This window comes from Pelodiscus sinensis, chromosome 14 (genome assembly GCF_052426305.1).
Source record: "Pelodiscus sinensis isolate ZL-2025 chromosome 14, ASM5242630v1, whole genome shotgun sequence".
Lineage (NCBI taxonomy): Eukaryota > Metazoa > Chordata > Testudines > Trionychidae > Pelodiscus > Pelodiscus sinensis.
In genome coordinates, this window is record NC_143065.1 from 30,137,731 (window position 1) to 30,281,909 (window position 144,179).

Sequence of the window (144,179 nt, forward strand, 5' to 3'; positions counted from 1 at the left end):
GCTCTGTTTCTGCTCAGTTGTGTGGGGCTGTCATCTTGGCTGGAGTTCTGAGCATAATCTGTAGCTGATTGCTGTGATAAATTAGCCCATTCAAATCTGGATGCTCCTTTTTAAGGCGGCCTGTTCATTGGCTCTGTTTTTAAACTTGTATAAGCAGGTTTCTCCTAAACCAAGCAGACAGCTATGGGTCCTTTTCTAAACGATTGACCCATGCCAGCCAATCAGGATGCAGCTTGCATCTGCTCCACAGTCATTAATCAGCAAATGAGCAGAAATGCTCTGGCTGCAGGGGTGTTGGTGCTGATCTTAGAGGGATTCATTGTATGTTTTACACTTAGCTGCATAAATTAGTTGTTGCAGACATCATTCCCTTTTAATTCTGGGTTGCTGCTCTTGCACAGTTTCTACCCACAAGGCCCTGCTCCGAGGTTCTAGCCTGGTGAGAGGGCTCAGTGAACCAGAAGCCTTCAGTTAATAATTACCGCTAGCTCTTTTAGGGGGGAAGAGAAAAGTCCTATTATTAAAAAAGTGCAAATAAATAAAAGGTAGGCAAGGCCTGGGGTAGCAAAGCTGGATCAGCTCAGGGTTGGGATCTGTTCATCTAGCGCATGGACCGTCTGGTAATAAATATAACCTCATACCAGCCATTTACCAGCAAAGCTGCTTTGCAGCGAGGTGATGAAGACAGACACCATGCAGAAACAAATCTATAGATTTCCATGAGGGTTTTTTGGCTCTCTGTTCTGTAAAACGCTTTTCCACCACCGACGTGTTAAAAAAGAAATAAATAAACCCAGCTTCCCAGCCTGGCTGGTTTCTCCACTTCTCACAATATGGAACATGACAGGGGATTTTCAATGCTATTTCTGTACGTTGTGTCATAGCCTATATTTAAAATAGCATTTAAATCTGCCAAATGGTGCAGTGTTAAATGGCTGTCAGACTGAATTTCTCCTCCCACATACAGTGTATTTCAAATATGGCTTAGAAACAGCTAATGGAAGGTGGGGGGCATGGCTGCAGTTTACAGGTATCCAAAGACTGTTAACAACACAGAGGGAGCCAACTAATTTGGGGTGTCACAAGGAAGCATAACATTAAGGATGAATTTAACAAAATGAAAATTTAGGCTGAATAACAGGGGCAAAAAATGGCGATGGGCTGGTGGAATTGTTTCCGCAGGAAAGAAGAGGGAGGCTTGTTGCTTGGGATATTTACAGTTAAACTGGACAGAATACTGTGACAGGTCCAACAGGGAAAGAATCCAGCAGAAGTAACTGGGAGATGGGATTTGACGGAACCTAGTGGGGTTTGACATTCCCAGGGTCTGTGAGTCTATGAAATACGTGTGTGTGTGTCAGGATGGGAGGGGACTAGCAAACCCCTTTGTCAGGAAAAATAAGAGAGTTGGATAAAATAAAACTGTTGGTGCATTCAGGGGCGACACGGTGACTCACTGAAATGGGAATGATGATAGCACTAAGGAAACGGGACAGCGTGCATTTTTCCAAAAAGCTGCCTGAACATGGCTTTATTTCTCCTCCTCCTCTGGTGGCTTTGCCAGAATGTAACTTTAGCATCATTCCCTCCTAGTTGATTTTTATGAGATCAGATATAGATAGTGTTCTTTAAATGAATAAAATCAAGAGAATTTCAACTATGAAGCTGTTCTGTGCACTGTGAAGCTAATGCAATGCTTTCCTATTGGAAGGGGAGGAAAAGCTGAATTTCTTACCCTGGTCTTGGAAGTCTTTAAGGCAAATGCTGCACTGGGTTATTCATTATTCTTAATAACAATGGAAGGGCCTGATTCTTCTTTGCAACATTGGTGTAAATCTGCAGTAATTGCAGTGAGTCAGGGACTTTGCTCTGGATTTACACTGGCATGTGCAAGAGCAAAATTTTCTCCTGAGTTTGTGGGGTGGGCTGTGGGTGTGTTTCCATGACCCTGAGTAATAAAAGCAGATTTTGTCACAGTGGGTTGGCTGTTTGGTTTTCTCCTTCTCTGTGAAGATGGGGCACTTCTGGATAGCAGCTCCTCCTGTGTTATTGGGATTGGTTTGCATTAATTGACATGGAGGCCTCAATGAGCAGGACTGGAGAATTTGAGATAGTTTAAAGGTAAATGCTGGAGGAGAGGCTGGGGCCCTTGTATGCATTGTTCATGCTCCCTCTCTTTCCTCCCCTTTCCACATAGCATTCCCCTATGGTCAGTCCTCTTTCCAGCCTGAGGGAGCCAGGCGTGGCTGTATCTGCCCTGCCAACCTCTAGGAACAGAGAAATGGCTAACCATGCACTGTTTGTCAGAGGGAAGGAACCTCTGGGTTAGTCGATAACATGCCTTGGGATGAGACTTCACTTTCCAAACACTATTAATCTCCCAAAATAAAAATAATCCTCCTGTCTCAGGATACAAGGTGATGCAAACTCCACTGCAATGCAAACATTGTACAGTAACCAACTCTGAAGGGTGTGAGCTGCGGGGGGAATGGAGGATTCACCTGCATGTGGGCAGGAGGGGAGGGAGACTGGAAGGGTTTCCTAAACCTGAGTTTTAATCATTCTGCCTGGATCTTGATCCATCAGCCCTGCTGGGAAGACTCCTAGCTCCACTTCAGAGATACTTGTGGATCCGCGTTTGTTTATAGACCTTTAGAACACATGAGAGTTCTGCCAACCTAGTGTTTATATTGCAATAATTCCTAGAGGCCTCAAGCAGGTTAAGCCTCCTCATGCTAGGTACTGTACAGACATATGGCCTATCACCATCCCTGCCTCTTACAACCTAGAAGAGGGATTTTTCCAGTGACATGTTCGAGGGAGTCCTCATACAAAGGCCACGTCTTTCCTCACCCCCATGCTGATTCTGTTGACCAAATGCTGATATTATGGTCTTTCTGCGTTGGTAGTTAACCTGCTGCTCCCTGACATTCACAACCTCTGCTTCCATTTCACACAGCAAGGGCTTTAAAAATGGCCTCCTACTTTCACCCTGTTGAAAATAAGTAAACCGTGCAGGGCACGATGGGTGGAAGGGACCATTGTTTAGTGATGGGGAGGGAGCTCTTCCTTTTTAGCCAATGAGTCTGTGGTGGTTGAAGCTGAACAGAGCAGCACCTCTTTCTCAGGCTGTAGCCCCCCTCCTCCAACTCCTCCCTGCTCACTGATACAGCACAGACACTGAGTTCCCTCTTCCAGAGCTGACCCTGTGCCAAACCCCCATGGTCTCACTCTTGTTTGAGGGGAGGAGGCTTACATTCCCTTCTCTCCACAAACAAAAATCTAGAGACCATGGCTGTCTCTTGGTGACAAGCACTGTTTATAAGGCAGAAAGATTCACTCCTGACTGCCTGCTTGCATGTGGGTCCTGGCAGCTAGGTGGGAAGGGGCGAGGGATGTTGTGTGTGTTTATAAAAACTGTCTCTTCATTAACCTAAGCCTGTGTCTCTCCTAGCAACAAAACTATTGGCCATTTAGTTCTCTGCCTCTAGTGTTTTTCCCTTCCTTTTCCTGTTGGGGCTGATACCATCAGCCAAAGAAGACTCTGATGCTAAGATGTTTATGGAAAATTCCATAGTTGGGAGTTCTAAGGTTCTGGAGGGCTTTACATGCAGAATAATTACCTGGATATTTATAGGCCTGGTCTGTAATGCTACTGTCTAAAGATAGATCTGGCTGCATTGTAGCAGTGTATTCTGTCTGTTGGGGGAGTTTATGCTCTTTTCCAGAAGCCCACCTAGCTCCCATGCCTGTAAATGAGGAAAAGCCCCCTTCCGCAGGTTAAAAACTTGGGGTTTGTTTAATTTATTTCTTCAGTTTGTTACAGTTTGGGTTTTTTTTTAATCTAACCTGAACTCCATCTGTTACTAAGTCTCACCTCCCTCACGGCTTTAAAGTCCATCTGGAATGTCTCCCGATCCCCTGTGATTTTTATGAACAAAGCGAACTGTATGTTCTTGTATAGCAAGTTGGTGCTGTTTGTCATTTCCTCCGCCAAACCATTAGGGTGCATCAACACTGCACCAGTAGCTCAAAATAAGCTAAGCAATTTGAGCTACACAAATTGCATGGCTTATTTTGAGTCAATTTCAAAATAGCTTATTTCAAAATTTGACGCTGTCTACACAGCACTTATTTCAAAATAAATCCAAAACATCCCTTACTCCTCGTGGAATGAGATTTATAGGGATGTCGGAATAGTGAGCTCGTCATATTTTGAAATAATGGGCGCGCTCAAAAGATGCGGAATAGCTATTTCGGGATACCTCTGGTATCCCAAAATAGCGCTGCAGTGTAGACGTAGCCTTAGTAAATATACTGAATAGCAATGGGCCTAATATAGACCACCGGGTTGGTCCAGTATTAATCTCTGTCCACAGTGGCCATTTCTCTGCTGTTTGTTGTTTCCTATTACTGAATGGGTTGTAATCTATAAAAATTCTTTGCTCCTTATCCCATAGTTATTTAGTCTCCCAATAGCTCTCTCAGAAGAGACTCACTGAAAGCTTTATAAAACTCCCAGTAAATAGTGTTCTCTGGATCACCTTTTTCTAGAGTTTGAGTAACTTAAGTAGGACACTCTACAAGACTAGAAAAAGACATTTTCCCTCTTGTAGTCTCTGTGTTGGATTGACCTTGTCAGGTTAGCTTTATTCATGATTTTAGCTTAAATTGAGTTCTTGTGGCCAAATTCTTGGCTGGTTTGAATCAGCATAACTTCACTGACGTTAATAGTGTCATATCTGCTCGAACCAGAAGAGACTTTGGTCCTCAATCCACTTCTTCTCCATGTGGTCTGATCATCATGAGTCTTCAGACTTCTTCCAAGCTATTACATCTCCCGCTTATGCCAAAGTGCTGTGTAACACCATGCACCTTGCTTGGCAAAACTCACGGGGTTTCAGCCACAGTGATGCTAACCAGAAACTCAAATTGCTAAACCAAGAGATGCTAACCAGAAACTCAAACCTACCTTGGCACTAAATTTCCTTTTGCCTTCAGAACCCTATAAAGCTATAACATGAGTCCCTGGCAAACTCAGATTTGTAGGGCCTTTGGAATAATCTTTTTCATGCCCTTGAATTCCACTGAACAGTGCTGTGATGACTTGGCCCACAGTAGTGGTGACCTTTGAGCACTCAGAATTTAAAAGCCAATAGGCAACCATCACATCAGCCTATAAGATTTGCCCTTGTAATATATGGAAACCAAACCAGCTATGGTGGAACTCAGACACACACTCTTCTGAGTTGCCCTCAAACACCTTCACCCTTTGACTGCACAGCTGTCTGCTTGCAGTTGCTTTGTGAAGACAATGAATGTTTTGGCATTAATTTTCAATCCCAAGCAAACACTTGAGCCTGTCTTTTATTGGTGCCAATACCTCTGTCCACTGAAATTATTCTAATGTGTGTGTACATGAGAGCTGGAATTTCTGTCCAGACAGTCTAACACCAGGTGTTTGTGCCTGCAAAACATGGTGGCCTGTATGGAAATATGTGATTCTGCATGCTCTCATTGAGACCTGGTAGAGACACGCTGTACATTTTGCTGTTTATGTCTGTTGCTGTCAGTCCTCTAAGAGAAGGGTCCAGTCAATGAAACCACTTCTGCAGGAAAGACTTGGCAGGGACATACCAATGCCACAGTGGATTAGACCCCTGGTACAGCTGGTCCAGTACCCTATGAGAGTGGCCAACACCAACAGCTCGGAGGAAAGAGCAGGAAGCCACACAATAAACAGGTATGGGAATAGTCTGGTTCTATGAAAATGTCCCCCAAACTCCTAATAGTGAGAGACTGGCTCATGCCATGAAAACGTGAGGTTTTTTATCTCCCTTCCAAAACTTTTTTCAGCATCTGCTATTCTATCTCTGGGTATGCTTACAATTCATGTTAAATATCCAATCCCTCTTGTTAAATTCTTAGAGAGAGAAACCTGTTGTAATTCCTTCCATGTCAGCTCTGCTACATTCTTATGATCTGAAATAGATGTCTCTAGTCCCTTCAGAATAGTTTGGGAACACTCCTTGGAGAGCTCCTCTCCTTCCTCAGTGCATTTGTCTTCAGAAAGTTACTCACAGGTATGTACGACTTTACTCTAACACTGAGGGTATATCTACACTATGGGATAAGGTCAAATTAAGACACGCAACTTCAGCTATGTAAATTGCATAGCGGAAATCAAGGTACCTTAACTCAACTTTTGGTGCTGTCCACAATGCAGGAAGTCGAAGGGAGAACACGCTCCCGTCAACTTCCCTTATCCTCGTGGAAGCAGGACTACCAGCATCTACCAGAGTGCGCCTCTCACTTCCATTAGCGTGTAGACCTGCTAATTCGAACCCTAGAAGATCAACAGCAGCAGCTTTGATCTTCTCTGTAGTGTAGACGTACCCTGAGTCATTGAGGTCCTCCTCTCCCAACTGTTCTGCCTGCTTCTGGTTCTCCTTTCTGACAAGGTCCCTGTTACAATAAGGTGACCACTCTGTGTGCAGAATTCCAGAGGTACCCCGGAGCCATTTCCTCTGAACTGGCTGCAGTACTGCACTGATCATACTGCTCTTGCTTTGCACACCTTATCTGAAAGTGTTTGCTTGGTTGTCTCTGTGTGTTCTGTGGTTCAGTCTTCTCTACCTATCCTCAGTGGTCTGTCCTCACCGGAGCGAGGATACGTTGTTTTCTGCTTAGCAACCATGCACCACAAAACACTGATGATATTTCCCACTCTCTTTTTGGTTTTGATTGTGAGTTTTATTTCCTAATCTCTCTCCTCACATAGTTTGCCCCCTGCTCTCCCTTTGTCCAAATAATACAGAAGGAAACTTTACCATGTAGCTGATGAATTTCTGCTTTTTCCAGTTCACCGGTACAGAAAGTGCTCAACATTTGTGCTAACTCTGATCTCTGTAGCTGTGTTCCAGTGCCCTCCTCGATCCCCAGCAGCTTTCATTCTCCATTTACCTCTGTCTTGATGGTAATAGCAGCAGTAAATATTTATATTATTATGGTGACACCCCAAGACCCCAAATGAGGTTGTACCCCATTGTACCAGATGCAAAATACTGTAAAGAGGGACAATCTTTGCCTGAGATCAATGTTCCCTCAAACTTTTTCCATCTATGTGCGGAATGTGCACAGAGGCATGTGTGTATGGGCACCACCAGTAGAAACGCCTGCTGCCAGCTGTGGACACTCTGCTAATCAGCTGGGCAGCATTTGAGTCTCTTCTGGGCAGTGGCCCAAGCACTCAGCTTACAAGGAACCCTGCCCAGGATGGTGTACAATCAGAAGCCTACATTCACCAGTCTTTGTCATTTCAGGTACAGTAGTTCTGGGTCCTGTAGATTAGTTCCTTGCCTGGTGTTTATATCAAAAGCTTTAACGAAACTTCAGGTAGAAGTTTTTTCCAGCAGCACCTCTTTCTCACCCTTATATAACTCTTGGGGGTGGGGCTAGGGAAAGAGTCTCCTCTGTTGTAACCTGTACTTCCTGTGCCTTCCCCTCTGCTGACATCATGCTTATGTGTCTGGTGAGCTCCTAGATCTCCTCTACAGCCTGCAGTTCTGGTTATGTCATTAAGTGATCTCCGCCCATTGGTGTCTCCCTTTAACTCTCTTTATCTGTCTGGTCTGTCAGAACTCTGGGGCAGATCCTGCCTGGTCCTGCAGAAGCTCTGATTTCCTGTTCCAGTACAATCTCAATTTCCTTTGTCCTTTCTTGGGAAATGAGGGCCTGGGTATGATATAGCTTCCAAGTCCTCCTTTGCAAATACTAACGGGAAGGAATACATTTAATTTTTAGCAGCAAGGTCATTGTGTCAATAATTCCCTCCCTCTGTCTTATCATAGGCAATACCACTATCACCTTTGCTAAGCTCCCGGTTCTTACTTATTGTTATATCATTTTCCTTTCGTTCTCATCTCTTTTGTCACTCCCTTTCCTCCTTTTCTCCTGTACTTGAAATTTTTCACTTCTCTGGGGGTGTGTCTACACTGCACCATAACTCAAAATAAGATACACATTTTGAGCTATGCAAATTGCTTATTTTATTTCAACGCTGTTTCTAAATACCTTATTTCGTCATTTGGCGCTGTCTACACAGTGCCAAATTTCAAAATCAAGCTCTGTTCCAAAACATCCCTTACTCCTTGTAGAAAGAGATTTACAGGGACGTCAGAATAGCAAACCCAAAGTAACGGGCTTGCTGTGAAGACGCAGGATAGCTATAAATAGCATTGCAATGTAGACGTACCCAGAAGCTGCTTTCTTCTCTTCAATTACTTTCTGGACATTGGCCTTTTGCTAGCTTGTAGTATTGTTACTCCTAGTACAGTTCTCGTTGAGTCATTCCGTGCCTTGTTCAACCCTTTCCTTTCCCAGCCATTGTTTTAATCAACTCCACTTTCACCCAGCCTTTTGTGTCCTCTTCCCAAAGTTTCCCCTGCCCTCAGCTGAAATGCAGATTTGTCCCCACTTGGTTTTACATACGAATATTCTGGTCATTGTCACTGTACTAACAGCTCCCCAGGTTTTGTGCCAGCTGGAGTTCTCTAACTCGGTCCTAGATTGTCTTCGTTCCAACTCCCTCCCTCCGTACCACGTTCAGACTCTTCTCCCATCCCGAGATAACCAAGTGCCGCTTTCCTGGCATTGTTAGTATTGCTGAAGTGGCTTCTCTTGAGGCACTCAGCTCCATCTTTCTTCTGAATTTCTCGGCTTCAGCTGCAGGCCATTCTTAAACAGAGGGGCTGACAGACTTGCTGAGCCCTTGGGCAGTGTTGGGGGCCCAGCTCTGTGCCCCCAGAAGGGTCAAGGCATCAGGCAGAAGGTGCGGAGGGCTGCCCAGAATGGGCCACATGCTCCTTCCCCCCAGCTCTCAGTGCTGCCCAGGGCATGCTGAGCAGCCCTCCAGCAGTGATTTAAAGGGCCTGGGGCGCTGGGCGCCACCACTCCTGTAGCAGCAGCCAGGAGCCACAGGCCATTTTGAACCACCTGGCCCCAGGGCAAATGCCCCCTTTGCCCTTCCTGTTGGCAGGCCTGGGCTTAATTCTTCTTATGTCTGTGCTTCCAATGTGAACTCAGATTACTAACTTCTTTTGTCTCCTACCCTAGCACCTGGGGGACAGTAAACTACATGTGTCTATCTAGCTGTCTCAGATGACTCACAGGTGTGAGTACCAAGCTCAGGACAGACGCAAGGCACAAACCCCAGATTGGTTGTGAGCTATATGCTTAAATTTCACCAGTTATCAAGTGTAAACTCCTCTGACACTGTAACAGCTTTAACATGGAGTCACAGACACACCCTTTGGGAACTCTGCCACCTAGGTAAGCTTGTCTTTATGATAGATGATCCCTTGCACCAAAAATCACAACAATATTCAAGTTACTCCTGGTCGCAAAGGACCCTTCACTTTCCCCAGGTCAGTTGTACCTTAAATCTTGCATCAAAGACAACTCTAATAGCCAGTCCTATAAAAAACTATCTAAAGGTTTATTAAGTAAGAAAAGGAAATATGAGAGCTGTTTATCAGGTTAAAGCAAGTAACCATATGTACACTTAAATGAGTTCCAATCTTAAATTTCAAAAATGTAATAGCAGCTTCTATGATAAGCAAATGTCCTTTAGGGTTAACCCAGGCTAAGCACTGGGGTACTTCTGGGGGAAAAAAAAGTGTAGTCCTGTAGCACCTTAGAGACTAACAAAGATAGTCTGCTCATCTGAGGAAGTGGGTTTTGCCCACAAAAGCTCATGATACTATAATAGAGATAGATAGATAGATAATACACACCCTGCTCTACACTATTTTGAAATACTGTAATAAGGAATAAGATTATTTCCAAATAGTTATTTCAGGAGTTATTATTTCAAATTTAGTTATTTCAATATAATTTCCTAGTGTAGACCTGCCCCAAGGTGCTACATGGCTACTCTTTTTTTAAAAAAAAATTAGAGACTAGCACGACTACCCCTCTGGGGTTCTTTTGGTTATGTTTAGTAAGCTTTGCCCCTCAAAGTCCAAGCACCATAACATTGCATTTCCTCCTTGTAAGGGGTTTGTATTTCTTCCCTCTTCTGCTTTGAATTGCAAACTCAGCTGATGGAAGGAATTCTCTTGCACCTTTCAGCTTCATGGGATGTGGGGGAAAGCAAGCAACAAGCTCTTTTGTCTCTGTTCCCCAAAAGTTCATCTGGTGTTCATGGGCCTTTGTCAGGCAGGGCATAACACCTGTTGGAGACTAGTATTAGGTAATGCTTTGCTCCTGTTTGGTGATTTACACAGTCACAGAGCCTTCCAAAGCAAACACTTAACTATTACCTTTACAGTATGGGATGCAGATGTTGTGAGATTAATGCAGGTAGCAATTTACAAGCATTCCATGTCTATACTCTCAACACATTTTTATCATTCTAACCCCTGTTTTAACAGCAAGACAGCTTGATTCCTGCTCTGTTTGTTAGTATCCAAGTGAGGCACAGGACCTTAGCATAAGCTGGCACCTGGTTTGCCAGCATGAAAGTGTTTCAGACATGAGACTGCACACCAGACTAACACTTCTGCCTAGTGTGTCCTTTCACTCTTATATTCCTAATTCTCTTTCCCTGGCTAGGGCGAGGGATGTTCTGAAGAGCTTTTTGGTGCAGGCTCCCCCATTATGCGTTTGTCCTGCCTCCTCACACAACAGGTGCTAGGTTTGCTTTCTCTCTTAGAGGGCTGCATTTGCAACAGTTTCTGTTGGCTGTTTCCTCTCCTGCTCCATGCACTGGGGTAGTGGCCATCTCTCCAAAAGTGTCCAGTTTTCTACGTGCTGTGCCTGGCACCTTGGAAGGTCAGCAGTGTGTTTAGTGCAGTGTTTGACCAATCATCAGGAAATATGGCAGTTACCACTGGATGTCTTTCTTCTGGTGGTCTCATGTCCTGGACTAGTCTCCTATTCCAGGATTCCCCTCCACATTGCAGCTCTTGTCCCTCTGGCATGTGGCTCCTTAGAAACTGGAGAGAACAGAGCTGGAAGGGAAGAAGAGAGAATGGATGAGAGTCATTGTAATGGGAGGGCTGTCTCCTCAGCAGCTGTCCACTTTGGCTGGGGATTCCACCAGAACGTGCCCCCTTTTGGAGATCTCACTATACACAGTTTTACACACCCACCCACCTACAAAAAGGCAAACAGTGCATAGCCTGGTCCACAACCCACACCACCACATTCTGGGCCAGCCCACGGTGTCCGTCCAAGACCAGCACAGATGGAGAGCTGGCAGCTCTAACGTCTGATTCCTTGACTTGACACTGGGCCCAGAGCTCTAAAAACCCATTGCGTTGGGCCCCGTCTCCATGAGGGTGGCTCTATCATCCTGCAAGGGGCGGTGTGCCTCCTTCTCCCACTGGAGTGAGGTGATCATTGAGGATCAGTCCTGGGAACCTCATCCCTGCAACCAAGATTATTGCTGCTGTGCCTTGCTCATGTGTTGTGCCTGAATCGCTACCAGACTGAGCCTTCTCCACTGGCTCCCTTTATAGAAGCCCCATTTTCTGTTGCCTCTAGCATGGATCATGGCATGGAAGGGCTTGCGGTCTATTAGAGCTGAGCTACAGCAACATGAAAGGAAGGCGCTGGCATTCCTATTTGTGAAGCACATGCTGCACCCCGTTCATTTGGTGGAGGTTTTGTTGTGGTGTTTATCTGTTTGCATTCCGGCGAGGTTCAGAGGAGGGATACAGCAGGCTCTGCATACTGTATCACAAGCCCGATCATCAGGCACATTAAAATTCCAAGACAGCTCCTGACAAAGTCTCTCTGTGCTGTGAAAGGTGGCTTGGAAATGCTGGGGAACTGTGACAGGCAGGCGCACAGGCAGACAAAGAACTCACTGTGTCAGTCTCTGTCGGCTCCAGGAGGAGAGAAACCACCCGCTCCCCCACACGGATGCACATCCCACTAGCCATCAGGCACATACACGCCAGCCTTTGCCTGCATGCATCGGCACACTGTCACAAAAAGAGGTTTTGGCTAACGCAGCCTGGAAATGTGAGGCCCAGAGAGAAATGGAGAACAGACGCACATGGCAATAAACGTTGTCAGGCAATTGTGAAGATGCATGCGCATGCACAAGTTAGAACCCAGCCTGCTTTCTTTTCCTGGGAAAGAGCACAGCCAATGACCACTGAAAAACAAATTCAGCTCCAGCCACGTGTACGAGAGCCATGTGCATGTTCTCAAAATGATTTTCCCTCTGGCTTTAGCACTAGGAATGAATAAAACCCATTGCACCCCTGTGGGATAGGTAATCTAAGCACCATAACAATGGGGAAGCTGATGAGTTAGGTCACCTAGTGAGTCCACTGCAGAATCAGGTGTGAAACACCAGTGTCATCATTCTAACCAATGGATGGGTTTCCTTTCCAGTGACTGTCTGACTCAAAGTTTGGGTCTATGTGTGTGCAAGAGGGAGGGGTATAAGAGAATAGGCCATCTGGCTAATGTAATGCCAAATTTTGATACTCCCTTATATTTCAACTGGGCCTTGCATTCCCGCTCCCTACATTAGTAAGTGAATGACAGAGCTCTCTTGCAGAGTGATAGGGCATGGGAGGAATCAGTTACCCTGTAACAGTGGCCCATACATGGCAGGGGTTTTAAATGACGGATGGGGAATTCTCCGGGTTCTGGGGGATTTAGTGGGGGGGGGGTAATAAAAGAGAGCTCAGTAGAACAGGAACTTGATCATTTCTCCATAGCTGTGTGCAGACAGTGGATCAGCATTTGCCTGTATAATGAGGGTACATATAGTGTGTGTGCCTATAATGGGGGTGCATGCTGCCCCTTCTCAGGTTTGTATAGTTCTCAAAGGCTTCCTTTCCCCCTTCTGAAGCCTAGAGAAGCTGCAGTTATGTGTTTCACCACTAGGTGCCACTGCGGCAAAGCTGTAAAGAGCTGGGCAGGCCTCCGCTGACCTGTTTGGCTGCTGCTAACATTGCAAGTGTCTCTTGTACATTTTTATTTAATTCTATTTTTTTCTGATTTGGTCTGAAATACTCCCAAACTGCAAACACGGATCTGAATATTAAACCAATCTGAGCCTACACCCTTTGTGCGGTGAGGTTGGCAGGTCACTGAAGATCAAGTAGGGGGAATTCAGCCTGGGTAGACAAGGAGATGGCTGGGTAATGGGGGATGGGAATAGCATGTGCTTCCCCTATACACATTCCTGCTAGCACAGGGCTCAGAAGCTGGCTTCTTATTCTGCACCCTTGCCCCCAAAGCAAATGGATTAGAGTGCTCAACATGGGGTCTGTGTGTCCCTGTAATTAAAAGACCGGCAGGAAGGAGAAAGGATGAGAGTCTAATATCCTGATCATGCTTCATTCTGGGTCTCCTTTCCATGGGTGCTAGTGCTCTTTCCCGGCTCCCACAATGTCCAGCACTGGGTGGGTTGGCTGTCGTGAAAGTGCGCAGATTTAGGCTATGTCTACACTGGGAAAAGTGCTGTCGACATGCAAAAGTCACCAAAAGTGAAAACCAGTCAAGCCAATTTTTCTGCCTCCCGTTGTCAACATTTCATGGCCACATTGCTAGCACCTTGTTGACAGATAGAGCAAAGCAAGTGGGTGCAGTGTTATGGGAAGGCAGAGCTGATCCCTGTGCTTCTTGGGATTCTCTGGGAGCTCTCCGTGCTGAGAAATGTCAAAGCAGCACAGCAGTCTCTCCGGCCCTCCCCCCACAACAGCAGCAGAACAGAAGCATTCCAATGATTTGTTCTTTGTTTGTTGCTCAAACAGCACACTCAGCTGTCAGATACTTCCTGGAGCTTTGAAAGGGGAGGGGCGCATCACAAAACACTGAGCACAGCCATCGGAGCAGGCATTGTGGGATACTGGTGGAAGCCAGTTCTCTTGACAAAACAAACAGCAGAGTCCACACGGGCTCTTTGTCAACAATAAAGAGAGGGGGAAAGACAAAAGTCACTCATGGGGGTAGAAGCTTTTTGTTGCTAAGCTGGGTGTATTTTTCCCCTTGACAAAAGTTGCATTGCAGTGTAAACACTCTCACTGTTTTGTGGCCAAAAGGCAGGTTTTGATGACAAAACGTGCCAACGTAGACAAGCCCTAATTAGATGCCATCAAGAGAAAGCAGAGGTGTTGCTGATTGCCGTCTAGAAGCATTCTGAGGGCCTGACAAAGTCTGTGCCTGCGCTCTCGGTCGAAGAGAGCTGCGATTCATGATTTCATCCACAGCTGTGATGGCTAGAAATTTCCCAAGTGAGCCTCCCTTTCTCTCTAAAACAGGCCTTAGCCCTACTACTTACCTCTGTGTTGTAATTTTCCCCACCTGCCCTCAACAGCCACTTGGAAGCCTTTTGAGCAGATGCTAACATGCCTGGGTCTTTTGTAAATACCTACATAGGCACCATGAGCTGGTCTCTATTCTCTGCACTAGCTGCTTGTTCAGTGCTAACTGAAATTCCACAGTGAATAGCTGAGGTTGACAATGACCTTAAGTAGACTTGTCCTCGCTGCCTTGCCTTCTGTGTTTTGATGTGTTTGTGGAAGATGAGGCTGGAAGCAATAGGCCCTACGTACAGACCTCAGTGCTTGTGGACAGGGCTGGATTTAGGGGAAGGTGACTGCCTGGAGTGCCAGGATTTCTATAAGCTCAGAAGAAACTAATATTTTCATTTCCTTATATATGGTGTGAATAAATACAGATCTACAGATCCTAGTGTGCAAATACATTGTCTTGTACGGCAGGGATAAATTGTGCATCAAAGTTGTAATTGGACTACCAATGCAATCAAAATAAGGTATTCCAAAGGTTAGCCAATGGAGGCAGTGCTTCATGAAATCTAGGGCTGTCCCTGCCTGAGGATCCCTGTGAGATGGTGCTTTCAGGGATCTGTTGGGGGCCAGGGTCATCCACAGAGAAGCACCTGTCTGATGGGGCCATGGTGAGGTCCAGAGTAGGGATGTAAGCAAGTAGTCGAGTCGACTACTTGTCTGCTCACATTTCCCCCTGCCCCTGCTGCCTTTGTATCAGAGGGGGAGAAGCAGGACCCAATACTTGGGGAAGCCATCTTGAAATCCGGTTCCTCCTAGCACCATCTCCATGGTGCCACCTCCCCCCGACCCATGCTGCTGCCTCCAGCATGGGGGGAACAAAGGGAGGTTTCCAGGGGCTGTTGGACCTGGCGTGAGCTAGGACTGAGGAAGCCAAGCTCAGTCCCAGCTCGCGCCGGGTCCAGGAGCTACCCCAGCTGTGACTCTGAAGTTTAAATGTAGTAAGAGCCAGGCTGTTTGCCCACCTGGCTCTTACTACGTTTAGAATGCAGAGCCACAGCAAGCGTAGCTCCCTGACCTGGTGTGAGCTGGGACTTAGCACCTTCCCTTATCGACTAATCGTGTCGGCAATAAAAATTCTATCGACTACACGATGAGTGAAATACTCATTTCTTAACATCCATAGTCCAGGGTAGGGTGGCATTCTGCTCTGGAAGTGAGCAACTCACAATTCCCCCACCTATGAGCTAGCTAACATTGCTGAGGAATTAACTTTTCCTTTCTACCCTCCCCCAAGCAGTGACTTCAGGATATGGCCCAGATGGCATTTTGCTTTCCCACTGGATAGATTGGATGTTACTCTATTGGGAGAAATAGGCAATTCCTGATATTTGCAGAGTAAAATTGATCCTTTCTGAATCTGCCTGTGTCTTTGTAGAGGAGACACTGTGGTCTGGAGGGTAACACTGTTGCCAGCCACATGACCTAGCCTAACCCTCAAGCAGTCTGACCCATCTTCAGCACTCGCTGCTGCCTTCATGGGTGAGCTCTATCCCCAGCAAATAGCTCTTTAGCTCTCTAGGCTAGATCCTGCTCACTGTACTGTGTGTGCAGCAGGGCTTGCATGCCTGTCAACAAGAGCAGAATCAGTCTCCCTGCTCTCGGTGTCACACCATCTCAACACGCTAGAGAAGGGAAGACACCACCTCGCTCTATTCTTGTATCTTTGAGGCATATTTTCCTCCCATATCTTATGTCTCCTCCTGTGCCCACAACCTCTAATTTACCTGCCAGACCCTCCGCATCAAAGGAGGCCATCAGCTCCTAAAACATAGCCAAGCCCCTTGGAGACTGTGCAGTGGCAATGCACCCTGGCCTGCATTGCTGAAGGGAAACTGCCACATCTCCCCTGTCGGCACATCCCTCAAGTTCTTGATCCTGACACTAAACAGGCAGCAGTCACACCACACTCAGATTAGCTCCTGACTTCACCTCTTCTGCAAAACTCGGCTACTCAAAGTCCCATGTAATATGCAGCTGCATTTCCGTACCTCTAAGGGATGGCATGCTCCTTGTGAGTGGTTTGCATGGCAGCTTAAGGGCCTGATTCTGTGTGCATGCATGTGTAGCATTACTCATGTGAGTAACCCTATTACACTCAGATGGGGAAAGTTACACACATGTTTAAAGGTTCAGGCCCTAAATCTGGGATCCCTTGGGGTGACAAGTACTTTAAAACTGTAGGGCAACGGGATTATTTTGAAACCCCTCAGTACTAAGTTCTTGGCAGGCTGAGCTAGTGGAGGAAAATTTTTCACCTTCCCTTACTAATAAAGTCTGGCTAGAATGACAAAGTATAATCAGTGTTTACCTGGGAGTTTACATACAGTTTATTGTAATTATAGTTTCAATTCCTGCTTTTGATTTTTTTTAAAAATCTCTATTTTTCAATCAGTAAAAGTAAATACTATTTTCAGCCCAATGTAATTCTTCCACTCCCATGGCCACACACACAGCAAGGAGAGAGATTCCATTTGTGAGCTGTGCAATTGAGCATAGACAGGCGCCTGATGACTGCCGGGTGTTAGCAAAGTGAGAGCAGACTCAGAAAGCTCGGTGCCTGATTCTTCTCCCACTTACCCCATGTAAATTGGGAGGGAACTGCATTGAGGCTGCTGGTATAAGCAAAATCAGCATTAGAACCAGAAACTGCTTTCCCATCATGCCTGCTTCTTTTTAAAAAACATTGGGCCTTTTAATAGGCGACGTTAGGGAACATAAAAAAAAAGCCTTTGAGGTCTCACAGGCACTTTCCTGGATGGTAAAGGATTGTTCCTGATTGTATATTAACTTGGAATCAAAAAAATGGATTTGTGGTTTGAAAGACTGAATTTTTCCTTTTGCTAAAGACGTATTTTATTTGAAATAAAGGGTCTTCGGGATGTCATTCCTTCTCCCCGCTGGAGCTCTGTGTCTCACACATCCTGATTAAATCATTACAGTCCTAAATGGTTACACATACTCCGTCCGTCATTTTTAACAGACAAATGTAGACAGACCATGCCCGTTCATCCATACTGACTCACGCATATCCAAAGAGTTGCGGTCACTTTTAAGCCAAAGTTGGCTACTAAACTGACACTCTGAACTTCCTATTCGATATCTTATCATTGGTGCACAGATCCTTTCCAAGACAACTAGAATTCTGATCTGAGAATGAAACTGATCAGCATGCCAGAGGGAAGTACAGAACACCTTGATGCCTGAAATGCTGCTGTAGAGAGACTCAGATGAGCTGCCTAATTTTCATGCAAACCAGTATGTTTTACAGTTGGATATTAAGATATCCAGCTAGTTCCCAACAAATAGGTGCAGTTTGCACTTGGTAGCATTAGTGGCTTGATATGCAGGGAGAAAAAACAGCGTACAAAAGAAACACAAAGAATAACATTTGGGAGTTCTCTGTGTAGCCCGGGGCAAGGGTGATAAGTACAAAAAGCAAACTCTTCCTCCTTATAGGCTTTAATATCATTCCTCCATCCCAAGAAATATTATCTGGGATTTTCTATACCGCTGATCACCATAGTATCTAAGCACTAAGCATTAACTGTTTAGGCAAAGATTCAAGAAAAACAAAACCTTTACAAAAAACAGTCCTATAGAGCAATGCTTTACTCTGCTCAGTGCTGCTTCCATTCCCCATTCTATTCTATATATTGCTTGTTTAGGATCCTAATCCCCTACTCGTTACATCTGTGAGTACATCTTACGTGTGTGAGTAGTTTTATTGACTTCAAGGAGGCAACTTGTCCAAAACAGGGCTTGTGGAATATGTCCATAGGAAGTAAGTTGTTGTCCTACCTTTGGTTAATTGCTGTCAGTGCTATAGAATTCATAGATCTATTGTTTTTACATCTTCAATTTTTGGCTGTTTTTCAATATACACAAAACAAGGCAATTTTCCTAACAGCTGAAAATTGTCAAAATTTTGCCACAGAGAAAATGTCTGAAAAAATATATAATTTATTCTGTGTTTAAATAAAATAATCTTTAAAAAAACCTGTCTCTAAAAATGACATGTCAGAGAGGGGAAAAAAATACTCATCACCCGAACTTTCAAATTCTTGTACCAAATTTTAGAGCAAAACCAGTTCAAGCTGTTTTCAATTTTAGCAGGTGATATTTCACCTCTCTAATGTCCCTCATTTCAAAAGACAGAAAGCAGTTGTTCAAGTCCCAGAACTTCCTGTTTTCCACACAGATTTGATGCTCCCGATTCTTACTGTTGAAAATGTCTTTACCTCAGAAATAAAGAATCACAAAGTGAAGTTCAGCAAGGAGAGTAACTTGCACTAGGCTCTTCAAGCTGTTTAAGTTTTCTTCATGAATAATGTTTTATATGTACAGTTCCTATTTGCGTCTTTTTTACTCATTGTGTCTCCTATCTGGGCTTTTGTCAGGCAGAAAGGTATGTATGATACCGTTCTGTGATTTTCAGTACAGCAGAAAACAGGAAGTGAAGGCTATCAGAGATAGATTGTCCTTATTACACTATCTTCTGACTTCATATAGTTTTCAGACTATACCAAGGAAGAAGAAAATTGCAGCTCCTCTCTTTACACATTTTAAAAATATGTTTTCCTTTTTTTCTTGGGCAACAAAGCCCTTCTTATTGTCCTGTGTAGCTTAACAGACCATCTCAAGAGAGCCTATCCAACTTAGCATGCTTCCCCTTTTTTAGAATAAGATGTTTAAAACCATCATACAAAATATTTATCATTTGGAACAAAGACATTAGATTTTTTTCAGTTTGGTTTAAATTCTGTTTTCCAGGCTTTTATCTTTTCACTCCAAATTTCAGTGACAATAATCAGATTTTGATTGGCATTAAAATTATTTATTGTCACACTGGAGCTGTTTAATAAATCATGTCTGCTTTTTAGTTGTATAAATGCTCCATCATTAGCTACCTTGTTGCATATTTCAAGGAAAAGAGTCCTTTCTAAAGGCCAACTTCAATGCGCTTAGCATGAGACAGGACTGTCTTTTGTGCAGCTGAAGGCTGAGAGCCAGTTGCATGTCTGTGCCTGATTTACGCACATTGCCGAGATATGGTTTGTTTTAAAATTTACTCTGTCTTATCTGATGGCATGTAAAGTACTTGTTAGCTGCCTACAAGAGCAAGAGAGTTAGTCTCTATGCAGACATCAGAGTACTACTTGCTTACCACAATTACTATTTTTATTTTTTAAAATCAGGATAACAGTAGGGGTTAACTTTGTGTAATCATTCAGGCAAAAATAATTGCTTAAAATGGAGCAAAGTGAGGGAATGGCTCAAGTGTGTATCAAAAAGTCTGGAGAGGTTAATTTGAATGATTTTTTAAAATTTTGCTTTCATTATATTGGAATTAATTTAAAAAAAATGTTCGTCCCCATTTATGTCAGATGCCTGGAAAATGAAAGAAATACCTATTTACTTAAAAAAAAACACACTCCCCCCCCCCCCCATCAAAATAAATGTTAACAAACTGGCCAGAGTGGATTTTCAAATCTTTAACAGCAGTGTGTATGTGTGTGCATGTTCTAGTCGTTTTCTAATTGGAGCCTTTGCTCCTTTGGAGCGGGGTTTGGAAGCAGTGTGTTATTTAGTGACATGAGCTGTGGCCAAAATTCTGAAGTGCTCAGCACCCTCAGCCAAGCCATGATTTTCTAGAGAGCTTTGCTCTGATTTAGGCACCAAAATATGACATCTGGCCCGTTTGGGTGCTGAGCTGAGGCCTTTTAAAAAAAATGGGAACTGCTGTGTGGTGGTGGATGGTGTTTTATTATGAGCCTGATCCAAAGCCTTTTCAAGTCAATAGCCTCCCATTGACCTGAATGAACCTTCCATCAGGCCCTGTGAGTACAGGTGGGGGCAACTGGTAGAGAACAGAGATGAGGCTCCTGTAGATGATACTGGACGATGCGCAGTTTGCAGGAAAGCAGCACAGCTCATACGAGTCAAACAGAGGCTGATCTTGCCCCCATTGAAGTCCGTGATTTAAGTGAGAGTAGAATTTGGCCTGTGCTGCTCATACCTGCGAAAGAGCGATTTCCTCTGGGGTATCTGAATTCTTCAGCTAACTATCCCTTTCCTTGTTTTACAAATGCTAAAACCAGACATGTCGCTCTGGCATTTTGAACCTAGAGAGCTAACTCTCCCACAGCCTGGCTCTGCTGTCATGTTACCTGGGTTGTGCTCAAGGGGGTTGTACATCGCCGTGAGGAGCAGGATTTGGCCCCTCAGCTCTGCCATTCTGCTCTCCCTACGTGCATGTGTCTGGCATGTACAGTGAGAGTGGAATATTGGTGTGGATAATGCAGCTAGACGGCACAATGGGCCCTCTGTGCAACCAGCCCGGATCCCTTTTTTCTTCACAACAGAAAGGATGGAGAAAAGGACCAAGTAAAATAAAAACCATGTATTGTACCTGCTCTCTGGGGCAGGTAGCATTTCAGGCTACCTTCCCTGTTCTTGCACCACACAATCAGCCGGGATTTTATCTACAAAGGTGGAATTTCACTATCATGGAGGCAAATAAAATGCCCAGCCAGGGGAAAAATAAATTTACAAAATCTACATCAGACTCATCACTGCTTAACTGAGAGTTTTCTCTGCTGAAAATATGCCAGCATTAAAGACCCCTATATGAGCTCTCTGTGCCAGCACACTCATCTGAGCATGGCCCTAGAAAAGTAGGCATTTGAGCCATAGTAAGAAAGCATCTTTGCCCCTCTCATGAGGACTTTCTGATTCTTATTTTCAGGCTCGGAGGCACAATCCAAAGAGCCACTTGACTTAGAGTGGACAGTATCCACTGGAGCTTCAGTCACTATGTGCAGCAAATAATTTTTCTGAATTTAGTGGGGGGTTTCTTATTTACAAACCACCTGAAAACAGGTGTATTTGACTATCATGATATGTCCTTGGTCAGACTTGTTTCAGTTCATGGGTCAATGACATGAACTGTCCACAGCTATTTGTTATCTGGAGCATATGATATTGTGTCAGCTCCAGAACTGGAGGTCTGAAACTTTACATATTGGACCAGCATTAACAGCCTGTGGCACAACTAGCCCATTATGATGTGTGGCTCCCTTTGTTCCTGGTTAGGGGCATTGCACAGATAGCAGCTGTTCTCTAACATTTGTGTGAGCGAAGACCCATTTGCATGGATGTCCGGAAAAAAAGTGAAGAACGTGTGAATGAGGACAAGGTGGACGAGTGATTGAGAGTTGGTGCAATTGTTTCGATATTTTCCTGTCATTCCCCTGCTCTAGTACCCATCACTGGAGGCCTCCTGGGCTAGAAAGGCTTACAATTCACTCCTTGTGGAATCCATCCTAGATAAGGGCTCAGGCAGCCGGATTTGTTTACAGGCAGTATTTGTATTAAAATGGTTCGTTATTTTCCTGACTGGCAGATTTCCAGAGTCCATGCTGGTTAATAATTGCAGCCAATTAAATGTTCCCAACATATGCATCAGGAGTGGGAGTGGGGGGGGGAGGGGGGGGGGAAGAGGAACCAAAACCCTGAAAAAGAATTTCTTACGAGATATCCCCAGGCTCAAGTTGGGTAGCTAATAACTCTAGGCCTGACTTATGCTGGGTCAGATAAGTTGCAGACATGAAATGAGGGCCTTGCTCCAAGCCCTATGTGCTGCTCTGACAGGCTACGTCTACATTGGCCCCCTATTACGGAATAGGGATGCAAATGTAGCATTTGGGAAGAGGCAAATGCGCGGGGGATTTAAATATCCCCCGCGGCATTTGCATTTTCATGGCCGCCGCTTTTTTCCGGCTTGGAGATAAGCCGGAGAAAAGCGTCTAGACTGGCGCGATCCTCCGGAATAAAGCCCTATTCTGGAGGATCTCTTATTCCTACTTGCAAGCCCTGGTTGCCAGAGATGGGAGGGGATGGTACAATAGCACAGACTGCAGAGTGCATTCTGGCTTGGGTCTCAGTCCATAGGCTGCATAGTGAGGCACTGGTTCTTTTACCTCCATGTCTGTCCGCACAGGGGTGTGAATCAGAGGCAGTATATCCTATCGTGAGCAGAGGGGCAAAAAGGCAGCTTTTCAGGGAGTCTGTGGTCAGGATTTAGTCTTTGAAAATAAGGGCCTGTTGTAGAAGTGGGTGGAGTCTTATGGGAATCCAGATCTGCAAGACTGACCCATCTGAAAGCTGTGGATAAATATTAGTAGGGGCGGTAAGTAATCATGACTTCCTTTCTGCTCCACTGAAAATAATGGGGGCCACGAAGATGAATAATACTAACAATGATTTCAGGAGTCAGTTTTTCCTGACTAGTGTTTTTATTCACTGTAGTGTGATTTGTCCCTCCAATACTCCAGTCCTGAGCTTCCTATACTACTCCAGACCCACTCCGCAGCTACCCTGCAGTTCCAGTCCTGAGTCAAACCAAATAGAAAACACTTAATTGTGCCAAAAGTCAATCAGACTCTGTGGTCAGTTTTTTGGGTTTGGGGCATGTGTGCACGCGTGTGTGTGTGTTTGTGCTTTTTTGGTAGCATGGGCAACCATCCATTAGACTGATAGTCCCACCCCTGCTCCCAGCCCCCTGCTCATTTCACAAGTGGCCTTGGGTATTTTGTTAAGCCATATATCTAGTTTATTTAAAATATTGTGAAAGCCAGCCAAAGGGAATGAATAAAGAAGCATTATTTAGCTAACATTTGTACAGCTCTTTGAAGATATAAAGCACCATAGAAACAGTAAGGACTGATACATAGTGTCAGATTACTGGAGAGTTTTATAGAGACAGAGAGAGAAATGATGAAATCCCAGTAAGAAGAAGGGTGGGAAGATGGGGGTATCTGCCTGTGCCGGTGGGGGAATGCTGCCTTTTGGAAAGGCAAATAAGCACAGTCTAGGTTAGGTCGTCTGTCGAGAGAATAATTGTGCTTCTAAAGGGCCTGATATGCAGAGCAGTGCTGCTTTGAAATAGAAATAAATACATAAATAAATCAGGGACTTTGCACTGATGAAGGCGAGTGCTTCCCCTGCTTTCTCATTCCCCGTTGGGTCCTGCTTCCCAGAGCCAATTACATATTTAAAAAGTTTTTCTCTGAAAAGGACTCCAACTCTCAAATAAAGTTTCTTTTGTGGTTGCCTAATGAACTGTGAGGGATGGGGCAGTTTACAGCTTGCTGACTGGTTTTCAATTGCTCTGGCTCCTGCTTGTAACATCTTTATGGAGTGACCACAATGACAATGACCTTGCAGCTACTGGGTCACAGGGTAACCCCGTGGCGACTGGTCATTGGCTCCATTGTGTGAGGGGAGTGAGTTGACCAGCTTGCCTCCCTTGTCATCTGCCCCTCCTAGTCCTGCCCAGGCAGTCAGCACCTGAAAGGGACCCCTGTTGCTTTATCATGCTGTGGCTAAGTGGACTCTCATTCCCACTGAGGCAGAAGCCTAACCCAACAGTGTGTCTCCATCGAGGGCTGTGAATCCTTCTAGGTAAGAAAGCATCCCAAAGAGAAGAAGTGGCCTTTTCTGTCACCCCACCCTTTCCCCAAAGCAGAGGAGAAGCTGAAGGAATCCAGTCCCCAGCTTAGTGCTTGTGCTGCTGTGTGGTGTTGTGGTTCCTTGCATCTCAGACTAACTGCTCCTGGGTGCTCCAGCTCCTTGCAAGTGAGAATGCCCCAGGCTGGAGGAGCCAGCTGTCTTCCCATTAGGCTCATTGTGTAAAGTCACCTTGCACACTACTCCTAACCCAGACCCTCCTGTTGCAGCTTCAGCATTGGGAAAACTGGGACCTGCTACCTCCAAAGTGTGGCCCCCCACCACAGGCACACGTCTGTTTGTAACCAGCCTGGGACACTCTCACCTGACCCGGTTACAGCACCCTCAGCAGCTTCCCTCAGTACCCAGCTTTGTTTTGTGTGTCTCTGCCAAGCGTTTCTGTCTCTTTCTCTGTGTAGTTGGGCATTCTGGGAAAATCTGGGCAGCTCTCCCATATTTGTAGACAGCCATAAATGTTGAGGGCACAGTATACACAAATACAAGCCATGAGGCCCTGCCCCAGAAACTTTATAACCTGGGTCTAATTAGGCAAGCAAGGCTATTAAAATCAATGGGTATCTCAGGTGAAAGAAATACTTACATGAATAAAGCATTGCAGGATCAGGCCCAAAGGGTAGGACATGTCTGGATTGGTGACACAGAGCAGGGAGGGGACTTGGAGAAGAAAGAGTAAGGAACTTAGAAGCCATGCTAGCTTTAACTGATGGTGGCTGAATCAGAGAGATTCAGAGTGTGCTTCCCTTAAACAATCACATTTTACCACACTGATGTCTTACTGACAGATTTCCAAATGGAGCTTACAACCAAGGAAAAAAGGGTTCAGATGTTAAGGGCCATATTAGTAACTTAATGGATAGACAGACAGATGCCTACACATTCATCATACCCAACATGTATTTCCACTTCCCTGCTTTAAATGTGGATTGTTAGCAATGGAAATTATTTTGATCTGGTTATGGATGCAGGGAGAAATGGCCAATTCTTGACTTTTAACAATTAAAATTGGAACCTTCCATGCCTAGGAATCTTCTTAGGTTTAAAGAATGTGCAATTATGCATATACACACAAAAGGGTAATGAGAGGAAAACAAGGTAACCCTACATCCTAGGGCTAAATCTAAATCGCATGGAAAACTAAAAATTGACATCTAATCCACAAATGACACAAGCCATTATCTTTGGCAATAGAATTGCACTTTTTATATCTATGACAAAGTGGAATGTTAAGAATTGTGCAGCCTGGATTAATGTTTACTAACTTCTACTTGCCTATAGATAAATATGTCCAGATGGATGGGTGCGTGCATGTGTATTTAGTTACACACAGACCCATTATCAAACTTTATGTGGTATTTTAAACATCATATTAGTTATACAGCTGGCTAAATTATTCAACATAAATTATTTATTTGATTCAGTTTTTCTATTTTTAATTTAATAAATTATTTGTGAATTTGTCATTGTTATCTGACCCTCTGAACTCGTTTTACAGAACATAAGGGAACAAACTTGCCATGGCAGGGAGATGAACTGTGTGACCTAAGGGATCTTCCTCTATCTGACTTCTATGATTCATGAATATTTTAATAGATTTTATATTTTATCCCATATGTTGTAAATATTTGTACAACACAAAATCAAAGCAAACCTCTACAGGAAATTAAGGTGATTTGGCAGAACAGAGTGGGGTTTGAAGAGTGAAAAAGTGAGGAAGTTGTGGGCGAGGAACAGGGGCTATTGGCAGAGCTGGAGATGGCAAACCCAGTATGCTAACAGCAGAGGATTCTGTGGGCCAGGATTGACATGCATTGGCACTCTAGAAATGCTTCCCTGCCATGCATCCTGTTCTCAACAACCACAATGCAGTAGTAGCATTACTGACTCAGGTCCAGATTGAAGGATGCAAAGCCAGACCTGGCCTGAGCTGGATGGACCTGCAGAATGTGCTTCTCTTTTATTTCCATTTTTCCTCTTTCTTTCAGCATCCCCATGAAATGCTGGATTTCCGGCTGGTGTGGTACCCAATGGGTGGAAAACCAAGTGTGGGGGAGGGCCGAGAAGAAAGAGAGAATGTTTTTAAAAATATGCCAGGAATTGGCTTGATTTTTTAAAAAATAGTGGTTTGTGTTAACACTATTCCTAATGAGGCGTCCTTCCGATCCTTAAGTGTTGCCAAGGCGATGACCCCAGCCAGCCATCTTTAATTAACTTAGAATAGATCTCTTGAAATGAGTTCCTCTGGTAAATTGCTCACCCAGCCTCTTGGGCACGAAGCAGTGTTTGCCAAGCCCACTCACTCCAGCATTCGCTTACTGTTATTTTTAAAAGATATCCAGAGATGGCTCCCTCCTCTCCATTTTCTCCACCCTCTGTGCATGCTGGTTGCTACAGCACCTAAAAAATAGGCCATTAGGCTTCTGGCATGGGAAGTTGGGGAGCTTTGTGCAGTGATCTCCCTGGTGAAGCAGCACCTGAAAAACAGGCCACTTGGGTTGCTGTTTTTTTGCAGAGGATCAGGATAATTGAGGGAAAATGGGTGAGACTCAGGCATTCAAAGCCCTGGAGAACAGTGAGGGAATTTGACCTAATGAGGCTTTCCCTTCTCAAGCATCCATGTTTCACTTGGAATAGCTGTTTCTCGAAAATGAGGAAAGCTGAAGGCAGAAAGGTCCATGGTGGGCTCAGTCTGCTCTGATGCTGTGTCCATGAGGGTGACACCAGCCAATATAGTAAAAGGCACCCCGCAGCTGGGCTATTCTCCAACTAAGCAGAGAGAACATCCCATTTCCTGTATGAGAGATAATGCTGGTCAAGAGAATGCCAGGACAATTCCTGAAAATGCCGTAATTGTCTTAATCTGATCGTGGATAAAAGATAATGATGCTAACAATATTGAAACGTAATTATAGCTTCCTGCTGTGATTGGTCTCCCTGAATGCTCTCCATTCAATTGGCTTTGTTTAGGAGAAGCCTCGATCTAATTCAGGATGCTCTGCGGCTGGTGTGTTTTGTAGCTTTTTTACAATTTCCACCTGCATCTTCAATCAATAGAGATGGGCGCTCTGCAGTGCAGCCCTATCCACCAGATTAGGGAATACCAGTACTAACACCACAGCAGGTAAACCTTTTGGTATCTGGGAAGGTACCTTTTGTTGTTATTGTTAAGATGAATGACCGTGGGGTGCTTTGCTACCTCCCATTTTCCCACTTTTGGATTGCATGATTTTTGCATTCCTGGCCTTGCAGTTTAATGCATATTTTGAGAAACATTCCAAGAATGCAAAAGGTGACTAGAAGAGAATAAAACTAACCATAATCTGTATGGCTGTCACACCTAGAGAGTGGGGCTTCATTTTCTTAGGCTGTACAAGTACGTAGTCAGAGACAGTCCCTTCCCTGAAGAGCTTACAATCCAAGTAGACAAGAAAAGAGATAAATGGGGAAAAGGATTAATTTCCCCACTTTACAGAGGGGCAGAGAAATTAAGTGACTTGCCCAAGGTCATATAGGTGGGCAGAGGCATGAACAGTCTCCTGAGTCCTGATCCAGTGCCCTACACCATAAGAGCAACCATACTGGGTCAAACCAAAAGTCCATCTAGCCCAGTATTCCAGGTACCCCAGAGGGAATGAATAGAAAAGGTAATCATTTAGTGATCCAGTCCCTGTTGCCCATTCCCAGCTTCTGACAGACAGCCACACTGCTTCTCTAATAGAAGAGAAATGTCTACTCAGGATGAGGGACAGATGCATGTATCTACAAAGGAATGAAGTAAAAACAGGAGCAAAGGCAGGATCTGGTCCACATGAACAGGCTGTAGGCTGGGGCTCTGATTCCAGATCTCAGGTCTTTAGTAGGCTGTCTGAATCCTCTGCTGGAAGCTTGTGTCAGCTCTTATGGACAGGTGTGGCCATTTATTTACTTAAAAGCTGATCTGCATTTCCCCTCGTGACATTCCTGACTCCTGTTCAGGTTCCCAGCCAAATTCTTCACTGCCCAGAGTGGGTAAAACCCAACTGACTTCAGTGGCATTGGATCCCTTTATACTACCCTGCCTGGACATTTGGAAACTGTGTTCCTCCCCAGATGGGTTGAGGGATATTAACCATATTGGACCAAATTATCTCGTTCAAACCCCTGCAACAGTATTAATACTAGTGAAGTAGCATGGGCACAAGTGAGGGTAGGTTTTGCTCTTGGTCCATGGACACTTACCCAATAGTTATCTTAAGGCTTTTGGCCTTGGATTTTTTGCAGGGAGCCTATTTGTACATGTATAAATGCTCTTGTACCATTTCTCTAATGTCTTAGGTCAAAGCAGGCTAGTTTCTGTACCATCCCACAACTGGATCTTGTCTTCCCATTTTCTTACCCTCAAATACCCAGTTGCATGGGACTTAAGCACTGTCCCTCAGCATGATAATATGAACATAATGCAATGCTACATTTCCAAGCTTTTGTGGTTCCACAGCTACTGAAGAATTGGTAGCGATGGTTGATCATCCCCATACCTAGACCCAAGGAATTGTCCATATTCCCTGCCTGTGCATTGTTAGGGTAGGATGGGCTCAGTTCACACTGAAATGAGGAATTCAGATATAACTGTCTGGCTTAGCTGTTTGACCACAGAATTGGCTACTAGACAACTCGCAGCTCAAAATGTCATTTGCCTGATACCTGGCATCACACACCAGCCTCTCCGGGTATTGCACAGTAGGAGCCAAGGTGTGAAAGGGGGAGACAGCTTCATTCACAAATTTCATTGAGTTAAACAATAAGGAGGGATTTCTGGCTTTGGCCCTATCATGGAATAGGAGTAGGAAACACAGATGCACTTTCAGAGGGTATTCCATACCGCTGCCACTTTTTATACTTTCCCTTCTCCCAAAATCAAAACCTGCTGCCATTGCCACTGCCTACTGAGGATCTGAGAGCAGGTATCCCCCACTAATCGAATACCAAAGCCATTAAATACTTCTCAGGGAGGGACTGGCAGAGAAGCCCCCCTAATTATCAGCTGAGCAGGGGGGTGCAAACTCTGTCCTCCATGCCCTGCCTCCAGGACCTCAGCCCAGTGGTGAAAGCACCCCTGGGTGAGCCAGAAGTGGAATCTTGGGCCTTTGGGCTCTCTGCTTCTGCTCAAACTCTGGCTCAGAGCTAAGCAGCTAGGAATTAGGGCTGGGCCCCATCAACAGGATCAAATAGGAACTTGGCAATCTCCACTGAATTCCCTATAGCCATTCTGCCAGCTGCCCCTCCCATAGGTGCATCTCTCCTATTCTTCCTGGTGTGGCCTGACAGCCTCCTCTTGGCACCTTTGCTCCCCTTGGAGAAAAAGAAACACCAGCAAGATGCTAGCTCTTAGGCACCTCCAAAGTCACTGGCCCTTCTCTGGGCCCTTGCAAAGCACCACGTGGACATTCAAACCAAGGGTGAGTGTCATTCCATCATGCTAGGCCCTGGGGCAGACAGAGCATGTATGAAACAGAACATTGGCCAAGCCACCCGGAGAATGGCTTGCTACAGAGAAGGAAAGAAGGTGCCGCTGGGCTTTCTTGGGCACAGTCTGTCTATCGGCATCAGACCTAGGATGAGCACCTGCCAGAAGGGAACTGGGAGGCTGTCTTGGTGAAGGTAGCCAGGGACGTAACTGTCCCAAGGCCAAATTATTTTCCTGCAAGTGAACAAGGGGGTGTCAGGGAGAGTAGGGGGAAAGCCTCTCCCCCTCCACTCCATCTAGTTAGCTTGCCAGGAAGCTAATTGCTAAAGCTGGCGAGTCACAGTGTTTCTGCCCTTCTAGTCCCACCTGGGTGTTTAGAGCCTTCCTACACCTCCTGCTTCGCCAGGCCAAGCACTTGCTGCATGTACCAGAGACCTGCCCAGAGGTCCCCTCGGCGGGTCCTACAATAAAGATGTGTGGTGCCATCGCTCTGTTTGCATTCAAAGTCACATTTCGGTCAGCTGGAGTGGGGCTTTAAACAGGGCTCAGCGGTTCAGGTCCCCCCTCGCCCAGTTAACTGCAGCATAACGCTATTGTCCCTGGCTTTCCCCCGTGCACACAGCCGCGCCACCATTCCTGTCTTCTCCGCGGGACAGAGGGCTACCCACCGCCCCCAAACACACCGATTCGACGCCCGACCAGCGTGCCCCTAGTGCGCGCGATCGGTAGATCCCACCGAGCCGTTCGGTCAGCAAAGAGGCTCAAAGGGAAACAAACAAATGAAAGAAGCCTGTGCACGGCCAGGGCTGCAAGAAAGTAGCAGCTCAGGGTTTCCCGCGCGCTTTTTACGTTCAGAGAAAGCCTCGCCGCTGGCAGACAGACTGCTCACCTGGCGTTGCCCAAGCCAAGTTCTGAGCACAGAACACGAGCGCCTGGAAACGGACCGCCACTCTCTGGATGCTGAAGGAGAGGGATTCTCCAGGCGGCATTTGGGGTCTGGTGTTTCAAGCCATTTCAGCACCAAGTTGTAGGACAGCGACCTTCGGGGGAACGCAAGCAAGAGAACTCCCACCAATAAAAGCATCAATCGGGGGAGGAGGGGTTCCATCAGGTAGACAGACACATTGCTATGGCACCAGTCAGTACGTTTCTAAGTAGAGGTAGCTGGATATACAGACATAGTTTAATTATTATGTGGCGTCACACTTTTTTTCCTGATTCTGAAATAGTTGCTTTTCAACCGTAAACGTTCATTTCCCTCCTAAACCTGAGAGAGTTTTTCGTTCTCTTTGAATGAGATGTATTGTCCCAAGGCTGCACGCAAGGTTTAATAATCACCCGATTTAATTTTAAACGAGATTTTTGGTGTGGTGTTCGTTTGGGTGTGTTTTTAAATAACATGTTAAATTAATGATCTTTGTTTTAAAAGTCTCTGCGGAGGAGCCGTGTTAGTCTGTAACTTTAAATCAACGAGTAGTCCTAGGGCAACCTTAGAGACTAACAAAAATATAGGTAGTGTCATGAGCTTTCGTGGGCACAACCCACTTCTCACGAAAGCTTGCCCACCAAAGCTCATGATACTATCTATATTTTTGTTAGTCTCTAAGGTGTCCCAAGACTACTCGTTGTTTTTCATTATTTTTGGTTAGTGTATTTAAATTTTTTAACTGACGAGTACAGTTTTTAAAAGACTGCCTTTTATATTAATCGAAATCTCTGCCTCACACACTAGTTATTTCTTATATTCTTTATCACTAAATAGTACTATATTTTAAAATGGTTTATTATGACGGTGCTAATTTTCCGGGTTTTTTTCTTTTTACTAAATATCTGATTCTAGTGTACGAGCTGATTTTTTTCTGAATGTTTAGAGACGAATTCGAAACTTTTAAAAATATTCCTCCAGCAATAAGAACATATCTCATAATTTTGTCCTACTTCGGAGTGACTATTTGACACCTAGCATTGAAAAATAAACTGAGGATGCGATTTTTGCGCAATATAAAGCGACTCGAGTGGTCAGAAATAGTTTGAGCAGCCAGTTCGCTTAGCTTATCCTAGGAACTTTTTGGGGGTGGAGAGGAGTTGATTAAAATTAATCTGCCTTTGAAAACTTTACTCCTGTCCTAATAAAATTATTTTACGCTTTATTAAAATAGCTACACGGACTACCTTACAGCTTCTTTTTTCTGGGAGCAAAGACATTGCGTCGAAACAAGGAAGCGGGGATCGCACGAAATAAATTACAGCCCGGAAGAGTGTGTCCGGCTCTTAGTTTATAAGCTTGAGTACTTTCTGGATTCAGGGAATCCATTTTTTTGCAGAGGAATTAAACCTGGGCAAATTAGCTCCTTGCGGGCAGTGGCCGTTCGGACTTTGACATCTGCCTCTGCAACCTAATTTCCGCCTAGAACGAACTGTACAGCTGGGGGGCAACCGATCAGCTGGGGGGCACAGTGCCTGCTCCGCAGGTGAGCTGCGAGCCACGGCGCAGAGCAAGGAGATCTGGATACTGTGGCACCGCGTGGGGTCTGCCCACAGCAGAGGAGGAGGTAGGAGTTCTGTGGTCCGGCCGCTCCTAAACAGGCAGGAAAAGCCAAAGATCGCTGAAAGCCCCTGAATCCAGTGTCTGGAAATGCCCTTCCCTTCGGATCAATAACCAACCCCTCCCCACATCTACCATCTGCGGGGGGGGAGGGGGCTGCTGCCTGTCCCCTCTTTGTCGCTCTTTCCCATGGCAGCCCCTGGGGCAGTAAAGGCAGAAAGGGGGAGAAAAGCCGGGCTGTGGCACCGTGGGGGGGGAGGGGGTCTGCGGCGGCGGGTTTGCACAACGCAGCCGATGGCAATTGCTAGAGCTGCCCTGGCTCTCTTCTTTGCAATGGCATCGCTCTGTAGGGATGGCAGAGCCGAACCCGGGTAATTGCTCATTCCCCGTCCTGCTGGCAGTACGGGGAGCGAATAACCCCAATCGGAACGGCGTACCGGAATGACAATTCAACGGTGCCGTTCCTTAGTGCTAGGGCCAGTCCCCCTTCGCGGGGCAGCCCCGTTTGGCCCGGTTAGAGCCGGAGACGCTAGAGTTATTTACGCCCCCCGAGAGCCCTTTCTCGGCTTGAAAAAGCCTCCGGCCAAAGAGAGTTTTCCCTGTTCGCCAAACACCGTGAATGAAACTGAAGGGGGTTGCTGACCCGCTCGGAGACTGCGCGTTTGGGGGCAGCCCCGAGCCCGGCAAGTCTGGACACAAAACTGAATCTTTGGGGCAGATAATACGCGAGGGAAGGGGGCTGACAAAGCGGCGCTGACAGACACAAACTCTTTTGCTCAACGCTGCCAGTCACCTGCGGAGCAGCGCTCGGCTCACGGCTGCAGTCCCGCATCGCCCTCTTGCTGCTTTTGACTGTTCGCCAGTCCCCGCAGTGCCCCTCTTCCCCGCCTCAGGGAGCGGGGGATCCTGGCATTCCCCGGGAGCCTGCTGCCCGTGTTCATTGCTCACACCCGGCTTCTCTTACACTTCAGAGCTTCTTCCTCGCTCTGCTGGCTCCGATCTGCGCTCCGGAGGCGAGGCAGACGACAAAGCTGGCGGTGCAAGTGTTTTCATACAGCGGGAGACGCACTGACTAGCCCCTCAGATGGGGAAACAGGATTTCCATAGAGCCCATGGCGCGCATTGCAGCGTGGTGGGTTAAGAAGAGGGTCCTTATTTCTAAAAATAAGCCCTGCCGCAGAGACCCCAGAGCTCAGACCCGATCCCGCAACGGTTTACGCGCGAGCTTCATTGGGAGTGATTAGTTGCCACTTGAGATCCGGGGAACTTCTCGTGGCAGGAAAATTGGGCACATCGGGGCAGGATCGGGACCCCCCGCAAACGCTCTTAACAGTGAAGGGAGGGGGGAAGGAATGGCTCAATTGTAACCAGCAGCCCTCTTTCCTGCTCCTGGCCCGAGCGCTGGGACTGGACCGGGAGGGGACAGAGGCAGGAGAAGCCAGCGGGGCGATGAGATAGCAGCCCGGTTCCGGCGCAGGTCAAGCGGCCCAGTGTGTTGTTACGGAGCTGTCCCGCCTCTGTGGCCAGGCGGAGGGACAATGTGGTGGGCATTACGGAGTGGCTGGGGCCCCGCGCCGCGAAGGAGGGGAGAGGCTTCAGCGCGGCTAGGAAACAAACTTTGCAGTAGCCTCTAGGTGTGACTGAATCTCGGGGGCCAGCCCCCTGGGTGCTGTGGGGCCGCAGGTGCGGAACTAGGCCTCCAGCCCCTTGCTGCCCGCTTGGCACAGCACAACAGAGCTCTGCGTTAGTCTGAGCGCTCAGGGGCGGGGCAGAGATGGGCAGCAGGGCAGGGGAAGGGCATGACCAAGGAAAGCCCAGAGAGAACCCCAGGACCCAGGGAACACCAGGCGACGGCGACCGGGAGCAGAATTTCTCCCCCCTCCCCACCCATCGTCCGCCCAGCCGCAGAGCTGCGCATTCCCGGAGCTTTCTCCCAGTGCCCGGGGACTCTGTCAAGGGTCGGCTGCCTGCCCTGGCTCCAAACGCCGCAGCAAAGCCCAGGCTGGGAAAGGCAGGGAAGGTCCTGACACTCGTTAGGACCCACTGCGCTCCCTCCGGCGGGCCCTGCCCCCCAGCAGGGAGATGAACCCCGGCGCGGATTTTGACCGTCACACCACAAAAGGGGGAAGCGTCGGAAGGGATCGGCTTTAGCTAATCCACCTTGTAAACCCGGCTCCTTTGTGCGCCTGACAGCGCAGCCGCTTTCTGCCTCGCTCCCCGGGTCGCTCCCGCAGGAACACAGTCAGCCAGGGCCGGGTTCAGCCTCGGGCCTTGGCAGGCACCAGCACATGCGGGCGAAACGAGGTGCATGTCCACACGCACCCGTGCGCCCTGCTCACACCTGGAGGCCAGAGCCATCAGACACGTCAGCGGGGGGAGGGGATCCCGGGTACAGCTCGAGTTACTGTCGGGGGCACCTAGAACCCGCTGGCTACCCCCCTCACATGTGCACTGGCAGCTGAGCCCGCGAGGGCCGGAGCGCGCTGTGCTTGTGCAGGCCCTGAGGGGCTGTTTGCCCAGCCAGGGTGGGGACCGTCCCTGGAGAGTGCAGGAGCCCGGGAAAGACGCTGCTCTGCCCACGGGATCCCCAAGGCTGGAGGGGCTCAGCTCCGAGCCTGCAGTCCTGCCCCGATGCCTTGGAAAGCGCCTTCCCCCACACACCTGGCTTTCCGCAGGGCCCTTAAGCCCCGCCCCCAACCCTTCTAGGCCAAGCACCAAAGCTCCTTCTTCGGCCTTCCCGTTGAAATGGCATTGCCACGGCGAGCTGAGCCCCGCCGCCCGGCCACGGGGCACCATTGCAGCAGGACTCCGCTGCGTGGAGCTGTCCTGTCCGGACACGCAGCGCCCTGCGCCACAGGAGCCGTCCAGCGCCCCACCGGGTCGGGAAGGAGCCCGCGCGGGTGGCTAGATCACGGAGACTGCCTAGACAAATGGGCAGCCCCGCAGCTGGGCATACCGGGCCATACCTCGCGAATAGCCTCCCCGAGCCGCTCGAAGCGCCAGGCTGTACAAAGTGCACTGACATATATAAACAAAATGGCAATTTCAGGAAAGGCAGGGCTGCCCGCCCATGCAGAAAATTAAAGCTGACATTGAGTTTAATTAAACAAAACAACCAGACTCCGAGCTGAATCTGAAAAACAATGTATAGCACTTGGGAGAGAAACAGCAAAGCCTTGGATCCGATCTGATCAAAAACCTACAGAGCCGGTCCCCTCACCTACAGGCCCAAACGGCTGGGCCGGTGCAGGCCTTCTGGCCCGCCTTTCCCTCTGCCAACCCAGGGCTCCCACTAGTCACTTCAGTGCCTGTATGGCAATGCATGAGGGTGCAGTCCAACTAGCCACCGCCTCCGACCACATTGAACGTCAATGTGTGTGTGCACGGTGCAATCATACCATGCGGTGAGCTCATCTGAAGAAGTGGGATTTGCCCACGAAAGCTCATGTATATATGTTAGTCTCTGAGGTCTCTAAGTCTCCCAGGACTACTCTGCTCTTTTTAAAGTTATAGACTAACACAGCTACCCCTCTGAACCCTTTCTCCACTGAGTCTCCCGGGTCAGCAGGCTGCTAAGAGCGCGCCTATGTGTATTTTTGCATAGGTTACAAATAATTCCACAGAATGGCAAGTAAACTACAGATTCCTGTGATTGCCGAAGCTCTGTGTGTATGCACACCGTAGTAGAATATACATATGACACTGGACACCGCCACGAAGTCCTGGCATGTGCACTATTGTGTGACTCGCTTTGCAAGGCAGTTGCAGGTGAATTCTTTTAAACATATCATACGACAATGTACGTGAGCACATAAACACACACGCATACACACGCGCGATGCCCCTCTGACACCTGCAATACAAAACTCGGTAGTTTACATTCCAGAGATGATACAGCTGAGTTCTTTGAAATCTCATACAAGATACCTCTCTGCAGGTACTGATATTTGGTAAGAGTATATTTTGCATGACATTTCAAATCATTCCACTGCACCTACATCATTTCCTGGGAGTGTGTACACACACACACACACACACACACACACACACACACACACACAACGCCTGCATCGGAGGATTGGTGGGTAAGATATCTAGTTTTCTCTCGTTCTCTGCACACAAAGCACTAAGAACGCAGCACACCGGAGTGAAGAGCCAGCAGTCTCCCATCTCCTCTTCGCTGTGTCAAAGTGAGAATAAGGGGAGGGAGCGGGCCGCCTGGTTTTTCGCATTGCTCTGTGCATTTCCCTGGTCTCTTTCTGCTCACAGAGCTGGGGTCAGTAGAGGACCGGAAAACCTCTCCCTGTCACACCCAGCTACAGTGGGACGTCCACTTTCTCCCTACAAGTGGGTTGTACCCACAACACCTCATAATACCATCTACTTGATTTGTTAGTCTGTAAGGTGCTGCTAGACTATTCACTGTTTTTTAAGTTTGCCCAGTTACAGCCTAACTCGGCTACCCCTCTGAAGTTTTTGTACAAGGACTGGTGGTGTTCTTAAACGTCCTGCCCTTTTCCCGAGGCCTGTGAAGGGAAGCAGAGACCAAGTCCGGCTGTAATAGGTGTCTTGGGGATTTCTTTCGCTCCTGCTCAAGAAGAGATGGGACAATGGGCATCATCTTGCATTGTTCGCGTGTCCCACCGAAGCCCGTGGCTCCTACCTGAATCAGGGGTGCCAGATCGGACTCACTATTAGAGAACTTTCTCCAGGGGGAGGAGGGACAGGTGAAATGAACAGGAGCCCCACCAGCTAGCTGTAGGAGTTGTGCCGGGTGAAAGGGCAGGGCTGAGCAGGGACTTCCCAGCAGCTGCGATTTGCATCTTGGCTGGAACTTGTCCAAGATGAGCCTCGAGATTACTTCCTTTTCCCCTTTGGAAACTCTCCCGGGGCTGTCCAATTGCCCTGGTTGCGTGGGAAACCAATGGGGGAGAGGGCAGATTTCTACGGGGTGTCTACGTTCAGAGCACGATGTGTGCTCCGATGTCTCCTGTCACACACACATGCCTGCCTGCTCCGCTGGGCTGGGCTGGGAGGAGCGCGCTCCGAACTGGAGCCCCAAAGTTCCAAGCGAAGGATAGGAGCAGTAGCGGGGGGTTCCGCTTCCAGTGCTCTGGCTCGCAGGCTGCACTGAGCCCGGTGCAAGGGTGAGGGTGGCTGGCTGGCTTGTTTGGGGTTAGTTCCTCTCCGTTCCTCCTTAAGAGCCACTTGATCTCCCACCTGCCCTAAACAGCAATTCGGACTCACTCCTAATGCTCCTGCACTTCGGGGCAGATTTTTGCAGCCTCCGGAAGGCGGTTCCTGACCGAAAATCAGGAGGGGAAGTCCACCCAATGATTTAAACTCACTGGTGAATATCATCTTCGCCACGTGGCTACAAAAAACCCCCAAACTCTAAGATGATTTCCTGTCCACTTTTAAGGCTGTTGGGAACCAAATTCCCAGGGAGATTTGTAAACATTTGGATTTCAATGTTTTCTTTAAATCGAGGGAATTTAAAAACGCCTCCAAGCTGAGTGGCCAAGGAGCCATTTGCAGCCTAGCTTTCTGGGTGTGTATCCCAGACAGTTAAATCATCGAATCCTTAAGGTCTCGTCCGCAGGTTGGTGGTTTGAGGTTTCACTCTGGTCTGCGCTGGGATGAGAGTTAACGTGAGGATGGAGGTAAATGATTGGCGGTGTCCCAAACCTACGCTCACCCGGCGCTGTGAGCCCGGTTTAGCCCTTTCCCGGTTCCTTTTTGGAAAGAACCAATAGCAGGGAACTGTGGGCTTGCAAAACAGCGCGAAAGTTAAAGCAGAGCTCCACCCCGCCCCCCGCCAGCACCTGGAAGTCATAAGTGAAAATCGAAGAGAATATTTTGCGCTCGAACGTAAAATGTCCCTTCACAAGGGAGTGGGAGCTGCGTTCTTATTTCACACGTGAATGAGGTGTCATCTAGACACGGTATAGAATCTGCACACGGAGGCTGCCATCGATGAACTGGGAGTTTTACCCACCAGTTCGATTAACGTGTAAGGAGTGTTTATTTTACACGGAGCGGTTAGATCCCGTGAAACCTGTCAAACCACCTCTAAAAGTTATCCCGCAATAATCTACCACGCAGCAGTACCTCGCGCTGCTTTCAGCTCAGGGTCTAGCTCTCCTGGAAGGCAGCAAAAACAATACTGGCTCCAAACCCAAACCCAAAGTCAGAGGCAAAAACAAAACAAACAAACAAACTCAAGATGGTGTGGGGATGTGGAACAGAAGAGAGAGATTTTTGCTCGGATTCAATGATTGGTCAAATGTGGGAAGACATAGAGAAAATGACTAGCATATTAAAGAAAACAGGACGTATTATCTTGCTCCTGCCAGCAAGAAGCACTCTTTGCTAGGTGATTAGTCCCACTGATTTAAACAGAAATATTGGCGTGCCTAAGAACTGCACACACAAAAGGTGCAAGTTCAAATCTTACTGGTTAATATGGCGGCATTTAAATAGAATTTGGGGCGTGGAAGGGTATAGTTTTGCACTGATCTGGCTTTAGTTCCCTGAACAGAGCCGGTGTGTGCCTATGAACTTCACCGCAGTTCTTATTATTTTAGAAAGTGTACATAGAAAGTGTATATGATACGTTTCTAAAATACCATGCAACAAACCGCGAGGGATGAAATTCTTAACGTGCTAAGATGGGTCCATTTGTACATTTGGGGCCACACAACATAATAGAATATGAGAAATTAAATGTGGATCATGGAACAATGACTATGTACTAACTGGTGATGATGATATTGACATGGCAGCCAACACAAATCCAAGCTGCACCTTGTTTACTATTAACCTTGGATGACGTTCAGTTCTTCGCTCCCACCCGAGTCTGAAATAGAAACTGGGTTTTTTTCTTCTTCTGAGCGTTTCAAATATATATATATATGAAGTTGCACTGAGCTTTGACTTGTGCGCACACGTTTCTATCGCCCCATTTTTCCCACTGCAACAGATTGTGTAATCTCACTGGGCGTTAGATTAGCTGGGGCATTGCTATTAGTATGGGGTTTCCTCATTCATGCTTTTCTGTCCTTGGATTTTGGGTGCAGTCTTTTTGGTCAGCAATCCGCAGGGGTGTGACTCCTTTTTTCCTCCCTGACAGGTAGCTAGGGTGTCGGCTGATCGGTGTGGGGGGTTTTTTTAACTAGGAAGAGGAAAGTGAGACAGTGAGCTCATGAAATGTCGTCTTTGAAGGATATTTGTAATAACATAACCAGCAAAATGAATGTCATATTTTTGCTCCAATGAATTGGATTTCCTGAAATATTGTCTCAGTAATGATGCCTCTAGGCTCCTCTGGATTAGATAGCTCTCCCACCACATCAAGAAGGCTAATTATCCCAAAACCATTTTCCCCACATTTTCGCATCTTTTTTATTTGATGCTTCTGAAATCTTTGCCCAGCGCTCTCCCCACCCCCACCCCTTAGACGATTTCCCTGCTTTTCGCCAGGTTTTTGGTGGCAGATTCCCGCTGTTCTGTAAACCACTAGACGCAAGGGGGAGGGTGCAGCAGGGAGATTGGGTTCTCGGCTCCTATCTCTAGGAAAACATCTGAAACCTTAGGACAAATGGGTGGCGAAGTAAGGGGGTGCTATTGCAAGGATGACAAGGAGGAAATCAAGGCCCAGCGGTAATGATAACGGGTGTGTTGCGTAATGGCTGGGCCAGTTCACGGTGTGTTACCCGTGATGGTTTTTCCGCTGATCTTTACTCCCCAGCAGATTCCTTTGGCGCGGCAGCCAGAGGGACCCTGGCCTCGCGGGCTACTAGGGGTCACCCATCACCGTGGTATCTGAGCGACATTCCTCTAATGGAACAAAACCCTGATGTCCCCATCTAGTTTCTTTCTCCACCCTGTGGAAGGTGAGTCAACCCTGCAGGCCAAAAGTTCTATCCCGGTTCCCTGAGAGCTGGTCCACCCAGGTGTCTCCCTGCAGTCCTCCTGACCCGGCAAGACATGGGTTTGAAAGGACCCCAGGGAAGGGACCTGCTCTAGGGTTCATAGAGTCATAGAATCATGGAAGATTAGGGCGGGAAAAGACCTCAGGAGGTCATATAATCCAACTCCCTGCTCAAAGCAAGATCATCCCCAACTAATTCATCCAGCCCAGCCAGGGCTTTGTCAAGCCTGGCCTAAAAACCTCTAAGGATGGAGATCCTACCACCTCCCCATTTAACCAGTGTGTCACCCCTCTCCAGGCAAATAGTTTTTCTTAATATCCAACATAAACTTCCCCACTGCAACTTGAGGTCACTGCTCCTTGTTCTGTCATCTGCCAACATAAGAACATAAGAACAGCCTTGCTGGGGCAGAACAAAGGTTCATCGAACCCAGTATCCCGTCTTCTGATAGTCCGCAATGTCAGGTGCCCCAGAGGGAATGGACCCATTCTCAGCTTCTGACAGAGGCTAGGGACAACATCCCTGCCCGTCCTGGCTAAAAGTCATTGATGGACCTATCCTCCGTGAATTCCTTCTTTTTGTTTGTTTGAAACCTACCTATTAATTTCATTTGGTGACTCCCTAGTAGTTCTTGTGTGTGAGAAGGAGCAAATAACTCTTCTTTATTCACTTTCTTGACACCAGTCCTCTGTCATATCCCCGTAGTTATCTCTTCTCCAAGCTGAAAACAAGTCATATGAATCTCTTCTCATATGGCACCCGTTCCATACCCCTAATCATTTTTTTGCTCTTTTCTGAACTTTTTCCAATTCCAATATATCTTTTTTTTTTAAATGAGACAACCACATCCACTTGCAGTATTCACTGAGACTAGCCTGACTCCATCTTCTTTGGAACCCCCTGCAGGCAGCTGAAAGCTGCTATCAAATCCCCCCTTGTTCTTCTCCCCTGCAGATTAAACAAGCCCAGTTCCCCCAGTCTCTCATGGTAAGTCATGTGCCCCAGACTCCCTAATCACTTTCGTTGCCCTCCACTGGACTAGTGTAACCTGAAAGTGCATGATGCCATCCGGGAAACCTACTGCTGGTGAAAGGAACCATAAGGAGGGTCCTGGCGTTCCCAGTCCAGAGCAGAGAGATGGAGCATGAGCGGTGATCCAGCGGGCTCCCTCCTCCCCTATCACTATGCCAGGCTGAGCATTTGGACCCAGATTTTGGTAGCGCTGGTGCACGTGCTTGGCTTTGTTCTCGTGACTAGTCAGTTTGACTTCGATGGGACTAGTGGCGAAGGTAACGCTGAATAAGCAGGTAAATACTGTTTGACTGAGACGTGGAAATGATCCCCCCTCCCTTTCTAGGGCTCAGGGGGGAGGTCAGTCTCCAGCGCCGACCTTTATCCCCTGAGCTCCTATTTATACCCGATTGGGGGAGGGGGGGTGTGACGGCGCGTTGGGGTCCCCCGTCTCCTGCACCCCGAAATGGCACAAACAGACTGCACCAGCCGGTGGGCTAGAGGAAGTTTATTGCCTCTCCAGGATACAGCACAGCACAGATGTAGTCTGGTCACAGAGCTGGGCTAGGATGCCTCAGGCCCCCTTGAGATGGGGGAGACTGGGCCCCTAAACTCCAGCCTCTTTCCCTAGGCTCTCCTCCATCTCCCAGACAGTAACTAACTAAATTCCCTTCCAGCCCTGCCCCCCAGTCAGGGCAGCATTCCACCTTCCTTTGTTCCTCTCCATGGGGGGTGTCTGGCCACTGGTTCAACAAGTTTGGCACTACCTTTGCATAGTGAGGTTTTCCCTGCTGGGTCTTGCTCCAGACAGCAGGGGTCACCACAGCCCAGCAAGTACCCCCACTACGTCACAGGGGGTCTGTGATGACCCTTTGGGTCTGTAGGTTACACCTCAGACAGCTTCTACCTTGATGGTGAGGATGCCCCCTTCCCCCAATACAGAGCGAGTGCCTTCGACAGAACCCTGCAGGCACATCCTGTGACTCCCATTAGATTTTTTCCCTGTAACCCACCTGAGCTCAGTCACATCGCACGGAAGCGTTTGATATAAACTAGAACGCTCAAATAGGAACGAGAACCCCCCTCGGTTCCAAGCCTGAAACGAGCCTGAGCTGTCAACTCCGGGAGAGGGAAGGGATACAAAGCCGTCGGGTGTACGGATGCGGACTGCGAGCTGCTGGACCTGTCGAGGTTTACACTGGTCTGCTAAAAGGGATTCTGCCTTCAGTGCCCCTCTTTGAAAATAACAGCCCGGCAAAGCAGGGATGAATCCTCCGGGCCGGTTCAGTTTGGTTCCCCTGCACTGGTCTTTTGCCTGCTTGTTGCCGCTTGTTGGCGCGGACCTATGGGGCGCCATTGGGAACTATTTCGTTGCCTGGGGGCAGAGGGGAGTCTTCAACTAGCGGTTTTGCTTCTGCCTTGCTCACCCCGCCAGCTACAACCTCCCGTGACACGAGGCGGTACAGGGAGCCCAGCCGGAGTCTTGGCTACGCGCCAGGGACTAGCCCGGACAAAGGGTGTCACGGGTTTGCAAGCCCCGGGCGACTCGCGCTTTGGAACCAGGGCTCCCTGGTACCCGTACGGCCGGCGCAATCCCGTGCGGAATAAGGGGGCAGGGAAGGGCGGAGCGGAGCACCCAGAGTCTTGCTCGCTAGGGAATGTGAGATGAATCCCGACGGGCGCTGCTTTTCCCAGGATCGGGGCCTGCTGGAACCACAGCCACGCGCCTTTCCTGCAGGGCTCCCCCGGCCAAGCGCGCACAGCCCCTCCTCCGCCTGGCAGCCCGGCCTCTCTCCCGGGCGTCCGCTGGCCCTGGGCAGGGCCCTTGCTGGGGAGTGGGCGAAGGGCTCTGCTCGCCCTCCCGGGTCAGTTCCCTTCGGGCCTCTAGAGGGCGACGTGCGGACAGTTCTAGAGAAGCGCCGGGATTCAGGCTGTCTCCAGCCATGCGGGGCAGTTCCCTGCTGCGCTCTCCCGGGGGCTGTGCGGAGCTGGGCCCTGGTGGCTGCCTGACAGCCCTGAAGGGACAGCGGCCCACAGGGCGCAAAGCGGTTCCTCTGCACAACAGCTGCGGGAGGCTGCTTGAGAAGTGAAAAAGGCCCGTGAGGGCAGGGACAGGACTTGGTCTCTCAAGGTCCCTTCCGGGTCTCGTTCTACAAAGCTCGAAACGGGGCAGGTGGGCGCCTGGACAGGTGTGGGCCCCGCCCCTAGGGCAGCACGTGCTCCCACACCGGCCCCAATGACATGGCCAAGGCCTTGAAAAACCAGAGCCGAGCAGCCTGCGGTCGGGCGGCTCCGCTGGGGATCGGGCCGGGATGGAGAATGGCATCTTAGTCAGCCCTCCCCCCTTGTCAGCCAAGCCGGCTCCGCGGCCCTCTGCCCGCTGCTCTGTGGAAGGTTAGTTTTACTTTAGGGGGCAATCCAGGCACGCCGCCCCCCTTCGGCCATTAGCTTCCCCCTTCAGCAACTTAGAAAAGGGTGGGGGGAAGGTGCAGAGAATCTCCCACGAGCCCATGCGGGGGTGCAGGGCAGCCTTCCAGGCAGGGAGCAGCACAGTGGGGCCCTGGCTTGACCTCCGTAGTGGAACAGTCCTTGAACCAGCGCGGGAAAGATGTTGTAGCTCAGGGTATCCCCTGGAGGTGGGAGACCCAAGTCCTGACCCCAACCACTTTCTCATCGTTTGGCCGCCGCAGAACTGCTTCAGCAGCAGAGTGGGAGCGAGCTCCGCATCCGAGTACTGCTGTAACAGCCTAACCCATTCCCGCAAGAACCTTCAGCTCCTAAACTGCCTGACTGCGGGAAGCAGAGACAGGTGCCTCCCTGAAGGCTGCAGCTTGGCCTCGGGTGTTGAGAGAGGGAAAGGGCCTGGTACCCACCCCTCTAGGCCACGCCTCCCACTGGCTAGCGCAGGTGGCAGCCAGCCCAGGTGCCTAACTCTTTGTGCATCCTGGTGCTGTGCCTGGGATTTTGCTTGGTGCCTAGAAGTTAGGCCTTGTTAGCACTCAGCAGCATGGCAATGCCTAGGTAACTTCATGGATCCCACCCTGGGACTTGTGCTTTTCCACTCCTGAGAGGCCCGCACCCCTCTCAGGGACCAGGCAGGTGGACTTAAGCTGAGCCGTCAGAGTGTCTACACTGAGGGAGGCCAAGGGGAGCACAAGCTCCCAGCTTCCCTTACTTCTCCCAAAATGAGGAGTACAGGATGCTGACCCAGGCTGCTCCCAGCGTTCCATTTGGGAGTCTACAGTAGACCCGCCTAAATGGAATGCTAGAAGATGGACCAGAGGTTCAAGCTTCTTCGTAGTGTAGACATACCCTGAGAGATAGGATGGGCAGTGAAAAGCGCGGGGGCACTGCTGAGAGGCCGTGTGGCCTAGTAGACAGGGTAGTAGACAAGGATTCAAGTCACCTGAGTTCTCTCTCCCGCGCCCCCCAACACTGACCTGCCTCCTGCTCTTGGACAAGTCACAGTATCTCTGGTTCGCTATCCCCATATTGCACATGGGCACACTTACATATACACGGGAAGGAACTGTGAGGCCGATTGGGGATAAGAGCAACTGGTTATTGTTGCCTGAGCAACTCCTGAAAGTTCTGATATCTTTTATCTTGCATGGCAATGAGGGTGCCCAGCACTGTTGAAAATATGGTGTGGGAAAGGGAAGAGCTTTGGAACCGTTTCCCCCTGTAGGGGAATAGCCAAGCCGGGGGAGGGGAGGGAGAGGTTGTGCAGAACCCAAGTAGCTTTCTGGCTGCTTTGCAACGCTGGATCAGCAACGGAGGGCAGGGCCCTTCGCGTGTGAGGTCACAACTCCCGGACTGACGCCGAGACGCGCTATGCTGAGGTTGATTTTTGTGAAGGGGGCACCGGATCTCCCTCGGGAGGGAACCAAGAAAAGCAGCATCAAACCCGTGCACCTGCCCGCACTATCTGCTCCGGACAGGCAGCTGCCGCGCTGATGCCAGCGGGATATCAGAGAGACTCCCCCAGTCCTGCAGAGGGGTACACGGAACTCTGTGTAAGCAAGGATTTTGAATGGGAACTTTCCCAGCGGCTCTCATTCCTTCCAGCCTTGCTGCTATTCGCTCGGCTGGCATCTTGCCTGGGTGCCAAGCCTGGGAAACCCAGGCACTGAACCAAACCTCACTGAAGTCAGAGTCCTTCCTTTGATGTAAACGGGCTTTGGAACAAGCCCCTGAGAGAAATGGATCCCTGGAGGAGCAGCCCATCGTCAGCACCCTGGAGCCAGATCGCTCCGTGGCTCTCAGAGGCTTTGGGGAGCTCGCTGCGTTTAGCCTGTTGGAGCGCGCGCTCTCTCTTTTCTTGTCTACATTACAAAAGTCGTGTGAGGCGTGAGAACGCCGCCCGCTTTGTCTGTCGGGGCTTTGTGGCGCGGGACAGCCTCCTCTCCTCTTTCCCCTTGTCGCAGGCTGCTGTGAAAGGTCCCTTTATGCACACGCATTAAAAGGGGGAAAGAGGAAAGAATCTGTCTAGGCCTGTCTATGGGGATGCACGGCGCATACTAGTTCGCTGGCCAGCAGCTTTCACATCCCAGCTGAACATAAATCACAGGATCCAAGCCGTTGCACCTGGCAACAGCACCCTTCCCTCCCGGCAGCTCCCCCAGTGCAAGGACCCCAAGCCCAGGGCCTTATGAGTAACTCCCAAACTGAAAGCCCTGTTTGGGAGCACACATGGGGGGGAGGTGCCCCCAGCAGGAGCCTAACGAAAGGGTCCAGAGAATCCTATGCAAAACTGCGGAATAACTGGAAGGATGCAGCTCAGTGGGAAACTCTCCCTTTATGCTCATTGTCGACTTCCTGCAGCTTGTACTAGAGATCGTGGAGCGGGGACCAGTCTCCGTTGCTGGCACAGTGAGGGGAAAGACAGTTCTCAGCTGAGCTTCTACGCTGTTATTAGTTATGAATCAAATACAGCCGCGTCTTCCGCGCAGCAGAACACAATAAGAGGGACAATCTCTGCTATTCGGAGCAGCTTTCAGTCTGTAGAACCTACACACGAGTAGCCACTTTCTCTGTTCCCACCAACCCTCTTCTTTTCCTTCTAACATTTGAAGGAATCGCAGGTGATTGGTTCTTAGGGCAGGGACTGTCTTATGTGTCTGTACAGACTTCAGCAGCGAGGCTCTGTTTTAGCTAATTATTTAGGCCCTGCTGTAATAGAAAATGATATTAATAATAAGAAATTAATATTAGCAACAGTGTTTGTGGAAGCCAGATCGTAATGGGCTGCCACCTTCCTCCTCTAATCCGGAGAGTAAAATCATCCTCGGAGGTGTCTGTCCACTGACGAGTAACAGCACAGCTCTCATCTGAAATATTGGTTGCCAATCCTTGGAGTAAATAATTGACAATATATATGTCAAATAAACTCAAATAAGGATAAATGGAAAGGAACCGCTTCCTGTTGGCCGATATTTCATAAAGAGAATAGAGGCTAAATGCATTCATTGCATCCATTAATTGTGAATTATTCACTCAGCCATACAGACAGCCGGGCCTAGAGTCAAAAGCCTGTCTCGGTTCTGACTTGAATGGGGCTGTAACGGGGGGCTGAATCTGGAGTTAGAAATTATTAATGGAATTGGACGTTTCTGTCCTATTGCTGCATCTTCTTCGCAGAACAGAAATGTCCGTTTGGCCTTTCAAAGTTCATAATAGAAGATAATAATCGTGGAATTAAGGTTACTGGATATTTATATTAATATTAAGGTTAATATATATCATAAATAATGTGTGCATGCATCACATGCAATAATGTATCACATACAGACTGGCTTAGTAACACACATAAAGACTTATGCGCTCCTATAGACATGTACACTTATATTCCATATACATATACTGCCTCTTGCTCAAGCACACACTCTTCTCGTGCTGTATATACTTAGATTTTGCAGAATCTATCTATCTATCTATCTATCTATCTATCTATCTATCTATCTATCTATCTATCTATCTATCTATCTATCTATCTAATACTAGAGGTATGGAGAGATGGGAATGCATCTACTAAATGCTAGTCTGACATGACATGCTTTCATTTTGTTCCAATTTACAATTAGAGCTGAACAAAAACCGGTAGAGGTGAAATCTCTGAATATTAGTTGGAACACGAAAAAATAATTTTGGTCCAGCAGTATTTGTGATTCTTTTGCGTTCTCTTTCTGGCAATATTGAAGAGGTGAAGGCTAGTAGTAGGACTCCTCTAGGAAAGCGGATTTAAAATTTCAATGGTCAAATTATTGCAGAAGGCGAATTTTAAATCATGTATTCGATTGTTTAGCATGTGAAATTCACACTGTGTTGGTCAATTACATGGGTCACCGAACCCCCGAACTGAGTCCATACATTTAATTATGCCATTGACCGCCATAGCCCAGATTTGTAAGTTTTATTTCTGAATATTCTCAATGAATAAACTATTAATGCATTATTCACTGTGGAAAACCTTTCACAGAAATATTCACAAGTGATTAATAAATCTGAGACTTTCACTGACATTTTGAAAAAAGAAAAAGAAATAAAAGTCTACAACTCAGTTATTTAATCAGTTCTGATTAAACTCATTACTTTTCCCTCACTGATTTTGTTAACTGGGGCAAGATATTTTAGGCCTTTATTTATTTTTTTGTCTGTATCATAAATTTTTAAATTTCTGTTCTTGTCAATGACGGAATTTGATCTGGAAAAAGGAGAAAAAGTAAGTCGGAACAAATGGGCGAGGAGCTGAATCAGACATGGAAAGATACAAAATGACTCAGAGCTAGTTGCAAATCGGAATCAATTTTTTGTAATAAGTGCCCTTTATTAAGGACTTGGTTGGGTTTGTGTGTGTGTATTTCACTTCTAACAAATTGGAACACAGACCTGTTTCAACCACACAAAACTGTCCCTGACACACCAGATACTCGGATGATGAGCGATACAGAAATTGTAACGCATTATGTCCTATTATTGCCTTGTAAAACAATCTAAATCGGATTCAATTACCAGTCTGCTGGAGACTGGTCTGCGTGCTCAATATCTGTGTTTCTGCCTGTCTAATCTGCCTACCAGAACAGAGACATTCCTGCGAGATCACCCACTCCCTTGCAAATACTAGGGGGTTGTCTCCAGTTTTATTTCTAACACATTTGAGTGCTGCTTAGTCAGCGAGAAGTTTGTCCAACGCCTTCAGGACGATTCACCTTCAGAGTATGCGCCTTTTTATTGATTTGTTATGGGTTTTTTCTCCCTATTTTCAAAAAGAAATTCCCTGCGATGGGCGGCGGGAGGAGTGCTTACTGGATCAATGTAAATACACCTCCTTTATACCATCCAGTACCAACAATCATCCAGGACCGCAAGCGCTCTTCGTCACACCTTTTTTCAGTGTGTGTGTGTGTGTGTGTATGTGTGTGTGTGTGTGTGTGTGTGAGAGAGAGAGAGAGAGAGAGAGAGAGAGAGAGAATGCGAAATATTCTTCCACTTCTTTTAGTCAAACATCGGCCCACGTTTGAAAAATTCAGTACAATCGCCCTTTCCCTTAAAAATACAAGTTTGGGATGGATCCGGGTTGACTGCTAAGTCTTTTCATAAACAATAGCGAAGGGGAGGGGGCGCCGTTCATGTTAAAATCAACACTAATGAATGGAGCGTGTGAGAAGCTATGGGAAGGCAGGAATATGGGGGAGGTTACAACAGTGGGAGGGGGTTTAATGTGGTGGGTTTTTTAAAGTAAGTATTCAGATGTGCCTATTACACCCACCAGCCTATCCGAACTTGTGGCTCCTTTTCTCAGCTCAGGTCTGAATCGATGGGGGAAGGCGCAGTTTCAGCACAAAAATGTGCCTTTGGAGTAACAGGCTAATTAACCCCGCACTAGTCGGACTCCTGGTTGGTTAACTAATACCCACGTACCCCCGAGGATCCTAGTCAGAAAGCTGGGGGCTGAGCAGGCGCTGGAGCTCCCAATCTAGCCTGGTCTTTCTCCGCCTCTCCCCCTTCCTCGTAGGCGTTTGAAAATAGATCGCGCGCGGTGCGCAGCTCTCCCCCCCCCCCCCCAATTCCTGGTAAAGGGAAAGCGCAGCTCGGTGGGGCTCAGGAACGCGCTGCCCGGAAGGGGTTTGTCATGTTACCGGATTTTAAGGAGATCGGACAGGTTACTGCTGCACCCGTGGGGGGGGAGGTTGCCCCAAAAGTTGGTACAAAGGGGGCCATGTGAGGTGTTGAATGAGAGCGTATGTTCTACTGATTCTGTATATGCTATTCATGTACTTGTATGATATATGTGTGTGGATTTATAAATATCTGCTCTGTGTTGATGCTGGAAAATTCTCTGTCTGAGGCAGAGCAATGGGCAAAGAATATTCAGCCAGGGACAATGAATCTCTAGGGGCCAATACACACCTGCAAACCAGCCAGGGCCTAAGGGCTGCCAGCATGGGACACAGGGATAGGTCATTGGACCATGTGACTTTCTCTGGCCAGGAGGATGCCAGGAGAGGTATATAAGTGCCATGTGACACCCTCCATCTTGTCTTTGGCTCAGCTCTTGATCCCAGAGCCGGAAAGAACAGTGGACCCGTCCTGACATAGGATGTTCACCAAAGACTTTTAAGCCAGCAGTAAGTCCACCTCTGCTACGAGCCTGTATAGAGACTTGGCGATTCGATGCATGTAAGGTATTCTCCTTAACAACCTTACTCTCATGCTTTTCTTTCTTTTAATAATAAACCTTTAGATTTTAGATTCTAAGGATTGGCTCAGTGTGATCTTGTGGGTAAGATACAAAGTGTAAATTGATTGGGACCTGTGGCTGGTTTCTTGGGACCGGAAGAACCCATATGGGGTAGGCAAGATTGGGTTCTATAACCCCTCACCTGTGTGCTAGGCCTGGGGCTGACTGGGGCATAGGGAGAGCTGGGATGTCAGAGGGGTTTGGCTCGTGAGGCTTCTGGCTGGCCAGACTGGCAGCTGAAGCGCTCGGTGCCACTGGTTTGTGGCTTATTTGGGAAGGGCCTCCAGTCATGGGCTGTAAGGAGCCCCAAGTTTGAGCAACTCGCCGTGAGTGGACGCCCTCAGCTGTACCCAGACCCAGCCCAGTCCATCACAGGGTTAATACATGCTTCCCACAATTGCCCTTTAGTTGTGGAGCCTCCTTAACACTGGCGCAGTAGCCAGTTTACCAGGCTCAGAGTTTCCTGTGCCAAGCAAGTATGCCCTTTCCTTCATACCCCACAACAGCACACCCCACCTTTCTATTGCAAATAGTGGCTGTGAACTGATTCAATCCAAACCCTCTGGCCAAAAGGCACATTCCCACCGCACCCAACCCCGCTGGTGAAATAGATTTGTGCGTGGCCACTGCAGTGAAGAAGATAGAGGATGCACCCAGCACCACCACACACTACTTAGTCCCTGTGTGTATTTGACCTGCAAATGGCCCAGAGCTACCGCTGGGTTAGCCCTTGGCTGGGGAGTTGTGTGTACTTGTAAATAAAAAAATTGGTTATAAAACTGTTACTCATTGCAGAAGTAGTGTAGTCGCGGGCAGCCAGTTCGAACTAAGGGGATTTAAAAATGGCGCCCACCCGGGAACATGCAAATGAAGCCCGGGATATTTAAATCCCGGGCTTCATTTGCAAGTTCGAATGCCTACATTAGCCACCTTAGTTCGAACTAGGGGGCTAGTGTAGACATACCCTAAGGTGCCACAGGACTACTCATTGTTTTTAAAGTTATAGACCAGCGCTACTCAACTTTAGATGCCCCGGGAGGCACAATGATACAGCACATACTGAGGGCCACAACTTAACTGTGGTTGCATATACATGCAAATTTATATGCAAATATATGCAAATAGATTCTTTCACACTGACAGGCATGAATACAAAAATTAAGGCAAGACTATACAACACACAGACTCCATTTAAGTCAATTCTGCTGATAGTAATAAAATGCAATATTTACCCGATTTCCACCCATAGGACAGCACTTTTAATGAGCAATGACAGTCCAGGAATTTAACTACTAAAACACATATCAACAGAAGATGATCATATTGAATTGCCATTGTGGAGCATGTTCCCTGTGGAGTCCATGTTCAAAGGATCCCACCCACAGGCTGCGTGTTGAGATCCGTGTAAACCCAAACCGCACCGTGGGCCACAAACAAACAGGCTGTGGGCCACATGTGGCCCATGGGCCACGTATTGAGTAGCCCTGTTATAGACTAACAGGGCTACCCCTCTGAAACTTGTAAATATAATACCAGGAGCCTGGAAGCAAATGTTCTTTCCTTGTATCCTCCACCACCATCTATACAGCTTGCAAAAATATTGCCAGGCCCTGTGGCCTCTTCTCAGCATTTTTTCAGCTAGAAACAGGATTCAACTCTACATCATCCTGTTTCCCAATAGCCTTCGGCTGTCACTTCAGTAGACATATAATCCACAGCAATGTGTGAATCATGGCCTTATAGGCTACCTCTACTCTGCAATGCTATTTTGGGATACCGGAGTATTCTGAAATAAGCTATCCCATGACTTCACACCAAACTTGTTATTTTGAAATATAATGGGCTCGCTATTTCGATGTCCCTGTAAACCCATTCCACAAGGAGGAAGGGACATTTCAAAATAGCGATTTGTTTCAAAATAAGTGCTGTTTAGACAGCACCAAATTTTGAAATAAGCTATTGCAAAATTGACTCAAAATAAGCTATGCAATTTGCATAGCTCAAATTGCATAGCTTATTCTGAGCTACGGGCGCAGTGTAGACGCACCATAGAGAGTAGGAGCCTAATAGTCTGGATTATGCCTTTAGCTCAAGGCTAAAGCTCAGAGCTGTGGGTTTAAAGGCCCTTCAATCCCTTACATGTGTAACCAGATAGACCTAAAAATGCTGCTCTCACTTTGGGGTTAGGGGTCAAGACAGTAGCACATGATGGAATTTAGGGTGTTTTTTTCTCTTTAAAAATCTCTGCAAGTGATGAATGCAATGAAGCTGAAGTCACACACTTAAGAGACAGGCAAGGAGGCATCTGAGTAACATTGCACAATTTTGCATTAGGATAAAGTCTTTAACTACATGATCATAGGCTGTTTGTTCTGCAGGACTCTGATTCATTCTGTGCACTGGAAGGCCTGTGCAGGAGACAGAGGTCTGTAAGAAGAAAAAGGCTGGTTTGCTGTAGTTAACACTCTGGGGTGGGGACCTGGAAGAGAGGGATTCTATTCCTGGCTCAGTCACAGACTTCTTACATGATGTCAGGAAAGACTCTCTGCTAATGTATCCATACAAGGAGGGTGAATGAAGGTTGCATGGACAGCTGTAATCCTGGCACTTGCTAATCTTTCAGGCTGCGTCTAGCTTGGCATGATTTTCTGGAAATGCTTTTAATGGAAAAGCTTTCCATTAAAAGCATTTTCGGAACAGGGTGTCTAGATTGGCACGGACGCTTTTCCGCAAAAGCACTTTTGCGGAAAAGTGTCCGTGCCAATCTAGATGTGCTTTTCCGCAAAAAAGCCCCGATCGCTATTTTCGCGATCAGGGCTTTTTTGCAGAAAACAAATCTGAGCTGTCAACACTGGCCCTTTTGCGCAAAAGCTTTGCGCAAAAGGGACTTTTGCCTGAATGGGAGCAGAATAGTATTTCTGCAAGAAGCACTGATTTCTTACAGTAGGAAGTCAGTGCTTTTGCAGAAATTCAAGCGGTCAGTGTAGACAGCTGGCAAGTTTTTCCGGAAAAGCGGCTGATTTTCCAGAAAAACTGGCCAGTCTAGACACAGCCTCAGTGTTTGATTTTGCTGCAATGGTGTTTTTAACATAATGTTTTTGCTGTAGTTATATTTATTTTGAGAAAATGTGAGTTGCAGGTTACTACAGCTGTTATAAGGATAGAATAACCTTACGGAGACTATATGGACTACATACATAGGGCCAAAGAGAGGGCACTCATCTACTAAGGAGGGCATTCAGAGGTGACATCTTCTGTATTTGCAGTATTGGTTAAACTCTAAGTATGAAAATGCTTCTGACTTCTGTTCAACATGCAGCAACTCATCTCTATAGGCACTCAGCGAAGATATTCTAGGCAGTTGTTTCCTAGCTGTGTATTTTCTAGACTGATCCAAATTTTCATTAATTCACACACACACACACACACACACATGCAAACTTCTGTATGGGCTCTACTCTCAGTGAGGCTGGTACACTTTTAATAGTAGGGATGCTGAAACCCAGCCCCATTACCCTGTCCATGCCCTCCATTCAAGAGGGAGTGGGGCGTGGGTGACCCAGACAGGGTAAGGAGGCTAAGATTGGTGTCACAGCAGGAGGGGGATGCAGGGCCAGGAGCAGAGGCCTGTGGTGCAGGGACAGCACTTGGAATCCTGGGTGTGGGGTTGACAGTGGAGCCTTGGGCTCTGGGCCAGAAATCTGCATGCAGAGTCGGGAATAGAGCCCCAAGAGCAAGTCTGGCCACCTAGAACCCCAATGGGGGGGGCAGAAGCAGAGTCTTACACTAAAGACAATTCTTGTAAGATAACCTTATAACAAGCTACATGCAGATTTATTAATAGGAAAAGTAACTAAGAACATTATTTACAAGGTGCAGGGAAGCATATATACACACAAATTAGTTTCAATCTTAAGTTTCAAAAAGTATTAAAGCTCTTGCAGTAAGTAAGCTCTGTATGTCAGAGACGGGCAACCCAGGCTAACGAGTGGGCCACATGAGTGGCCCTCCTTCATCTCAGGGGACCTCCAGATTGTCGCAATCAAGAAAGTCTCCCAGGATAGGGTAGTTTTCCTAAATGTGCCTGCATACCTAGAATTCGCAGGGTGTGCCCATTAAACCATTGTAGCACTTTGGCAGGTTGCAAAGGGAGGACACAGCTCTCACAGCCAACGTCATGTGCAATCAGCACGCATCTCACTTCACATGCCCTTGCTTTAAGTGAGTCTCACTTTTGCAATAGCGGTAAGAAAAAGTTATGCAGATGAAAACCAGCAGAATCTGGCAATCCTGCGTGTGGGCAATGGTAAACAAAATATCTCATTGGCCAGACATAAAACCACAATGAGCCGCATGCAGCCCTTGGACCGCAGGTTTCCCACTACTGCTGTATATTCGTTAGGGTTAACCCCATCCTAGGATAAGTACTGAGGCTCTTTTGCTCATGTTTAGTGATCTTTGCCCCTCAAAGTACAAGCACCATAAAGAATAGTAATAGAAATGTAGCCGTGTTAGTCTGGTGTAGCTGAAGCAAAATACAGGACTATGTAGCACTTTAAAGACTAACAAGATGGTTTATTAGATGATGAGCTTTCGTGGGCCAGACCCACTTCCTCAGATCAAAAAGTTTTGATCTGAGGAAGTGGGTCTGGCCCACGAAAGCTCATCATCTAATAAACCATCTTGTTAGTCTTAAAGTGCTACATAGTCCTGTTTTAAGGAGCATAAAGATTCTGAATTTCTCCTGGCAAACCTCCTTGGTGGGGGATTTTATTCCCTTCCTCCACTCTGCTTGGAGCTGCAAGCTCAGTTGGTGGAAGGAACTGACTCTTCATGGCTTGGGATGAGTAAACAACAAAATATTTTGTCCTCTTTAATGTTCCACTGTAGTACATCTGATGTGAATGGGCCTTCCTTGTTGGCCAGGTTGTATCCACTTTTGTCAGAGATCAGCCCTTTACATCAGTTAATGTCCCTTTCCTGTCTGGTGATTCACAGTTTCAGGGGCTTACAAAGCCAACACCCTATTATTACCTTCTTAGATGGGATGCAGATGTTATAAGTGAAATGAATGTAGTTAGCAACTTGCAAATGCATAACATCTAAATCTATTCTTATAATTCTAATACCTGTGTTAAAAATGCCAGGTAAGATAGCTTGCTTTCAGCTGTGTACTTGTCAGTCTTCCACTGAGACCTGGGGACCTTGGCATGAGCTGGCACCTGGTCTGCAAGGGTCACAATAATTATAAAAAGACTGTGCAGTGATTTCAATGACTGCTGCACATGGGGGCTTGCAGGACTGGCCCTCGGGGTAATTTTCTAAGGAAATATATAATAGTGGATAAGTGGCAAAAGAGCATAACTGGCATGTGGATAAGCTGGGAAATGAATGTGATTGAAGTGATGCCTGTTAGCCAGAGGAAAGAACTAGATTTCATGTGCATTGGGACGGGGTTAAAACAGAGTGTGCTGCTTTTTGTTACACTGATCTATTAGTTGATTTTGCTGGTAGATACTCTTTCACCCTCTAGTGGCTCAGATTTGCCCCCCACTTCTGCCTCACAGGATAGGGATACACTGCTGAACTTCAGCAGGACTTTAGTTATCCTGCAGGGGAAAATAGGGTTATAATGAATGCATAAATAACACTCATTGGGCCAAATCCTGTCTATGGGGTCTTAATAGTCTTTTCTATATTTTCAAATATATTAATTTCAACTATAACTATATATTGATTTCAACTATAACTGTTTCAACTATAACTAATACAAAGTGTACAATGCTTACTTTATATTATTATTTTTATTATAAATATTTGCACTGTAAAAAATTATAAACAAAAGAAATAGTATTTTTCAATTCACCTGATAAGCAATCTTTTTACCAGGAAAGTGTGACTTACATATGTAGATATTTTTTTTTGGTTACATAACTGCACTCAAAAAAATGTGGAGCCTACAAGTCCACTCAGTCCTACTTCTTGTTCAGCCAATCACTAAGGCAAACAAGTTCGTTTGCATTAATGGGAGATATTACTGCCTGCTTCTTGTTTACACCTGAAAGTAAGAACAGGTATTTGCATAGCACTTTTGTATCCAGTGCTGAAAAATATGTTAAACATTTGTATACCTCTTTAGGCTTTGACCACCATTCCAGATGACATTCTTCCATACTGATGATGTGCATTAATAAAATAACACATTCATTATATTTGTGACACAACTGCTTGAGGGAGAATTGTATGTCTTCTGTTCTGTTTTACCTTCATTTTGCCATCATTTTATGTGATAGCCATCTTATATGATGACCCAGCCCATGTTATTTGTAAAAACACTTTCACAGCAGATTTGACAAATTGCAAAGAAGTACTAATGTGCAATTTCTAAAAATAGCTACAGCACTCAGCCACAGGATTAAAAATCTGAAGCGCCATACAAAATCTGAGAGGGGCAGAGTGTGGATCATGCTTTCAGAAATCTTAAAAGAGCAATACTCCGATGCAGAAACTACAGAACCCAAATCAACAACAAAGAAAATAAACCTTCTGCTGGTGGCATTTGACTTGGATGATGAAAATAAACATGCATTAATCATCTTTGCTTTGGATCATTTTTGAGCAGAACCTGTTTTCAGCATGGATGTATGTCCTCTGGAATGGGAGTTGAAGCATGAAGGGACATATGAATCTTGAGGACATCTGACACATAAATACCTTGTGATGCCAACTATAATAGTGTCATGCGAACACCTGTTTTCACTTTCAGTTGGTATTGTAAAAAAATAATAGAGTAGCATTATCTCCTGCAGATATAAACAAGATTGTTTCCTGAGCAATTGGCTGAACAAGAAGTAGGACTGAGTGGATTTGTAGGATCTACAATTGCACGTTGTTTTATTTTTTAATTCATTAATTTTTTTTACATAATTCTACATTTTTAAGTTCAACGTGCATGCTAAATAGATTGCACTACAGTACTTGTATTAAGTCCATTGAAAAATACTTTTTCTTGTTTTTTACAGTGCAAGTATTTTCAATAAAAATAAATATGAATTCAGCACTGTACACTTTGTATTCTGTGTTGTAATTGAAATCAATATATTTGAAAATGTAGAAAACACCCAAGAATGTTTAAATAATTGCTATTCTATTATTATGCAACAGAATGATTAATTGTGCGATTAATCACAATTATTTTTAATCATGTAATTAATTGCAATTAATTTGTAATCACTTGACAACCCTAATTATAATATTCTTTGTATTATTCACATTCCATTCCTTATCTATTCAAGTTACTCTGCCTTACTGCTCACCCTTGTTTCCTGACCAGCTTCCATTCATCCTACCACTTACATTGACATGACTGCTGAATTTCTCCTGGCAAACTGCAATGAGCAGTTATACCCGCTTTCTCCTGGCCCTGAGTCTGAAAGCTCTGCACATTCAGGGAAAGTGAGACCTCAGAGTTGAGATATACAGGGGGAGCCTGGGAGTAAAAGGTTGATTTCTGTATGCAAAAGAGAAAGTATAATTCAGAAAGGCCCCACTTCTGCTGGTTGGAGCCAGGCCATTAGAATGAATATAACACAAGGTTATATAATGCAGTGTCTTTTCTCCTACAGAGTAATATTTAAAGTAGAAAGAGGAAAACCATCAGGATTTTTTTAAAATGCAAAATACCTATTACTAACTCCAGTGCATAAGGCCCCATAGAAAGGTCTCCTGGACATTTCCTTACATTCATCTTTTTAGTGCTTTAGCTGATCTTTTATCTGACCTCCTTCTAGTGGTGATGCCTTGATGTCTTCTACCCTGTTCCAAGGCCTAATTGCCCTTGCAATTAGAAATATCCTTTCTGTCTTGTCCACACATTTCCATTTTTAGCTTCAGGACAATGCCCAGTGTATTATGATTTCCAGACCATGTGAATAATCACTTTTCTTTCCTAAAAAGAATTCTGATGGTGCAGTGCTATCCTCTTCCAACCAGCCCTTTCCTGCTCACCTCCTTGTCCTGCCTACCCATCAGAGGACACTTACCTAATCATGCAGAAAAGAGTGCAGAGCAGGGGGCTGCAGCACTAGAGGATGTGGGATGTTCCCCTCCCCCTTTCTGTCTGTCTTCCTTGGTCCTTTCTGACTGCAGGCCCTTTGCTGCAAGTGCTTGATATCAGATATTGATCTGTCACTGTACAGCACAGGATACACTTAGTCCTATATACATCATAAATCAGTATCTGCCTTTGCCCTGTCTCCCATTGAAAGGATTCTAGGGCACAGCAGCAGCCACAGACCAGTGACAGCACTACTGCAGCAACAGTCCTGCTGTGGTGGAAGGAGTCAGGTGTAGTGAAAGGAGGTAAGTGCAGTGCAGTGTATTTTAGCCATTTGACCATGGTCCTAGGCCCTACACTGCCCCACTACCATGAGGCAGGTCAGGAGGGAAGAATGCAGCCCACAAGTACCTGCTGGGGACTTTCTGATTAATTAGTCACTCTTAACGATTAACACAGGTCCATCAGTCATGAAGACCCATATACATAGGGCCCTATATGACCAGACTCTGTGGAGGAGATGGGGACCAAGCCTCAGGTGATACCAGGACAACGTTTTAGCTGGCATCTGCTGTGTTGCTTGTTTTTATGACCCCGAGCTAGGGAGAAAGGAAATAAATACAACTCATAAAGGTAAAAATCCCAGTAAATGGGAAATCTCTTGTCAGTGTCCAAGACCCAGAGGTTCCCTGTGACTTAGAGACACAGAGAGCATATGCAGCTCTGTAAAAGGCATATTTCCATATATGTGTCAGTATTTTCACTCTTTCTGAAGTCAGCAGGGGTTGATGTACATTGCCACTAATGGATCAGTTATTATTGTAACTGGTTATCAATCTGTTCTGCCCTGTGGGCTTGGCACTGTAGAGAACAAGGAGAAAACATTGGTATCTCTAGGCCCTACTGGTCCAGAGCTCTTAGCAATCTTTGGGCCTAGAGCCAAACACAGCTCTTTCTCTGGCTCTCCCCTGCGAAGCCTAATTGACTCATGATATGCCATACTGGAGGAGATGCTCAGTTACTTATTTTTTAATGGTCATTCATTGCCCAGTTATTCAACCCCGATTTCCCATATCTTCAAAATCTGTTAAGGGCAGGGTCATCCTTACCCATATGCAGAACACCCAGCTGCATAGGGCACCCAAAAATTTGGGGCACCCCTGGGTCTTAAAGTCCACCCACCACTCTTCCTATCTGTAGTCTGTGCCTCTGCTTCCTCCTGAGAGGATCTAGTTAACTGAAAGGCCTGCCAGACCTATGACCAGACCACGTGAAGAGCCTTTCAATTGTCAACAAAGCCATTTAGCTGGCACGTGCCAACTCAAGGTATATACTGTCAGTTTCTTGAATTTACTGTATTAGTCAAAAGGACCTTAGTTTAAAATTTGCTTTATTTAAACAATTTCATCAGTGCATTGCTGAAAATTTTAAAAATTACATCTCTAAAAAATTGTCATCCTCCCCAGCTGCCATCAGGCATGGGGGCAATAGTTTAATAGTACTGTGAGACCCCCATAAATCCTAAGTACGTCTCAGTTCTTGACTCTCAACTTCTGCATGCTGTGTCACTGGTCTACCCCTTGTAGGCTCTAGCAAAGAGAGAGAGAGAGAGTAGCTAAATATGACACAAGCTTTTGCAGGGCCTACCAAAATGCAACGTCTTGTTCCCCTGCTGCTGGATGTTTGACAGAATCGCGCAATTCTCAAAGCACCAGTGATGAGCGGTCGCTGAGACTAATGCACAAACCATGTTGGTTGGCAGGCTAAGACCTACTGTAAAGTGAAGTTGTCTGACAAAGAATCCTCAGCATTTCAGAGCAGAGGAAGAATAAAGAGCAGAACTTGCAAAGAAAAGAACAGGATTTTCCAGCTTCTGTTACGTTTTACAAACAATAGCTGTTAGAAAAATACTTATTTAAATATTGCTTGAGAATCTCCTTTTAATTTTTAATCTCCATACATAGACCTCTTACTGGCCGAGTGGATTAAATAGCTATTCCCCAAGTACAAATTTAAGCCCTGTGCAGTTGAAGGATATGATTTATTCATATCTCTCTTGCTCTCAATCTGTGTGTATTGTGTAATAGATGTGTGTGTGTGAAAGAGAGGGAGAGTGTGTATTACCTGTACGAGCGGGTGAAAGAGCTTGTGTGTGTATAAAAAGTGATCCCTAAGGATGTATATGTGTATTTATGCCTCTGTGTGTATGTGAAAGGGTGAGTGTCATTGATGTGACTGTGTGAGGAGGAATCTGTATGTTTCAGTGTGTATATAACATGTGAGTGTGAATGTGTATAATAAATGCCTGTGTGGGCATGTATTATATGTCTGTGACATGATGTGAGAGTGTGTGTGTGTATAATAGATGTATCTGTGTGTGTGATCTTGTGTGCATGTCTAAGTGTGATATGTACATATGTGTGAGTGTGTGGATGTGCCTAGGTGTCTGTGTGAGCATGTGTATGTTGCGTGTCTGTGTGTATGTATGTGTATAACATATGTGCCCATGTGTATATTGTGTATGCGTGTGTGTGTGCAATGTGTGAGTGCATATGTGTGTGTGATGTGTGAATGTGTGTAAAATATATGAGTGCATGTGTCTGTGAGCATGATGTGTGTATGTGCGTTCATGTGTGAGTATTGTATATGTGTCAGTGTGAGTGTAGGTATGGGTCTTTGATGTGTGTATATAACATACATGTATGTGATGTATGTGATGTGTGTATATATATAACATGTCTGTATGAAGTGTGTGTGTATGATGTGTGGGTGAGCATAGGTGTCTGTGTGTATAGCATAGCTCTGATGTGAGTCTCTTTCTCTCTCTTTGTATATTTTAAACAAGCCCAGTGCAAAGCCGGTTCCTTTTCAGTCCCTCAGTCTGGGCTTTGCAACTTGCTAGCCCAGCGCTGCCAAGGCCTCCTTTAAACTCCAGGCTATTTGCTTTGGACGTGGAGTTTATAGTTTGGGATTATTCGTCCCCTGCAAGCTTTTTGTTAAGCAGCCCTGAAAGGACTCAATGGCTGGGAATACCATTCTAATTACAGGGAAGCACAGCTTATTTAGAAGATAAAAAGAGACTTGTAGTCTCATAGCAGCTCCTTACATCCGTCAAATAAGGAGCTCTAATGATGGGGTGAGAGCCAGTGAATGCCTAAAACAAACTAAAAAAGGAGCGAAAATAAAGCAGCTAGGGGCTTAAGATATATTAAATTACCCTGGTTAGGAATTGAGGCATGGCTCAAGTCTGGCGGAGAGGCTGGGGGCGGGGGGAGGACGGAAAGTGCTGCTATTCATTTCTGGGGAGAAGGGTCAGGAGGTCGGAGGAGTTCACAGGGCCTGGCTCCATTCTTATGCTAACCGAGAATGCAAGCGCTGGCCTGGAAAATAGAAATGAATTTGCAATAATCCGAGCCCCTCTGTTTGCAAGGCGAGCAGCTCTATAGCTAATTGCCGCCCTGCCTCCCTACTCCTCCGTAAGGGTCGTTATAACGATGCTCAGGGGATTAGACCCGAGAAGTTCCCCCCTCCCCCTGCGGCTCATGAACTATTCGGAGTCAGACACGGCTGTTTGGGCTGGGCTGGGCTGCAGGGGTCAGGACAGCCAAGTTCTTGAACTTTCCCAAAGTTAGCAGGGGCCGGGCTGAAACTTTTCGAGGCCCCCGCTTTGCCATCGCACACAGGGGCGGAGAGCTCCGGACCGCGCCACGTCGCTAGCCCATTGGAGCGCCCGCGGCACCTTGCACACGCTGCGTCAATCCCTCCCCCGTGGAAATGATAAAGGGAGCGAACGTGCGCAGCTCAGAGAGCAAGCACAACGCAGGGACACAGAAACCCGCACACGCGCATACACACACACAGACGCGCCCGCGCGCGCACCAGGTGTCACATCCTCACCAGCACACAGGCACCCAGACAGACCCACTCTCTCGCCTTGCTCTCGGTTTACTCTCAGCGGGTGAGTCAGCCCAGGGATTAAGAAGCGGCCTAATGAGCCGCTGCCAATCCACACATCGCTACACTCAGCTTCCTCCCCACCCTCAACCCGGAACATTTCCCCTGCACAGAGCTCGTCTACACCGCCCGATCCCCTGACAAGGATTTCCTGACAAATCTCCCTCCCCCACGCGCCTCCAGCGATGAATTCCTGTTGGGGTTGGGGGGTTTTTTGGGTGTGGGAGGGTGACTGTTCTCCACCCAGCCTCAACTATTTTCAAAACAAAACAGAGCTGCCCCCCTATCCCAGCCCTAGAGTGGGCTGGATTGCCTCGGAGACCAAGGTGCACCTTGAGAACGCAAGGAGGAGTCCTGTGGCTAACACAAACCTATAGTATCAGGATCTTTCGTGGGCAGTTTCGCTAGGCCTGCTGGGGGAGGGGGAGGGGGAGGTTGTTGCAGAGACACAACAATGTCTCTGTCTCTGGATGCTCGCCTGGAACAAGAGGATGTTGTCTGGAGCGCTGCAGAGCCGGGCCCGCTATTCAGCTGCCAGTGACAGGCAGAAAATCAGGGAAGAATTGCACGAATTAAAACAAGTCATCAACTCAGCTCACGTGACCTCACACCTACAATCAGGGGCCAGCAGCCGCAGCCGGCCTGTTTACAGGAGCGGCTCGGGGCTCTTTCCAATCGCCCAGAGTCTCTGTCCCCTCCTCCTTGCAGGAAGGAAGGGCTGACATCCTGGCCCCGTCCATGCTTCGCATTCTCCACTGCGAAGGAACTGGCTGAGCTGTTTGTCAGCTGGGCGTGAGATGTGTAAACAGTCCCTGGAAGCTCGGGAGATGGCGGATTCGAGCTTGTCTGTTCCCGGAGGAGAGAACGCCGATTGTTCACGCCTATTCCGTTGTTTAGTTGCTGACTTGGCCGCAATGTAATGCTCTAGGGTGGCTTCCCTCCCTCCCGATAAGCATGCAAAGGAGCTCTTTCGAATCGATTTCTGCAGGCTGTCTCAGGGCGACCATGCCTGGTAGTCTACAAACGTCTGTCCTGGGACAGCAGACCTGGAAAATGATCTTCCATCCGCGTGTAGGTCGCCCTTTCTCTCGAGTTACCCGGGGTTGTCAGAAGAACATTGGGGGCCGAAGAGCTCCCTGCTGCCCGGGACCCAACCCCCCCTTTCCCGAGGTGCTAGTTGAGAAGGGGCAGCCAGGAGCGTTTCATGGCAGCTGCTTCAGGGTGGTTAGTTTGGATGCAGGGCAAAACCAAAGCAGTATTAGCAGAAGAACATGTAAAAGGCAGATCCAGGTGCGGTCAGAAGGTCATCCAGCGAGTGAGCCCTCCGGGTACATAAAATAATACGGGGAGGCGGAGGGATGAGAGACAGAAAGCGCAATAGCTACAGTAATGGTTTCTGTGTTGGGAAGCATACAGGCACTCTTACATATCACGATCTCTAGCTTCTTATTCTATTTATTGCCTGAGCTCTTATTTAATTCCCACGTTAATTCATTACTTGAATCTACGTCTGAGTCATCCCATTCAGCAGAACTCAGTGCCTGTGATTAAATATAGAGGGGTCACATTAAAGGTGGGTTACCCCTGCTCACTATTGTATCTCATCGACAAGTAGTTTTTCAGGCTTCATTTGGCTGAAAGATGACTGCTGGCGTCCTGTGGTCCCAGCTATTTTTAGGGACTTTATGGTGCCTTTTTTGTAGTTTGGGGGTGGGAGAACCCGAAGTCTGGGCAGAGATGTGAAGGGATCTTGCACCTGCCTAAAGACAGTTGAGTTCCTTGTCGGGTGCTAGTTGATGGTTTATAGTTAAAACACCAACTGTCAAACCTACACGATAGGAACATTGTAATAAAGTGGGTAGAATTGCAATTAGCTCTCCGAGTTGGCAAGAACCCTGAAAGATAGGAAATGGTGCGGCTGAATTTTGAAGCCAGATGAACGCTCCTGGTTAATTTAGTATATATAGCGGTTTGAAAATAGCTAATCCAAGCAGATCCTGCCAATATTTCAACTATGCATTCAAGGACAATAAGGAGTAAAGAAAGATTCCCAAGTGTGGGCCCTGATTGCCAATTAACTCCTATATTGTCGGCTGGCTCCAGAAATTTACAAGAGCAAACTTTGAGCAACCTTAGTGCTACGGGATTAGGTGGGGTCCGTTTGCTCCTTGCATCAGTTCACTCCTCAGAAGCAACGACACGTGGACTACGGGCGTTGCCTTTTGAAACACCATTCCCGCCTGTTTTGTCTCTACTGCCTCTCTTGTCCTTTCTGTCCTGGCGGCGACTCCTCTCGCCCTTGCGGTTTTGACAAGACCCACAAAATGTGCGAGGTGCCCCGTTCCCAGCAGTAATTCTGCTCGCACCCTCTCAGACCCCGGAATAGCCTGAAGACGCGTCCCTTTTGGAGGAACACGTCCCCTCAGGAAATGCGCGCGCAGGGTGTAGTTGCCCTTGTTTCTGGGAAGGGGTGAAAGCCAACGGTTTCGGTGCCAACAGGCAACAAGGCGGTTGCAGAGCAATAGGTGTAAAAATCACCCCTTGAAAAAGCTCGGTCCCCTGCCCTTAGCTAGCGCTATTGTTCAGCGCATGCGCGGTGCTTGCCATGCTAACCTCCACCCTAGAAGTCTATTGTTACATTCACTGACAATGACATTGATATATAAAAATAATCTGGGGGATCTCTTCTGGATGTTTTCAGCCTTCCCAAATTCCTGTGCACACAACTCTCCCGGGTTCAGTTATTAGCACTGATAATGTTTTAAGTTTCTACGAATACTGTATTTAAAACCAAAGCTACTCAGCAGAGCTAGGCCGGACTTTCCCAAGCAGTGGGGGGAAAGGAAAGAGCTTTTATAAAGAAATCTGAACAAGGATCCCCCCCCACACACACACACGTTACAGTGTCACTGAGACGTCAGTGTTAGTACCAGGCTTGCCTGGAATGTCTTAATTAAATCAATATTCCTCTCGAACAGCCTTGTCACTCACTCGCCTCCTCTAGAAAGGGCAAGGTTGGGATTCTGCACGTCCAAACACTAGAAGCCCACAAAGACGGGCAGAGACAGAGAGAGAGAGAGAGAGAGAGGATGCGTGTGGGTGGGTGGGTGCGTGGGTGCGTTCTGCGAGCGCCCAACAATCGAGAAACCTATTTCAGCACCCTGGACAGGAGGGAAACGACTCCTGCCTTTCCCCGGCGATAGACTGGGATCCCCTCTCTCCCGACACAAGGAGGGGGGAAAGCGGGGAACGGGCGGGGAAAGCATGGCCGAGGGAGGGTTCCAAGCTGATAGGCCCAGCCGCGTGTGCGCAGGGCGGACTGGGGCAAAGGGGAGCTGGGTGTATCACCCTTTTTTGCCCCCCTCCAGACTCCTCAGCCGCTGCCCCAGAGCTGCCCAAGAATCCCAGCCTCGGCGGGGAGCTGCGGAGCCCAGGCTGTAGGAGCTTGCGTGGGACGCGAGAGGAGGCCCCTTTAGCTTTCAAGTCCAGATTCTGACAGGGCCCCGAGGCTGGGCCCTCCCAGTCTTGGCTGACATTGCCCTGTCCCCAGACCGTGGGCAGCAGGGAGCGAGTGTCGGGAGGGCAGACAACTCTTGGAGCCATGGGAATCAAAGGCAAAGGCTGGAGCTTGGCCGGGCAGAGCTAAGGGCCTGTCCGCATTTCCCGCAGCCAGCCCGGCCCGAAAGAGAGCTGCAGGGGAAGGAGCTGGTGGTACCGGAGCCGGAGAAGGTTCTGTTGTGCAGGCTGCCCGGGAAGCCAGGGGCAGGCAAGTAGCGCGAAGTCTGTAGCCCCGCTTTTTCCCGGGGATGTTTCTTCCTCAGAAACACACATTTGCGATTCAAGTCAGGGCCAGCAACTGGTTCTCTACAGTGTCAGCGGGGGAGCCGTGCTAGGCTGTACCGTATCAAACAAGGAGTAGTCCTGTGGCACCTTAGAGACTCACCAGCTCCCTTCTCACCGCTCGGAACCGGCCCTGAGCACTCAGCTGCAGGCTGGCAGGCTGGCTGGCTTTCTTCCCAGACTTACCCTTGTGCCCTGCTGTTTTGCTCTAGGTTACTCAACTCCTAGCAGTTCCCTAAAAATATACCCAGCCCAGCGCGCCTGGCCCTTCCACCCACTTCCTTCACTCCCCGCCCCCTTGTTCCCTCTACCTACGGGGACTTGCAGGGGAGACACAAACTTCCCAGCCTTGCCAGCGCCAGGAGCAGCTGTTTCAATGGGCTGTTTGGGAGACTCTCCGTATTTGTCCCCGCGGCTTTCCCCCCGCTGCACACCTCTCTGTTGAAGAGCAAATCAAAATATTGTGTTTTCCTGGGGGAAGGGAGAAAAGGCGCTTGTGCTCGGCACGGCTGAATGGCAGAGGCGCACTGTGGTGTGTATCCCAGGGGGTGAATACGGAGTCGCAGTCCGCTCCGTACGCCCTCCAGTTGGAATGTGAGACTGGAGAACAGTCGTCCCCCTCCTTTCATCACAACCACGGGCGGCGTAGGAAAGGGGGCTCTTGTTCTACCTTTACAACAGGTGGGAGGAACCTGGTCCCTGGACATTGAGCCTGGTGTGGCTTAAGCAAACCAAACCCACCGGCTTTTCGGGAGACATCCCTTCAGATTTCCAATAGACTGGCAATCCAATATCTGTCCAGCATAAACAATTACAGAGACATGATTTTTTTTTACTAGATCACTAATAAGGGACAGAAACTGAGGGAGGGAGGGAAGAACGGAAGAAAGAAAAGTCCGGCTTTGTAATTACATTAGTTAAACAGACTACATATTTCGGCAGGAGGTTTGAGCAGGATCTGTTTGAGAAATAGTTACTAATGTTGCGTTAACCTTCCTACCGACCGCTTAGTTCCCAACTCAGGAACCTCTCCCCCAAAGCAGGCTGATAGTAAATTGCTCCGGAAAGTCCCGAGGAGGATTCCTCTACAATCTATTTCCTGACAATCTTAGCAAAGGCTTTTCGGGTCACGGGCTCTTGGGATTGGCTGCAGAGATGTATTCGGGCGACTTGGGGCACGAGACTTTCGTTCTACACTGCCAGGCAGCTAGATGGGCTTGAGTATGGAAGCACGATGTCTGCAGAATTACAGGCGTGGTATTTCATGGTGATAAATACAACAACCTTACAACGCAGGCAGCCCAAAGGCATTTTTATCTAGAAAAAATCCGATCACACGTTACTGTATCAACAACTAGTTTATAAAGAGTTAACAGAGGATTAATAGATGGTGTAAGAAATATCTCTTGTTATAGAGCATACTAGGTAGGTTTAAACCACCTATGTGGCATATTCTAACCGATCTGCTTATAACCATCTGTAGCATTGTCTGTGAGGTGCCTCTAATATCTAGTACTAGTGTATTAATGTAATATTATCAGCTATTTATAAATATACAGTGGTACCAAGCCTCCAATATTATACATAACAGGGTGATTATATCTTATAAATAAGTTCTGGAGGGGGGAGAGGGGAGAGAATGATTGTTGCAGATACAAGCTGATGTTCTATATTTTTCCCCCAGAGGGGAAAAAAATCATGACTCGTGTGAACTCTCGGCTATGGTAAAGCAGTTATATTCCGGTTTGGGAGAAATGCAAACATTTTGGGAAGGGTCTGAGACGCTGTTAATTTGGATCCTTTAAATATATCGTGCTTTCTCATTGCTCTCTTCTGCGCCCTGTCCCGGCCCGCCGACAAAAGAACTGGGTCGCTATTGTGTCTATCTTCTCTCCATTGTTAACCGGATAAGAAAGTTTAGTGGGCGACAGGAATACTTTCCTGGGTTACAATAACGAAGCTACCTGTCTTGGCACCAGCCTTGGTGAAGAAGGAGCAACACAAACACTCCAATCAGACGTTCATGTCAGTTAATAAAGAGTATATTCGCTTTATGCATTCTGGGGCGACTGTTCATCTGAATCTCACCAAATTAGGAGGAAAAAGGTGCAGATGAGAACTGTTGGTGGGAACGATCGAAAATCGATAGCACCAGATTGTGGTATCAGATTTGAACCAAAATCCCAGATACACAGGTCTTCGAAAGAGATCGTGCACTAGCTTAATGAACCGAGTCTTATTACTATACATATCCCCCCACTCCCTTATTTGTAATAACATTTTAATAATAATACTTTGAGACCTTGAAAACTGAGTTTACTCCCCCAATTCAAGGATCTGTTTCACTGTAGATACGGGTCCATACCCTGATTTCATTGCAGCTGAATCAGTCAAATTCAGAAATCAATGGGAGTTTTGCGTCAGTAAGGAGAGCAGGATCTGTCCTATTGTGTGTCTGGAGGAGGGCTGCGCCGATGCACAGTACGTGTGTCTCTTTGGGTGTGTGAGAGTAAATGTCCACGTGTTACAGTGTATTTGTCTACAGGTTAGTATGTCTGGATCCATTTTGTCTGGTATTTACCGAATTGTATCACAAGACTGATTTTTTTTAAAATTAACAGTCTTACAGAATCTTAGTCCCATAACTTATTCACACCAAAACTATACATTGTTCTTTACTAAACGCCTCGCCTGCAGGTTTCACCCAATATTTTGTCTGTTAAAAAGACAGAAACTCTGGTTATTACCCAGCTAGCTGTTCTGACCATGTGAAAATGATATTTCAGGTACACTTAAAAATCCTTGTGTCTAATTTTCGTTTTTATACTGAATTTCTTAGAAGGAGGTGGAATTATTATTACGTATAATAATAATATATTAATTCGTTCTGGAAATATTTTCAGTAGCAAGGATTCATTATGGAAGTTGCGTAGTATAATTCAGAGACCTAGAAAAAATGCGTGATTTTTTTCTCTAAAAATTGGGTTTTTAAAAAATAGATATATCGCCTATTGAATGCTTTCTTTTCTAGCACACATAGAAGGGCTTCTACAATTTTATTTCTTAGTGGAAGCCAGGACAGCTTGTATTTGCAATGGAAACACATGACACCCAAACTAAATATATTTCTAAAGGAAAGCTGCAAATGTGTGCGGAAAAAAAATGCAAAGATAAAAATATTTTCGGTATATTTATTGCATACTCTGTACACCGATTATATCGTAAATCTTTCTCACCTTACTCATGGGAGCAGATCCATTGATCGTGTGTGTCTGTGAGTGTGTGTATGCTGTCCAAAATATTCTATGTACAATATAATATTACCGCAACACAGTGTTGATATTTATAGGCATTTTATAGTTGTCAATTGCAAATCCATCCTCAGAAAGTATAAAGTTCCCCATTTCTAATCTCACCCAACCGTCTACATGCCGGGGTATCGTGTTTACAGAACTCCTACTTTTATGTAATATGTTTTGCTTCCCTCCGGCCCCCCATCTCTCCTCCCTCCCTCCACACACACTGTACTTTTTACAGCACACTCTTTTATGCAGCGAAGCAATAGCAGTTGGGCATTAAAGGTTCCTGTCTTTTTTTAAAAGCCTCGGGGATTCAGAAACAGAACCTGAGGATGAAGGGGGCCGCCGAACTATGGCTAACAAGCGAGTCTGCCCGGTGTCATTGGGGCTCGGTAACACGACTGCATGCGTTTGTTTGGGAACCTGCGCTGCCAAGTTTTCAGTGCCACTGGCTAACACGGGAGAGAAATGCACTGTGCTCCGCGTGGCCATGCACACATGCGTCTGCAAGCCAGAGAGCAGGAGCAGACAGCAGGGCATATAGGAAGAGACAGACAATCTCTGGACAGAGAGCGAGAAGAGAAGATCTTTTCGCTGCAGACCTTATTCCACAGGACAGCTGCTTTAATAACATTCCGATAAATAAATGGCGACTATTGAACTGCTGCCCTTTATTACTCTCCTATTACAGCAGTTAAATAAGTCACTTAAATGAAGAAAAGCGGGTTTATTTTACCACAAGCGGCTACAGCGTGTGTGTACACGGAGACCCGCTGCTTCTGGAGATATATAAAACACGGGAATATCGCGGATTGGTTTGGAGGGACTTTAAGAAAAGGGCCAATTTCCCAGCACAATGGGCGCTAAGTACCGTCTAAATGGGGGCTAGTGTTTATTCATGAGCAGGTACTTCGGCCTTGCTATTAAAATAGCCTGTGTACTCTGCCTGCCAAGGTACTTAAGCCTGAGCAGGTGCAGCTGAGAGGGAGCACAAAGAATGCAGCCGTGTAGAAGGGAGAGTGTTAATGGAAGGTTAGCGCCGGGAACACACATAGACATCAGCGCTTTGTTCTTCATTAGGGGCCAATTCCACTTAACTGGAGGTCTTAGACCAGCAAAGCATTCCTGTTAATTAGGAAGAAATTCGAAACGCCCCACTCCCAATCTGCACCTATTCACAGTGCTGCTGAGAAAGCCCCGATTGGGCACTGGTGTTAAAGACCTTTTACTGGGATTGGGGAAACCGGTGACTTAAGAAAATGGAGAGAAAGAAAAGGCACGATGGGCGTTTGGGTAGATTTCCAGGGGAGTGAGACTTTCGCTGGGCTTTTGTCTCCGGACCCTTTAAAGAACTTTCTTGTGCAACCCCCTTCCGAGTGGTGTATTCTTTACATCTATGTGCCTTCGAGGGAAGGTGTTCCCCCATTTAAGCAACAATATCTGACTGTATATGAGGGGAATCCGCCAGCCCCGTTTTCCCCCGCTCTGGAATCGTTGGGAGAAAGGAGTCCACGCTGAAAGCCTGGCAAGCTTTCCCCTCCACGCAGCAGTCTATTTTCTGCTCTCGCTCCTCGCCTACGTGTGCGTTCGCGTGCACCGCGTCTGCATGTGGTGTGCGTGGGTGCACATGTCAGTTCACGCGTCCAGCCTTTGCGCGGTGATGGCGGAGCGTTTGTGTGCCGACGGGCCCTTGTGGGCTGAGTTCGGGCCCTGGGATTGAGTGCTCGTAGTGAGTCTGTGCACTGAGCGTGTGCTGCAGTTGTGCGCACAATGTGCCCGTGTGTGTGCTACTTCCTGCCCTGTGCCCACGGTTCTTCCAACAGGGGCTGTGAATCCGTTATCATCCCGCCTCGGAACCAGCGCTCTCTCCCCTACTCGCTTCTCTTCTTCCTCTCCCCCTGCGCCTCGCCCGCCTTCTAATCCTTCGGAACAGGCTGCGGCTGGTGTCCCCGCCGCTAGGGGCTTTGTAGTCGGACAAGCGAGCTTACGAACCGCGGCGAACGCTTCTCCCGAATAATTCCCCGGGACCGAGCCGTGCCAGTCAGGAGCGCTCTTCCCGCGATAGGCCGTCTACAAGCCCTGGCTCCGGTGTCAATCAGGCTAAATCGGCAACGGCGCAATTAATGCGCATTATGGCTTATTAGGGAAAGAAGCAGCACTTCAATCAGTAACACAAATCAGGGCGAGAAGGGACGTAAACCCCTCGTTGTGGCTGGGAAGTGCCTGGCTAGGCCGAGCGACAATCCCCTGCACCCAGGAGCAAGCAAGGGGAAGCCTGAGCTGCAAACCCCGGCGATGCCCTTTAAGACAGGAGAACCCTGGGCCACCCCGGGGCAGGCTCACGGTCCGCCTGGCCCAGTGTCCCGGCTTGGGGCAGGAGCCAGTGGTAGGGAATGAACAGGACAGGCATCTTCGAGCGATGCATCCCCTGTGGTCCGCTGCCAGCCTCTGGCAAACAATGGCTTCCAAAGCCAGCGCCTCGCTGGTCTGCAGGAAGGCGCAGTGGAACGGGGTCCTTTGGGGAAAGCAAAGGCCTGGTAAAGGGCGAGGGGTGCTGAGCAGGGAGCCATCAGTGCTCACTGCTCGTTAGGGAGGCTGCCATCCCCCGCAGCCCCATTGGGGTGTGATGGAACCAGCTCTCCCTCCTGGCGCTTCCCAGTACCGGGCTCTCGCCGTGTCTGCTGGGCTGTCGCGGTAATACCATTCCAGCCACGTTGGCCTCCCCTAAGCCTGGCCAGGAAGGCGCTTTCCTAGGAGAAATGGGGACATAGGAGCGTAGGAAAGCGACGCGGGAACTTGTCGGCGCCGCTTGCCCTCTCCTCTAGCAATGGCTGGTGTTTGTGCTGTGCATGACCACACGCTGCACTGCGCACACAGACCACCCCATCCCCCTTCTGCCTGTATGTTAATAGCATGCAAATCGCCTCATTTGCATGTTTATCTCTGTCAATGGGAAAGGAGCTAGGTAATATATTTCCCAACGTGGCACCGCAAGGAGACCCCCACTGCAAGCGCTGGGGAAGGAGGCAGGGCTCGAAGGGTTGCAAGGGGGGGGGGGAAGGGAGGGCAGAGCAGCCTTGCGCGTGTTCTGATTCGGCAGCCCCGCCTGAGCATCCCTGTGCCTGGCACGGCAGCAGGCACCTGCTACAAAATGGCTGCCTCGGAGGGGAAAGGGCTCTGCTCGCCCCTGTACAGGAGGCGCACAGGGGACATCACACCGCTGATGGAGAGGTGTGCACCTTCCTACAGCAAGCATCCCGTAGCCGGGCCTCTGTCTTCATCTGCGAAGAGAAATCCCTGATCTGACTGGAAGGAGCTGGTTGTCTACAAGGTGCAGCTCCCTCCCAGCATAGGAGTTTGTAATTAAAGCAGCCAATCAGGGCTTCCATCCACCCTACCCCCCCCCCCCCAAGCCTTGCAAGAGAAGGGAGCGCAGGATGGTCTGCAGCTTTTGCTGTTTCTACTGGAGTCAGGGAAGTCTGGTTCTGCCCCCAAGGGAGCTCAGCGGAGCTGTTCCACCCCCCACCCAACATTGTACAAGGGGGCAGAAAGGGAGCGCTGAGGACGGAGGAATTCGTGACCGGCGCGTCCCTGAGTTGGAAGAAGTTCTGTCTCGTAGCCTTCTGCAGCGTGGTCTCAAAGCAGCAGCATTACTTTGTTTTCCTAACAGTGCGTTTCAAGTGTTTGGCGTCTAGATTCTCTGTATGTTGAATAGTGTTTTAAGGGCGTGTGCCACGAAAATAATACGCCGTGTGATCTCCCAGTTTCTTTCCATGGGAAAGACCTGCGATCCCATAAGTACAATTACAGCCAAGTCGCTACCATCCCTGCATAAATAGGCCGGAAATTTGGGGAAGCTTCGACTTGTTTAGTTTTAAAGAGCAAAATAGATGCTGGCTTTTAGAAGGAAACTCCTCCAAAATAGCACCGTCCCTTTGATCTTTCAAGACCTGAAAGGCCATTTGGGGGGAAAGTAAAGCTCCCAGAAATGCCATGGCTTTCTGGGTGCCCCCCCCCCGGGGGAGGGTTTAATAAGACTAAATAACTGGGGGTAACGTGCTCTTTGCTCTGTTTAAGAAGCGCGAGCTCTACGTGCCTCTCGGCTGAGATTTCAAGCCTGAGTCATAGCTCAGAGTGCAACAAAAGACGACTGCCTGCCTTTGGCATGGATAGACCACAACAGACATGCATATGGGAATTACAGAGGAACAGATCTGTCTCTGGAGAGGGCTAATAAACTCACTGGAGTTTGAAACGGGATCTTGTCTATTCGACTGGGGGGAGACATGACACTGAATTCCTGTCCGTTTCAGTGACCACCAGTCCCACTAGCAATGAAGACGGTACAGGACTTTTCCGGTAGAGAGGGAGGCATTCGGATGCCATGGTCCAGACTTCCCCCCGCCCAGATCCACACCTGCACACTTTAATTGGAACAGGCTGTAATATCCCAGGCTCTGAGAGCCAGGGGGTGGCTGTCATGCTTGTCTCCGTGCGCCCCCACTCATTCATCGATTTGGGAAATATGTTCTATTCCATCGTCTTTAGTTTAAAAGGAAGATTTGTAATTAGCCAAAGTCACCGTTAAAGAGGAACGTGCATCGACAGGTGCCAAATTGATCGCATATAGAGATGTGTGCAGTCGCCACAACCGCCCCCCCACACACACACCGAAGTGTTGTCATGAGTCAGCCCCACTCCCCGGAAATGGGATGGCTTGTACCCCTTTCACTTCCTCTCTTTGAAGAGTGTGAACACGGCACGCGAACTCTTAGCCCAGAACTATAGGAATGGCTATATAATCTCTCTACAGATGAATCTGTCTAGAAATGTGGGAACACGGTACAGGATACATGCACCTAGAAATGTGGGAACACTGAATTTGGAACGCCCCAGAATTATAGCTAGATGGTTCATAATAACCCACTCCAGAAATATGGGACTACTACAGATATACCCTACCCCAAAAATGTGTGAATACTGTACAACATAATTCCTGAAATGTGAACTTTCTATTCATATTAATTCCCTCTAAAAATGTGGGAATACTGTACCTAATCATATCCCATAAATGTGGGTATATAGTATAATATAATCCATTCCACAATATGGGAATATTGTCATATAATCCCTCCCAAAATGTAGGGGAAATGTACACTATAATACCTCAGAAATGTGACTATACTGACTAGTATACTGCCTCTCCTGAAATGTGTCTATGCTTGACATATATTCCACCTAAAAAGATGAATATATTGTACACATAATGCCTCCGGAAGTAAGTGGCGATTTAATTTTAGCGCTGTATTTGTTTTAACAACCTAATGTCCATCCCGGAACATGGCCAGAGGCTATGGTGGTGATTGAGTATGATATTGTAACTCCGGATCGTCTCCGGAACTGTGGCTGTAACCTCACTCCCTAGGTAGGTGTCTAGCTCCATGGCCCAGAAGGGCTAACATAGCCACTTTTCTTACTTTGTGGGGTTTGCTCTTATGAAATGGATGCAAATCATCCCAACTCACTTTGTTTTGGTTAAGTGTTTAACGAAACAGACTCGTTTAAAACCAGATTACAATCGATTCGTTATTCCCTATCTGAGGTTATTTTGGAGTTAGTAATTTTCTTAAAACTAGTCATTCAAGCCCTCCTACTTCCTCATGTCTGTCTCCTCTTCCTCTGCCCCTACTCAGTCTTGTTTGTTTGTTTGTTTTTTTACTCTTTATTTTCTCACAGACGGTCCTGTTTACTGGTTTATCTTCATGTAGTGTTTTCGTGACTTCCTTTCCTTTTCTCTTTTTTGATGGCTGACGCTATGAACAGGGATGTTACAATTTCTTGGTCCTTTCCTGGCATCACTATTTTTTTTACTCTCCTAGAATATTAGGGAGGTGAATGGGGAAAATCCAGCTGTATTGATCGGTCTATAGGATTTCCATCGATCAGGTTGTTTTAGTGCTCGCCAGACATCATCTGTGCCAGCCAATCAAATGCCACCTTTCATAAAGCCCACCGTAGATGGTTTTTGTGTTGAAGTTGCTCATTGGGATTTTAAAAACAAATACACGCTATTAAGGAAAGGAGCTAGAGACCAACTAGAAATGCTGAGCCGAGGTGTAAGGATCGATAGCTGTTCCAGGGGTAACCAGGGCATTACAGGCGGCTGAGATTCCATTCATGCAGGCGCTCTAAATAGCTTTAGCCATCCCCCAGATTCCAGCTTGCGGGTTAGCGCTGCTTGTTTGCTATTTGATAAAATGCGAATTAGTCGGATTGCAATCGCATCTGTTCTTTCTCCCTAGTCCATGTCCCCTCCCTGCCTCAAAGTCCACTGTAGGAGCAAATATTCTCCCACCGAGACAGATAAGATCTTCGTTAGTGTTCACGGGTCTCTGGCTCCCGGTGAGGCTCTGTTGGTACAATGTGCCCGACCAGGCTGGAACAGTGAAATGTCACCTCTAGCAGCGTGTTGCTAAGGACGTGTGTCTGTGTCTTTGGGAGGTAGCTGGTCGTGTGCATTTGTCTGAGTATGTCCCATGTGTCTCTGTGGGTAGATGTTTGTGCCTAAATACGTGTAGATGCACTCCCCGCCCCAGAGCATATGCAGGGCTAGCGTTACATTAACCCTGCCTTGCTGTGCCACCTACCCTCAGCAGAGCAAGCCGGAGCCATCTTTTGCAGCGCCACTAACAGGGCCGGGTTTACTTTCCAGTTGTTAGCAGCCCGGTTGTTCTCACGTGCCTTGCCCACGGGCACCAATACGGAGCGAGTAAGGCCCAGAAGTTCCTTCTTGGGCCGCAAGAAGAAGGGAGAGAAAAACGGGCTGATCGGGGGGCCTCTGCTCCCCAGTTTTTGCAGTTGATGACAATCACATGCGCACCCTTGCGCACCCCCTACTGCACTGGACTCAGCTGAACCCCAGGCGCTCTGAGCTCTCTTGATGTCGGAGCTTCTGTCCCAGGCTGGGGTCAGCTGAGCCAACAAGGAACCTTCCCAGCTCTGCATTGTCACCGCCGTCTTGGGGCAGCCAGCTGACTTCAGTGGGACTGGCGTGGGAGCAGGGAAGGGGCTTGCAGCCCAGCCAGGGGGTTAAATGGCCAAAAGGAAGGATCCTGTCTTTAGCTGCCAATATGCGGCCTTGTGTGGGTTTGTTTGTGGCGTGCGGCGGGTGGTGTATTGGGCAATAACCGCACTGAAAGGCTGGCTCCGCGTTAGAGCAATAGGGGAACGGTTTGTATTGTGTGCCCCTCGGTGCCCTATTCCGCTAGCGAGCTACCGTCACTCCCCCGGACTGTCTCCCTCTCCAAACCCCTGTGTGCAAACCTTTGAAACAAACAAGCAACCTCGGGCTACAGAGACGCTGGTTTCGCTCTTGATCGCAGAAAATGCAGGCGCGCCGTGATCTCTAGTGCGCTCCGGCGGCTTCTCCCCCCCTCCCACGATCTATCCTGGTTCGGTTCTCTCCGGAGGGGAGGGGTGTCCCTGCGTGGCCCCTGTTTATGTCGCTTCCGACTTTGACAAGGGTCTGCGCACCCAGCTGTGTTTGCGGTGGAGGAGGAGGGCGCGCGGAACTCCTGATGCTCTCCTGATTCCTGCGCCTCGGGCTGCTCGGCGGGGAGAGCCGGGCTTGTCTAAGCAAAGGGGTGTTAGAGACGCCACTCGCTTACACGTCCCGTGTGGCTTGCACCAAGGTTAACGCAGCGCTGGGCTCCCGGTTGCCCAGGTAATCCCGGCCACCTCCCAGAAGGCACCGATCTTTGCTTAAACAAACTCTCTTTTCCCTGGCTGGCTGCGAGCATCTGTCCTCAGGACAGTCCTGCCAGCTGCGGCGGCTGCAGGGGGTGGCTAGCTCCTAACCCGGTGATGGGGAAACGGAGAGAGGCAGAAGAAGCCGAAAGCCTGGAAAGTCTTTGCCCTACCAAGCGCCCTGGGAACCTTGTACTGCCACGTGTACCGACTCCCGAGCGCTCCCAGTTGTAACGACTCGGCTACAGCTGAGCCTTAACGCCTCTCCCGCCCGCTCTCCCTTCCCCTGGCAGCAGCCAGAGGACGTGGCGAGCTGCCCCGGACCCACTGGTACTGGCGCGGTGACACCAGCCTCTTGCAAGGTGTCTGGCTGAACCGAAGGGGTGAAAAGTTTTTTTTTTTTTCTGTAGCCGCGGCCATTATGTCACCGAGACACTTCATTATTAGAGCATCAGCTCGCGAACCCGGCTTCGGGTCAAAGTGTGACACTTAACCAAACAGCAACCGCCCGTGACTTCTGATTTATGCAAAATGGGTGCATCGCTTGTAACTGAAGGGGGGAGGGGAGCCCCAGAAATAGCTCCGCAGACCGGAAAGTGCAAAGCTAAGCCGGTCTGGAGCTCAGAAAGCGAGGCACCCCCTCTAAAAAAAAAGACAAATAAATGCAAAGTTCTTCTTACCTGAGTGTGGTCCGGCTCTGCCTTGGCTTTGGGGAGCCCCAGAGAGAAGAGCTGCCGAATTTTTTCGTGCTTATTCTCTCCTCCCGCTAGTACAGGGTCTTACGGACTTTAGCAGCAAGTTGTCTCTAGGTGCTTTGGAAGCTTAACTTTGAGAGCAAGCGCCTGAGTCCCCATGTGAAGGGACCCTGTATCGTGCACTAGGGGACTGGCATGGCACCCCCGAGCCCTTACAGCAGGGAATGGGGGAGAGACGCGCACTACCCGGGGAATATGGATATGTAGAAAGAAGGGTAATTTGAGTGCTTAGACCAAGAACCAAGGCTGTTAAGTTTGCAGTCAGGCTGCTAAACGGTGCCAAGTACAGAAGGGCGGGCGAGCGGGCGGGGGGGATAAAGAGCAATTGTCAGAGGCGAACAAAAGGCGGGGATGGAAAGGAGCTGAGAATCCCCTGGCAAAGCCCGTCAGCGCGGACTTGAACTTGAGACTTGTCTGAGACGCTGCAACAACGCTGAGAACCTCGCGTGGGGCTGCGCTGGCTGGGGGGGGGGGAGGGGCACGCGCTGGCTCACAGTCCTATGGCAGCGTATAATGCTAAAGTACCGAGGTACGCTCACCCCAAGGTCAGGGTGTGGGGAACACTGACCCTTCTCCCAAAGCAGCTTCTCTGGGTGGGAGAGAGGCCGCCACCTTCCCCCGCAAGTGTCCACAGCCCTCCCATATCCACCTGACTCGGGATCCCTTACTGGTCTGACACGTGGAGTGGGCCCTGCATGGCAGAGCCCTGCTAGACCCACTGCCTCTTTCCAAGGCTCCTTTCCTGGGGTGGGGGCACGCTGGTACCTCTCAGCCACATGTCCCGGCCTTGGGGTGCTGACCCGCGAACCTGGACAGAAGGGATTCTATGGAGGGGGGCTCCCTTTAGCCACGGGGCACAGAAGTTAGCCCTTAACTTTGCTGCAGCAGCCAAGCACATGCCAGGCCTCCGCGGGGAGCGGGAGCGGGACTAAAGCCAGACGAGATGTGGTGCTGGGAGGGGTGGGGGGACGAGTACTGTAAAAAGCTGCCGGGGCTGAGCTGGCCTCTGGTTCTCACAGTCTGAGTCCCAGGCTGGATTCTCTTCACGTCCCAGTCTGTTCACCCATCGCTGCTATTCAGCTCTTAATTGAACGTTAATGGCAGCTGCGGATGAGGTCATTGGAGCCGGCTTTTCTCACACATTTTTCATGCAAATCCGCTAAACTCTAAACAAATTTGAATAAAACCCCCTTTGTGCGGGCCCTGTATGGGCCGCGCCGCGTGTTTTTCCCGGGGCCTTTCTGCCTGTCTCAACAGAGCCCGACCAACTTTATTTGGGGGGCCGGAGAATGGCACCGCGGATTGTTGCGTATCATCTTTTTTTCCCAGGAGAAAAGGAATGTCTGAAGCCGGCAGCAAACTGTACCCAACACAATGAGAACGGAGGGAGGGGGGGTTGTTCCGATCCGGCTATAAATAGTGGAAGGGGTTTGAATCCCTGCCATGGGCCTCGTTAGCATCTTTCAGAGGAAACAAGCGAGCGGGCAGGAAACACTTTTCAACAGCGGCGGGGTTTGTTTGGCCTTAGAAGAAAACCTGGGAGGTGCGTGTGTTGGGGGTTGTCTAGCGTCAGGGGTTGCTTGCTTGAGTCGCTTTACTCCCCGTGGCCTCCAGGCCTCGAGGGAGCAGCCGGCCAGCCCCACCCGCCCCTGCTCTTTGCAACCCTCCCTCGCACAGCAGCTAATAAAACAGCCGCCTCCGGGGCCCCGGCTCGCGGCTGTCCCGCGAGACTGGAAGGAACCTTAGCCGGGCCTGGCCCTGCCCCTTAGGCACCCCGCGCCTGTGTCCCAACGAGACAGCGAACGAAGCCCTCTTGGGGCCGGACCCAGCAGCCATGCTCGGAGGAGGATCCGGGCCACTCTGACCCGCTATGTTTATCCCCCCCCCCCCCACCGAGAAGCGGACCCCGCCTGAGTGGGCAGCTGGCGCTGATGGAGGCCACTGCCCCACGCAGGAGGATGCCAGAGCGGGCCCTGGCAGGTTTGCCCGAGCAGGGGCTGCAGGTCTTGGTCTCTGCTCGCGCAGCGCTGCCAGCTGCTTTTGCTGTTCGCCGAGCCCTGGCCCAGCAGCTCTCCCTCTTCATTCACCGGTCTTGTGTCCGGCACAAACTGTCCAGTGCCCCGCTGGGCGGCCCCAGCAGCCGCGGGGAAAGGCCCAGTAAAGAGCAAGCCACAGGCAGCCACGGATCAGGTGCCTAGGTAGGAGGACTCCTGCCCCCAGGGGCCTTGGGGCAGCTCCCGTGGCCACAAATGCATCTCCTTTCTGAGCGGCATCTGACCGCTCCCTTCCCCAGCGACGCCAGGCGCCTGGCTAGGCAGCGCTGCCAGAGGGCGGCTCCCTCTGCCCTCTAGGCCCGCTGAAGGCAGGCGGGGTGAGCGGTCTGCACGCCCGGAACCTCCTTCCGCCAGGCAGGCTTCATTCTCCGCCTTTGGCTTTGCTTTTCCCTTGAGATGTCGGACTCAGGCCCCAGTCGGGCTCCCCAGGGGTCATGGCTGCAGCCTCCGCCTCGCCCCCTCCCCCCGAAAGATCAGGAGTGACCAACGTAAGGGCAAAATATAGCGAAATCGTATTGGCTAGAAATCGACTTATTTTTGTAAGGGAGTAAGAAGCCCTCCTCCAAGTCAGTAGCTTCCCCTTCCCCTCCCCAGTTCCGCTTTCACCCGCTAGTACTGGGAGCACCGCTGGGCAAAGGATCCTGCAGATTAAAGGTCACACTTGGTTCCTTCGTCGGGCTTTCGGACAGCCCCAGCCCACAGGAGAGCTACACGTCTTCACCTCCCCCTTCTCCGCCCCCGAGCGCAACCCACCCACCCCACCTTGAACTTGGTCTTGCGGGGATCTGCGCCCCTTTCTCCCTGCGACTCGCGTGGGAGCCGGCTTGGTGTTAGGTTTTCAGCTGTGGACTCAGTTCCCTCCTGCAGGAGGGCGAGAAGGGGCACGGAATCACCACACCATAGGGGCAACCCGCTTCGGGAGGCAGACAGGCGGGCTTCACAGCATTGTAGAGACCTGGCTATTATCGCCTTTCCTGGGCCTGTTTGCCCTGGGTTGAACAGCTGCTTCCCAGCCTTCTAGAACGGCCAAACGTTCCGCAGCCAGGGATTCGATGGTTCGGGGAGACTAGGAGATACTTTTGTGTGCAGGACGTGGGGGTGCGGGTGGGGATGTGGCGTGGTGTGTAAGAGCACATGCATCGCACTGCGGGGGCAGGATTTATTTGGATTGGGGCGTTATATTCCTCTCCATATACCAGACGAAAACACACGAATCATTTTGACAAGTGAATTGTTTATTTTAACCATCGCTTTGTTTAAACAAGTGAAGGGAGCGGATGTGTCTTTTACAAAAATAAAAGACATCGCAACTACATCCATAGGGATCTCGCCAACCTGCTAGGCCACCACCATGAATAAGTTTGCAGTGAAAAAAAATCAATATCTGTTCCAAAACAAAGAAAAAGAGGGATTAAATAAGCTGGGAAGCAGGCAAGCGCCTTCAAACCCGAGTGAAAATACAGTCCTACATTTACGGGTTCTTCTATGATGACCAGGAATTTAGCCCATGTAGACAGTTTTTCAAAATACCCAGAAGGTTCAGTTGTCTCAGACATTAACTGATCCATTGTCAGTGCAACAAAGCAAAATAAATCAGACTGAACTTTTCCACATTGACTCCGTTGGTGCTGTCTCAGGTTTCACCGCTTATAAATACATATAGTAGATTTCCCCCTCCCCGTCCCCAGTTGAGGCATTTGCTTTCTGGTCGCTGCCTGGACAGGAGGGTCAGTTTTATCAGGAGAGCAAGGAGGACTGTGATTTCTGGGGTTACAGAGCAGCAAAGGTGACCACAGGACATTCACCAGTGGTGCATTATACACTTTATACAAAATCAAAATTTTCTTCTTGCTCCACACACCTCACCCTCTTCGCCTGCAATCCTGAAAGCTCTCGAGATCCAGTGTCTAAGGCTGCTGCTTCTCTGGGCCATTTGGAAGCTAGCTGGCCAGTCCATTTTCAAGGAGTATGCGATGCAAAAAGGCCCCAGCCATTTTCATCTGTAATGAAGTTTAACAAGGAAACTAAAGTTGCCTAAGCCTTGCCAGTGTTCAGTCACAGGAATCTGTAAAAAAGCAAAGAAAACCCCAAATATTATTATCCACACTAATAAAATAATCACACCTAAAATCAACCCAGCAACAGTAATTCACTGTGCCTGGAACCTCTCCACCATGCATGGAGCCAGTGCTGAAGTACGGAGATTGTTTCACCGAGACACCGGTGCCAAAATACCTTTTACAAATAGGACGCCCACTTGCCAAAAATGTTAGACATGTTCAGCATTTACACTTTCAGATGAATTCTGCTGCTTTGTGCATTTTGCTGTATAGCCTGCAGGGTGCCCCTCTGTGAGTGGCAAGGCCTCTGTGCTACTGAAATGCTGGGATCCACTAACTTCCTGTGGCTGTTAATACTTCTTGGTAAATCTCCCTACCTTGTTCAGTGAGGAGCTGAGGTGTTCTAAGCTCAGAGGTGCTGCATGTGGCCACTCAGGGGGAGGGGTCACTATGTCCTTCCTCTGATGCTTTGGGGGCATGGGATTAAGCTGCATGCCAGAGCCTCTAAAGAACCTGCCCTCTGATGTTTTAATCTTCATGTTAACTCTCCCTGGTTTCAAAGGCCTTGTCTTTGGCAGGCCCTTCTGTAAAGTGACATAGAGCTATTTTGGCTGGATCAAAAGCCATTATGGTCAGAAAGAAGGTAATTTGAGTTATTTTTCCCTGTTCTGTTTTATTCTTCTCAGTATTTTTTACCCTTTGTTTTCTCCTGGCTGTTATTCTCCTCCAGTCACAAGTTCATAACTACTGGGACTGTGCAAATCCAGAGGGGTAGCCATGTTTGTCTGATTAAGCAAAAACAAGGAGTCTGGTGGCACTTGAAAGGCTAACAGCTTTATCTGGGCATCCGCTTTCCTGGGCTGGAACCCACTTCATCAGATCTGCAGAAGTTCTGAGGGTTCAGCCCCACAAAAGTTTATGCCCAAATAAATTTGTTAGTCTGCCAGGCGCTACAAGACTCCTCGGTTTTGTGCAAATCCAATTCCTTTCCTTTATCAATTTTTCTTGTTACACCACATGGATTGGTGATGTAAACACCAGTTAGGAATAGAGCTGGTTCAATAATTCACAAAGAATGCAGCTAGTTTCAGCTCTTTTTATTCACCTGCCCACAATTTTCTAAAATACATTCCTTCACAAACTATTTTTGTGTATAATTCATGCTATGTGTCTCCTTTTTTAGTTACAATAGAAAATTTAATATTTGATTGACCACCTAGAGCACATTGTTACATTTTTATTCCTTGACAGGATGAGTGAGTGTAACTGATTCAATCACATGAATACCCAACATTTATTAATCCATAGTTTGATTTCCATGGACCTTCACTTGAAAATCATTCTCTCTGGGAACATCCCTGCCCCTAAAGTCCTTTGCTAGAATATTCATTAAGAACCAGCCAGAAAACTCATTGATATAAATGGAAAGGCTCCTCTTAGCTTTATTATGACTTGGGTGAGGCCCATAAAACAAAGAGGAAAGGGATACATCCAGTTCTAGGTGTATTCATTCTAAATGAAAACCTGAAGGCCCCCTTTATTGCTGGAAAGGCGTTGGTACTGGCCAATTTCTGCTCAGAGGTAGAGTGGTCATAAAACAATTGCAAGCAACACGGTGTAACTCATACCCATCTAAAACGCAGATCCCCTTGTCACTGGTCAGAACCTGCTAACTCCTTTCTGCACTGGGCCCACTGTCTCTCACTCCAAACAGTGCAAACAACAGAGATAGTCTGCTGAAATCTCTGGGAGTCTTTCCAATGGCTGCAAAGGTTGGATGGGATCCTAGGTGCTCAGTACAGCTAGTGGCCCCTGATATCCTTCTCTGCTCCTCCCAGTGGGCATCTGCTTGTGGACATGACTCCATACTGAGTTAAGTCTGGATTGTGCTCCATTTCCCATCTAGTTACTTTAAGCTCTTACTGAGCAAAGAGCAGCTTCGTTTACTCTCCCACCTGTTTAAAATTTCATGCTTGCTACATGCCCAGGGCAGCTGGGAATTTCCACTGAAACTGAATCACTAACTAAATAAGTCACTTTCAAAAGAAAAAGGGGGAGGTGAAATCTGCACATGAGTGGCCAGCCAAGAATTCTCTAAGCAGACCAGCCTGAAGATTCCACTTTCTACCTTAGGAGGAAGCATCACTCTACTTCTCCTGCAATTGAAGCAGGCATGTGCAAACACAGGCCTGATGTTTCATGCTCCCTTTCCCCTCCACCCTGGCAGACTGTCTCAGTCTGTTGCAGCCTGGGGAGGGGCTCATCTGTTGTGCAAATAGAGGAGACACTGACTGGTAGGAGAAGCAAACCCACTCCTGAAAGCAGCAATGCCATCTGCTGCTATCTACCATTCTGAGAAATTTGTACCTTTGTGCATCTAATATATTGTGTGGGCAGAAAGACTGGACAGACTCCTTTGATTTCAACATCCATCTTTTCCAAGGGGCTTTAGAAAAGCCAAGGAATCTTGCAAATACTCTGTCATTGCACATTGTTCAGTGCCATGTGCCTTTGCCTATCTGTGTAAAGAAAACACCCCAAAAAGACACTCTGTGGTAGATTTCCTGTACCGGCCAGTTACTAACCAGTGTTGGGAAACACAAAAATTCACTAGGAACCTGATCCCAAGCCAGTAATATTTGTCTATTCACTTCCATGGGTTTTAGACCAAGCTAGAGGTGGGGACTTGCAAAACAGATTTACGTTTCCTTCCTTTTGGAAAAAAATAAATATAATAATTCACAAAATTCCCTGTGCTAGTCTGAGCCTGTGGGAGACAGCCGGGGACCTTCTTTTCCTTCCTAGTGTTGTTCTAAATCAGTTAAATATTCTAAGGTTTGTGGTTCTTTAAAAAGGTCCCTTCTCCATTGCTGAGGCCCCTACAGAAGCAGGATTGCTGCGGGGGAGGGGGAGACAAATACAAAACTAACAACAAATAAAATGCAGGGCTTACCTGCCTAATCAGATTTTTTCCCTTTGCCAATTTCCTATTCATGCCTTTTGGAAGGATGGACTCTGCCCCTCCCCTTCGCCTCACCCCATCGCCCAGTTCATAGACTCATAGGGAGAAACTTTCTGGACAATTTAATCTCACCGGGGTATTACTTAGCAAAACCCTCTTCACTGTCAATTTTTTTTTCACTCCACTCCCCCTTCCCCTTATTTTCCTTCCAGCCTCGATTGAATTTTGAAAGCCCCTGATATCTTTCTTTTTGTACAGACACATGCTGCTTATGCAAATAAGAGCCTTTCATACAAGCTCCCTGGCTCAAGACCTCCAACTCGAATGTGACCAAAAGCTGTGTTCTCCCCTGCTAACTCCTTAGCACAATTACACCTCCATTCTGCTTTAGGGGCCTGGGGAGGGAGAAACCATTTTAAACTAATAACACGTGCTGTTTGCCTTGGATAATTACAAGGGAGCTTCAGCTCTAAGAGCTATGAAATATTCCATTCAATGGGGTAAGAAGGAAGGCTGAGAGTGTTATGCCTACACAGCTTGTTTTTATCTTCTGCACAAGAGACATAAGTGTGTGTGTGATTTTTATATATATGTATAAAGACATTTCCTGCCTTGCTAACGTGCCCTGTGCTCATGCACCTAGGCAATTATTTATATTTTATATGAAGGAACTTTTCTACACTTTGGGCTGTTAGAGCCAGAAAAATGCAGCTGACATTTTCTTATCTCAAATTACAATTCCCTGCAAATATCAAGCCAATAAGAACACCAGTGAGCTGAAATCCAAGTCAAAGGAGAGCAGGGTCTCTCTCTCCTTCACACACATAGAATACCAGTAAGCGACCCAGGGAACCGAGTTTAGAAATGTTAGGGAAGAAGGCCCAGCAAGGGACCTAGCCAGCAAACACCAAGTGATCCAGCCAGTCTGACTGGGCCTCTGGTTTGAATAGCCATTCGGCTGTCATTGTTCCTCTCCCTGCCTGGTCTCCTGGGGAAGTTTATGCAGAGGGTTTCTGCAGAGGCGAGGAGGAGGAGGGGAGTTTTCACCAAAGGCACCCAGGAATGTGTCAAAAGGGGGATAGAAAAAAGAAGAAGAAGGGAGACAGAGAGTGGGAACGTCAAGGACCCCTGACTAATGAATAGCAAGTTTGCCCTTGAACCTCACTGGGCTTTGCCATTCCCAGGCTCCAAACAAGGGCTGAGGCATGCCTGAGCCCAGCTGCAGGGGGACTGGGCTATGGTTCATCTCAGACACTTTGACAGGCCAGGCCTTTTCCCTGCATAGCTCAGACTTGCCTAACTGCTCCCCTGGCAACAGCTCAGTGCAGGAACCTAGGCTGAGGCCCTGTCTGCTGCATACAGAAGCAAAGAGGAGGAGGGGAGCTGGCTTGCAGAAATTAGCTGGAGAATGTGTTAACCCATCACGTGCTGGGCACCCTTCATCATAAACCTAAGCATCCTCCCTCTCAATATGAAAGCATGTTTATTTCCATCCCATGAGGCTTAGTGGCTGGATGTTATTGGAATGGTGGCTGCACTGTATTGGAATCAGAGCTGCCATTTTCCCTGGGTACTAAGAAAGGAAGGAGATGGTCCAGCTCATGATAGAACACCATGGCATTGACCCAGACCTGGAGGGGAAAAGATTGTTCCTACTCCTTAATGGCTTGGTGCTAGCTGGAGGTTCACTAGCTATTTGGGAGTCAAGTGGATGAGCCTAAAGTTGATCCATCTTACATAGTTGGAGGGCAGCCAGAGTTCTACAAAGCAGCCAGTGGCCACTGTCCCCTTAACTAGTGATGTGGGGACTGTAGAGATGAGAGAGGCCAACATGTGATTTCTCCAGAACCAGCAGCTAAACTATTCAAGCCAAAATGGCACCTGGCAGTCTGGGTCACCTCACCAGTGCACGCCACCCCTTCATACCATAGACAGGAGCAGCAGGGGGCTGCTTCCTGCTGTGCAGACTAGATGTAGCCCTCAGATTCTTGGCCAAGCTCTTGGTTGGACAGAGTTTAGGTGCCTGCCTCTTCCCTAACCCTAATTCAGATGCACAGCAGGTGCTCAGCTCTGGCATCTTCTGTGTGGTACTGAAAAAGGCAATTCTTTCACCAGCAGAAAGGGTGAGTCAAGTTGGAGGTAAGAGACATTTTGACTTGTCCTGCCCTAAATTCAGGAAAAGAAACCTAGATCAGAGAAAGGGAAAATGGAAATGGTACCCTCAGGGATCCTAACTAATTTTTTGGGGATGCAGACACAGCAAGCAGTGGCAAATGTTTACAGACTCCAAAATAGACCCTCCACAGCTACTCTCATAGTGATCCCATTCAGGCCACTGATAGGTCAAGGAAATGGGGGAAAAGGGTCAGTAATGTTCTATATTTTAGAGAGTATCTTTGCTACACAAAGCAGTGCTTTGCAGAGTGTGTCACAGAGATGGAAACAGGCAGAAAGGCAGTCATGAGAGTCGCTTTATGGGGAGGAGGAAAAAAAAGAGGAGGATGCTGAAAATGGAAAATTATGAAAATGTGTGTCAACCAGAGTAGTTCCACTAGGTGGGGTGGGAGGAGACAGCAAAAGGGACAGAGCAGAATGGGGCAAGGCAGTGATGGAGAAGGTGAGTATGGGTGTATGTCCCAGAGAGGGAGGGATGCAAGAAGGCCAAGTACAAAGGGATTCCAATCTCTGCTGTAGCCTCCAGGCACTACTCAGATATCAACAGTGAAGAAAGAGAAAGGTTTTAAGATGAGAGAATTCAAACTTTATCACTCTGTGGAATTAGTCCATGGTTTCTCCCTCAGTGACCCTCATTACTGCTTCTACAATTTAGCTAGCTGGGGTATCCCTCACCTGCATCCCTGGGAAGTATTCCAGCTCATCCTGCTTTGTAGCCCTGCTCAGAAATTCCTGTATAACACCACTGCTGAAGTCATGTTTGCCTTTGGCTCACATGAGGAGTCATCTGTTCCTCTCAGGTTAGCCAATTGTTACCTCTGTGGTTGATGAACATTTTTTTCCTGAGGCCAACCAGGAAAACCAGGCTGAAGTTTCCTTTAGCACAGAAGGCAGGATCTCAGAATAAAAGTAGACTGGTAAGAGTGTATCATACCTAGGCTAAACAGTAGCAGCCAGTAAACCCCTGGGTGAAATTCCAGGTAATGTTACTATCTACAATGCTCTAAAATGGCTTAGGAACCAATTACTGCAAAGTCCACCTCTCTCTGTCTGATCTGCAAAAATCTCTCCTGGTCCAGACGATTTAAGTCACCTGCCCTAAGGCTGGTGAGGTCGCTCTTGGATAAGATCCTGCTCTCTGATACATATTCCCACTAGAAATAATTTGGAGGATCAAAAAGCACTGCTAGATGCAGCTCTTTGTCCAGGGTTTTTATGAATGGTGAGGGACTCTGCAACAGCCAGTACATTGATAATGTCTCCTCCTGTTCTGTGGTATATTTGAAAGGAAGAACAGTCTTGGGTCTAAGACACTGGTGGGGAATTCAGGAGATTGGTGTACACTTTCCTACGTCACAGGCAACTCAGATCCTACAGTAATAAGGGTCAAATAAACAGACATTTTTGTGGAGGTTTTTGCTTGTAATCACTGGAAAACGGGCTCTCAAACCATGGAGAAGGGATCTTATAATAAATGTTTGTAACAATAGCTACTCTTCTGCATGGTCTTTACGTCAGTACAAATGGTATATCAGCTTTCCTCTAGCCCAAGGGTCAGCAACGTAAGGCAAGTGTGCCATAAGTGGCATGCAAGATGGTTTTGAGTGGCACGCGCAATGAAAGCCTAATGGTATTATGGGTATGATCACCAGAAAAGTCCCCTTAGTCCAGGGTTCAGCAACCTGTGGCTCACAGGCTATATATGGCTCACTTAGGAGCTAAACATGGTTCGCAGCTTGAGCTCAGTCCCCCTCATTCTCCCTCCATCTGCAACAGGGAGCTCATGCTAGCGATCCAGCATCATGTCCCCTGCTAAACTGGAGCCACCATCAGCTTCCTGCAGGGGGGAGGGAAGCCCTGAGGCTCCACGCTGGATCCAGCTTGGTGTACGCACTGCTCCTCCCCTCCCCACAGCAGCATGTGCGTCCTTATCCACCTTGCCTTTGCCATGCTCCGGGGAGGTAGGACCCGGGAGCTGCGCGGCCTCTCCCTGTCTGGTGATCACCAGAGAGAGCACATCTGGCTGTGGAAATGTGAAAGGAAATGCCAGAGCAGAGCCCAGCACAGGAGACCAACCAGGGCGCACAGTGGAAAGAGTCCCCCTCCCTCGCCTCCTGGGAGAGCAGCTTGGCCCAAGACTGGAGGGTACTTTGGGACCATAGCAGCTGTTTGGCCCCCTCCACCTAGTGAACAGCAGTGGCCACAGATGCTCTCAGGGCAGGCTGGTTGATTCCCAGCGGGCGTCACAGTCCAGTCTCTCACCTGCTCAGGGGAGCAGGGAGGGTGCAGCCTGGCCGGGTGAGGGGGGCTGGTGGGATGGAAGATGTTGGCCAGTTGATCACCAAAGTCATCATGGCTGCCCAGCACAATGTCACTGGCTCAGCCATCTCCAAAGCCGGATGTGGTGGTGATGCACATTGAGCATGCAGGTGCTGTGGAGGTGATGGCTAAAATGGTGGCAGAGGATCTGGGTTTGGGGGACCAGGAGTGGCACACACTTCTTCCAGCACTACCTGCAGATCCTGCCTGAGAGATACTTGTCCCTGGAGACCAGCAGGTACCAACCAAGCTGCTCCTGCCCCTTCTCCCCAAGGATGACCCTACATGGTAAGATCTGCATCCCTATTTATTAATGGAGCTGCTAACATGTAAGTGGGACCATTATTGACTTTAAAAAGTATCAATGGCCTGCAGATCTGTAACTAGAAGTGAATAAGTTAAATCTTGGCACACCACTTCTGAAAAATCGATGACCCCTGCTCTAGCCAATCAGTATGACTTTGGTCTCCAGCCATTCAATGTTGGCTGCCATCTCAAAATGAGCAGAATCAGTACACATGTGAGCACCAAAGCAAAGCTCCAGGTGCTGAAGGATCAGGCAGGCTTGACCGAGCATGTGTTCCCACTGAATCAGACATGTCTGGATGCCTGAGTGCAGGGTGGGTGCTAAGCCAGCTTCCAGCAATGGATCATGAAGGCTTTAGTCATGTGTGATGATTCCATGGATGTTAATTCTAGAGCCCTGGCCACAGTCCAGTCAGGGAGACGATGTGGTGAAGAAGTCAGTTTGCACTTCTCATTCTGCTAAGCTGCTGTTTCCTGGTGCTGGTGGAGAATGGCTGCTACTTCCACTACAGAGCTGGCTGCATTTCAGCAATGGGTGAGTCATTTCTCCATAGTAACATGTGTGCAGCCCTGTATCCCCATACATGCAGTTATTTTCCAAGAGGTTTTGAACGCATTTTCACATCTTTGCACTTTTCTTCCTAATCATGGGTGGATCCTATCTGGACCTGCAGAGGATCTAATTTCTTGCTCCTTTCTTCTTCTGTGGTGATACTGATTCCTTCAGGATGTCTTCTCCTGCCACTGAAAATCTTGCATCGGTTCCTGATCTGAGGAAGTTACTTCCCTTTTAAAATGGAGCTAACCATTTGGGCATTGCCTTACCCCTCCATCTCTGAAAAATCTTCCCTTCAAAATCTCCAGGGACACATTCAGTAATTTCTTGTTTATGTATCAATAATACCTATTATCTTCCTGGCTTATTCCCTTTCAGAGCCTTTCTATATCTGATGGATTGGACCTCATATATAACTCTACCTAGCCCTTGAATTCACCTGTTGAGCTTTGTAAGAATTCAGTTGTTCAATGCTCATTGCAAGATGGACTCCAGGACCCTCACTGGAAAGATATTTGTTCATCTCTGGATGTTTCCCATTTCCCTTCTCTGTCCTCTCACACAGCTTTTTTAGCCAATGTGATTTCATGCAGCCATCTCTGCATTCTTCCAGAATTCCCTTGCCTGAAATGCAGCATCTTTATTCCACCCTTATATGGTGTCAGCCAAGTCCCATATCCAAACATTGTTCTGGTTGCCATCCCTTGGCTGTTCCCCCATGTTTGTGCCCCTGGTGAACATGTCCTCTCGGCACGCTTCAAATTCAAGTGGCTCAGTTCCCCATGTAGCTCCCTCTTTTGTATGTCATGTCAGAAAACTGTCTGGTGGTAAGTTTCCAATGGATCACTCAGTTAATCCCTTCCCCTCCATTTTGCTGTCTTTACCGTTGGTTGAGAAGAAAGTTCTCAAAGTCTTGGCTTCATATGCTCATACACTTGGCAGTGCAGAGTAACCAGCCATGTGCACACTGACTGTTAGTGATAATTTCAAACCATGAGCCTCTCTCTCTCTCTTCAGTTAATTCCACCAGAGCCTCTTTCTTCAGTTAGGGAGGGCAATGAAATCTTTTGTCCTGATGTAATGATTTTGTTTGGAAGAGTTTAAGACAGTTTACAAAGGGCAGGTTTATTTCCTACCTGGAGAAATGTGTGTCACAGACAGCTGCAAGGGATTTGCCCATGGGCCCAGGTTGGGGCAAATGAGTGCAGACTTGCAGCTACTAACATTCCGGCTAATTTTGGCCCAGTGAATCAATGGAGGAGGTGATTCAAACCCCTACTCCCTTGGTCTAACCATGAGGAATCACTGTCTTCCTCTTCACTTTAACTGGTCACACAAACTCCTGCTACAGGCCCTGAAATTAACAGGACCAATGTGAAGGGAGAAGTTTTAATTTTTCTCTTGAAACTCAAACTTTAACACTCTCTAAGGCTTTGTCTACACTGGCACCCTTTTCTGTAAAAGGGATGCTAATGAGACACTTCGGAATTGCAAATCCGCGGGGGATTTAAATATCCCCCACTGCATTTGCAATTCCGAAGTGTCTCATTAGCATCCCTTTTCCGGAAAGGGGTGCCAATGTAGACGTAGCCTAAGAGTGCACATCAATTTTAAGAGATTTCTAAAAATAATGACTTTCCCTCTCCTTCCCTCTTTCCAGTGTCAAAGACAGAGATTCACACATGCACACACAAGTGTGAACACACACATTGATGTGTAACTACATGGGCAAACACACATACATAACTACACAGTGAGGCAGACAAACATTCACAAACACACATGACTGTTTGCATTCTCATAGACCTGGGATTGCACAAATCTCCAGAGAAATACGGCATTGTTTCCTTTTGCATTTTGTGGCTCAATTCCTTCAGAACATGTAACATGGCTAGATCAGCCTCAATTGTAGCTCGATAGTGGGTTTAATGTTTTGCAAGGCACTTGCCTATAGCTAGGGTTCAAAGCTATACACAAATCTTTGTTCCAGGTTTGGCACAAACAATCCAGATTATTGAGGGATAGAAGCTTGGCTCAGCAATTTAGCTGATATGACAGCTAAATAGCAAGTAACATTTCATAGAAGAGGAACCACCAACAAATTTAAAAGGATTTCTCTAATTTTCAGTACCCTATGATCAATGCTTAGTGGATACAAACAGAGATGTTACATTCCTTTTTTTTGTGTTGTCCTTTCCCTTTCCTTCCTTTCCCTTCCCTCTCTGTTGTCTTCTTCCATTCTTCTATTATTTTTTGTATAAAATTCACTCTTATATGTATATTTATATGTATATTTATGACATGGCAGCTGCACTGAAGCCAAAATTTCAGTATTTCAGAAGTCTAGTATTTCAGATTCTCTGGGAGAACATGTGGTTCTGTGTCCACCTCATTCTTTCCTCATGAACTGTCATACCCATGAGCAAGGCTACACATTGTGGCCACATCTTCATTAAAGCACTGCAGTGTGATATAGGCATTAAAAGGAGGGTTCAGGCAAGCAACATACCAATTTAGCTAGCACAGTACAAACAGCCTAGGGTGCAATGGGAAAAACAGATCTTTCATTCATATAAGGAATGATTGCCTGGTGCTCCATAAACATGTAAAGAAAGTGTGAGTAATAAGTGAGAGCAGAATTCTGCACATGCAGCTGCTTACCTAATTGGCTTACTTAGACCTCAGGATTGTATGCACCAACTGGAAACTTGTCCATGCAAACTAAATTGCAGGTGGAAATCAGGCACACAGTTGCACACACAAACATGCACATGCACATGCATCACACAGTTTGAAAATAACTCCTAACTGATGGTAGTCAGTTGAGCTGACCCTATAGATCATGGGGCAAAACCTGCCTGGCGGACCCACATTCTAAATTCCCATCTCTTCCCTGGACATCTGATAAATGAATTGTCTCAGTGCACAGTAGAGTGATTTAAAGGAGGTACAACACTCTGGGCAGGCTCGTGTTAACCTGAGGTGTTTCTGCAGTGTAGAGGGAAGGAAGTGTCACAGGATCACCATACAAGGAAACCAATGGGTCTCTACAAGTACTCCCAGCTGAAAGAGACACTTGGTTTTCACTTCACATTCCCACAGAGATCGTCCAAAAGAAGATCCTTGAATTCAACCTTCTTTGAATTTTGGTTGAGTTCAGGTTCCACTTCCCAGACTGGAAATTGCCCCAAGAAATTTCATTCCTAGTTGGGTCCAACTTGGAATAACTATTCGCCATTTCCAGTGAGATGCAGCCAGGCATCCATAAGAACGGCTAACAAGGTGGCTGCTATCAAAGCCCTGCTAGATGCCAAGCCCTGCTAGAACCTGAACCCAATGTCCAGTTCCTGGCCTGACCCTAATCCTGATCCAGATCCATCATCTTCTTCTTGGCCCATCTCTCTTAAAAACCCAAACAGAAGTAAAGGAATCCCCCATCCCAGAGATAAACCTTTCAACAAAAGGCTTCTCTGTGTGGCAGTCTGACTTTGTGGGAGATTTTCTATGACCATCCCTCACATATGCAAAGCAAACATTAAGTCCCTTTGCTACATAAGGGTTTGCATGCTATTGGGTTATCCATACTATACAAATGCTGAGTATTACTACATTTCCTCCTATCCCCACTTGCCCTATTTCCAGCAGCCCATCCTCCAGACAAGGATGAATGGATGCCGCTCCCTTCGAAGCCAGCCAGGGTTGCCCTGAGCACTGGAGGGTGACGTACTTCCCCTCCCCCTGGGACTGAATGTGCTGCTCTTACAGTGCTTGCCCAGGGAGCAAGCTTGCAACTTGAACTTGTCACAAGAGTTCCTAGAACCTTTTATTGATAATTGGCTCCCAAGAGGCCAGCCATGTAATAATCCCAACACCATAACCCATGGGAGGCAGGGTGCAGAGCAAGTCCAGAAAGCCCAGACATGGAAATATATAATCCCAATGTAGCCTATTTCGAATGCACCATTAGCACCAGTTGTCATCATTCTGGCACTACCAGGAGTATGTCTGGTATCTGGGCAGCTCATACAGTCACCATAACATGTGATCTGTTTCACTCCTAATAAAGCCACATGATTGGTTGTGGCCCAGAGCAGGTAATTATTAAACTGCATTAACCGGGCATCATCACTGCTCAGAGGAGAAGATCCGAGATTTCAGATCATGATCTGGAGGCAATGACCCTTTCTGGGGCAAAGAGAGACACTCTGCAGAATCGGCTGACATAAATCTTTTATAGGAATTGCATTTCACAGGCCTCTCCAAAATTTTAGTCCAGCTCTGGACATGTCAAATTAAACCACATTCCTCCTGGAGACCCCAGAGACTAACATGGCCTTGGAAACCAAATGTTTCCTGTGTGGATATAAGAACTGGGGCAAACTGGATAATTGTTTGGCCACCCTTGAGAAGTCAGGTACAGAGAGCACCTAGCATTGTGTCTGCAGCCCTTTACCATCACCACAGTGTGCTAGGCACTGTGCAGACATAAATGAAGGCAGAGCCCTGGTCTCTCCATGCTCCTTTCCATGCTCAGTGATCTGTACAGCTCACCAACAACCTGTTGGATTAGACCTCGGGGTGCAGTATCCCTGTGAGAGAGCAGGTCATTTCCAATTATTTTATTGGTGGGAGGAAACATTGGCATCAGCCCACTAGCTCTTTGCTCAGCCAGGAACTGAGTTGCCCTAATAGTAGGCTCAGAAGGAAATGAGGCCTCACTGCAGTTAACAGCAAAACTCCCCTCACTTTCAGTTGGACCAGGGCTTCATCCCTGAATGGTGAGATTGAGGTTGACATACAAATATTTCCAACAGGAGTACGCCAGGGAGCTGTCTCTGTGCAGGAGTCTCACTGGCTTCCTTGGTGTGGGGAAGGGGTGTTCTTTGCAAAGGGAAACAAGTGCCTGGATTCTCCAGCTGCTCCAGGCAGGTCTCTCCAGCACCTCTCTCACAAGTACAGAGGATGAAATATTGGTGAAATGTATTGGTGAAATTACTGGCATCACTTCTCTGCTTCCTTCTTTCCCCCCCACATTGAAATACCCATCCCCCTCACCTCAGCTGATCACGTTCACACAAAGGGACATAATAGATGGCCTGAGCCTTTGCTCCATGTAGGCTCTTGTCTTTCAAAAGGTGAGCAGCTATCATTGGACAGCCTGATAGGCAACCCCAGTGATGTCATTGCAGAATGAGGCCTAAAAGGCAGCCCTGGAGTTAGGCCAGTCCTCACAGTGATGGAGCAATGGGAGACATTCAAGGCCGAATGAATGGGTCCCAGAAGTGCAAGGAAAAGCCATTGCCACTTGTGACGACAGATGAAATTACAAGGAAGTGGGGCTCCATCTTAGCCAATGAATCACCCTCCCACCAGGTCCCAGCGGCTGTGGCATGGATTGTTCCACCCAGAGCAGGTAGCAACAGCTGCAGCCCATCCCCAAACCAAGATCTAAGGCCCTACGAGTGGTAGAATTTAACTTGTGCTCCCAGTTTCCCAAATATCACTCTTCAAGAGGCAGCTCCCACCTGCATGTTCTTCTCTGGGGCTTGTATTTTTTATGGGCTCTCTTTGCTGCCAATTAAGAATGCTGGTTCTTCCATGCAAAAGGATGAAGATCTCTCTCCATAGAAGTAGGGCATGGTAGTGACAGTGCAAGCTTCACAAACATACTATCCTCCACCAGTGTACCCAGGGTCCGAAAACTAGTCTCAGACGCTGGCTTCTCTTTTGAGCCTTTCAATGGGAGCAGCTAGCATGTAAGGTGGCAGTGGTGGGTTTTGCAACATGGGTACCCTGTAAGCTAAGAGACAGGCCGAAAGCCTGAGCACTGGACCCATTTTATTCAAGGCAAACAGATGTCGCCCAATAACAGCATGGAGTCACTCAAGCTGCATAAAGGCTAATGCTCCAGAAAGGGAAAGTTTCACATCTCCCTGCTAGTTCCCAGAGCCATCTCAATTGCCTTCCAGAACAACGATTTTGCCTTCATGTGGTTTCAGGGCACTGGGTTGCATTGTGCTGGGAGACAAAGCAAGTGAGGCTGTTAAACAATTGCTTTGCAATGAAGTGAAATAGCAGCAGGGTTAGTGAGACCCAAGAAACCACATCCAGCCATGGTGTGAGCATAGCAAAGTCAGTGAGTCCCAATCACTTAGATCAGAGCTCACGCCCACCCATCCTCTTTATTCAATGCAGCTTTCTGCAACTCTGCTGTGAGTTGTGCAATGGGCTGGTGGGTCTGGATTTTTTTCTCCTCCTTTTCCGCACCATAAGCAAAGTCCTAATACAGCTCCCATCCCCACTGCCAGCCCTGCACCATGCTCCCAGCAGAAAAGAGATGCAAAGCCACGCTTGGAATCTGATTCCCCGGCTTTAAACGCTGCTCTGCCAGCAAAGTGCGACTTGAAAGCTCCCCTGTCACAGTTACAAAGCTCAGAACAGCCCTTCTTCGGATAATCACGCTTATCTCCAGATTAAGAAAAAGAGAGCTGCAGCTGAGGCTGGTCACATGGGCTGGGATGTGGGCAAATCTCTTTTAAACAATCCCCATATAGCTGTGACCTCCACCACAGCCAAAATATTCATTCCTACTTGAATATCCAGCTCTGGAGACATGAAAGAATGAATGAGAGGGGGCATGTGCAGGACATGGGTGTTTGTGGGGGAAAACACAAGAGTGCAGGGGAGATGCAAACAGCACGAGAAAAAAGACAAATAATCGGTAATGAAAGAAATGAAGAACCAGACTAAGAAAGAGGAGTATGGGGAAGGAGGAGGGGGGAAGCAGAGAGAGAGAGAGAGAGGAAGAGATGGGGAAGATGTCTGTGTGCATGTGCATGTGGTGGGGGATAGATGAAAATGAAGGGAGAGAGTTGTGTTATGCTTCGTGCACATGGATTAGTGGCTCCCAGTTTAACCCTTTCTGCTCTGTCCCTTGCTGGCACACTAGTCCTGTTACGTGACTCAAGCTGTGCCAAGCAGCCTTGGCAAGTAGAGCACATTACCCACATTGCTGCCATGGATTCATTGAGGGGCTTTGCTTGTATGGAAATATCCTCCTTTCCCCCCCAGACAGCTCTTCAGCAGAGCTACCTGGCCAATAATTTTGACAAAGCAAATGTGAGTTTCACTGCAAGGGGCTTGCATTAAACAGAGATTGGATGGATGAGTGATGCAGCAAAAGAGAAAAGGTAGAGCAGGCATGAGGACAGGGATTTATTGGATTAGGTCTCCCCAGGGGTATCTGCTCTTGGGCGAGGCACTGGCAGAAAGAGGCTGTTCTGTGCAGGTTGTTTTTCCACTGTCATCCAAGTATTTCCATGCAACTAAAATTGGCTCATTACTAGGTAAATGCAGAGCCTGGCCATTCCAGAAGGCAAGGCAAACTCTGTATCCCTCATTTTAAGTCAGATACAGTTTTGTCTTTAGCTGCACCTTGGCTCTGAGCATAACACAGTGTGTCAAGTTTTTTTTCACCCACTATGAGATGTCACCAGACTCTGTGGAGCTTGGAATGAGGGGGCCACTTCATACAGGGCATTAAAATCCATCAAGAGTCAAGGCATCCAAATCCCATTAGCAGGTTGTGCTGAGTGCCTGCATAAGACACTAGCTCTGTGTGTGGCTGGAGTGGACCCAACAGCCACAAGAGGAAGAATGTGCAGGGTTAACTGGGATTTCCTTGGCTTGGGCGGTGGAGGACAATCACCAGAGAGAGCCCACCTGGCTTCCCCAGGCTTAGCATGCTGCTGCTAAAAGGTGGGCATAGACAGGGTGTGTCTAGACTACATGGCTCCATCGATGGAGCAGTGAGAATGGAAGCCAGACTGGGGCCAAGTGCCTTTCTCTATGCAGAATGAAACTGAGATACAGAGACATTCACAGAGTCCATTGCTGGACTCATATAGCCCTACTCCATAATCCCATGCCCTGGCCTTGCCTTCTTCTACCTCAGGCACCACGGACATCTGATCCAAATTCTACCTTAGCTCAGTCACAGACTATGTTAAAGGTGTCTCAGCATGTGCTGCTGATCATTAGCCTTCTGATATTTCCCAGAGATGGGTGGCTTTTCTGCAGCATTGAGCTCCAACTTGGAGAACTGGCCAAGATCATGCAAGATAATGGCAAGCTAGCAACAACCCTGCTGGCCTAGTCAATCCTAGCGGGATGTTATAGAAAACAGAACCTGAGAAGTGGAGGGTCACATTTCTGTTTGTTTGCTGAGGCAATTCTGTGGGTAGATTCTGAGGCAGCCTCCTGCAGGCACTGTGGGAGTGTGTGTCTGCATGGCTGGCAGGAAAGTTGAGAAGCCATTTTCTTTGCGTTCTGCTTTCACATGTTGCCCACACACACAGGATACTATGTGCCAGGCATATGGGCTGGGCATTGGGGATTACCAGGGAGGGAAGGGAAAAGGATCTGACCTAAAAGCATAGACATACTCCACATATCAGCTTAACACGAGATCAGAGTCAGTCCTGTCAGTCACATTGCCTGTCACCTCTGCTTCCAGGTGCAACACTTTCTTCACAGCCCAGTAACATGAGAATAAAATATAATGACAATCTGTCCCTTCCCTCGCATCTTGCACCCAAAAGACCTCAGAGCAGTTGACAAATACTGGGCCAAGTCCCAGAATCCTTCCTCAGGCAAAGCTCTCGCTGATTTGTCTGGGAAAGGGAGGAGTAACGACTGACAAGCTGATGCACCCCACGTATGAGCCCCCTGAACTCAGAAAGGGATTAGTTCGAGGCAGGGCCAAACATGGCCTGGGTGAAAATCTCTGGATTTCTCTTAGCAGTGAATTTAGATTCACAATTAGCTCTGGTGAATTATTCACGTGGAACTATTTATCTGATTGGGGGTTTTTTTTTTTGTTCCATTTACAAATTATCTCCAAATGGCTTGTAACTTGCAAATTTGCTCAGTGTTCCATTGTTGCCATCCCTCATGATTTTACCACAAGTCTTATGATATAAGGTGTGTTGCTTAAAGCCCCACTTCCTGGAATCCTGTGATTAAGGGAACATCTTAGCTTGCACTTTAAAAAGTGTACATTTATAGCCACCATGGCTGTGGAGAAAAGATTGAAAATGTGACCCAAGTGCATCTAAAGACTCAGAAGACCAAAGACAAATATAAACAATCCCACATTTAGTAATTTTTAGCCAATCTTGTAATTTTGGGAGCCTGACTTATGATTTTTGAGCCTTTGGGATTGCTGTACTGATATGCACCAAACAGTTTGTCTGAAAACATGCTGGACTATGCTGGTTCATTGAGTCATAGTAAGTCACATGGTATTGCTTTTGTTCCCTGAATGGATGACCTGTGCTTTCTAAACAGGAGGAATCTCCTCTACTGATCACATTTTATCCACAGAGTTTCACATTTGTGCAGTGAGTCGAGAGAGCAAACAGCAGAGAGTTTCCAAAAGAATTTTTCACATGGGCCATAAGAGAGCTTAGTTGCACATATTCTGTGCATTCACATCAGAGATGCAGCTAGTGGCTCCCACAGTCATATCCACAAACTCACAATCACTTTCAGTGACTTCTCTAAATGCACAATGAAGTCCCCAATCCCAGCAGTCATTGCTTAGGAATATCTCCGCTCTCCATCTCCCATCTCCTTGCATTACAGGTGACTATGACGCCTGGAGAATTTCCCTGATGGACTGGTAGCTTTAATAGAGTCACACCATTTCATGGGAGGCACAACTTCCAACATAAACTACCATACCCTCGTTACAACAGAAGGGGACAAATAAAACCACTGGCTAAACACAAACACATTCACAGCCTGATGGTATAGAAAAGGCTGCCCTTCAGTTCTTAGCAATCTAAACGCCTGGACTCAGAGTACTACAGGAGTTAGGAGGAAGGGTGCTGCTGTGTGTATATGGCCTATAATGAATTCATAGGAACTCCTAGGATCTGTCTACACCAGTGTTTCTTAAACTGTGTCCCACGGTACATCGGTGTGCCGTGAGGCAGTCGGAGGAGTGCCGCAGAGAACAACAGAATTCAAATGGCCGCCCTTAAAAGGGTAGGCGACCTCTTTTTTTTTCCTTTGCTCAACAAAAAATCCTTGGTGTTCCCCATAAAAAAAATTGTTTGGTGTTCCTCAGTCTTAAAAAGTTTAAGAAACACTGGTCTACACTGCTTGTTTTTGTGCAAAAACCTCTTGTGCAAAAATCCTTGGGCAGAGAATATGCTAATGACAGTGCAACAAATGGTAATGAGCTCTTTATTAGCATACTCTCTGCCAGAAAAAGCTAGCAGTGTAGACATAGCCCTAGAGAACTTTGCATAGAGAGCAGAGGAGAGGCATTAGAGAAAAGCCCAAGGAGTGGGTAGGTAGCTCTGTCTTGGCTGGCTCAGGGCTGGTACTCCAAGTTGTCTGCCTGCTCCTGCTGAACAATCCATGAGTTTCAGAGAAGGAGGGCACAGGTGAGTGTCAAAGGAACCAGGTTCTGGCAAAATGCAAGACAAACTCTCTTTGCATGTAAATACACACACTGCATACACAGTCTCCTGCTATGCAGAAGCATAGAGGCCTGGTCTACACTACAGCGGAAGGTTGAAGTAAGATATGCAAGTACAACTATGTTAATTATGTAGCTGGAGTCGACGTATCTTACATCACATTTCCATGCTGTCCACATAGCGGGAGGCTGACAGAAGCAAATGCTCCCTTCGGCTTCCCTTACTGTGAAGAGCAGCACCAACAGGGGCACCCTCTGAGTTTGATTTAGCATGTCTTTTTTCAGAAGTGAACTCTGGAAGATTGACCATGGCAGCGTCGATTTTCCACGTAGTGTAGACATGGCCAGAGAAAGAGAGATCTCCCTGCATGCCTGCTATACAGGGATGACAGAACAATTGTGATAGCTAGAAGCAGAAACCATGTATTTGGTTGTAATTACTAACTCAATCTGGGGGGGCTGCTGCATGGCCAGCACTCTTCATTCCAGCACCCCTGCTTTTGTACAAATCTGTTGCTGCAGAACCTAGCAGCAGGGATACAGAAAACACCAGCCAGAGCACAGAACACACAAGGTGATCGAGTCAGCTCAGTCCTAATCTAAGAAGCACACAATACCTCCGTGGAAATTGACCGCAGTGTACTGTGGATCAGCTCCGCTGTCCTGCACTGCCTCCCTCTTCTGCATTACCAAAAATCCACTTTTTCGTCTTTCCCCACTGCTGAAACATGGGCCATCTTTTGCCTGTATCACTGCAACCTTCTCCTATCAATTAGCTCAGACTGGTGAAAGGAGTCAAGTCCTTCTCTTACCACTGTAGTCACATCACTCACCCACCTTTCACCTCCTTATCACCTTTCTGTCTGTCACTGTATAACCCACACACCTCTTGTGGTTCACTGTCCCATGTAGTGGCACTTAGACCACTTACAGTGAGAGCTAAGAACAAGGGAGCTCTACAGCCTAAGCCAGGATCCCAGCTGGCTTTATAGCTCAAGCTGTAGAAGCTCCTACACTAAGGTCCCAGGTTTGAATCCACCCAGTGGTGGTTAGAATTGCACCAAGCTTCCCACTCTCACCCTGAAGAGCCTGTAGCAGCTTAGCCTCTCCTCCCCTTCCTTGCTGATCCATACATCTCCTTTGCCAGCTTTTGGCTTTATCCTTTCTATCATGCTGCTCCTTTCCCTGGAATGGTCTCCCAGTCAGAGCCAAGATTCAGTGAGTGCAAAGAGATGGAGAGAGAAAGTACTAAAACACCCATGAACAAGAGGTGAAATCCTAGCCCCACTGACATCAATGACAAAACTCCCATAAACTTCCACAAGGTTAGGGTTTCAGCCTAGGAGTCTAACTTATGCTGCAGCAGGACAAGTCAAGAATCCCTTTAGCTCCATATCTGACATTTGGCCAGTCACTGTCCAGCCATGCAAGTCCCTTCTCTCTAGATCGTTAAAGAGGGTTTATTTTAAAATTACTCTTTAAGGATATTTGTACAGTTGGACTTGGGGTACAAAGGGTACCTGACACTATACATGGAGGGATGCAAAATTAGCTCATGAGAATTAAATATATGTATATAACTCTAACAGTTCCTAAAATTCTAACCATTAGTAAGTCTGAGTCATATACCGCCTAAATGCTAGGGTGGGAGAAAAGGTACTGGTGCTAAATGAGTCTATCCTAAACATAAGCCAATAAAGCCTTTTGAACTCACCAAATATTCTCCCTCTCTATTTTTATGCTTCTCTGTTTATCTGTCTGTTTTCGTGGCTACACTCTCCCTAGCCACATGTCTCATCTCCTATAAAATATGCTCATTATTGCCAGTGGATTTTTCACACATCTCTTTGGTGTAGTAGGCCGGGTGTTTGTTGCTGTTAATGCTTTGTGTGTGTATAAAAGTGTGTTAGGATCCACTAGAAATAAACATATTTTAGAGGATTTGTAGGACAGTGAGGAAAAGATATAAAGTAAAAATGGCTGCTATTTTTTTAACTTCTCCTGAATTAGCAAACCAATATGTTAGACTGCATTTCCACAAATTATGTGCCCTAAGATGCAGTCTATAGGCCCCCTCTGAGAACTAAGGAGTCACTTTAAACCTCACCCCTTCTTTTTGTGGTTGCTAATTATCCAAGTCTTCCAGGCTCTATCCAGCACACATACACACTCCCAGCTCCAGAGTTCCCCTCATCCTCCCCCACCATGAAAACAGCTTTTGCCAGTGGAAGGAGGACAAACATATTCATTGGCACCTTATCAGACATGCATGCAAAACTAATTAACATGGGGAGACATGCAAGCTGCCATCCAGCCACACACGCACGTGCGCACACACAAGGCAGCCCTTGTCTGCTGGGGACATTCAAAAGGCTTTGTCGCTAATTTAGGCATCTGTCTCAGTCTGGTCTGGTCCTCCTGGCTGGGCGAGGTTTGTGTTTTTTTTTCCCACCCCATTTGACAATGCTGGGAACATGCCCGGAGACCCCTCATTCAAATCGCCCCTTGACAATGGTCTCATTGTGTGAGCATCTAGACAAGGGAGAAGAAGGGGGAGAAGGCAGGGAGGGGGAGGGGGAATTAAAATGCAAACCCAAAGCAGTGTTTACTAACACAACCCTGCAGCTGCCCCATCTCCTTCCCCCCTTCCCGCTCTCCCCCCCCCCCCCCCCCCCCCAGTTCTCCAGCCTTAACAGACACAGAGAATCAGAGAGGGACTAGGAAGATGGGGTGATTTGAAGCTCATGGTTTTGGGGAGATTACATGCTGGGAGGGGGGCAGGGTATTGAAAGGCACACAGAGGCTTTATTCTCCAAAAGGGAGGATGGAGGTTATAGCCTTTTGAGGTGGAGGGAGCTTGGTGCTCCAGGGGAAAGAACTCCAGCATGCTATGGGCTTAGAAAGGATGGGCTGAGGGTGGTTATAGGTTCAGGGAGGGGAGCACAGACTTGAGGGAGCAGTAGGCTCAGCCATGCTGATATTCTGCTGATAAAAATAACATTTGCTTAAACCTGGCCTCACAGATCAATGTCACAGCAACGACCCAGACACTCAACACTGGATTTTTTTGTAATCGCTGCTTCTGGGGAATGCAGAGCAGGAGCAGGAAAGAAAGGACCCATGTCGGAAGGCCTCTGTGGCTCCTGTAGGTCTGCACAAGGGAACAGGCTTCAGAGGTTTGTTTTCTTCCCCTTGCAGCTAATCAGTTTCAGGAAAGATTGTTAGAGAAGACCGTGAAGCAGGGGAGCCACAACTCTGACTGCAGAGGGGACAGATCTTAGCCAGGTGACCTTACCACACCTGCTGAAGAGGCAGGCTGTGCAGATATTGTTCACGGAGAAAGACCTGGGGCTTTGCAGAGCCAAGGAAGAAGAGGGGGCCCAAAGTTTTCCAAATATGCAAATATACACAGAGAGATCCAGACAAAGAGGCTTCAATGGAATGAAGGCACCAGACAGACGCAGGCACCCACCTAGGCTATGCATTCTAATTCTGCTAGAAACCACACAAAAAGCCAAGACTCTCACTACTGTTATTTATGTATGCACTTTTCATTGCTCTAGGGAGCTACTTATGAGGCTGGCACAACAGAAGATTTGAACCATCTCATAGAACTTCCAGCATCCTGGGCAGGGCTGGATTATCCAATAGGCAGACTAAGCACATGCTTAGGGCACCAGCAAAGCAGGGGCACAAAAAAAAAAGAGAGAGATTTTACAGTATAATATTGTTTTTATTTTGAATTACATATGGAGGTGGGGCACCATAATCTTTTCAGTGCGTAGGGCCTCTAAAGGTCTTAATCCGGCCCTGATCCTGCCCCTGAAATACTGTCAGACCAGATCTTACATTATATTAGCCCAAAACAAATCCAGCAAAACCCATAAACACAAGCATCCCATATGCAAAATGAACACAACCATGCTACACAAGTGTGCTCACATTAGAGGTGAAAAAGCTGTTCTTCTTGAGTAATTTTTCCTATTAATCAAACCCTTTTCTCTGTTTGTGAATTCTCCATGAAGAGCCTTTGATTACTTATTCATGGCATGTGATTGGGCGCTTGTATCACATGATATTATTTCTGCACCTGGATCTGATGACTGAAACTTTTATAAAGAGGAGGTAAATCAAAAGAGATTTCAAGATGTCTACTTGAATAGATTGGGGCAAATCTTCACACAAACGTGCAGGCTCATGAGAATTTGTGGTATTTGCTTACCACAAGCATTCTTGTGAACAAAAGGGGAGGGGAAATAACATGTACAAATGTTTATGGAAAACAAAACGGAAGCTAATGTCCAGGAAGCATGTCTGTAATATTCACACATGATTTTATTGCCATATTGCCTCAGTTCTAATACACAGATAGACAGACAGACACACACACACACACACACGCTATATTTGTAATTAATGCAGCACAGCTACTGCATTAAACTTCTAGAAATCAGCTCAGGATACCACCACAAGGAACCAAGGAAAACACAATAATTCAATGTTAAAGCAAGATAATTACAGGTATAATTATATAGGACCACATTCTATTGCCATTTCCATGGATGTATATTATATTACAACAAGTCAATAGAGTTATATAGGATTTAAACTGGAGTAGGTCAGAACAGAATTTGTTCCATTTGGGACCAAATCCTGAACCCTCCTCATGCGAGTAACTCTACTGAGCAGTGTGGAAGCCAGGAGTAATTGAAAAGGAACAAACTTTTATTTAGATGCCTAACTGTGGTTTTGGTGCCTACATTTAGGCACCCATATTTGAAAATGTTAGTTACAGTATATGCATCCCAGATTCTCAAAGGTATTGAAATGCCTAACTCCTATTGATGTCAATGGGAATTAGGTGCCAAACTACCTTTGTAGATTTGGGTCTACAAATATAAACTAAGGGACGGATAGAGCCAAAATCTATCAGTTTACACCAGTGGTGTCCAACCAGTTTTGAAACAGTAGTCACCATAGTGACTACTGCTATAGTGAACTCAACTGGCCAAATAGCCACATTGTTCAAGCCAACTAGACACACTAAACCGGCCAAATAGTCACATGTGGCTAGTGGCTAGCATGTTGGATACCACAGATTTCCACCAGAGCAGCTTCCACCAGCTTACTAAAATTCTCATTCCTAAGCAAATAAGGGCATTTCAGAGTCATTCCACTCAGTTAACTAGTGGTGTACCCCAAGGGTCAGTCCTGGGACCAATCCTTTTCAACTTATTCATAAATGATCTGGAGAAAGGGGTAAGCAGTGACGTAGTAAAGTTTGCAGATGATACCAAACTGTTTAGGATAGTCAAGACAGAAGCAGACTGTGAGGGACTCCAAGAAGATCTCACCAAACTGAGTGATTGGGCAACAAAATGGCAAATGAAATTTAATGTGGATAAGTGTAAAGTAATGCACATCGGGAAAAATAACCCCAACTATACGTACAGTATGATGGGGGCTAATTTGGCTACGACAAATCAGGAAAGAGATCTTGGAGTTATCGTGGACAGTTCTCTGAAAACTTCCACACAGTGTGCAGCGGCGGTCAAAAAGGCAAATAGGATGCTAGGAATTATTAGGAAAGGGATAGAAAATAAGACCCAGAACATCTTACTGCCCCTGTATAAAACTATGGTACGCCCACATCTTGAATACTGTGTACAGATGTGGTCTCCTCACCTCAAAAAAGATATTTTGGCCTTGGAAAGGGTTCAGAAAAGGGCAACTAAAATGATTAGGGGTTTGGAGCGGGTCCCATATGAGGAGAGGCTAAAGAGACTGGGACTTTTCAGTTTAGAAAAGAGGAGACTGAGGGGGGATATGATAGAGGTCTATAAAATCATGAGTGGTGTGGAGAGGGCTGATAAAGAAAAGTTATTTATTAGTTCCCATAATAGAAGAACTAGAGGACACCAAATGAAATTAATGGGTAGCAGGTTTAAAACTAATAAAAGGAAGTTCTTCTTCACACAGCGTGTTGTCAACCTGTGGAACTCCTTGCCAGTGGAGGCGGTGAAGGCTAGGACTATAATAGAGTTTAAAGAGAAGCTGGATAAATTCATGGAGGTTAGGTCCATAAAAGGCTATTAGCCAGGGGATAAAATGGTATCCTTGGCCTCTGTTTGTCAGAGGCTGGAGAGGGATGGCAGGAGACAAATCACTTGATCATTGTCTTCGGTCAACCCTCTCTGGGGTACCTGGTGCTGGCCACTGTCGGTAGACAGGATACTGGGCTAGATGGACCTTTGGTCTGACCCAGTACGGCCGTTCTTATGTTCTTATGTTTTCTGCCATTCTCTCTTGAGCCAAAGGATTCACTGTCCTGTCTCCTTCTTTCCCCATCCCCTTGGTTACACAAGGAAGTCAGGGCCAATCTCTCTGGGAGCCACTAGCTGTTTAATATGCCCATTGCAAGCAGGGAACAAGCATAGCCATTTTTCCAAAATGCCAAAAGATTCACAGTTCCAAAGCTGAGTTTTATAGACTCCTGAAAACCTTTTTGAAAAAATTAAAAACTACTGTTTTGAAAATACTGTTTAAGATCCTACCATAGCTATACACTATTCAGACAATTTTAAAGCTGCATGTGATTCTAAGGCAAAGTATTTGAAAGTCTCCTTTAATGACCAGCAAAGAATGAAGTTCAGATTCTAGGTTTCCAAGGCAACCCCTACTGAAATTCCATCATCAGCTGCTGCAGGAAACAAATGGAGAATCCTGAATTTGGGCCTAGCAAGCTCAAAGCTTTTCTGTCCCCCTTAAAAAGTAAAATATAATTCTCTCCTTCTAAGGCCCTGCCATGTAGAAATCCCAACATCTGTTATTCTAGCTCTTCAATCACTTAAAAGAAATGTGCATTTATTGAACTAAATTTCCAATGGCCTCTATGCATAGAGGTATATGAGAGCATATGATTTTGTGTTTGGGCATGACTTGCATTTATTTCTAGACAGTTAGGCTATGTCTACACAGCCGTGTTATTTCGAAATAACACAGTGCGCGTCTACACAGCAAGCCATTATTTCAAAATAATGTTGAGATGGAGGACTTCTTACTCTGACCCCTGTAACCCTCATTTCATGAGGAGTAAGGGAAGTCGAAGGAAGAGTGTTCTTTCTACGACTTCCTGCTGTGTAGACAGCACCAAAAGCCAAAGTAAGCTATTTCGACTTAAGCTATGCAATTGATGTAGCTGAAGTTATGTATCTTAATTCAACTTTTGCCTTGCTGTGTAGACGTGCCCTAAGATATCTTGCTTCTTTGCTGGAGCATGCAAATGTTGTTTAGCTGTACAAATACAGGACAAATGGTAAAGGATAACTGGAGACTATTTGGAAAATGTATCTCCAAGCGTATATGTGTACATGCTAATACAGAGACTCTTTAAACAGTCAGCTCTTCAGGGCAGGACTAACTTTTGCTGCATTGGAATAGTGCTTTGCACAATGTGCCTTAGCCCCTATTTGTGTGTATATCCACACTAGATAATACACTACTTCATTTACCACTCTGAATACAGTTTTACACCATTCTAATTCCACTGATTTCAGTGTAATTCAGCAGTTCTTAAACTGTGGGTAGGCAGATGGAATTACAGAGAATTCAATAATCAATCCCCCCCCCACACACACACACACCTGGTATGGTGTTTGCTGTCTAAGAACTTGATAGGGGGTGAGCTTTCCCATGCTCCGAGATGAGTGATGGACTCTCTAGGAGAATGACACCCTGTGAAAAGTAAATTCTAGCAGCCATTATTTGTCCCAAACCTACCATCAGACTAGTGCCATTAATTTGATTGAAAAAGCAAGTGCAAGCCAATTAAATCCATGGCCAAAATAAATGTTACTCCAGCAGCAACATTTCCAGCAACAAGGCTCAGCCCTGGCTGTCAGGCTTTCAGGCCCTGGCCTTTGCTTTAGGCATGCCATGTAAATAGAATCCTACATTTACCAGGGAATTACCATTGGCAGGTCTTTCATGTTCTCTAGTCCCCAAGGCAGCTACTCTCCTCATTGCCCACTGCCATGGTTTGGCTTGGCATCTGATCACATATGACACGACTAGAAGCCCATGTGGATTCTCCTTTCAATTTCTGACAAAAATGTGTCACCAACAGCAAAGGAAGAAAACAGTAAAGGCTACAGGACAGATCCTTGGGTGAGGGCGAGTTGCGGAAAGCATAAGTCAGGCTGGCAGGGAGCTTCTGTCTCCTCATTACAGTGTGGCAATGTGCATGTTCATCAATAGGGACTTCCCTTCTCCCTGGGCTGAGACACCTCACAAACTCTCCAGTGTCTAAACTCCCTTTTTGAAGCAAAGCTGAAGAAGAAGAGGCATTAAGGAGACTCCACTGCGACCTGCCAATATCCTGGATCCCACGTCTCCTGCTTTGGGCCAGAGGAGGCATTTGTTGCTCTGTCCAATGACCTGTTCCTGACCACAGATAATGGGAGTGTGTCCGCAGGGCCGACTTATCCATTAGGCACAGTAGGCACAGTAGGCACAGTGTCTAGGGCCCACAATACCTTTAGGGGCCCACGAAAATGTTTTAATTTCTTTTAAAATCAGAAGAAAAAAAATGAACTTTTAGGGTTGAAGAAAATGTTTAAATTTTTTTCTCATATCAGAAAAAAATGAAACTTTTAGGGCCCACGAAAATCTATTAAATTTTGCCTAAAACAGAAAAAAAAACATGTTGAAGTATTTAAATTTATATCAAAAATAATTTTTAATATTGATATTATTATGGTGGGAGGGGCCCACAAAGACAAAAGTGCCTAGGGCCCACGAAAGTCATAATGCGGCCCTGTGTGTCTGTCCTTATGCCGCTGGGCCTGTCTGGGACATTTAATGCTATTGATCTGTCTCATCTCCAAAAACTGCTGGGTGTTAACAATAATGCCTGGAAGCAGCTCAGTTCCTTTCTCTCAGCCTGAGCCCAGAGAATTGTCATGGGCAACAGCTCCGCTTCCAAAATCCCTTGCCTCTCCAGTGCCACAAGGCTCCAGTCCCTCCCATGTCTATATGACACCATTGGGAGAGCTACTGAAACAACACAGACTTAAATGTCAGTGGGACACAAACACCACACCGTTCCCCAACTCTTTGACATGGAGCCCAAATCGCACCATCTCCCATGCTTCAGGAGCTGGCCAAAATCAGCAGCTGGATGGAGAGCAACTGGCTGACGCTGAACCCAGGCAAGACTGGGGTGATGCTGGCAAGAAAAGATTCACACTTTGAGGAATTAGACTTCGCTATAGCACCTCCCCCATCATCACACTGTTCAGTTTGTCTACAGTTTGGGGGAGGGGTGGGATCCTTCCAGGTTCCTTAGTGCTGTCGGAAACCCAAATAGCCTTGGTGGTCAAAATGACCAGAAGAGTGCACCTTGGCAGACACAGAAATGACCAGCTTAAGGATGGTCTCTCATGCTCCCTTCTGTCCAAGAACAAAATCCTTCCCACTCTGAAAGCTCCAGCTGCTACAAAATGCATTAGCTTGTTTGCTTAGTCACACATTACCCTAGTGCTCCACCCTCTGGATCTGGCTCCTTTTCCGAGTTATTGCTTCTCCCTCCATGACTATGACCTCCTACAACAACTCAGTTCCACCAGAGCAATGTGGACCAATAGGGGTAGGCCTGCAAGTTCAGGGGATGGAACCAGACCTTGGAACTCACTCCCACAAGACATAAGAATGAGCATAAACCTCAGCATTTTCAGAACTGAAAGCAAAAAACTCCTTTCTTCATCTTAGCTCCAGCACAAGTCAGTCACGTACAGAGTTGGCTAAAATGGCTCACTAGAGCTGTGACTAAATGGCCATTTAGAAAACTAATGAATGTAAAGGAGAGACTCAGCTTTATTTATTTTTTTAAAGCAAACTTCCAGCCCTTCCAGCCTTTTTCCTTGCAAAAATGGCCTTGAAAATGCAAGCCATTCTGGAAGGCCAAGTCTTGTCCCTGATTTTCCTTAAAAGCTCAAGTCATTCATAGGCCCATTCCAACCATTTAAGACTGATCTTTGAGAGCTCTTGGTAGCTATAGCCCATTGATCTGGGATCTTCCCAAACAGCAAATTCACATAGTGGAGGGGCCAATGCCACCCAGGGCACCATCAATGGGTCAGTTCTCCCTGCCAACTGCTTGTGGCCAGGCCTATGGCTCTGCTACCCAGCTAATGTGATCATTACCCATAAGGATGGGTGGCTAAATAAAATGGTTTCAATGAGAGGCAGCATAGTCGAGTGGATAGAGCAAGAGACTAATCCTATTTGCAACCCCAACTCCCTTTGTTAGGTCACACAGACAAAAGTGGACAAACTTGAGTGCCTAAATCCAGAGGTGCAGAGGCAGGTAATTAACATCATATACCCACTTTTAATCATTTGAGTCTGTGTGCCAGTTTCTACTTCTATAAACTGGGGATACTAATGCTTCCCTACCTCTCAGAGCCATTGTGACACTTGAATTGATTTGTGTCAAATATATAGGTCCCCAAATTCACCCGAATGTCCATAAAGCCTTCCAGTGGTTGAGGACCCTAGGAACTTCCAGATTATATGGACAACTGTTCCTTGCACATTTTTTCTAAATGTTGGCAACAACCCACAGAGCCCAACACAAGCAGCTGGGCTGGGAGTCTCCTGGAAGCATCACAAACAAGACCTCAAGAACCCAATACACATAATGTGCATCAGTTATAAATGATGAAGGAGAAATGTTATAGTAGCACCTGTATTGTGCTAGGCACTGCCTACTTGTATAATAAAACACCGTCCCTTCCCTAAAGAGTCTAACCACAAGCATTAAAGGGGGCTGGGGAGAGAGAGGAAATATGCAATAAACACTGTTTATTTCTGTTTCCCCTATAACAATCAGGTCTCTTCACCTTGGTTAGTTTCTTGGAGGTAACAAGACAGAAATGGGCCCTGAGGATGTGTTTGCAGAAGAGGAGGGCAGAGACTATTGATCAGCTTCAGGAACGAGCTCCATGTGCGAAAGGTGATATGGAAGAAGGCACAGACAGCTGTATGAGAAAAGAACAAACAAAGGGTCCACTGGGAGTGGGCATGGATGCAATAAGATACAAGAATGGATAAGCAGAAAGGGCAGGGTTAAATTTGGGCTCCATGCCAGGCAAATCTTCCCCAGCTCCTCTGGCCAGCCCTGCCTGTAGGGGAGCAGGTATAGTGGGCAGATGTTCTTTACTGTTGGAGGAGGCGGGGGAATTGTTTCACATGCTGATCTAAAAAATGCTAAGGCTGGCTCTGAAGTGGACGGGTCAAGAAATACTCAAGAGACAAAATAAAGAGTCCTTTGGGTTTGACTAGGAAAACCAGCCCCTCAAACTTACACTTGGTTCCCTATTGCCAAGGCTGTTCTGGCTAAAAGAAGCTTCATTGTAACACCTGGGAATTGAAAGGGGCTAAGGCAATTTTCCTCGGTCTGAATGTAGGTATGACCTACAGATACACAGCGCAGGGTGCTGGGCTTATTCACCTTTTCTTTGCAAACAAACTGGAAAAGGGCAATTTTGGAAGCTAGTCCCACCCCAGCCACACAAAATATCAGTCTCCTCCTTATATATTTAGCTTTCTATGCATGGGCACCCTGTTAATTTGACCACAAGTGAGATGAACTTGATGGGTCTCAGCCAAGTACTCAGTCAGTGACTCTCCATCTCACAGGACATACAAGCACGGCTTGGGGAAGGCATAGAGCTGGACTAGTTGGAGCTGCTAGGAGTGAAGACAGAAATCCATTAACAGAAGCCCAGGATGGAATAGCCAGAAATGTTGCCAGTCAGGATTGGGATGCAGTGGCAGAGATGGGAGAGGCATGAAGTTTGCATAAGGCCTGACTCTAGTATATGCTATTAGCCCTTCATTTTCATGAGCTATAAAGTCACTTCACTACAAATGACTGAAAAACACAGCAAAAGCAGTAGACAACAGGGGTGATGGTAAGACTTACACAATGGATCACAGAGATGCAAGCAGAGAAAGGGAACAGATAAAAGACCCCTCAGGCAGGTGTATTGGAGATTCAGGGGCTGAAAGAGCCCAATTAACATGCCAGCCTGACACCACTGTATTAACCAAGGAGAATTCCTCACCAGCCCCTGGAGGGTAACACTGGCTTTGTTCAGTGACTGCATCTCCTCTCCTGTCTCTCTCCCAGATCCCACTGCTGGCTCTGAACAGGCTATCCTCACCCACTGCTCTAAGCACAACACTTCACTGCCAAAGCAGGGCCCATGTAAGACAAGAAAGCAGAGGTCTGTCTTCCAGGATCTGGACCCATGCTCAGGCACCATGACCTTGCAGAGCTTCTACTGTTCCTGCACAGGAGACTGCAAGGAGCCCAAGCTTACCCAAATCAGGCTTGCGTGAAACATGAGCGCACATGGGGAAGTGCTCGGAGACATGTACACTCATGCCTCCATGCATGCACATGGGCACCATAGGTACTGGAACTAGGAGTGTGGGGGTTGGCGGGGGGGGGGGGGATCTGCAGCACCCCTTGGCATGGAGTGGTTTCCATCATATAAAGGATTACAGTTGATTCAATGGCTTGCAGTACCCCCACTATACAAATTCTTCCATCCCCCCAGCGCGCACTTCCCTCTGTTTGTTCTCTTACATAAGATAGTCCCAGTAACCAACAAAAAGGCCCAGTCTGCTAAAAAAGAAAATGAACACAAAAGCCCCTCCTCCCCCTTCCACAACCCTTTGCCTGCAAGTTGCATAGGAATACACTGCTCATGAGTAAAAAACAGTTTTTCCCCTTTGGGGCTGGCCAATGCCACTTGCTCCATGATCCTATTGCCTAGAGAACTGTCTATGGTACTGGCCTTCCCAAGAACACAATCCTGGTCTTCTCTCCCATTGTGCTGTGAAGAGAGGGGCTAGGAGTGGCAGGTTGGGGGACTAGAAAAAACACAAGATGCAGCATCCTGGCATCAGTTTGTTGCCATATTCTCCTTCCCTTCGCTCTCTGCTACAGAAAGAGAAGGGAGCCCAGGTTTCTCACTTTTATGTTCCCTTCCTACTACCTCCTATCCCCCCCAAAATTACAAAGACAGCTCCAGAGGTCATTTGCCACAGAGTTCATGAGGCTGGTGATTTCTTTTGCACCAGATCATGCTGCTAGTAAAATCCCAGCCTTTCCCTGAAATTCCCCTAAATCCAGAGAGCTAGAAACACACACATAACTACAGTGTAATTTGGGGAGGCCTCGTGCCACACAGTGGCCAAGTTACCTAGAAACCACCTTGTGATTGTGTCATGCCAGTTATTCACAACCATCCACTTCATCTCTGAGGGCAACTGCATGATATTTTCATGGGAGTCATGTGCAGAACTAAGGAGACGTGAACTACCAGCTCCTCCTGCTCAACGTATATTTGGACACTAACTTGACTGAAACCCGTTCTGCACATCCATTGTATCACTGAAGGACAACACTGTCCTGTTACTTCTCAGGAGCAAAGAGGCTGCATGCGTGGCTGGCATTGACTATTGTTAACTCCATTGTCATGGCCACATTCGGATTTGTAAAATTATATTCTACCTCTCTACACTCCCTTTGTGGTTTCATGGGATGCAGGATTCTCCTTTACTCCCTGTTTCAACCAGTTTTCAGAGTTCAGTATGGCCAACCTCAGGCTTTCAAAAATCATGAGTCATGCCACAAAAATTATGAGATTGTTTTTAAAAAATCATGAGATTTTTTTATTTTAAAAATTATATATTTGTTTTAAATTTTCCTCCTAGTTTCTGAGGCTTTATTGTTCACTTGCTTCATGTTTGCAAGCTTTGGTCTGCATCTATGATGGCTAGACCCTTCAATAAAGGATGCCATTGCTTGCTTCCATGGGCTGGGGCTTTAAGAAAAACACTTAAAAAGACTCAATAAAAATAATGAGGGTTGCCCACACTGAGCATTGCTGGGAGTTTAGGATCTACTGATTCTAGCCCAAAGGTTTCTGCATATCCATGCTGGCTGGAGGGACGCTTGTTTGAGTATATCCTATATAGAGATGTATATAGACAGAATGGAAGGTGATCTGCACATGTGGGTATGATCAGAACAAAGTGTTTCCAGAATTTACAAACAACCATCCTGCTGTGGAACAGCCAATGAGGGGTGAGATTTCTTCTGAACACATCTGACTCTCTCCTGGCTGTATCAGGCATTCCTCACTCATTTACCTAATGTGATCTGCATTATAATTAGCAAAAGCCTCACTGTCTAAAAGAGATAAAGGATGTGCCCCTGCAGTGTAAGTTATGCCAAATGGAGGTTTTATATTATACAGGGGTGGAACGGAACTACCATACTAGTAGCACTTTTACTTGGCCCTGCATGGAGAACTGACAGGGGCTAGAGAAAATTATGAGCATAGGCTTAGCTGCTACTCTTCCAAGTCCCACTTCCATTTCCTTCCCTAAGTAAAGTCCCTGGCAGGCAAATCTCCCCAGTAAGTAAGTTTAGGTCCAGAGACAGGTTCTGACAGACAGCTGTACTGAGGACAGTCCTTAATTTACCCCAGACCTAGTAAGCAATGCAAGCTCCTCCCCACAAACACACAAATCCATGTGTCACAGCCCAAAGCTACGAGGAGAGTTTGGTTTCTATGGCTCATTCAGTCTCATAAGAGAGGCCCAGCCAGTTGTGATGGTATTTGTCATCTGCCTACTAGAAATGGAACTTTGGAACCCCTTGCATTGGTGTAGTTTTGCTGTACAAACTCCCTGGCTCTTTAAAAAGGCACCATCCTTAGCAGAGCCCAAGAGAAGGTTCTTCCCATTCAGCAGTCCCCACCAATGACAGCAAGCAGGAATTATTAAACAGAGTAAAGCAAACACCAGTGCATACAACATGTGCACACACTCAGATGGAGATGCATCGACACTTGTTATATATGTGTTCTCGCATGCACAGCCCTTCTGCTCAGGCACTCACCCAACCAACACTTACCACAAAACACGACACACATGCCTGTTCACACATGATGTGCATGCAAAAGAGCTACCTACACAATCAATGTCAAATGATTCCAAGAAAAACAAACAAACACTCGCCTTTAAAACTGTAACCTAAATAACGGATTTCCAGGCATGCATTAGAAATATTAGACAATGAAGACTGTGAAGCTGGGCCTGGCAGCAAGCCAGGGAGGCTCCTGCCCCTGGGAGTCTAGTATGTTTCCTATTTAGTCCATTTTCACACTGCTAGGTAGCCATCCAAAGCCTTGGCAACCCAGAACCCAGGCACACATGTTCGCCCATATAATTAGAGTATCTGGGAACCACCATGACACAGAATGTGGATGTAGAGAGAGGAATGAAGGGGGTGATTATTATTCATTGTACATAGAGACTCATCTCTCTCACAAGAGCTTTACTTGCTCTTTAATTGGTTCCATTCATGGCAGTCCTTCAATGCCTTCCATAAGTGTAATTATGCCAGGCTCGCTCCATCTGTCTGGAGTCGGGAACAGCAGTTACTTCTAGTGTTTAGATTTTGAACCAATATTTCGGTAGCTAGATTTGTTAGTAATAATAATAATAATCATCATCATTATTATTATTGCTTGACTGTTTGGAGCTCTCCAGTACAAAGTCTCTCCTACTCACACCCATTGCAACTCCAGTGGGAGTTGAATTTGCCTAATGCGAGCAGGATTTGGCCCTGGCTCTCTCTGGTCTGGGATCTTCCTGGCATTGTTCATAGGAATAGCCCAATGCTTTATCAGTCGCTCTTGACAGCTGCCTCCACCAAAGTTATTGAGACATGTGTAGGCAGGTTTCCTTACAGGCACACAAGAGACATCAGAAAGGATAGAAAATAAAGAGGTGCATCCTCTCACCCCTAGCAAACTATAAAACCAAGATCACCTCAGAATCACCATTAAAAGCACAGGCTCTTGAACTGCACCCCTCTGGAGTCTCTGGCAGGGGGATGCGAGTTCAGATGGGTTGAGGCCTAGTTTCACATGAGAACACAACTTACACCTCCAAAACTCAGGCCCAATGTTTTGTACACGCAAACATCAACGGAGAGAATAAATCTAAATACATCCATCCATCTCCAGACCTGCACCTTTCATCAGGCCACCAGTGGCACAGACACTTAGATCTGCATCTTGTATAGCCACAATGAAGTCTGGAAATGTTTCCCTTGCACAGTAGGTTGTCTGAGTTCACTATGTTTTTCTTAGAGAGAGGATGTAGATTTTGGTGGACCCGCACAGGAAGGTGTTTGCTGGCTTTCAAAAAGAAGGAACTCTCAAACAGAAATCCTGAGCAACTGAGCACCATCTGGTCAATGATAGTTCCTGACATGATGGCTTGTGTTGGCATGTTTATGATGCAGACCAGAGGCATAGTCTCATTATCCCCACCATACTGTTATGTAGGATTCAAAACAAGGCACCACAAGAAGCAGATGGTGAGGAAGAGAAGAAAAGAAAATGAGTGAGAGAGAGCAATAGATTTATCTGAAGCTTAAGTCTATAGCCATGAACATGGACCAATAGGTAGAGCCATGTAAGTAAGAAACTAAATGGTGGGAGGCCATAGTATCATTCTTGTACCATTTCAGCTCCTTTATAGTTTATCATCAGCCTTTTTCAAATGAATCATTTCTACCAATAAACAACGCATATGTAAGCTGTAACCCTTGCAAATCTGGTTAATATCTGAACAACTTGAGCAAACAGTTTGTTTATATCATTACATTTTGGACTCCCAGCTTTTGTGAAATACTGTCTTGGGCAGTATGCTCCTGAAATGCATTTACAATGCATGACATTTATATTCTGCATTACATTCTTAAGTCATGGCTTTCAGATTTCCCCATATAAAAAAGGCATAATATTCACAAGCTCCATACTTTAGAACTCATAATAACATTATTGCTGCCTTTTCAGCATACTACTGCAAAATACTGTAGCATTTTTTAATAAAAATGATAGAAAAGTGATCATCATGTATGTGTAGCCCTATTAAGTAGGAAAGTGGGGGGCAATATGTATTTTGCATGACACAAATGAAAAAATATTGTATAAAATAGTAAATACAAACATGATGTGGTTTAAGCAAAGAGAGAAGATGAGATGGGTGGTTCTCCTCCTGCTAGATTGCTCTTTAGCAATTGGACAAATACTTTTAGAAACAAAAAGCACGGCCTACTTCCCGGGTGTGGAGCTCAGTGCTTTAGATTTAATGATATGTATTTAAGTTCCTTTTAGGGGAAAGCCTTCTGAAATCACTAGGGGAAAAAATAAACAATAAATTGGTTTTCAAGGCTTTTGTCATTGTTGTGTGTGAGTCTAATGGAGGGGCACTCACTCTCTGTCACTGGCTAGGCTGTCGGAGACAACTTAGACAGTGAAAAATCACGTGCAGCCCGTTAAGAGGTGAAGAGAGGAACACAAAACAGCAGAATATTGGTGAGTCTCCCTTGCTCCCTCAGTACAAAAATAACTAAATAAAAAAATACAAGGAAAATGGGTATTTTAATCTGCCACTAAAACAGCAGCAGAGATGGTTTATCTCAGTATATTGTAAGGTCTGTGTGCCAAATCCCCGATGGGTTGTTGTTCCACCCGCCCCACCCCTTTTATATGTCATTAAGGATTTTTCGCATGCAGCCGAATGGGCAAATGGAAATAAAACATTTGTTCCTTTCCTACCAGCTGGATGAGCACAACAAGAAGGATGGGAGCAGGCATGCAAAAAACACAGGGCAAATTAGGAAATATGTTAATTCAATTAATATCACAGAGGAGCTGAAGGGGGGGGGTGTATGTGCAGATTTTCCGCCTGAGGAAGAAGGTGGCAGAGAAAGAACTGGGGCATGCCAGCTCCAGTTATTGTTCTGCCTTCATCGGTAATTAGCAAGATAACAAGGAGAGGGCATGAGGGAGGTAGTATGGTAAAGATTAGGCAGCTTTGCAACCTACCTCATGCCAATGCGGCCATCTTACAAACAGCACTTGATTCCATCAAAATGGCTTCCTGGCACCTAGCAGCCTATAAACTGCAGCAAAAAATGGCCCGGTATGGCAGAGTATGTCTTCACAGGGGCTGCCCTTCTCCATCGCTCTGCCTTTTTTTTTTTTTTTTTGTCCTCCTCCTTCAGCTCTTGCTTGTTGAAGGACCCATGCTGCGTTGATGGTCTCAGAGAGAAGGGAGAACACCAGAGGGGCTGGGAAGGGGAGGTTAACCGGGGAGGAGCGACATTCCACCTTTCTTTCCTGTGCTGCTTGTGCCAAATGGGAAGTTTCTTATCTTTGCTGCAGAACGTCACACAGGCTCTATGCAGGAGACAATAAGGCACAGCCATTACTCACCGAGAACTGTACATGGGCATAATGCTACAGTTACACACAGAAAGAAAGGAGAAAACAGATAACTCTTGTTAACTGATTGATCACTGCATTGCACCCTGTGGCTCCAGCCCCTCCACATACAGGGCTGGGGCAAAAGCATAGCCAGTTTATGCCCAGCTTGTCCTGCCTACCAATACTCTTCTCTAAGGCAGAAATGCAAGGTGTTTCCCTTGTTTTGTTTAAAAGAGCCTCCCAAGCACCTGTTTATCCAGCTGTTTATCTCTGGGCACATAACTCCACCAAAGCCTTAGAGTTCTCAGGATATTGACAACGAGACTGGACAAAGCACTAGGAAATGTCCTGTATGTAGCCTTTGAGGAGGAAAAACAGAACCTAAGCACTTCCCATTGCTAAGGCTTAGGTGACAGCCCACTGACAAGCGACATCCAACTTGCTTGTTAAGCCTGAAGACCCAGGCAGGTACATTTTGGAGGAACCACACACTATACCCTGACTGCTAAAGTTAGGGTTGGGATTTGGGAACCCTCCCAATAAGGTACAAAAGCAAATATAGATATAGGGCATGAATGTACAGTTCGGCTACATCTAGACTGGCATGATTTTCCGCAAATGCTTTTAACAGAAAACTTTTCCATTAAAAGCATTTGCGGAAAAGAGCGTCTAGATTGGCACGGACACTTTTCCGCAAAAGCACTTTTTGCGGAAAAGCGTCCGTGCCAATCTAGACGCGCTTTTGCGCAAAAAAGCCCCGATTGACATTTTCACGATCGGGGCTTTTTTGCGCAAAACAAATCTGAGCTGTCTACACTGGTCTTTTTGGACTTTTGCCCAAATGGGAGCAGCATAGTATTTCCGCAAGAAGCACTGATTTCAGACAGTAGGAAGTCAGTGTTCTTGCGGAAATTCAAGCGGCCAGTGTAGACAGCTGGCAAGTTTTTCCACAAAAGCAGCTGCATTTGAGGAAAAACTTGCCAGGCTAGACACAGCCTTCTTGTGCAGTCACAACTCCCACTGCAGTCTATGCATAATGACTGCAGGATAAGGCCTGTATTGAATACATGTTACATAAACTCCATATCAGAGATCCAGACATATTTAATGCTATTCTGTACAATACCAGATTCCTTAAATATTTGTACACAGTAAGAAGGCTGGCTATAGGAGAAAGAGGTAGAGTAGAGAGCTATCCAGCTGGTCAGTAGAACATTTTCTGGACAAGGTTTGGGTCAAAAGAAAGGGGAGCTCACATTTCTATTATTTTTGGAATGTAAAACCCAGGCCCTTATAATTTCAAGGCTAGGCTTCCAAAAATGATGGTTTGTTATGTCAATGTAACTCAGCTAGGGTCAAATCCCATAGCCCTTTGTTTTCTTTCAGTCCTCCTTACCCATGTATGACTCCTGCTGACGTCCAAGGATTTAGCTAATAGTGAAATAATTTTTTTATCAATGCACACTTTGACTCTGAATAAAATTTACCAGACTGCCAGGGTCCTTAAACCCCATGTAAGTTCTTCACATGTCATGGTAGGTGGTGTGAAATGCCTTGCACACGCTCTTTGATTAATTTTAACTCTCTCCATTAAATTTTCACTGTGTCTGGAGTCACAATTCAATGTAAGTGGGAGCAACAGCAGCTACTTATGCATATGGGTCAGCATTTTCAGCATGTTTGTGAAGACATTTAAAAGGGGTAATGGCAAGTCTCACCACCCATTTGTGCATTCATTTACCGATTTTATTATCTCAGATGTGGGATTTTGCACACAAAAAAGGAAGCACCTACACATTTAGAAATTTAGCTGATCCATGTTTAGAGACCAGGAAAGAATATGAGCTCTGCTCTGTGGATGGATTTAATATTATTAGCCATATGCAAATTCTCTCTCTCTTTTCCTTTAAAAAACCAAGCAAATTAAATATAATCCACCCCCAGCCCTATATTATTGCAATGCTAGAGTCAAAATAAAATAAGTCAGAAAATGCAAACATTAAGGTTACACCAGCAACACTGACTCAGCCACCTTGTACTTCCTAGAGATTTAATGATGTAGTCAAGTGTTCCTAAACTTTGAGGGGGGTGGGAGAGCAAGTTTGAAATAGCACAGACTTTCTCTTAAAGAGAAATTGTCTCTTAAACACAACCCCTCCCATTCAAGATTGAATCCCATCCCTAAGACAATTTACAACAATTGCTTACATGAAAGGTGACATTAGAGAAATGTGAAATATATCTTTAGCTTCAGCAGGACATCTGATATGTGGAAAGTTAGATAAGTGCTTAGGTACCTTGCTGAATCTATGTGTGCAGCTGATAGTTCTCTAAAAGGATGGGGATTATATACTCACAGACATCGGGAGTTTTGTGCCTCATACAGACCTTTGTTAGGCAGTTAAACAAAAGGGACAGATGGCTCGCTCCTAAATCCTGGGCTTGCCTACAAAGGAATTTAAACTCTAATCATACCAATATAGTTAAACTGCTAAAACTCTGTGGGTACGTCTACACAGCAGCGTTATTTCTGAATAACTGAGGTTATTCCAAAATAACATAGTGTGCGTCTACACTACAAGCCTGTATTTTGAAATAATGTCAAGCTGTAGGGCTTTTTACTCTGACTTCTATGACCCTCATTTCACAAGGCGTAAGGAATTTGAAGGAAGAGTGTTCTTTCTTCGACTTCCTGCTGTGTAGATAGCGCCAAAAGCCGAATTAAGCTATTTTGACTTAAGCTATGCAAATGACGTAGTTGAAGTTGCATAGTTTAATTAGACTTTTGCTCTACTGCGCAGACGTACCCGGTGTGCACACTTTTATTCTATAAGAATGGTTTATTCTGGTTTAATTTAAATTGCTTCTAAATGCGATATAAGATAAACCAGAAATAGGCCCTCATCAACTGAACTAAATATCCTCATGGAGAGTCCTACCAGTATAACTATCACTATGATTGATCAGTCCTTCAGCCCTCAGAGAGCACCAATCACAACATGCCAATCAAGTTGTTCTAGCCAGTCCCTCAGCCACTAGTTGGCCAGACGATCTATGGCCAGAAGTATAACTATAACCATTTAAATTGGCACCCTACCTTATATCGGTGGGATGGCCCATGTAGAGCAGGCTTTTCAAGTCACCTTGCCATACTTAATATAACCCTGACCCTTCCATTATGACAAAAAACACTGTCACTCCCTGCTTTCTTGTGATGCAAGTCTGCCAACCCAAAGGAGTACAGACACAATGGCTTGGCATTTTGACTACACAATAATCTGTTTGAACCTTCTTATAAAACAATATTACGTATGCAAATTTTGCAGGGATGTGGGAGAATCATATTTTAGAATGAAAATGTGGAATAAAATATTGAGGTATTCCTTATATTTTAATTGATCTCTAAATGTAGATAGGGGAAGGGACTTACTGCACCTCCTAGGAGAGTCCTATCATACATTCTGAACTGAGTATGTCACTGAACGGGGAATGCTAGGGTAGCTGTGTGTGAGTCTCCAAATTTGAGTGATCCCATGTTTGCTCCTATATTTGTGTATATGTATGCTTACATAAGTGGCATATACCTAACATTTATATAAACAGACATTCATATGCAAATGAAAATACAGCCCTGTTTGGTTCCCTGCTGTATCCCAGCCCCTGACATTTGGAGGTTTCTGAGTAGTACAACTAAACATCACATCAAACATTAGCCCTAAGAGGTTTCCTTCAGGGAAGGAGCAACAGTAGGACAGGTTTCTCTTCCCTGTTCCACCCAGCTTTTCCAAGTCCAGCAGCCCCCAGGTTTTGTGTTTGAAGAGGCAAAGGGCACAAACACAAAAATCTTCTTAGGCTGCTTTGGGAATGGAGCTCAATTTCTTTTCCGTTCTAAAGCAATTCTCATAAAATATATTTTATTTTTATCAAAGCAAGAGGAGACAACTCTGCCCACAGCCCTCTTTCTTTACCAAAACCAAGCTGCAATGTGTCTTCAGATGCTTGGAGTACGAGGAAAGGGCAGCAGGAGTTGGAGAAGGCAGTGAAAACAAGTCCTGTAGTTGTTACTTCCTAATGCTGCTGCCCTTCTACCCACCTGGCATGGCTGGTCGCTGCTCCATCTTCCCTAGCACTTTTGAAATTCCCTTTCCTTTTTTGTACTAAGTGGTTACCTTTTGGAACAGACATACAATGGGGTGAGTGGCGTTACTGTTGGTAGGGAAATCTGGACTCTAGCATGCAGCCTCAGTTCCCCTCACCAAGGGCACCCCAGGACAGTATGAGCTCTCCAGTCCCTGCAAAAACTATACCTCTCAACATAGCCACTTTTTCTCCACAAACCAGGGCTTCTCACTGTTCTAACAGAGACACAGGATGTAGCCATAACGGACATGGGAACTGCTGCACCAGAACCCTGAAGGACCATGTGACGTGTGTTATAGATATTACACCATGTTCTTTTAAGCTTTGTCTGCTGCAGCTGCTTTTGCCCTTTTGGGGCCATGCAGTCTACAAGGCATGTTATGGCTTTGGCTGTGTCCAGACTCAGGGGGTTTTTTCGAAAAAACTTCACCTGCATCTAGACTGCAGCCGCGTTCTTTCGAAATTAAATCGAAAGAACGCGGCTTTTCTTTCGACGGTGGTAAACCTAATTCCACGAGGAAGAACGCCTTCTTTCGAAAGTGCTCTTTCGAAAGAAGGCGTTCTTGAAAGCAAACAGGCTTTTTAGAAAGAGAGCATCCAGACTCACTGGGTGCTTTCTTTCGAAAAAGCGGCTTGCTTTTTCGAAATTCCGCGTGCAGTCTAGACGCTCTCTTTCGAAAGAGACTCTTTCGAAAGATACTTTCGAAGGAGCCTCTTTCGAAAGAGGCTTGCAGTCTAGACATAGCCTTTCAGATGAAATGGTCTCTTCCCCTACTGGGCCCCCCCACTCTCCCACCCAGTGTCATTCAGTGATGCCGCATTAGTCAAGACTCAGATAACCATAAGGATAAAGCCTGAAAGTGGGTAATTGGAAGAAGGGTGGATACAGAGTGAGACACTGGGCCAGACAGTCGCCAAAGGAGGATGAGTATGGTGGTGAATATGTGCGTCGAGATGAATGCTCACAAAGGGCTGGTTTAATTAATAAAACATTCCCACTACATCTCCTTTTGATTTGGGTGACAGAATTAACCCTGTGTGGGCAATGCTGCATAACCTCCCCAGCCTTCTGTTCTCAGGAGGGCAATTGTATCCCTCTTTGCTCAGTCATTGTGCATCTCTTGTGCACTTTGATCTAGGGATGTTAAATATCAGTTAATTGAATAGTTGATTAACCTCATGAATTCTTATTGGTTACTCGACTATTCTATAATCCCCAGGGGCAGGGCCAGCAGCCAGTATGCTCTGGCCCCACTCCCGAGGAGCCCCCTGCCTTCCATGCTGCTGCCTCTGTATCAAAGGCAGCAATGCAGGGTGCCAGGCAGGAGCTGGTTTGCGAAAGGAGCCAGTTTAAAAACCAGCTCCCTTCGTAGACCAGCTGCCTGTCACCCTGTCCTGCTCCCTCTGATACAGAGGCAGCGGTGTGGGGTAGCAGCAGCCCCTGTCCAGTGGGGGTTTGAGCTCCTGGACCCAATGTGAGCTGGAACACCTGCACGCCTGGCTCCAAATACACATTAAATGCAGAGCCGCAGTGGAGGTAGGTCCCAGACCTGGTGCAAGCCAAGACTGAGCCAGGCTGCTGGCCAGCTTGCTAAAAAATGTACTGGCAGGAGAGAGGAAATGTGCGTAGTCTACAGCATTAACCCATAAGCTTTTGCTTATTGGTTAATCAGTTAATTGACTACACTATTACATCCCTACTTTGATCAGCGCTTGTTAAGCCTTTCCAAGCTGCTTCAAAGCATTCTCTCACCCTATCCACATCTGCCTGAATTCTGCTCAGATGAGAAGATCCACCTCCCCACCCTGCCACCTGCCACTCAGACTGAGTGAGAGTAGACTTAGTGCAAAGACAGCTATTGTTTCAGTATAGATCATCCCCACATACTCACATCAAAGGTTTTTTAAAAAAACTAATACTCTCCTAGACCCACTAACTTATGTCCTAAGCTTTTCATTCCAAGATTTCCAGGGAGAGAGACCATCCAGGTAGCAAGACATATTCCCCCCTTCCCCCCAATTCCTTATCTAGAGGCTTAAGAAAACCTACATTGAGACCTCTTGGAACTGATGGCCCAAAAAGATTCATTTTAATGAGGGAAATCTCTTCCAAAAAGGAGGGGGAAAATACTACAGGTTGAACCTCTCTAGTTTGGCACTCTCTGGTCTGGCAATATCCGTGGTCCCACATGATATTAGTTTTCCAGATGTCCATTTATTATGAGTGTGGCCAAATTTCCCTCTGTCCCATAAAGTGTTATAGCCACTAGTCCTGGCTCTCAGTGTTCTGTGCTGTTATTTAGCTCTAATTTATTCCTAAATGTCTTCTAAGAGCCCAGAAAGCAACGGAATTGACCTCCCAAGGTTCAGCAAATTCTTTGATTCGGCACCGGTCAAATCCCAAGAGTGCTGGACTATAGAAGTTCAACCTGTACACATAAATGAAATACCTTAGGGGTTGCCATGGTCTAAAGTAGTTGCACATGTAAGGGGACATGATTCCAAAGGGTTTTGCCTCCTGTGAGTTATAGTTTTATCTTTCAAGCACAGAATAAGCGCTTTATCCCACTGCTCCCTGCAGTGTATTCCATATAGATGGAATGATTCCTAGAACCCTGCAAATCTGCAGATTTCTTCTTTATATCCATAGACATCTGCATCCACCATATTGATGCCAATATACACGATGCATTTTGGCGGATACAGATGCAGATTTTGTATCTAGAACCCTGCATATTTGCAGATATCTGTTTTACCTCTATGGAAATGGATGCGGATATCCATGGATCATTTTTGCAGATTCAGATGTGGATACCAATTCTGTATCCATGCAGAGCTCTATTGATTCTCCCTGTTTCTTAATAAATCCCAGTGCATGAAAAAACAACAACATTGCATGGGCATCTTTCCTTTCCTATTCTACCTTGCAAAAGCAATAACAGTGATTAGGACTGTGGTGGAAGGGCAGCACAAAATATGGTGTTTTCCTGGATTGACTAGCATCAAACTGGTTTGCAAGCCATGATCTGCTAGATCCCGATCAATTTATTCTCTCAGGTTATGTCTAAACCAAAAATGGGCCCAGTCTTTTTCTACCAAAGCAACTTCATCTACCCATTAGCAGCAGTAAATAGACAGGGGTCAGGTATTTTTATTTCCATGTTGCCCATCCCTGCTCCAAACAGGCACAAAGAGCACACGAGTTCTGTCTACACCTCACTTCCATTGTAGTAACCACATGCAGGGTGTGTCTAGTCTACAGGGCTTTTTCCGAAAAAAGTGGCCTTTTTTCTAAAAAAAACTTTCCCTGCGTCTAGACTGTTGCTGTGTTCTTTCAAAAGTAAATTGAAAGAACGCGGCAGTTTTTTTAACTGCAGAAAACCTCATTTTACAAGGAAGAATGCCTTTTTTCGAAAGTGCTCTTTCAAAAAAAGGTGCTATGTAATGCAAACTGTGCTTTTTTGAAAGAGAGCATCCAGACTGCCTGGGTGCTCTCTTTCGAAAAAGCAACTTGCTTTTTCAAAAATATTGGTTGTAGTCTACATGCTCTTTCGAAAGAGGCTTGCAGTCTAGAAATAGCCATAGAGTTGCACTGAAAGAACCAGTGGTCCTTCTCTTGACATGGCAGAGTAGGCCTTGCTTGTTACAATATGGTTGTTCCCATCTGACACCCACCCAGTGCCCCTTGGGAAATGAACACGTGATCTTTGCCCACTGCTTAGCTAGCAAGTGTACACATCTCTAACACTAGTATTATGTGGCCCCTTTGCCTTCTCTGCTGAGCAGACCCACAGAGATCAGCTGGACCTGCTGTTCCCTGTCCCCGCTGGGAGTGCTAACTTCAGTTCATATTCGAGACACATTTCTGGGCAGATATGAGAAAACTTGCTCTGTAGAGGCTCATATCACACAATACAGTGAATAAACAGAGCAATCCAGTCTCCATGATTCAGAATAACCCGATAAAACCAACATTTCACATCTTCTGGTTTTGTTAAACAGAATTTAAAAGGAGGTGTTGTGTCCTCCCCCCCCCCCCCCCACCCCGCTCCCCGGTATTTTCTTTCTGTGCCACTCTCAATCATTTTCTTTTAAAAATACTAAAATTTCTACACGCTGTTTTTCTTCTCTGTTGACAAGAAAGCAAGAGATGCACTGCTATGCTTCAAAAAGTGGCTGGCTGCATCCTTACCTGCCTTTGATTCCCACCTCCCATACTATGTAGGGCATTTGGAATTATTGCTTCCTGTCATACATAGTAACAGCAAACAGATGGCCCAGTTTCTAAAGACTAGCTGGGGAGGTTTGGCTAATAGCAAGGTGGGGGGAGTTTGAGGATCAGGCCTCCAGTACTTAAGTTCAACTTATCCTCTAACAACTAGGTTTATTGACTCACCTCCACTTGTCCCCACAGAGAAGACCTGTCTCTTCCCATGACATCCCACTCCATGAACTTTCCGTCAAGTCTGATTAAAGAAGAGACAATTAATCTCAATTAAAAAGATGCTCCCACACATATGGATGCAAGTCAAGTAACTACTGGATGTCATTCCCAGAGAAATGGCTGCAAACAGACCTAAGATTTGGGACCCCCTCACACACACACAGATTTATATCACATACACATATATGTGCACACTTATAATTGTGTGTATATGAGGCACTTACATGCATGCTTCGTAGCACATCTCATGCAAATGCATTTGGATACCAGTCCCTCATTGAAACACATGCAGCCATGCAAAAAGCAGCAAGACACTATCATTTCCACTAATAAGGAAATAAAGCAAAGTGGATTTGTGCAGCCAGAGCCCAGAGAGCAACACTGTCTCTTTAATTTTCTCTCTGGATAGCTCATCCTTTGCATGAATCCTTTCCTCCCCATGGCTTCTTCCAGCCTGGTGGGCAAAGTGGGAAAACATCATTAGGGAAGAAAAATAATTTAGTTTGTTAATCAGTATCCAATGGTGGGAAACTGGAGGCAGGGAGCAGGGCTGGCAGTTGGAGCTCAGGAAAGGCCAGCACAAAGCCACCATTCATGACGTGCGAAGCTGGGATTCTCATTGAATTAAACAGACACAAAGAGCAGAGGCATTTCATGCTCTCTCCCCAAGAATTATCATATCTTCCTAGCACGAAGAAGCCTTCAGCATGGAGGGGCGGGAGGGGAGTGATCAGGCAGGCAGGGTGGAAAGATGGTCCCAGGCACAGAAGACTTTGTTCTCAGGTTGGATTTATGGATGGGGTGCAGCAGAGGGTTTTGATGGGGGCAACTGGCCTTTGTGCATTGGATTTAATAAGATTCAGTTAATGTGAAACCGGGAGCCCCATGTACCACATAGTAGGGAAACCCCGCTCAGAAAACAAACAGAATAACTTTGCATTTCAAGGCTGTGGAAGGCTTTGAAAGCCAGCAAAAATCTATATACATGTCCACACGTGTGTTTGGGGGGGCATGCAAAGAAGGAGAGGATGCAGAAAAAAAGACCAGGCAACACAGTTCAGTCATGAAAGTTAATTAGTTAATGTGCAAACCTCGGCAGCCTCTGCCTGCTGCCCTGCTAGGGTCTCTGCCAAGCTACGCTGTCTGCGGACTGTGACTACAAATAGCAGGAGCAGATTAAGACAGGCTCCTTGGGATCCAGTAAAGGGACCTGACACAGCAGTGAGAAACCAAAAGTCCATGCATAGGGGATGAGAAAGGAAGATCAAGATTATGGCTCAGGGAAGAGTCCAGAGTACAGGCCGGGAGGAAGTCTCTATCCACAAGTGTGCAGGGCAGGGGTGTGTATTTATTGCAAGCCCAGATGTTTTGGTGGACTTCAGCCCTGTCTAGTTTTAATCAGCTTCCAGTGAGAAGTGACAGATGCACCAAGAACCAGGAACTCTGCACTGGTTCAGATGTAAACTCTTTGGGGCATGAGCTCTCATTTCCAGAATGTTTGCACAGCACTTCACATTTAGTTGGTTTCTAGGTGCTTTCTCAATAAAAATGTGCAATAACTGTTCAGTAACTGAGAACCTAAGCTGGACAGGTGTCTTCCTCATGCTAGCACTGTCCACTGGACTGGTGACATCATACTGAGCCCCTGATCCCATGCCCTGCTTATAAAACAATACCATCATGTCAGTGTTATTGGGGGGTCACTACTGCAGAACACAGTAGTGTTTGATGTAAGAGGGTTATACCCTCCCCTCTGCAGACTGCAAGAAGTTTCTTGGTCCCAAATGCTTTTTCTCTGGGGAAAACTTCTCTCTGGAAAATCCTCAAATGTTATGATGCTGGGGACCTTATATATATCTCAAAAATAGACACATAGGAGGAAGAACAAAAAGAAGAAACAAATACGTTGGTGTCTCTGGAATCTAGATACACTCTGTTGACCAGAAGTGAATATTTGTCATGGATAGGAGACTGTCTATGCCCCTGTATGGGTCTCTGATCCTGCTAAAGTACCAAGCCCACTTCCCCGCAGCAGAAGGAGGTCACTTTTGCTCTGGGTGGCCTTGGGACATAAGATTAGTACAGAAATTACTGAGTGTGAGAATGGGGAGAAGAGAGAAGTGATACCCAAAGAATTTTGTATGAACCAAATGGGAGTTGGCAGGATGACTTGGGAAATAAAAGATGCCTTCACTTATTCAGTAATGGATTTATCTTTGTGAAGAGAAACATATGGAAAACAAAGGGATCTAAGCTTAGGGGAAAGGCAGGTTTGGAGATCTTGGTGCACGTGTAGGTAAAAGTTGAAAAGGAAGCACTAATTAGCACTGGGTCCATCACATTCCATTAATAGCTTGTCACTGCTTCCTTGATGTTGCTGAAGGCAGGAAAGTTGGTATGTGTGATGCTTACCTGTCTCTAGCTCATTAACAGTAGGCAGGGTGAGAACAGACGTTTTATGCCTGCATCACAGATAGAGACAGGTTTCTTTTGCTCAGACTAATTATTGGATTGACTTTGTGGACGCAGGGAGGGGGAGATATTTAAAACATGCATAACATTTATACACATACACAATGAACACACAAACATACTGTACACATGCACCATAAGATGATGATGTCAGGGTTTAGAAATCCCATCAGGAAAAATATGGTTTTGACAGACCACAGATATTTTTATCAACAGCAAATACACTGCAGGCTGGTGAAAACTCTTTTGGATCAGGAAAGCACATGCAAAAAAAAAATAGGGGCCATAACTATTTTGTTTTATTGTCCAATGAGTAAAAGAAATATCATCTACTTCCCTTCACATTAACAAAAACAAAAACTAACTAAATTTTTAAAAATTGCTCAACCAGAGTCCAGTTTGCTGCAAGAGGCAGGAGTATCTGGTTGTCCATTCACTGGCATCACAACGCCAAGTATGGAACTTCCCAGTAAAGAAAGACAGAAAAAGGCCATTCCAAGCACAGATCAATCTGCATTGCGTCTAATCATTTCCAAAGTAAAATATGGGCAATTCTTCCAGCAGTTAAAAAAGATTAGATCTCCTGTTTAATATACAAAGGCCTCCCTTCTCCTCTCATCATATGAAACAGCTCCCATTAGCGACAGTGGAAAGAACAAGCATGCAAATCAAGGAAAGAATGCAAGGGCAGCAAATATTTATGAGTGTGCAACGTGTGTCTATATATGGCATGATTACAGGTGTGTGCGTGTGTTTGTGTGCGCGCCTGTGCATGAGCACAGTATGTACATCCCCATGGGTATCTATTTCTTCATGAGTGTGTACATTTCAATAAACAAGCTAAAGATTCCTCAAGATAAGGAGCCAAAATGTCCATCTGAAACAAGAACTATGCAGAACTGAAGGCAAAGAAAACAATAAGGCTGTTTCTCTGAGAACAAAGAAATTTCCCCTTCAGCTGCCTATGTTTTCTTGCTTTTTGGCAACATATTCTAAATTCTCAATTACTGCTGAGGGACAAGTTACATTCCTTGCCATATTTGCTTTCCACGTGCTATTCTTTTTTATGAGAGATGTGCCCAAATATTTGGATGCTAGCACTTTAGCTGTATTGCTGAATTTATTAACCTTAATTTGAGATATTGCAGATTATGCACTACATATATATATTTAATTATGACTTTTAAACCAAACTTTATATTTTTGGACAATTTAAGCATTATAACCAGATGTATAGAGACTCTTTCCTTAACCTGTGTATTAGATAATTTTAATGTTAGCTTTAATTTAACAAATTAAATCTCTTCTTATCAGTTTATTCTGCCCATCCGGCCAATTGCTGGTGTGTATTTTTTCTCTTATTTTGTCATTCTTTTTTGCTGAACATTAACCAACATGCCTTGGGTATTTGTAATACATATTCAATAACATGTGTGTTTTATAATTTTAAATATTTTCTAACAAAAGTTTTAATCAATTTACTCTTCTCATTTATCCAAGAAAACAAATTCAATAATCTAAAGAAGTCTTTTTCCATCTTTAGCTTCTATGTTCTATATTTGCTACTACCTGACAGTGTTGATGACACTTCATACAAAAATACTGCTTTAATAGACCATTTTTAGATTGACCAAATTAAGCACACAAAAGCTAGGAAATGCAAGATTTAAGGCTGTCCATGCAACCTTAATTCAGCTCCCTTATACGTCCATCATTGGCTCTGAACCAAGTTTAGATATGTGATCTTGTAATTAAAGACTGGATCATAATGCATATGCACAACAAAGCCAAATTAAGATTGTGTGGGCATCTGTAGACCTGGCATTTCCTAAAGCTGAATGCTTGATTTTGCAACCTAAATAATGTGTATTATGTATATATATAGCTCATTTCCTAGCTTTTAAAAAAGACTGTTAAAACAAATTACATTGTGCGCAATTGTAGCAGTCCTGCTCTCTACAACCCCCTCCCCCCCACACACATCCTAACAGTGCAAGCAGAATTGCAAGCCTGAAACTTCAGCACAGTCTTCTACCACTTGAACTAGGGGATTAACATTAGATGACAGCAGGAGAAGCCTATAACCTGCGGAATGCACATGCAGGGAGGAAGAGAAATTGGCCACAAGGTCCACGTGCTGGGGATGGGGAAGGTAGCAGAAATCTACCCTTACAGTTCCCCCACTTACTTCATTTCTTCCATCGGTACCCAAGCATTCCCAGTGCAGTGTCTGATAATGATACTGCATTGTTGGTGTTGTAAACCTGGCTCTTTGGAATGTTTGTGGATAGTTATCATTTTGGTAGGATATCAGGTTTTCCTAAGGCATACAAACAACAGAGGGGTGATTTTAAATGCTTTTATAATTCAACTAGACCTGGATGGAATTTCATGGGACAAAGGAAAAGCATTTCCTAGCCTCAGAGCTTCCCTCTACTGAATTTCAAGGACCTGCCACAAACAATGGCAGTGCCAGAGTGTCTCAAAAAATTTGTACAAGACTCTTATAAAAAAAATGTTATGCAACCCACATATAGTGGTCACTACCCACTCTTTTATAATAAATTATAAGAATAAATTGCTCTATCAAACATTTAATGAAGTATCTATGCTTAATATTAACTATACTTTTCAACCATACTGTGAACATAAGAAAAAACTGTAATCTGTTACCTATTACAGAGATGTGGAGTGTAAAGAGACCCTTGACAAGTAATTTCTTTATTTATCATATCCCACAGGCTGCATTCACTTCTGTCAATCTGTCCAAAAATGTGTCCTACAAGGGATAGTATCAAGAAATTGTGCACCCATAAATTGCCCATGCTTTGCTGCCCCACAACAAACCAACTTTTACTGATATAGGAGATAAAGACATCACAGAATTATTGGACACAATTCCACCAACATACCATGAATAGAAAAAAGAAAAAAATGAAAAAAGGATGGGGGAGGGAAAGGACAAATTCAGAGTTAGTGGGCTCAGTTCTGCTCTCACACCAGTTGTACAAGCGTGTGATTCTAGTCCCTCCTGATTTTCACTCATTGTATCTTCAAAGTATCTTGTGTGCAAAAGTACATACATAAATAAAGGCATGGCTGTGGTATTCATGTACGGCCTTTCTTCAGTCTGTCGGCGCAGAACAGCTGGGAGTTATGCTTTTTAAGCCTGTGGTCAGACACTGACTCAGCCTAAAGCTGGTGGGTTTCTATGTCATTACTTGGGTTCACCTACTAAGCCAACTTGTTCCCCTCTTCCCCACCCTGTACCCCCCACAGCTCCCCTGAAGAGCAGGGATCTGGCGTGGGAAAGAAGTCTTTGGGCTTTTCACAAATCCAGTATCCCCTTGAACCAAAACCAATTAGCCTGGCCCAAGGTCCTGCCATTGAAGGACTGTCCCCGCTTTTCAAACCCCTGCAGTCTCAATTGCTCTAAGGAGCCTGGATATGAATGAGCAGAGCCCACTTAAAGTGGTGCTTAAGCCTGGACCAGGGAGAAGGGAAAGAGAAAATCTCTATAGGAACAGCAATCTGGGTTTCTAAGAGACAACTGACCAAGATTGTGTTCAAATCTCCCTCCCCCACATTGAGTTTTGAGACAGATGCCCTTAACAAAACCTGAGCCAGTGAATAAACTCAGTCAGCAACACCTGGAATTGTGGTTCCTATTAAAGAGACCTAGAGCCAGATCCTAGTTGCTGTAAAGTGCTCTAGCTTCATTGAACTCAGGGGGGTTACGCAGATTTACACCACTTCACGATCTAGTTCATAATATTCAAATGAGTGTCAAAGGCTCGACTACAGCTAACATTGTGCTAAACCTGTTTGAACAAATATTTCTGCTACCTAGATCCTTGAACAGCAAATACTCCCAAGGTGACTGAGCTCAAAAAAGCATATAAGAAAAGACAAGGATGCAAAATACACAAACAACTCTGAAAACAGTGACTCTGGTAAGCCACATGGTACAGAGAAAGCCAGCAACGGCAGCCATCTTACACTCACAAAACACAGCAACCACATACTTGCAGGAACTTCGTTGCTGTTACAGGAAATAAAATGGACATTTTACAAGAATGTGTAAGGCCTCCAGAAAATGAAAATAGGGTATTGAGGCACAGTGTCTATTCAGCTTCCACTTATACATGTGCTGAATTGTGCATAAGTCCCTCACCATCGGTTGGTACAAACACCTGAGTTCATACTTTGGTCATTTTCACACCAGCATGTGCATCAAGCTTACAACCTGCACCTACTGAGGCATTGTACCCAGGGGGATCTAGAGAGGCAAATTCTAACATTTGCACACACAAAAGTGTGTTTGCACTTGTGTAGGCCAGAGGCTGAAGACTTACCCTTTTATGTCAAACAATGTCCCATCACTTCAGCATTTACAATTAGATAGGATGAATTCCTGGAGAATGCAAGACAGAGAACACTCCTGCACTGGCCACCATGGGGAGATGGATGGGTCCCAATAGACCCTTTTCATTTCTAACGTCTATAATTGCATGGATAAAGCTAGATGAGAGAGGTATCAACATCGAGGGAAAACTAAGTCACCTGGCATCACAAGCCCAGGAAGGGGACAAATAAAAATAAAATAAATCATGGGCACTGCTACCACTCTTGATCCCCATCAGCTTTTGGACCAAAGCTTACAGTGATTTCACAGACATGCCCAATGGTGGAATTTCAGTTGTTCATAACAAAATGCTAGGGCTCAGGCAGCTTAGTACATTCAGCTATGGGTACAAAAAGCTTGTTTAAACAGCAAGAAGCAAACAGTCTCCGATCTGCCCTGGGGGCCTCTGTGTTTAGGCTAGTTCTACAGTCTGATTCAAGCCTTGATCTAGACTGAATGGAGGTTAGAACATCAGGAAGAAAGAAAAGAGATCGGGACCAGAGTGTGGCAGTGCAAGCACCCAGCTGGGGGTGATGTGAGTGATGGTTTGCTCTCCTCCCCTGCCCCCCAAACACTTTTTTCAGAGAATCCTTTCCTCATCTTTTCAGCTATTATAACACCTCCCCCATTTACTAGCCCACTCCAAGCACTGCCTGAACAAACACATAGAAGCCTTAGCTATTCCTTTGTGGAAAATCTCATACAAATTTACCTATGCTCAATACTGAAGAAGATCCATCAGGATGGAAAGGAACTAAAGCTTCCCACAGAGACACGAAAACAACTGGAAAACATAGTAAGTGCTGAGCCTATTAACTTGTTCTGGTCTATTCTTTTCAACTTCCTATATCACTTCCATCATGATATCTTGATCACTATGCTTCCATCTGACTCATATGGGATAAGAAGCAATCACAAACCTTTAACGACCAGGACAGGCCCGTCCTAACTTGCAGATTTTAGCCCATATTTGTCACACAGGATCTCACTGAAGCCAACAAGAATTTGAGCAAAATTAAGGGCCGACAACTGGTCCTTGAATGGACTTTTGTGGAGCTAGGGCTTCTCACACTCATATTTCACCTTGCCAAACTCTGTCCTGATTGAGGGCAGATCCTATGAGATGCTGATGCTGGCATCCCATTTTAGGAAAAGTTGCAAGCAGAGATGCAGTGAGTACAATTGACCCTGCAGCTTTTGGGTAAGTTGGATGGTAATCCTGTAATGGGGATGCCGTTTGTGTGAGTTGTGCAAACAACCAACAATAACCGCAGAAGGAGAGAAGAGACGCTAAAAGACTTTGAGCTTTGTTTCTTTCTACTCCAAATGGAGTAGCATTCAATCTGTGGACAGATTTTGACACTCAGCACTTCAGAAAAAAAGCCTTTTCTTTTATTTTCTTCTGGGAAATGGTAAATCAACAAAAGATTACTAAGCTCTGTCTCACAGGGCATGATAACTGGGAGCTAAATGGGGAACTTTGTTCAGATTTGCACCTCTAATTTTCAATATGAAACTGACCACACTATCAACTTGTACAGGCATCTGTTTTGGGTGTGCATACACTTGCGTGCAAAAAACCAGGTAGCTGAGCATTCACCCATTTGATCTAAATGTTCACAGAATAGGCCTATCCTCAATTTTCCATGAGTACCTGCTAAGCTGCATGTTCAAATACAGAGGCCAACTGAAAATATGGCTCCAAATATTAGATTTGGACAAAACCCTTTGAATCTAGGAATTTTAAAACCTGGTCAAATATCAATATGAAAACACTTTATGTGCCTTAGAGTCTTTGTATGAGTTTCACATGTGGACTGAAATTTCCACACACTATTTTTTATTTAGTAATACTACAAATTTGATGGTGTGTGTGTGTGTGTGTGTGTGTGTGTGTGTGTGTGTGTGTGTGTACACATACATATAGAGTTCATCTCTTTAGACTGCCACCTTCATCCAATTATAGAAGTTAGAGATGGAAGAGATCAGCTAGCTAATCTCCCTGCCAGTGCAGAATTGTTCCCAACAGAATACATATTCTCCAGCTCAGCCAGTTGAATAATTCCTTGTGAATAATATTTGTTGTAAATTTTGGCATTTTCCATCAAATAAATAAAGTGTTTGCTATCAGCATACCTCTGTTCTCCATTGTTTTGTTCGCTCTATTTTAAAACACCTCACATTATGCTGTTTCCATCAGGATCAATTTTATTATTTAAAAAGATGCCACTGAACAATACCATGGACTCAGCATTGGAAAATTATTTCTTAATAATGAAAGGAGGGAAACTGCTAACTTCCATTCTCCCTATTCTCTTTCTCTTCCAAATATTCTGGGACTTCATGAAGAACATGCTTTTCAGATGGTTTAGAAAAAGAAAGTTAGACTCTTAATGGCCTGTTTTTTTGCTGTGTTTGAAATGAATGATTCATCCTGATCTTGCTCAGACTTTGTGCCACTGTTCAGTTCCATTTCTAGAAAATCCATTTCTTTAATTCTGGCACTGCGTGTGGGACCCAGCAAATCATGGAATTACTGCTGTAACTTCGGATTAGTAACGCTTTCTAAATGATAGTCTAATTCCAGGCCTTCATGCTTTTCAGAATTCAAACTCACACAGCCTTTTCCCTGGGAGGCCTCCTGTGGAATTAGTGCAGGCGTCTTCTTCTTCCTCTGCCCTTTTTAATTTCTCCAATGACTTCTCATTAGAATATAAAATGACAAGAACTTCTCAAAACTTTTTTCTTTCTGTATAGTCACAGATTAACTCTAGATCCCTCCTCCTTCCCCCTCCACGCCAGGGTTGTTAGAATCAGGAGTGCAAGGCTATTGCTTAGGAAATAACTGTATTCTGCCACCGTTGTAAGGTGGGATGGAAATTTTAAAAGGCCACAACAAATGTTCTCCAGGATTTCCCATTCACCTTGTCCACTTCAGCTTGTTGATGTACACTAAATGTCCACACCAAGCAAAGCTCTTTTCTCATGGGACTAACCCCTTTGGAATTGTGTGGTTTGCCTACACACGAACACCCCCACATGCTATATAGGAGATTTGGGGTGGAAGAACTTTCACTAAGCAGGTTGGTGCTGTCTGAGGAATAAAGAAGGGTTCTTGCTCCCAGAGTGAGCTACTTACTTAATATTCAGGACAAGAGTTTTAAACTCAATGGAGGGTTTCTAGTGCAGCCAGACAGAATACAATGCACCTCTAAAGCCACCATTTCTTCACACTGAATTGCCCGCGGCCAAGTCTGCAAAGCCCACATTGCCCAGACAGGCAGAGCATTATATGATCAAGAAAGAAGCAGGAGATGGAGGCCCGACAGGCAGGGAAAGGAAGTTAGAAGATCAGAGAAAGCCCCACATAAGCTAATGAACACACAGGGCTATATGGCCATAGTCCTTACTCAACTCAAATTGCTATTGAAATCAATGTTTGCACTGGGCAAGGAACAAGTAAGGACCACAGGTGGGGTGCTGAACCAAACAATCCAGAGAAAGCGAAGACAAGAACAACTGTTGAGGTGAAGCCCATTGCATGCTGAACCCTAATGCCCTCCAGGAACCTAGTAACATGCTATCAGGCCCCTCGCCAAAAGCAAACACATCAATAAATAAATAAAATCAGGCTGTCACACTTGGAAGGGGGGAAAGACAGGAATGGCTCTTTTAAACCCCACCACAACTCTCAGTGTCAGGGCCTTCAAAGAATTCCCAGCATCCTAGGTAAAATCTCCATAGTAATACAGTAACAATGGCAATAACCCAATTCTGGGATGAGACCCTAAGCTATGTAGTGCCTTGATCTGTGCATAGTGGGTTGCTAATTGGTCAGACCCATACACAGCTACATTCAAACTAGAATAAGCTGGAACTGTCCAATGAAGAACTGTGTGTTTCAGAACAGAAACAGCCCTGCCTGCAGAGTATGGCTGGCTCCCTGTTTACAGCAACAACTATCCAGCTCTTTCCAGCTCTCCAGCAAGCTCCAGAGAGAGCAGGGGGTGGTAGCTAGGTTACTGCTGGCATTGACTTTAAGCAGCAAGTATATTCAAAGTCCACCTGCTGCTCAGGAAAAGGAATCCAACTAAAGCCCTTTCCCCTTTTAAGGGTATGCAATACAACACACACACACACACACCTTCCACTCCCTGCCTGTCTGGACTCAGCATCCCAAGGCACATGGGGAAATAGGTGCAGTTTTTCAGCTGTCATCCCCCCTTTAATTCTTGCTCTCCGTTGGGGTTCGCTTCCACCAAGTACAGCAAAGAAGCTGGTTTGCCTCAAACCGGCTGCCAAAATGTGCCAGAAGAGACTCAGCAGAGTGCACGGTGCTTTGTGTTACCATGGGAACGGAATGCAGATTTCCCAATTGCTTTTTTATTTGCTAGACATTGTAATATATATTATGTTTCAGCGTCTCGGTTTTGCGATGGAGGAAAAGGATCCTTTCTGAATGTTAACCATTCAGGCAACTTGGAGAAAGAAAGTCCCCACCGTTAAAGCAGGTGGTTTGTATGCAGGCAGAGTCTCTGTGGCAAGGCCCTGCCCCTAAGATCCAGCCCCCTTCCTATTGAGAATACCCCCCTTCTTTTCTGCTTCACTTCACTCTGCACAGAGACCCCAACTACACACAAAAGCAGCTGCCAAGGCCCATGAAAAGTGATCAAATTATCAAGAACTTGACCTCTCCGAGGCGCAAAGCTTTGGGAGGCCCGAATCAAACCCAGACCAGCCAAATCCGAATGCTAATGCGCGCTTCGGGGTTTGACTGGACGAATAATTTGATCACGGGCCATTGTTAGACGTCTACGGCCCCCCGGCCCCTCCTCCCTTTCAGGCTGCCTCACGAGAGGGCTGATTTCCATCTCCTGATTCAGGAGCCAATTCCAACTCACCTTCAACAGACTGGGGCAAACTGATTTATGGGGCAGTAAAAATCTTGGCTTCCCGGCTCCCCTTTCCTGGCCGCTACCTGCCCCCCTCGCATTTTGATCCCTGGCTCCCCAAAGGGGCAAGACATTCACGAGGGCGAGTCGGAGAAAGCCACAACGGAGGCTGCAGAAACGTACCTGAGTCTGGAAGGAGCCGGGGGATCCTCGGAGGTGAGCTGGGTTTCTCGAGGATCCAGGGTGCGTCTGGCTCCGCGTGTCTCTTGCTCCATTCGCTCCCCAGCTCCAGGCAGGGTTGGAAGTCATTTCTACTTTCGGTTATCTAGCTTTATGATGGCTTAATAACACTCATACAGCTAGATAACCAAAGACAGAAACAGCCCTCCTCCTTCTCGGCTCTCCAGGGCAGCCAACGCTGGAGAGCTCCCGGGGTGGGTTAAGGAGCGGAGGCTGGCTGGGGCATTCTTCTGTCTGCCAGCAGAGGAGAAGGGGAGAGAGAAAGAGAGAGAGAGAGACCTATGAACGCATTTCACTCAATGGAAAGACACGGGCAGGCGCTGCTCTGCAGGGTCTCGCTGGGACGAAGCTGCTGCTGGAAGGTCCCTCAGCATCTCTGGAGCCCACCCTCCTCCTGCAGGGCGGTGAGACCCACCCGGGGAAGTGCCCAGCTCGCGTGGCAGACATGCTCTGAGGTGCTGAGATGCCGGACAAGAGCAGAACTCGCTCACTTGCTGGCCAACTTCTACTCTTTTCTGATGTTAATCACCCCTCTGGGAAGTGACATCACCACCCGGCAGAGCCAATGAGAGGCCTTGCATTCAAATCAGAACGCCTTCCCGCTCTTTTTTTTCCTCCCACAAAGCACCCCCTCCCTCCCCCCAGCAATAATTTAAACTATATTCCCCGGGTTTTTTTAAGCTGCACTTTCTCAGCCACATCAGCAAGTGTTTGCATCCTCCCCATCAAAGAGATTCTCCGCGTCAAGACCTGTCCATCCGGTCCAGACTAGGAGGTTAGGTAAGTGAGGAGGATTATAGGACAGACTAAGAGTAATATCTGCGCACTAGTTTGGCTCAGCACATGGGGAAGGTTCGGCTGTTCCGCAGTCTACCCCCCTCCATGGGATGGATTGGGCCAATCTTCGTTGTAATATGTAGAATGGCAATGAGCGTGGGACGGGCAGAAAGCGGGAACATAAAGCGCCAAGATCTCGAGGTTACCTTCCCGTTTGTCTTTTGTGGAGCCTTTGCAAAGCCCAGCGCGCAAAGTAAAAGCAGCAACTGGCTCCTTCGCTGTTTCAAGTGGAACAGGCTGGGTCGGGGCTGCAGTTTTTCCCCCATTTGGGATCTAATCAAGTCATTTTTTTCCAATCTTGCCATTGCACCCAAAACACCGTTCGACTGGGACACAGGACATTTCAACGAGGGGAAATAACACCCCCCCCCCCCGCGTACAGTGCACGTGCACTCAGTACACTTCAACACGTGCCGGGCACGCGGCTCCCCTTCCCGAAAAAGAACTGGCGCTCAGAACTCAGCTGCACTTCGCTAAATACAAGCCCCTCCCTCCCCTCCCTGTGAATAGCATCCCAGAATTAGGACTCTGCTACATTGGTTCTAATATAAATACCATCCGACGTCATTACCAATATGTAATTCCCTTCCGTCTCTGCTACTTCGCCTCTTTATATTATTTCTGTGTTTTAAATACAGGGTTTTAGTTATATAGCTATATATAGATACTCCTCTATACATGTATCTATATTATATCTCGCATTATATAGGCATATAATGCACATGTGAGAAATACACGAGGTATTATCTTGGGTCATCTGACCTAAACCCAGCAACAACAATAACAACAAATACCTAATCTCCGTCCATTTCTAGACAATGCTCCCTTAGATCTGATGTGGCGGTAAAATGTGACCTTCTGCAAAACAGAGGATATGTAAAATGAGCAGATTAGAGAGATAAAAAGCACTGGCTAAATACAAGCATCCAGAATACCAGCACCTCGAGGCTGATAGTTTCATTCCCTCTCCCCAACCCCCTCTCTTCAGAAATAAACTGGAAGCTCAATCAGTTTAAAAGCTAAAAGATCAGCTCTATCAGCCCATATTTAGAGACAACTGTGTAAGACGCTGGAAAATGAGAGAGCTTCGTGCTGGGTTTTGGCACTTCCCCAATGAAATAATTCGGTGGCTTTAAGCACACGTTTTGCAATGTGCCGTTTCGTTCTCTCTTTCTTGTGCAATAGTCAATCAGATTGCCCCTCGTTCACATTTCTAAAGGGAGTACATTTCTATTAGCTGCTAATTCAGTCCATATATCTCTATATATTTTAAAGCCGTCTTTGTTTATTCTCCAGTCTCTGGGCTCCTTCGCACAGCCCCGAAGAGACCAAGCGCTTTTAATCTTCCTGTGCTATGAAATCTGCATCAGCCCAAACCTCTCACATCGGTTTCCTTTTATATTTCTAGCCCGAGATTTTTAGCTGCGAGCTTGAGAGATATTTGGTGACAGACAGCTTTGAAGAATTTCTTCACCCGGACGCATATGGCAAAAAACTCCACATTGGTGGCTAGAGAATACAGATTTTAGGGCTAGCACCAATTCCGCTTTCTTTACATATTCTGTTCAAGTCACTCCTTCACTAATATAGCCACCTCAGAAAAAAATCTCTCCCAGTATCTGTATTTGTGTACACGGACATTCTGTCTGTCATTGTGTGGAATTAGTAGCACGCAAACCGGAGTTGTCTAGTTCACTACAAAGAGGATTAAAACGACATTCGATCTAATTCCACCCTGCCACCGCGTCGTTCTGTAGACTGGGGCAAATCCCTTAACTCCCTTGCCTCAGTTTCCCCACGTGGAATTTTGGGGTTACACTAGTTACTGATCTTACTGATGATTCAGTACTCAAAATATCGAATGCTATCGAAAGGCTACTAGAGTAGCAAATGAACGAAATATACATTCTTTTTTAAAAATTCACGTTTTCTTGGACTCATTGCACCGAGTGAGAAAATTTGGATTTTAGCACATTGTAAAATAGTGAAAGTCACGACCAAAAAAGGAGACAGGACTAGACAGAGAGAGGGTGCTTGATCTAACTTTGACCATAAGTAATGGGTAAAGCTCTCGAGTTCTCTCTCCAATGTAAGCATCACATAGAACAATAAGACCAGTGATGCCTTTCCCAACCTCCTGCCCTGGGCGGCTGTTCTGCACGAAGGGTAGGAATTGTGATGGGGGCGATCAGATAAATTGAGGGGGGCGGCTCACGGCCTGTTATTTCACCTCCGCTGGGCAAGAAAATACAGTGTACTGTATTGCCAAGTGATTTTTATTGTATTGTAATTTTAGTAAAATGCCTGACTCTTCTTTCCAGTGGCAGAATGAATATGACCAAGGCACATCTCCATCCTACTATTATGGACGGGGGAGGGCTCTTACTTGAGAGAAAGTGGCCCTTCTGGTGTAATTTAAGCAGGATGCACACAAAATGGCTTCTTGGTACACTGCAAATAACTAACAAGCAGCGTGGGGAATGCATCCAGACCAACAGCAGGGTTCGAGTGCTCGATTTGCCAAGGATTTCATTATGTTTTACGGCGGTTGGGGGGGCAAGGAAGAAAAAATACCACCCCAATATGAGTGTAACTCTGTGGAACTCCCCTCCCACAGGGCGGTATTACTGCGTGGAAGGCAAGTCAAAGGCAAAGCCTTTGTAGAGCCGGTCCTCTGGGCAGCTAACGGGAGCATCTGAAGACATCAGATCAAGTTGGAACATTGGGCTCAAACTCACCCTGCGGCTGATTCGGTGCATTCTACCGCCTGACGCGGGGAATTACGCAGGTGTCAGATTCCACCCACTTACGGGCGCAGGCCTCTCCCGAGACAAACGATGGAAATGTTGGAAAAGGGGCTGGAGGAGGTTAATCTCTCTTGGCGGCTTCCTTCTCTATATTTAAAATGGTCATTGAATTCACCCGGCGCGGATGTCGTAGAGTTGGAATTACCCAGAGATACAGTTTTACTTATCGGTGCTTTTGCTACTCTTTCCCTCTTCTCTCTGGGAGATTCCATAGCCTCGGTTGGGCTATTTTAATCGCTCCAAACAGTATTTTATTTATAATATGAATATAGAAAAATAAATATAGATTTTAAACATATATACACACATAAACAGGGACTTATCCATTAGATAGATAGATAGATAGATAGATAGATAGATAGATAGATAGATAGATAGATAGATAATGCATGCATTATGGTAAAATTTACTTTTAAAATCTGAACTACAATCTCTATTATTGAGACAACCCCCACAGAACTCTCCCAAGACTTCCGGCCTTGCCACCGCGAGCCATTTGTCACATACAATAAAAGAAATAGACCTAGATGTTTAAATAAGCCGCGTCCATCTCATGCCACCCAAGTTCCCAAACTTGGCATCTGGGCGTTTCTAACAGGCAGCCATGCCTCTGCCCATCTCTGTCGGAGACCTTGCTACGCTGCTGCGGTTGTTTAATCCAATTAATGGTGAGCTCCGGGGATGGAATCCGCAAGGCCACGTTCTCTAATTGCCCCTCGCCCGGGCTAAGGAGGTGTGGGCCATCAGCCGAGCCAGGCCGTGCCAGAGGCCTCGCCCCCAGCCCTCCATTCCGAGAGGATGCGGAGCAAGCGGCACCGGTGCTGACATACATAGGGTGACTCCATTCCGTCAGGCTGCCAGTGCCTCGGAGCCAGGAAACAAGCCCCGACTCCTTCCGCCCGCGCTAGGCACAGAACTACCGCCGCCGAGCTGTGGCACTGACCATGGTGCTGCAAACCTGCTGCCATCCCTCCGGCGCGGCGGGGCACCCTGCCCTGTTCCCCTAGCGGGGCTCTCCAGCAGCCCCTCCATCACCTGTTCCATCCCGAGGCCTGCAACAAAAACAGCCGCGGGCAGTCCCTCAATCCAGATAGTCTCCAGAGAGCCCATCCCAGCCTGAACGGCCCCCGGCTCAAGTCGGGCCCCCTCCGGCGCATCGCGGGCTTCTCTCCTGGGAGTAGGCGAGGGAGACGCTCCGGTCCGGCAACCCTTAGTCAAGGGGGGTTGGATCCACCTGATTTGCGGGCTCCTGCTACCTAATTAATCCACCAGGCCTGAATGAAATCCAGTCCCGCTCAGCAGAGGCCAAATAGACCACGGGACTGGGCCACACGCCTCATTCTCGGGCTTGCCCAGTCCAGTGGCCCTGGATCCGTGTGTGTGCGTGTGCGCGCGCGTGTGTTGGCGTGTGTGAGAATGATGGGGGGAGAGAGGCCCTGCTACCAGGGGCACGCGTCTGTGCTTCCTCT

General features: G+C 46.6%; 2 long non-coding RNA genes across 2 annotated transcripts; both read right to left on the reverse strand.

Annotated features, from left to right (window-relative positions):
• Window positions 1-9,514: 9,514 nt before the first annotated feature.
• LOC149523601 (uncharacterized) lies at window positions 9,515-77,555 on the reverse strand. The gene is made up of 2 exons (XR_016350669.1): window positions 77,113-77,555; window positions 9,515-11,012 (listed from the first exon to the last, which is right to left on the reverse strand). It is a non-coding gene; the product is annotated as an uncharacterized LOC149523601 (long non-coding RNA).
• A 2,807-nt stretch (window positions 77,556-80,362) lies between these two features.
• On the reverse strand, window positions 80,363-142,897 carry LOC112544062 (uncharacterized). Its single transcript, XR_016350670.1, has 5 exons — window positions 140,698-142,897; window positions 139,010-139,300; window positions 127,010-127,079; window positions 118,093-118,446; window positions 80,363-81,306 (listed from the first exon to the last, which is right to left on the reverse strand). It is a non-coding gene; the product is annotated as an uncharacterized LOC112544062 (long non-coding RNA).
• Between the last annotated feature and the right edge of the window lie 1,282 nt (window positions 142,898-144,179).